This window comes from Amborella trichopoda, chromosome 12, assembly GCF_054954075.1.
Source record: "Amborella trichopoda isolate Santa Cruz 75 chromosome 12, AtrichopodaSantaCruz75HAP2 v2.0, whole genome shotgun sequence".
NCBI lineage: Eukaryota > Viridiplantae > Streptophyta > Magnoliopsida > Amborellales > Amborellaceae > Amborella > Amborella trichopoda.
The window spans coordinates 47,223,499-47,355,832 of record NC_142347.1 but is presented as its reverse complement, the minus strand read 5'-3'; the positions used below and the strand labels follow the sequence as shown (position 1 = coordinate 47,355,832).

Here is a 132,334-nt window from a genome sequence, read left to right as displayed (position 1 = left end):
ATAAGTTTAGGAAGGGGAGGATAATGTTATAGCACATTCTTTAGCATATTGATGGTGAATCTAAAGAATGGATGACTCATATATCTTAACCCCTACAACTCTCCTTAGATCGACGGTTAAGATTTGCGCTTACGATTTATGACAAACCCTAATACATGAAAAATCTATAAAAAAAATCATTCTCCATATCAAAATCTCTACACCTCTTCTTCTCTCTTATCTCTCTAAAATTATCATCTCTCTCTCTCTCTCAAAGCTCTCTAAGGGGCACGCCCCTCGCTAGGATAGCTCTCTCTCTCTAGACAACCTAAGGGACACACCCCACGATCGCCTACCTCTCTCTCTAAACCTTAAAGGGCCCACACCCCAACCTACTATGTTCATCTCTCTCTATTTGGCTTCCAAAGGGGCACACTTAGGCTAGGCTATCTTTTGGTGGGTGGCTAAGGGAAACACATCTCTCGCTAAGTAGATCTTTCTCTCATTAGAATTTCTATCTTTCATCTCTCAAAGGTTCAAGAATAAGGGGTTAGAACTAGACTACGGCATTGAGTCTTCAGGTGGGTCGCTCTAGATCGAGATCCATATACATTGATTTTGTTTTGCTATAAAAAGGAGAAATCAAGAGACTGATCAAAGATCCTGAGCACTACCAGAAAGATGATACTCGACATGACATGCATTGAGCCCGATTGAGGTAATATCCGATTATTTTACTTCTTTAAAGTTTTATTTATGCTATATTTTTCTTTTCCCATAAAGCAAAGAGTATAGTTTTTTTATTATTGTGTAAAAGCTTTATTTTAGATGGTAGCAAGTGAGATCATATTTTTTCTTTATTTATTTATTTTAAGAGAAATTTAATTGTAATTTGACATTGTGAGTGATCTTGTCGATGAAAGAAAATTTTTTTTTAAAATTAATATACTATGCATTATCACATAATCCATCTTTCAATTGGAAGGATAGAAGGGACCATAAATGTAGACATGGGGCCACAAGTCATGAGGTTACTCACTTTTAGTCATTAGAATTTGGGCAAAGTCACCAATGGCCCCAGTCATCAAGTCAAGCAATTCTCTCTCTCTCACACATACACAGATGACTCCTCTATCTCTCTCTCTTCAATAACTTGTATGGGAAACAGTCACAGATGGCACCTTGCCTGATAATGAAGTCTGAGGGCTGGCTCTTGGAGAAAATGTCACATTTTTAAATCGATCAAGATGTATGGAGATGAAGAGAACATATTTTGAAGTCCCAAATAGATCATCTTACAACATAATATCCAGACCATCTATTTTCAAAATTTTCAAGTATCTATTGATAGTTTGAGTGTCTATTATTTTTGGAGCTTCAAAAATTTATGATTAGGGGTAGCAGTAGATTTTCAGTCCATCAAAGAGATTTCCAATACTTGAACTGCATCTTCTAGTATGATTTATAGGTGCGCCTTATTTTGATTAATTCAGGTGGATGGCTTAGGTAAATTGTAGCGAAATACAAATTTAATTCTTTCACATTAATAGGCAGGCAATTGGACAATGGTCACCACATTTAGAGGGAAAAACTCGTTTACATTTGAAAATCAAATAATTTTTGGGAAAATACCATATAAGAGGGCATAACACCTTACAAAAATGATTAAACGGGTCAAAACATGTTAATTAAGGAAGCTCACCATTAATTAAACAGGTACGTCCTAACAAAAAAAACTTTAAATATGCCCAATTTGCTCTTGATTTGGGAACCCCCAATATGCAGGGCGATTTTAGTAATTTAACCTATTTAAGAGGCCCAAAATAAATGACAAGAGTACCCCTGTTTATTAAGAGGAGATGAAATAATTGAAATGCCTCTACTGTCCCCAACCTAAACAAGGGAATTTTCGCATTTTTAATATTTTTTTCTGAGGAAAGTAGCTTAAGTGAAATGAAAACCAAGAAATAAATCCATTAATATCAATTGAGACCCTTTGGCCGCTTTAACGTTTGCAATGAGTTTTGACCCCTTAATGATATCTTCCGGTAATTCTTAAAATTCATTCTTTTATATGTTTCATTTGACAACCCCGCTATTTTCTTAGGCACGCCCAGTTTCCAAAAATAAATTATATATTTTTCTCTTTTGAATAAATTTTCTTACTTAATGATGCAGAGATCTAGATCAAAATGAGTTGATTAATTACAGGAATCATGAGTTGATGGCAGAAACTTGATGCATGAAGGTCTAAATGAGAAAAAAAGGAAAAATTGTTGTTTTTTGATCGAGTCGAATCCCTTGTGTCTCAGCTAGGCGAATCGCCATTATGATGTTCAAAAGTGTTCTTTTTCATTTTCAACAGCTCTTAACGTGTTAATTGCTCAGTATCTCTAACATGTGAAATGATGTTAAAGTGCATAAGAGGTAATGGAAATTTTCTAAACAAAGGGATGTGCCTAAAAACGATGTTATGGTCTTTCTAATGGGAAGTATTTATTTTCACACTGGTAAGGCATTCATTGGGGTCGAAGCACTCATTTGTGAGTCGCCTGTGATCTAACAATCAAAACATAATTGTATCACATTAAATAAATTTATTTATTTTCCTCTAGGAAAGAATATACAATTACCAATGCTTTTATGAGGAAGCAACATTTATCTCATATTTCCTCATGATGGGGGTTGTCTCAGAATATGATTCCTTTTCAATCGTCCCTCCAAATTGTTGTGAATCCACAATAGTTTCTTCTTCAGTTGTCTCTCCAAATTGCTGTGAATCCATGACAGTTAGCCCGGCAACCAAATGAGAGAAAGGGTCTGGCGGAAGAGCGATCTTACTGTCTCCTTCCAACCACTTTACCACAGTGCTCATACATGGCCTCAATTCAGGCTTGTATTGAACACACCAAACAGCAATCAGAATCATTCTCTCGAGAATTTCCCTATCCTCCTCCTCCTCGATCTCACAACTCTTCAGAATCTCTTCCATCTCATCTCTCTCCAATTTGTTCCAAACCCATCTAGGAAACCATTCGTGGCTCTCAGGAAGGCTCACCTTCAAATTCCTCCTCCTCCCTGCAATCTCAAACAATAACATCCCATAACTATAAACATCACACTTATGAGTAACAGGAAATGGCATCCATAGCTCGGGAGCCGCGTAGCCAGGAGTCCCTCTGCATCCTGTCATGGTGACATGGGTGGCATTCCTATTGCAGAGCTTTGCCAATCCGAAATCTGCAACTTTTGGGGAGAAGTTCCGATCGAGCAAAATATTGCCAGGTTTTATATCATAGTGAATTATCCGATCCTGGCATTCCTCGTGAAGGTATGCTACGCCCTTTGCCGTTTGGATCGCTATCTTACTGAGCTTGTCAAACCCCAGTTTTCCTTTGTTACCAAACAAGAAGCCATCCAGTGAGCCCCTCTCCACATGCTCATAAACCAAAGCCCTCATGGTATTTTCAAAGCAAAAGCCAATGAGCCTGACTAAATTAACATGGTGGGTTCTTCCTATGGTGCTCACCTCCGCTATGAATTGAGCTTCAATTTGTTCGTCCGAGCTTCCCTTTAGGACTTTTACAGCCACACTATCCCCGTTTGCGAGAGTGCCCTTATAGACCTCACCATAACCACCCGCACCTAACTTATGGGTGAAGTTTAAGGTTGCAGCCTTGAGTTGGCGAGAGGTGAACCTTGTGGGCTTGAGCTTCTCCATATTGTCCATGAGTTCGACAATTAGGGGAGGTCCATTGCCCACTCCTTCGATTTCGATGTTTGAGATCTTAGTGCTCTTCTTGATGAACCGAATGATGGCAAAAAGAATTGAAAGACCCATACCGGAAACTGAAAGATGGAAAAATTCTCACGTATGAGAATCCCAAATAGAGTATTTTTTATTTTATGGAGAATGTGATCATAGAAATCCTTCAACAAAAAGTAGAAATAAAAACTCTCTCACACACCCACCCATACAAACAACATAGGGGATGTAATCTAAGAGAATTGTTTACAGGTCTTGTTACAAGATTTGCCCCTTTTCGGGTTTGGGTGTGTAACCGGGTGGCTTCAGATTGGGTTGACAATCTGAAGCCAATGGTGCCTGGTTACATATCCAAACCCAAAAGGGATCAGGTTCTAGGTTCTAACAAATCCAACCATGTTTATCGAGTTTTAACCAAGATCCGATCACTTTTAACGAGTTTCATTCCGGTCATGATTGCTTTTTAATTTCTCCTAAGGCCCCGTCGGGTTGATCCCATAGGTTCCCAGGTCAACATGACCGGGGAGCCTTTAGGATCTCGTCGAGTTTTCAGGTCGGCAAACACAACACTGCTTAACAGAAATCAAAAGCTTACCAATGGCGATCAAAAAGACTTTAGCAAAGGTTGGCATGGCTCCCCAAAAATCTTGAGAAGATGACCCTGTATTTGTTGAATCCATTCCTTTGCCTGGAGTGATGATCAGAGAAAACAGAAAACTAAGTGTGGATTGTGGATTGTTATGGTTGAAGCTGGTTTTTTTAGCCTCGCTCTCGATCTCTACCGTTTCCAAGCTTCATTATTGATTGGGTCACAAAATGCATTTGTGCTCTCAGCCACCAACTTTGACTATGTAGAGTTGGGTCACAAAATGCATTTGTGCTCTCAGCTGCCAACTTTGACTATGTAGAGTTGAAAAAGATGATATTTGCTTTGGGAGTAAGTTTTAGGACCTTAAAATTTTAAGAGACAAAAAAGAATATAATATCTGCAACTCGAGTGAAGTGAAGTGACAACACTCAAGGATTCTCCTCCCAACTCTTCTCGCCCTCCTCCTCCTCTCTCTGGAATATTCTCAAGGATGGCGCCCTTTATTGATCATTGTGAGCCTTTTGGAAGGGCCGGCCATTCACAAATCTTATAAATAGAGCTTGGGTGTGCTTTATTTTTGGTGTGTAAAAGAAAAAGAATACAAATTGTGGGAGTTGTAGTAAGGGGTTGAGCATGCGAGTTTTAGGGAGTATATTTTGGGTGGTCAATGTTTTTTTAATAATAAAAGAAAATGGTTCTCTCCCTTAGTTGCTGTGTTGGATTTTTACAATTGGTACCAGAGTTTATGCAAAACTCTACAATTGGTATAAAAGCGGATTTGGTCAGGGGCATTGTAAGTGAGCAGTTAAAAGGGTGATGCCGATCAGTTAGGGACTGCGTTTCTAGGTGTTGAGATCAAAGTAGGATCACACCAATCATGGTGTACGTGAGCAACGAGATACTGTGAAGCCGATCACTGAGCTTCTAGGTGTTGGGATTGACGTGGTGGACCTAGCAAATGCATCTGGATGGGTCGAGAAGCTGAACCACTACAACTACGACGACTGGCGGTCGTATATGGAATCATACCTACAACGATAGGACCTCTGTGAGGTCGTCGGTGGCAGCAAAACCATACCACCTGCAAAAGAGAATGCCAAAGCACTACAACGATGAAGCATCAAGGCCATGTTCGCGTTAAAGATAACAATTCAAAAGGAACTGTTGGACCAAATTCAAGACTCCACCACTCCGAATTGACAAGACAAGTGATGCTCGACTCCAATTTTTGGAAAACGAGCTTGGATCGGTGTCATAAGGGACAATGATGTAGACCTTCATAAAGGTGAAATCTCCCTGCCATGAGATTTCAAAACTCGATCCGGAATCTCAGATTAGTGATATTAGAATGAGATGTATCATCATCAAAGGCTTGAGACCCGAATACAATGGGTTCGTGTCGGCCATCAGAGGAAGACTGACACATCCAACTCTTATGGAGTTAGAAAGTCTGCTGGCGAACCAAGAGATGTTGGCCCGACGAATGGCCGATATATCCATGAAAGATGAAGAGGAGGCGCTCTTCGCACGAACAAAGTAGAGACTGCCAAGATCAACTGAAGGAGAGAGGGCTTCCAACCAAGGGAAGCTAAACAAGGCAATACTGACGCAGACCGGCGACCATGGAGATCTTGACGAGGCATCGAGTGCTACGACTGTGGCAAAAATGGCCACATTGTTTGTGACCACTGGTTAAAGAAAAGGAGGCTAGCTGAGGGAAATATGATGACCGCGACAAGTCACCAGTTCGAGATCGAGGAAGAATGGGATGATGAGGCATCTTTTGCAATAGTTGAAGTGACCAAACTGATGAGTTCGGAATTGGCTGATTATCGATTGGACAATGCAAGAAGCCAAGAGAGAGCAGTTACTTGGTGATCAGTCAGTCAAGCTCAGACGATTGGAGGAATCTGAGGAACTTGTGGATGACATGCACAACTAAAGTCGCAGGACAATAACAATGACTGGGATGTGCAAGACGGGTTTGCACAGGTCGTGGACACAACCTCAATCGAAGTTAACCATGAGGGAGAGAAATCCTTTGCTCTTACCACGTCTAAGGTGGATGAAATCGAGCCTCATACGGGAGAAGATGTGCATCATGTTTCAGATGAAATCGAGCCTCATACGGGAGAAGACGTGCATCATGTTCCCGATGATGTCAAAGTGTTTGAGAAGGTGAAAACCAAAAGTGACTTGATCATGCAAGGGCAACAAATGGACAACAATTCGTTTGCAAGACTTGCACGTGGGTCCGAAATGACATCATTGATCAAGTAACCAATAAGGTCTCAAAAAACAATGTTCGTGATGGTTATGTTAATGGTGTTGAGTAGCAACAATTGTCACCCATGAAGTTGGGTGATGATGCGAAAAATGAGTCGCAGGTTACTCTTACACTAGAGGAGTTGCAACTGTCACAACTAGAAGATATTAAAGAAGGTGAGGACAACACAGTACAACTGCAAAGGTCTTCACCAATTCGGAAACCAAATCCTAACTGCATAGAAGCCGCCTATAAACAAGAAATGCCAATTGGGCAGTGTGATACATCAAGCATTTTTAAAATGAAAGAACCAAACTTGTTTGATGAGACAAAGGGAATTGCCGAATGGAAAGCTGCAATGAGAGAAGACATTGATGTCTCTAAGAAGAACAAGAAAAAAATGAAAAAGAAAAAGAAGAAAAAGCAAAGAATAAATGAAGATCGGAGCAACTCAGTGTTGAGGGGGAGAATTGTGGAGAGCAATATGTGGTTGCTCCTCCATCACAGTGCCCGAAATCCATCTAATAGTAAGGGAAATCGATTCATATCAAATGCCTAAGCATAACAGAACATTTAAGATTCCAATTAGGGCTGCCACCTGGCCGGGCTTGGCCTGGCATGAGCTTGAGACCCAAAAATGCTCGAAATATTCCATGGCGGTCTGGTCCGATAATATATTCTAACTCTTTGTTGGAGCCCCTTTTTTTTTCCTCTTTTTTTTTTTTTGATATCTCTCCATGTCTCTTTAAAATTAGTTCATAGTGATCAAGCTTAAAAATGAATAAATTATTTGATAGAAATCGAATATATTTTATGTATTCGATGTGGATTTTTGAGAGAGAGAGACCAAGAGGGAGGGAAAACAAGAGAAAAAAAGAAACCATATCTATTTTCCAAAAAAAAAAAAAAAAATGTTAGAAGAGAATGGCCCCCAAAGGGTAGAAAGCAAGAGAAAAAAACAGAGCCCATGACACAAATCTATCTTTGACGAGCACAAATGGGAAATATTTTATGGAGAAAGAATTGTGGGAAAGGATTAGTTTGCCTTTGTCATTTCCTTAGAGAAGTATTTATCTTGGCAAGTTTCTTGGGATTTTCTCATTCAATCCAATACTCATTATGTTCCAAAGCTCCTAACTATTCATCCCATTAATCATTTTATTTCTAGTTTTTTTTTTTTTTTGGGTAATTATCAATTTGTTTCTAGTTCATGGTAATATTTTGAACTTTATATGTTTTGAACTTCATAGATAATATATTTGTTATCTAGTACCACTTACATAAGACCTTTCTGGTTTTCTATATTCCCCTTGTCAATTTTTTAGATTTCTTTATTTTTGTAATTATATATATTGAGAAGCTTGGGCTTGTTTGGTTAAGTTGATGAAGATTTGAATACAATTTCTCAGAAAAAGAAAAGTTTTGGCAATATGTGTATCTTTTTGGACTTGGCTCCAATCAGAGACCAAATAAATTATGTTCTTTCATTGATTTCTATGGGGTAAGCATTGCATATAAGAAATGATTAAATATGCATGTATGCAGATTGTATCTGTTGGGCAGATATCCATCAAGATCTACCTCATACTGGTCCCAAGCCTAGGAATATTTTTTATTTTTTTTAGCAATTCTACATCTCAAATATGATTCCTACTACTGAACTACCCGAAAATAAAAATAAAAATAAAAGTAGAGTACCATGAAAAAAAACAACAGAAGGAAAGAACAAGCTCCAATCTACCTAGCAAAAGCACCAAAGAGAGAACACACCCTAGAAATATTCTCTAAAATCAAAATTTGAAGCACTCATTGCGAAGCTGCATGTGATCTAATAATAAAAAAATAATTGTATCACATGCAGTAATTTTTTTTTTAATTTCTTCAAGGGAAGGATATACAATGACCAATGCTTTTATGAAGAAGCAACAGTTATCTCAAACTTCCTCATGATGGGGGTAGTCTCAGAATATGGTTCCTTTTCAATCGCCCCGCCAAATTGTTGTGAATCCACAGTAGTTTCTCCTTCAGTTGTCTCTCCAAATTGCTGTGAAACCATGACAGATGGCCTAACAACCAAATGAGAGAAAGGGTTTGGTGGAAGAGCGATCTTACCGTCTCCTTCCAACATCTTTACCACAGTGCTCATACATGGCCTCAATTCAGGCTGGTATTGAACACACCAAACAGCAATCAGGATCATTCTCTCGAGAATTTCCCTATCCTCCTCCTCCTCGATCTCACAACTCTTCACAATCTCTTCCATCTCATCTCTCTCCAATTTGCTCCAAACCCATCTAGGAAACCATTGGTGGCTCTCAAGAAGGCTCACCTTCAAATTCCTCCTCCTCCCTGCAATCTCAAACAATAACATCCCATAACTATAAACATCACACTTATGAGTAACAGGAAATGGCATCCATAGCTCGGGAGCCGCGTAGCCCGGAGTCCCTCTGCATCCTGTCATGGTGATATGGGTGGCATTCCTATTGCAGAGCTTTGCCAATCCGAAATCTGCAACTTTTGGGGAGAAGTTCCGATCGAGCAAGATATTGCCAGGTTTTATATCATAGTGAATTATCCGATCCTGGCATTCCTCGTGAAGGTATGCTATGCCCTTTGCCGTTTGGATCGCTATCTTACTGAGCTTGTCAAACCCCAGTTTTCCTTTGTTACCAAACAAGAAGCCATCCAGTGAGCCCCTCTCCACATGCTCATAAACCAAAGCCCTCATGGTATTTTCAAAGCAAAAGCCAATGAGCCTGACTAAATTAACATGGTGGGTTCTTCCTATGGTGCTCACCTCCGCTATGAATTGAGCTTCAATTTGTTCGTCCGAGCTTCCCTTTAGGACTTTCACAGCCATACTATCCCCGTTTGGGAGAGTGCCCTTATAGACCTCACCAAAACCACCTGAACCTAACTTATGGGTGAAGTTTAAGGTCGCAGCATTGAGTTGGTGAGAGGTGAACCTTGTGGGCTTGAGCTTCTCCATATTGTCAATGAGTTCGACAATTAGAGGAGGGGCATTGCCCACTTCTTCGATTCGTGTGTTTGAGATCTCGGCCATCTTGATGCAGTGAAGGATTTTGCAAAGCATTACAAGACCAACACTGGAAACTGAAAGATGGAAAAATCCGTATGTGAATCACAATCGTAGAGAATTTTTTATGTTATGAAGAATGTGAACATGGAAATCCTTCAACAAAAATTAGAACTAAAAACTCTGTCTCTCTCTCTCTCTCTCTCTCTCTCACACACACAAACAAACAACATATGTGATGCAATCTAAGAGCATAGTTTACCTATGGCAATAAGAGGGATCTTAACAAAAGTTGGCATGCCTCCCCAAAAATCTTGGAAAGATGGTCCTGTATTCATTCTTGTGCCACGAGCGTTGATCAGAGAAAACAGACAACTAAGTGTGGAGTGTTTTGGAGAATTGAGTTTGAAGCTGGTGAGTCTTGGTCTCAATCTCTACCACTCAGTTTCCAAGCTTCAACATTGACTGGGTCACAAAATGCATTTATTTTCCCATAACCCTCAGGCTCAAACTTTGACATTGTAGAGTTGAAAAGACGATATTTGCTTTCGGACTAATTTTTAGGGCCCTCAATTTTAAGAATATGACTACCAAGAGACAAAAAGGAATATAATAGCAGCAAGTCAATGGCAAAAACCGATTACATCATCATCATTATCATCAACGTCATATTATCTTCAGCTAAAAAATGAGTATTATCATTTGAGCATTTTTTTCAATTATTTGGGATTGACTACACAAATTCTGATCACCTATTTTGTTGTTTTAATTATTTGGTGATCGTTATTTTCAACCATGTCTTTTTAGATATATTTTTTACTTTTTTTTTAGCCTTCCACTTGAACCAATTTGTACCTCTTAATATGTGTTGTATTGGGTTTATACTGTATATGGTCAGCTCATCTAAGTCTACTTTATCTCATCTTATTGCCTCTTGGAGTCACAACTACGTTATTCTGAATGTATTCATTTTGAATTTTATTCTTTATTATGTTGCCACTCATTCATTTCAACATCCTCATCTCAGTTACACTCATTTTATAAATATGTTATTTTTTGAACGCCCCACGTTCTGTCATATAAAGTAAAGCTGGTATCATAGCTGTCTTATAGAACTTTCTCTTCTGCTTCATTCGTATGCGTTGATCATATAAAATTCCGTTACATCTTCATTTAGCCCACCCAACTCCAATTCTATGTACAATCCCCTTTAGCTCCGAGGATGAGTATATAGTATCTAATTTTTGAATGGGCAACCCAAAATCATTTCTTCTCTTTTACACATCTAGTAAATTTAAAGTGGAACGAAAATGTAAGATCAAGAAAACCCTCATTAGTGATTTTGTTATCAAAAGGAGCAAATCTACAATTTACTCACAAGCACACAAATATTTGGGCTCATGAGAAACTTCCTCCATTTGATCCTCTTGTTCCAATTTCCAAGCTTCGCATAAGACTGGGGTTACAATATGCAAGAAGAATGATATTTCATTTAGAGAATGGCTTTAGACAAGGGAAGTATTATTATTCTACCTACATTGTCTACAAGCCAGCGCTAAGCAACAAATCTCTCTCTCTAATAGATCTAATTTTTAAATAAAAAATCTCTCTCTCTCATAGATCTAATTTTTAAATGGAAAATCTCTCTATTGCACCTTCCTTCTTTCCATCAGAATCAGGACCACTCCATCTCTCCCCTTCTTTCTCTGAACTATTTCTACAAAAAGGCCCTCAGTAAAGAAGACCTGATCTTTTCAATCTGAAATTCTGAAACCACCTTAGATGATAATTTTTAGAAGAAAAATTTCAAATTTTGAGTTTTTTAATAATTAGATTATACTCTCCTAAAATTGGACCTTGTTTGTTCAATATTCAGACACTATTTTTTTCAAGTGCATAGAGAGCAAATCTGATTTTTTTTTTTTTTATTGAGGTTATTTCATGGTTGAAGAATTTACATCTGGTCTTAAAATTACTACTACATATTACGGAAAAATATTATACGCATTTGTTTTCCTAGTCCGATTGGCAAGGTCAGAATGGTACAAATCAATAAATTTTTAATTTTGACTAATTTTCAATCAAAATAGTTTTTAATTTCGACAAAATTAATTTAAATTTAGGCCAGACTAGTCAAAGCACATTATGTGAGTCCTACAAGTCAGACCGGCCAATCAGGCCCAGCCTTGATAAAAATTGCTCTAGATAAACAAGTGAATTTGGAGTTTTGGTGATCATCTAGGTCTTTGATCACTATTTTCTAACATTGGTCTGACTTAACTCCATATAATTGCCCTTTTTTCTCTCCATCACCGTTCATCCATATAAACTCATGATCCCAAAACTCAAGTTACAAACAACGCACAATACCTTTTCTATTTTTAATATTTAATTAGATTTTAGAACTGGCCACCTACATTTCTAGTAACGCATCTGATGTTTTCTTATTTCTTTTTTATTGAGGGGTTATGCAACCCATTGACAAGTACTGGTCATCAAACTAAAAACGTATTTTTTTTGAGATACGAATTTTTACCCAGGATTTTTAGTGAATAGTTTGATAATACTAAAATTCTTTTAAAAATTATTATGAAGTTCATTAAAGATACGATTTTGCTCAAGATCAAATTTTTATCAAACCAAACCAGTTTCGGGTCTAGACATCCAATTGATTATATAATTGGGCCAACAAGCCGGTTTTGGTTTTGATAACGCTAATGGCAGCCCGGGCTTGTTATTACGTGAGAGAGTTTACCTGTCATTTCAAAATGGAGCAATAAGACCTTTTATTATTGGTACAAAGTGGAGCAATAAGACCTTTTATTATTGGTACAAAGCGGTCAAAATCACTTATAATTGTAAAATATAAAATATGATAGGTTGGTAACACAAATTAAAAAAAATTGTTTTTGGTCCTTGAGTTTAGTCGTTGACAAGCTTCGGGCTACTCAATTTGCATCCAACCACCAAAATTAATTGTGACCATCGTTTATATCTAAGGAAAAAGTTTATATAAAGCCTATGCTCTAAACAATCAAATTGGAGCCTACCTCAAAAGTTTCACTGGAAGATGTTGTTTTGATGCCCAAATATCTTCGAATTGATCATCTCGGCATCAAGATGCATGGATAGGAGAAAAAAATGGATTTAAAATTTGAAAACAGTTTATTTTGTAACGTATTTTTGGACCGTCAATTTTCAAGGTTTTCATGCTTTTATAGATCTACCGATCTACACTATTTTTGAAGCTTTAAATTTTATAAATAAAAATAAAAATATATTTTAATGCTATCATAAAGATTTCCACTATTGAAACCACAATTCTTGATACTATTTGAAAGTAGGCTCTAATTTGATTGTTTAGAGCATAGGCTCTATACAAACCACACCCTACATCTATATCTTATTGCATATCTTTCCTTTCAGAATTCCTGCCCAAAATTCGTGGACGTAAGGAATATTTCATCTTGTAAATAGTGTTTTAAGGGCGGTGTGGATCAAGGTTTTAAAATACAGAAGATCAGCAGTCTGAATTAGCAGTCCGGCCTAGTGAATAGGTGAATAAAAATTTAAAAAAAATAGTGAACAAAAAGACTGAAATTTTTTTAAAAATAAAGTGGGACGTGTTTTCTATAGTTCTATCAAAGAACATGCCGGTTATCAAAGGGAACTATTTGGTTTTTAACATTTAGGCAGAACCAAATAGGCTCAGACGATTCTAGATCCGAACCAGCAAGTTCCGGTTCAGTTTGCGGATTTGTAAAACCTTGGTTTGGACAAACCTTGTTCCATGTATGTCCGCTACTCTTGCGCTTTTATTTTGAAGAACAAAAGGCCACGGATTTTGGTCCGCTCCCGCAATTTAGGAATAAGTTCCACTCTTTCCCTCTATTTGTCAACTATCATCAAAATACTTTTAAAATAGTAAAAATCTAAAAACGTTTTTTTATCTTAATTAATCTCTTTTAGTTTAGGTAAAATTACATAAATATCCATTTTAGTTTTCGTTGTTACCAAAATACCGAATACTTTATGTTATTACACTATCCATTTTCGGTTAAAAACCTAAATCAAGCGAATTTCGGTTTTTGAAAAATCAAAACTTTTAAATTTTCAGTTCTTGAAGACCGGACATAAATTTTTTTTATCTCTTGTGGGTCTATCTACATTACACAAAGATTTTTTTTCTCTCTTGTGACTCCTCTGCGTATTTTAAACTTCCTTTGCTTTTTGCTACATCACATGATCTCTACTCATTTTCAGTCATTCTTGAAATTAGAGAGTTTGTAGCAGGTGATCGAGATTCTTATCAGTATTTAGTTGAAAGAATTCGTCGATTCCCCTCGCAGGTAACATTTTAATAGCAAAGTCTGTCCCCGTACACCATGATCAAATAACCATAGATTTCAACAACTTCGAAAGTTCGACTTCCATTTTTTTCTTGTGATTTCCAAGATATAAGATCAAGTCAGAGAACTAGAAATTTTTGTAATTTTGGAAGTTCTCCACTTCATCTATTATCTATACAGTTTAAATGATCAACCAACAAGAGATCTCTACAACTTTAGAAGCTTCATCGTTGTTGCATTCTTTCTAGAATTTTCATGATTAGAAAATCAGAGATCTAGCAAATGCATGACCTCCCCAATTTCATGTACTCTTTCTTCTTCAATTTCCATGGCCAGCGAAGCAGAGTTTTTTGTCACCAAAAAAAGAAAAAAAGGGTTCACCATTTCTAATGTATTTTTCTGCAATTTCCAGGACCAAAAGTACCCAAGAATGGGGGGGCTAGCAGAGGCAGAGACAAAGAAGGGGTGGCTTGGCAGAGAGGAAGGGGTATTTGTGTAGGAGGTGGAGCCCGTGCTGTTGCTTCTAGTTCAAGGGTAGAATGATCCATTTTTGTGTATTTTCTCTCTCTAGACTCCGGTTTTTTTTTACCTTCTTTTTGGAGTAATGATAGGAGGAAGAGGGATTGTTGATGAAGACATAGGGGGTTGAGCGATGGGGCTAATCTTCTCTTTGATCCAAGAGTCCAATACTGGTGTAGATGAAGATATGGAAGTTATGGCGTTGAATCTTTCCTGCTCTCATTAACTTCGAGCATTGTTCGAAATCCCGTGTAATGTAGAGAGAGAGGTGAAGAGAGAACACGCAGATGAACCAAAAATTTTGGCGTGATTTTGGTTTTTGAAAAACAAAAAATAGGTAATTTTATCTTTTTTAAAAAAATTATTATGAAGTCTAAAAAACAGATATATCAGTAATAATGAAAAATATTTGGTATTTTGGTAATAACGAAAGCTAAAACAGATGTTTACGTAATTTTCCCTTTAATTTATGAGAAAAATTCTCTTAAAACTCTTGTAGCCTACTTTGTGGGAGAACATTTTTATACTTACTCCCTCCGATAAAAGATTTGTTTTGGATTATTTTTTTAAAATTTGATTATTAGAAAAGACAAATACTATGAGTTTTAAACACTTAGGTTTGGTCACCAAAAAATTGGATGGTCATCGTTCAACCTAAGGACGTTATTTTTTCATGCATACTTAACTTAGAATGCTTATCGTTTTCTTTTCTTTTCTTCTTTTTTATTTTTTTTAGTTTTTATTTTTGTTTTTTATTGGAGGTTAGCTTGTAGGCTAAGTAGGTTACATCCTTATATACTCCCCTAAAACTTATACTATGCTTTCAAGGGAGCATGCTATGTACCCTCTCCCTTGGTTAGAAGACCTACTTCGGAGGATTTTTTCAATATGAAATTTTGAAAACCATCTAAGAATCATTAGAGGATTATTTTTAAATAAAAAAATTTGAATTTTGAGTTTTCTAACACTTAAATCTCACCATCCAAAAATTAGACGGCATATTTTAGATATTGAGACATTGTATTTTTTAAGTGCATAGATAGTACAATTTGGAAATTCCTTTGTTGAGGTTAGTCATTGGGCTGAAGAGTTTATATTCCCAAATTTTGGGGTCTTAAAACTACTCTTAAATTGAGTTTTACCGAAGGAAGAATGGACATCATAGTCCCATGGGTGCATATTTGCCTTTAAATATGGGGTTGTCTAGAAGGTTTGGGCAGTTTTAAGATAATTATATTGGGCCTATGTTGCTTATAGTCTATCAGGATTTTCGTAGTCATTTGGGCTCAGAATCAAGGTTCTTAGGAGTTCATTTAGCTAGAATTTTGAGAGGGTGTCTACAATTGCCCTTCTTTGACATTCACTTGGGGCACCAGGTGAATGGAAAAAAAGTAAGCTTGAGACACGGTGGAAAGGAAAACCTCTTTGAGTCAGTGCGGTTGAGAGGTATCCGACAATCGGGATTCGAAGTGACAGTCAACGGGAACCGTGCTATCTTTGAGCCGATGAGACCCTTAGTTGTAGTCACTCCAATGCTACTTGGGAAGTTGTTAGTGCAGTCGTCTTCGACTTTAGACCTTTTTTTTTTTGATCTGGTTCTCCAATCGAATGAGATTTTGATTTAGAAGAAATGATGAGATGATAAATTTTTGGCTAATTGAATTTCTTGTTCGTCTTCGATTATTATTCTTGAGGTCCACATGTTCAGGCTTTTTGGCATGGAAACCTATGGTTTGGTCTGTTTTCCTAAAAGTTTGCAAGCATGGAAATCTAGGATTTGGTGGCGATAGACGCATTATATCCATGCCTCCATGAAACTCCTTCGTTTTTTAAAACATTTTAGAAAGTTTTGAAGATAGATTGAATTTTGAAACAAAAACAGAGTTTCAAACTACGATTTAACCAAAAAAATTAAGATTTTTGAAAACTTACGAAATACATAGGGAAAATTTGAAAATGGATAGAAATTTTAAAAAACAAGTTTTGGTAAGCATTTTAGGCTCATACTACCATAGACCTCTCGCTTCTTCTTCTTTTTTCTTTTCTTCTTTCTATTTTTTTCCCTCTCTCTCTTTTTTTTTTTTTTTCCTCGACATAAGCTTGCCGAGCCTCTACTTGGGACTTTTAGGACGAGGAATCACTAAACACTTCCTCATATTCCAATCTCAGCTCTTTTGTCACAATTCAAGGAAGGCTTTTCTTGTTTTTCGAGCAAGCTGGTGTCTTGGATAATATGGGATGGTGCTTCAGAGTGTTCAGAATATACTTAGACTTCTAATTTTGTTCCTCCACTACCACTCTTTTGAAGTTCAGATAGTGGGGGCTCTTCAAATTTACTTGGACTGATGCTTTCAATTCACTTTGCTTTCTGACATCATTCTAACTAAAGAATAGAAGGATTTTTAGAGATTTTAGAGAAGAGACGAAAAGATAGATAAGTTCTATTTTTCTATTGCCACGGGGTTCCCTTCGGGTGTTAAGCTTGGTGGCTTTTTTTTCAACACTTACGTTTTCTTTAGGATGTTTAGCTCGACATATTTTTTTTTTCCTCCACCCCTAGGGTCCCTTTCGGGTATTCAACATAGTGGCTTTTTTTTTCCAACGATCGAGATTCCTTTCGAATTTTCATCTCAGCGAATTTTTTTTTTCCGTCTTTTTGAAGAAGATGAAGGAGGAAAAGACGAAGAAAAAGAAGAATAAATGGAATTTCTTTTTCTTATTTTTTTTTTGGCACTTCGTCCAAGAAAATAAATAGGAACTCGATCATCATTCCTTCTTTCAGGTGGCAGGGAGGTCTTAGTCTTGGTTATCCTTAGATTTTTCCTTGCCCCTAGTTGGTATCTGATAGTTCCTTGACAGCAGTTGTCGAATTCTTATAGAGTCTTTCCTCTTTGGATTTCTTCATTCGAGCCTTGATCTTCAAATTCAGAGTCACTATTAGCTTCTTAGTCTTTCAATCTCTTGGTTGGCTTGCTAAACTCATTTTTTTTTTTTTTTCAACTTTTTAAGTTGTCAATACCACGGAGTAGGATGCCTAAGCAGGGCATGGATGTCGCACTCGACTTATTTGAAAGGGAGGAGTAAACGATCACCCCACTCTTTTTCAATAATCTTTTTCAATTGCAACTCAATGTTGTTCTTGGAGAGTATATCACCTCGAGGCATATTGGGAGTCGTGAGATAAGGCGTAGGCCTCACCGCTTGCCCCTGTTTTATTTTCTTCATCAAGTGAAGGTACCCTTATCAAGTGGTTTGATGGGGCTTCCCCTATAGGGTCTTCTTCGTGAGATCATTTCCCTTGAGGGAATGACGTGATTTGATCTTCAATGTCTGGTTCTTCATCCCATATAGGCGGGTTATTTAGAAAATCCTGTGAATGTGGACCAAGTAGTCCCCTTAGAACTTCTAAGGGTTCGATTTCTTTTAGCTCTTGCAGAGATGTTAGATCTTCAAGAATGATCAAATTTGGATCCCTTGTTTCATCGACATTGATTGCTAGATCAATATTAGAGACTGGTGTAATTGAATGCTCTAGGCTCAACTCTTCATCCCAAATAGGTGGGTTTACCAATAAATCAAGTAAAAGTGGCCCAGGTGGGTCTCTTAGGATCTCCAGAGGTTCAAGTTCTTTCATCCATTCTTGAGGGAGTTGATCTTCTTTTGGATTCACCTTAGTGTATAGTTCAGCTAAATCCTCTAGGCTTGACCCCTTTGTTTTTTCTTGAATTTACTTTTACTTTCTGGATTGAGGCACTCTTTACTAATATATTCTTGGGAATCTCTAACTTTAGGATCTCGATTGACCTCATTGATGACTTGAGCCTCCTGTGGATCACCCATTGCACTTATTTGAAAGATGAGATTGATAAAGTAATTTTATTTTGTGGTGACCTGTATCACAGGGATGTCTTGAACTTTATATGTGTACGTATCTTCAATCGGAATCAAGATTTTTGTTGAATTTTTCTCTTTTTCTTGAATTTCAGAATTTTGGCTACAATTACTCTCATCGATTGTAATTTGAAAATCCATAGCCTTAGGATTTGGGTCATCTGCCTTTGCTCTGCTATTTAGGATAGGGGTGTCTTGAATCTTCTACAAGTTTGTTTCTTCCACCTCAATTAGAACTTCTTGTGGGGTAGTTTGCTCTTCCATTCTCTCTTGGATCATGAACATTGGGCTAAGGCAATTTTTGATATTTTGTTTTTGAGTTTCCTTAGTAAAATATGTCACTCTTCCATTTCGATCTTCATTTTCAGGGTGGTTTCTTCTTGTGCCCTAAGGTCATATTGGATGATTTTCAGGCTTGAGTAGGGATTTCGACTTGTCGATCCTTATCAAATTGATATCAGCTAAGACTTCTCCATCTTCACTCGTATCATCGGACATCTCCTTGTCTTGCCATAAGTTATCCCTACCTATATCCCTTAACGGTTTTGAAGATGGTCCTGGCTTGGGATGGGCTTTAAATTCTTCAATTGTCATCTCTTCAGAGTTACATTTAGATGAATCGTCATTTTAGTTGGGCTTTTGTTCCATCATGACTTCATATGGCTTTACCTTAACATAGTTTCTTCGAGCTCTTACCCCAGCATAACTGGTGACCGAACTCGGACCCTTTCCTTTGCTCTCTCATAACGTGAAACCATTTCTAGCATTGAGTACAAAGAGATCGGTTGAATACTTTTACTGAGATAGAGTTTATACTTAGAGAAGCATTCTTTATGATCATACCGATCATAGAGGCTTCAAAAAGCGTGCAATCAAAGACTTTTGATGCATTCTCTCTAAATCTTTGGACAACGTCTGCGAACAACTCGTCATGATTTTGCTAAGGGTCATTGGTTGTTGCTTGGTCCCTTGATATTATTCAACAAAATGTTGAAACAACTCATCAAGAGTTTGATTCGGGTATTTTGAGACCACTGCTAGGAACCATGTCATGGGTTGTCCGAAAGGGTGTATTGAAACATGACCTTCAAATGACGTGGTTTCTCTTCAAGTGTAGGAATGGTCAATAGGTAAGTGGTGATGTGATTTTCAGGATCACCTTTCCTATTGAACTTATTTTCAAGCCGAGGGCATTCGAAAACCAGAGGAAGAGGTTCGACAGCCCTAATAACATCCTTGACGTAAGATTTTGGAGGAAGTATATTTGGAACTCCGATCTTAGCCAAGGTCTCTTTAAATGTGGTGAGTTCACCTTTTAGTGGGGTGAGCTCACTGTCGGTTGGTTGCCTGAAGTTGATGGCCTAATTTGTGGTGCATGGAATGCACCTAATATGGGCTGCACCAGACTAGACGTAGGCTAGGCCTGAGAGATGGTTGGAGCCGTAATAGGTGCTGAGACAGGAAAGAGGTTTGAGCTAGGGCGGTCGGAGCATGGTATGGAATAGGCATAGGTAGAGGTGCCTAAGCTGGAGGTTAGTATGGATAAGTCCGAGGAGAGACCTGGACTGGAGGAACCGAAGGCTGATAAGCCGGTGTAAATGGACAGTTGGGGCATGGTGCACAAGATATCCTGGGTATGGGTGACTAGAGGCCGGAGGTGCGGTCGAAGGGTTGGCATGTATGGCTGACACGTTGAATATTGAGTTGGAACATGTGCTGAATAGGCCACCTACGATTGATGATAAGCCACTTGTGACTGATGGTGTGGGACCGGGGCTATCTAAAGAGACTGTGCTGGTAGGTAACTATACATGACCTGAGGAGGGTCGGGTCTGAATTGACTATGGGATGGATAGTCCCATGGTCGAGCTGGTTCTAAAAAAGGTGGAGGATGAGAAGATTAGCGGTGTCGGCTCGCCGATGGGGTGGGACTCATGCGACTCTGCTGTTCAGCGGCTAGAGAGGTTCTTTGACTCTAACCAAACTGACAACTCGATGCCCTAGGTGGAGCTTGTAACTCAACAAGAGTAGCATGTCTCAAGAAAGCCTTAAGCTCAGGTAAGTTCTTAAGACACTCGATTGGAAGAGACTTGTAGTCTATAGAATTGGATAAGGGTGAACTTTGAGGAATAGATGCATGGCTTGAAGAACTCCTAGGTTTAAGTAAAGATGTCTTACTCTCTAGTTTTCCTTGGTGGGTAGCCTTGTTTGGGCCCTGACTTAATCTTCGGCAGTACTCTAAGTCTATCAGGTTAGCCTGCCTAAAGTGTTCATCATCGGGGTTGCTATGAACCTTACTAGGTTGGTAGCCCTTACAATGGGTCTTTTAAGGAGGTGGGTAGTTCGCACCTAATTGGGTAGCATCAACTCTAGCTTTTGACATAGATGGGGTGGTGTGCCCCTTGTTGGGCAGCATCACCCTTTGACTCAGATATTTGTGGGAGGTGTGTCCCTGATTGGACAACATCTCCCATAAACTTAGAGTTAGAAGCTGAAGGTGGGTTCAACTTTGGTTCTTTAGCCTTGAGTCGAATGCCCTGACTGTTTTGAGTTGTTTGAGCCCTGCAGACTTGTTAGACTACACGACATGGCTGGACTACATATGGGTTAGCTAGGCTTAGCACTATGTGTGGGATTATGGACCCACTAAAACTTGATATCAACTAATCTGAGATAGAGTTGACTCGGGGATCTAAGCCATAAGGTCCTGTAGGTCTAGTCATCCAAAGGGGTCTAGACTATGCAATAAATTTAATAACTGAGTTACCATGAAATATATACATAACTACAACACTATGCACAAATTTTTTTTTTTCCCCCTTTTTTTATCCCTTTTTTTATTTTTTATTTTATTTTATCTAAGAAAGTTATTTTTTTAAAAAAAAATGAGATAAAGATGCTTCTAAAAGAAAAAGATTAGTTTTTCTAAAAAAGAAGATAAAGTCAAGAAAATTTTAAGCTTTGCAGAGCAAAAGATAACATAAAAAAAAAGAGATATATTTCTAATCTAAACAGATAAAGCAGAGAAAGCTTAGATTTACCATTTTTTTTCTCTTTATTTTTTTTTAAAAATATTTATCAAAAGAGATAAAAATTCTTTTTTTCTTTTTCATGAAAGATAAAGATTCTTTCTAAAGGTGTATTATAAAAAGATAAAGATGCACTTAAAGAAGATAAGTATGATCTAAAAAAGTTAAAAGTTACTATTAAAGAAGATAAAGATACTTCTAAAGAACCTTAATATGATTTAAAACAAGATGAAAAATGCTCTAAAGAAGATAAAAATGATAAAGAATGCTCTAAGAAAGATAAAGATGATCTTAAAGAAGAAAAAAATGATCCAAAGTTAATAAGCATAAATGAAAGAAGATCTAAAAAGAAAAACTCTTCCCAATGCTTATATGCGAAAATGAACAGTGATTTCGCCAACCCTCATAACCATCCAAACTTCATCGCATGGTCACAATTGTTCGGTAGTGTTTCAATTTTCATTTTTTTTTTCTACAAATGAAAATTACTTGAAATTTGGAGCGTGTGTACATTCTAGTGAGGCGCATCTAATAAAAATATGAAAAAAATAGTTCGTAAAATATAAATTGATCAAAATACCCATGAAAATTTATGGGGGTAATTTGATCAATTTATATTACGAATTATTTTTTTCATATTTTTATTAAGTGCGCCTCATTAAGATGTACACATGTTCCAAATTTTAAATCATTCTGATTAGTAAAAAAAATGAAAATTAAAACACTACCAAACAACGATGACCGTGCAATGAAGTTTGGATGATGATGCGGGTAGGCGAAATGATTGTTCATTTTCGCTTATAGGCGTTTTGTAATATCTTCTTTATAAAAAAGATGATATAAAAGATGATTAGGATGGATCTAAAGATGATAAAAAAAAGATGATAGAGATTAATTTACAAGATGATGAAGATTGATCTTAAAAGTTGATCTAAACGATAGACCTAAAAGATGATCAAGATGGATCTAAAAGAAGATCTAAAAATAATAATAAAGATTAATCTGCAAGATGATAAAGATTGATCTAAAAATGATCTAAACGATAGATCTAAAGATGATTTAGGAGTTAGACCTTAAAGATGATCTAAAGATAAAGATAATCAAGATGGATATAAAATAAAATCTAAAAAAAATGATAAAGATTAATCTACAAGATGATAAAGATTGATCTAAAAGATGGATCGAACGATGATCTAAAAGATAGACCTAAGAGATGATCTAAACATAAAGATGATCATGATGGATATAAAAGAATCTACAAAAAGGTCTAAAAAATAATAATGATTGATCTAAAAGATGAATCTAAAAGAAGATGATCTAAAAGATCCAAAAGATTGAGAGAAAAAACATCATAAATTTTTTATGGAGAGAGAAAAGATAAGATCTAAAAAGAAAAGATAGAATCTAATAAAAAAATATTTTCAAATCTACCTTGTTTTGCTTCTGTTTATTCTTTTTTATTTTTCATTTTGCTGGAAAAATAAATATGAGAAAAAAAGAAAAAGCTTTTTTAAGTTTAAAATACAGATCTAAAGATCAAGGTGCCCCACAGTGGGCACTAAACAATTTATGCTCCAATCTACACCCATCTCTAGGATGAGATCTGCTCAAATCTTAGAAAAAATTAAGTTATTTTTTGAGAATGTAGAGAAAGTGGAGTCGCTTGAATTATGAGCTCAGAAAAAATCCTAGATCAACATATCTAGTATTTATCTGAGTCCACTGGCAGCGCCAGCTCCAAATCTGTAAACGTTTCTACATTTAATTAAATCTAATAATAAATTAATTTTCAGAAAAAATAAAGTAGAAAATTAAATAAAGAAAAATAAACTAAATTAAGCAAATAAATATATACTTACCTATAGGGACCCGAAACCCGGAGTTTTAGATTTGGATCAGGCCGCTCTTTCGATTTGCGCTACTGAATTGGTAGATTTAAGATTCTTTGACCTAGATTTAGGATTCCTAAAGCATGGGGAGAAACTGCAAATTTTAGGTAGGGTCTACTTAGGCTTTTCTTGGGATTTCTTGCGATTGGAGAATAATTTTCTTAGTTTTCCAAGGGTTTTGGGATTTCCAAAGGTTGAATATGAATTCTGGGATTTTTTTATGATTTTTTGAGATTCTTTCTAATTTTTCAGGAATTTTCTAAGGGTGTTTCCTATTTTTGGATATTTTGGGGCTATTTTTCTAATTTCGATAATTTCTAAGGGATTTGTTGATCTCTTTTTTTATCCCTCTTTTGGCTTATAGAGTGGGGTATTTATAGGATTCAATTAATATTTTTTTTTTTTTAGATTTTTTCAAAATTTTTTGAATTTATCTTGAAGTTTTAGCCTTATCTAATTAATGACTTCATTGCATCGTAAAACTCCTTTACTGCCTCATCAGACTAGGTCTATGCCCACCGGGCTGCATCTCGGAACGGCCGCGACGATACTTGAGTCTCATAGGGATTAAATTATTATTTGTTTATCCGTAGGTTCGATTTCGGCGATTCTTGGACTGTTGGAAAGCTTCCAGAGTCTACTTCAAGCTGGGATAGGTTTGGGCAATTTTAGGATAATTATATTGGGTCTAAGTTGCCTATGGTTTACTAGAGTTTTTGTGTCCTTCAGGCTTAGAATCGAGGTTTTTAGGAGTTCCATTAGCCAGAATTTCGAGAGGGTGTTTACAATGGTATCAAAACCCGTGTGAAATGAGTAACGGTTAGTATGGGTGCTCCTTAGAAGCGATGCACCGCAATGACGCCGGTTGCAATAATAAGCAGGTAAGGGTTCTCGTGCGATTTTGGATGGGAGCAGGTAAATAAGCTAGTCCTAGAATATAAGATTCGTCTAACCACATGAAATATATAAATTTTAACTGGTAAGAGTATAGAGTTAGTGGATACAATGAGTCGAAAGAGAGTTAACATATCTTGCCATGAGACTAAGTGTAAAAGGCGCAAAGTTAAGAAAATCGATAGATATAAACTTTGGTATATGGGAAATGATAATAATAGAAATCATCATCATCATAACCTTTTTTCTTATTAATTGGGGTCGGCTACATGAATCCTGGCTCGTCATTTTGCTCTATTTGAGCCCATAACCTCAGTGAGGCATAAGTCCCCATATCTTTTCGGTCTACTTCCAATCATGTCCTTTTGGCCCTATCCCTTGCTTCTTTCAATCCTTCTACTTGAACTAATTCGCACCTCCTAATAAGTATTATACTGTTGGATTTGGTACTATCCACAATCACTCACATTAGAAAATCCTATATTATGTGGGATTGAGATATTTTCATATTATGTGGGATTGAAATTTATATTGATAAATTTCCTAAAGGAAATAGAAATCCAAAAATATTAGAACCCTTGGATATATCTTTGGTTTTGATATATATGTAAGATCTATATGAAGTTTCATATTTTGTATGGACTCTTAATTTTATATATATGGGATGAAAGTGGAGAGAATTTTTGTGCCCTATTTGGGTCAAAATATGAGAATGGTGATTACCTTTAGAGAGAGGGGGGCATGGCCTCGTGTGCATAAGATGCAAGGTTTCCTCTTAAAGAGAAGAGAGCTTCATAAAGAAAGAAACATTGTGATGATACCACTTGTAGACTTGAAGATTAAGATACTTGTTTCTAGTAGAGAAGTAGTTCCCATTGAGTTTTTGAGTGATTTCCCATTTTAGAGAGATAGAATCTTAGTTGCTCTCAAGGTTCTCTTGCTGGACAGTAGTTTAGCTGTAGAATGGAGATGATATCTTCCTGGACAATGGTTTTGTTGTGGAATAGATATGAGAGATCAACGGGTGATACCGATCAGTAGACTGGGTTTAAAATGTTTACTTGACTGTGTTTTGTCGAGGGTTATAGATGTAACTCTATGTCTCAAAATCTTTGATGTAACTTTCATTAGTATAGTGGATTTCTGTTTGCCATACTCGTGGATGTAACCATTTTGAGGTGAACCATGTAAATCTTTGTATGTTCTTGTTATATGTGCTTCATGCTTTATTTCTCAGACTTTATTTAGTAAATATTAATCCATCAGGTTTAGAGCTTCCATGCATAACAAGTGGTATCAAAGCCACACGATTCAATACAAAGCTAGTGTTTGTGAATTCGGTTGAAGAAAAGCACATGACAAAATAAGAGAGCGTTGTATTTGAGGTGGAGAAATATAATGACAAATACTAATTTTCAGCAAGAACAATAAAGGAATTTATTTGGCAAAAGATGAATAATCCATAAAGCTACCCAATGGATGTTGGCATGATGAACATGTGATTTTGATATCAAGGTGGAGATTGTTGGTTATGGTGATTATTCAAAATCACCCACATAAGAAAATCTCATATTATATGGGATTGAGATTGATATTGATAAGTTTCTTAAAAAAAATAGAAATCCAAAAAGATTAGGACTTTGAGATATATCTCTTAGTTCTTGAGATATATGTAACAAATCTTATATATATGAGATGAAAGTGCAGAGAATTTGAGTGTCCTATTTAGTGGTTTCCTCTAGAGAGAGAAGGGGGTAGGGCCTATTGTGCACAAGATGCAAGATTTTCTCTTAGAGAGAAGAGAGCTTCTTATGGATAGAAACATTATAATGATGCCTATTTGTAGACTATGAAGATTAAAAGATTTGTTTCTTGTAGAGAAGCGGTTCCCATTGAGATTTTGGGTGGTTTCCCCTTTTAGTAAGAGAAAATCTCGTTTGCTCTCAAGGTTCTCTTCCTAGATAGTGGTCTAGTTATGGAATAGAGATGAGAGATCAACAATGGTGCCATTTAGAGAGCAAGTTTGAAATGGTTTACCTGTCGAGGTTAGAGAGGTAACTTTATGTTTCAAAATGTTTGATATAATTTTCATTGGTATAATGGATTTCAGTTTGCTGGGCCCGTGGATGTAACCCTTTTGAGGTGAACCACGTAAATCTGTGATCTTATTGTATGTTACATGATTTATATCTCATAATTTATTTGTCAAATATTAACCCGTTGGATTTAGAGCTTCTGCAGACAACATGAACTGGGTGAACGCCATACATAGCTAGCCCACCTAAATCTACTGTCGTCTTATTACCTATTGGTGTCACACTTAATCTTTTCCAAATGGATTCATTACGGATTCTATTCTTTCTTGTCTTGTCATTCATTTATATCAACATCTTCATCTCCGTTACACTCATTTTATTGGAAAATTGTTTTTGTCCGTCCAACATTCTGCCCCATAAAGTAAAGCTAATCTCATAACTGTTCTATAGAACATACCTTCAACTTTATTGGTATGCGTTGATCACATACATTCTAATTGTACATATCCATTTCGCCCACCTAGCTCTAATTTATGTGCGACGTCTTCTTCAATCACTCAATTTTCCTGGATTATTGACCTAAGACATAATAGTAGACAAAGATTTAAAGATAAGTAGTCAATATCAAGAGAGTAGTAGATAGCTTTTTATTAATTAAATTGGAGTTAGGTGATGAGATAATTAATATAATTAGTGCTTATGTGTCACAAGTAGGTCTAGATGATAAAATTAACATAAAATTCTTGGATGACATGGATAGACTAGTCCAAGGAATATCAAATAGAGTGAGATGGGCTGGCCATGTGCAACGTAGATTTAATACAACACCAATTAAGAGTGGCAAATTGATTTAAGTGGAAGGCTCCAAAAAGGCAATAGGTAGGTCCACAAGGACATTGGATGGAAGTAGTCAGAAGAGATCTAGTGACTTTGAGGGCATGAACCTTGATAGAGCATTATGGCGCAATATGATTCATATAGCCGATCCTAAATAATTAGGATAAGACTCGAATAATAATAATAATGATGTTAGATATTATATATTGAAAACTAAAACCAAAATCCATTTAAAAAATGGTTTATAAGAGGGGGGACATTTCTACCTATGACTATGCGGACACATAGAAACCGTGTCTTTTTAATATTATACAATAGAAATTTTCTTTTTAATATTACAATGGAAATTACCATGAACTTTATTCAGTTCTAAAATAATAATCAAATTCATTCTTTATAATTTAGTAATCCCTTTTGGGTCTTATACTCTGATTCGGTTGAAAAACTAGTCAAAGGCATGGTTTTATTAACCTATGTCACATCTCCCTTGTGTAAAATAACTTATCCAGGTGATGAAGATGATGCAAGCATCCTTTAATATCTATCTTTTTTAGTTTATTTGATAGGTAAATTTTGGTCAATTAAAGAGAGATTAACGCGTTAATATCTTATAAGTCAACAAAACACCCTTCCTAGTTCTTCACTATATCACGACAAGTTATCTATTTTGTACTTTATGATTACCTTGGCAAATCCAAAGAAGATATGAGCAATAATCTATGTTTTCTTTAGTCATTCCTCTTTGGCAAAATAGTTTTCAAAGGAAAATGGTTTGATAGTGCTGCAGTGCTATCAAAACAAGTAAAGCCTCGCCGCATAATTTATTGAAAATTGTAATTTAAGTATTATAAAACCTTTGCATCAATCATCTTGTCTTGAACATTATGATTATAAAAAAAATAAGATTGCAAGCTTTAAAAATAGTTTATATGATAACAAATTATCTAGATCGTCCATTTCACCTTAAAAATAAATGTCGATAGATCCAGAAGATCTGTACTATTTTTTAAATTTCAAATTTCATTGTTGGTGTTGAAAATTGATTTTAGAACTGTCATGAAAAATTATATTACCAAAAAGAATTAAGGGGGTGAGGGTTTAATTTGTTTTCACGCCTCATAGAAACCTCATGCAATTTTTAATGGGTGCCTTTACGATAAGCCCTTATATGGAGGACAGACTACTACAAAGCTAAAGCTGTACTCCAAAACACCTACGAAAACTGCATCACCACAACCGGAAACTACTATTATGACTTCAAAACTAGGGCCGGCAACAAGTCGGGCTTGGGCCAGGCCACTTCTGGCTCAAGCCTTGCTTTAGTCCCCATAGGACCACCCTAGGGCTGGCCCGGCCTTGGACCTATCAACCCGGGTTGAGCCAGGTCGTGCCAAATAGAATAAAAAAAATCAAAGGAAAAAAGGGCGGGTCGGGCCAAATCGGGCTGGCTCTGTCATGGACTTGACCCAAGCCCAGCCAAGCTTTCAAGCTTTGAATGTGCGGCCCTTGAGCCACATTTTGTTGCCCATGCATTACATTTTGTGACCCATGAACTATGTTTTTAGGTTGGATGGCCAAACAAGGCCACTTGGCGCATTGCCACCCCTATTAAAACTATCTTTCTATCACTAATTATGAAAGTTGAAGCTCCAACTATCTTTCTATCACTAATTATGAAACTTGAAGCTCCAATAATGCGTGTGTTTGACAAATTTGTAAAAGGGTGTAGTTTCTATAAGGTTGCAATCTTATACAATACAAGTAAGGTGTACATCTAAATTTTATCATAGCGTATAATTTTGGTGTAAAATTTTTTTAAGATTATCTCAAAATATATTTTTCTTTCTGATTATAAAATTTTAAACTCTAAAAATAATTAAAATCGAGTAGATAAATAAAGCACCTCAAGGGAGGATTGCAAACCTATCTCCACTAGCATCGCCTTCAAATGAATTGTACGATAAGTCCAAAGTTTGCAACTTCTTTAGCCTGGAAAGCTCTGCAAAGACCCCAACATAAAAGTAGCATCAGGGATTGAGGAAAACCCCCATGGAATCTCCATTATGGGGAATCTGGGAATTTATGATGTGCTACATAAAAAGTTTCAAAAGTATGCGATGTCGCCCGAAATGGGAAATGTGATTTTTTGGTGCTTTTTTTTTTTTTTTTTACACCAGTTTGCTCCATATTTTGATGATCCATCTCAGTTATCCCAATTTCATAGTATTTAGAGGGAGTGACATTACTTTCCATGCTTTTCTAGAATTACCAGATAGAGGGAGTTAGGACTTCACTGTGTACATATCGCTCATTGAGGATATGGCCCTCGATAGAACAAAATAGGGACCTGAATTTGTGTATTCAGCCTAGTGTTCATAAAATCGAACCAAAACGGTTAATCGGACATAGGGTCAGAAGTTGTTTAACCGGCTTAACCGGTAAATCGGTCGATCTCTAACTGGGCAAGTCTGGGGCGTTCAGCAAACTGTTGAAAAAAATAAAAATGATACAAAAAAATCTACTAAAATGTGAAAAGCATATAAAGAATGATTAAAACAAAACACACTCAACTGGAGTTTAAAATTAATGAAAAAAAGGGATTTTAAAGAATCAATTTGTACTTAGTGGTATTTTTAAAATTTTCTAAAAAAGATGGAAAAATATAATAATGATTATTAATGACAAAAACAATTTTTAATATTTACCATAATATTAAAAAAAAATTATTACAAACAAATTCCTTAATTTTTAGAATTATATATATATATTTTTGAAATAGATCACCAGATTTTTCTAACATTGATTCGGCCTCAAATTGTTGGAAAAACACTCGGATGATGATGATAACGTCAAGGCAAAAGCACTTTATTTGTGTATTTGCTCTTCTCTCTCAATATGCATCCATGGCTGCCTCTCTCTCTCACAAACACACACATACTGGTTTTTCTATATAGGACTGCTACTCTATCGAGGAATTGCAAGGCGTGTAACCCCACACACTCCCACTCGGTTTTGTAAAATTTTGAAGGCATACCAAATGTAAATAATGAACCTCAAAACTGATGGCATGATCTTAACTGCCTCCTATGGAACCGTTAATTCAAAAGAAAAAGAGTGCCAAGAGTGAGAGATTCAGCACCTTTAATGGACAATGAACCACCCAAGTAGTTGTCTGAAAGATCGAGGAACTGAAGTCCTTCAAGCCTAAGAAGAGAAGTGAGATTGATATTAAGAACCCCCAACGAATACAATCCCAAACCAACAACCTGACCCTCTTTACCGCACCTCACTCTCCTCCAGCCACAGCAATCCGTTCCCTCCCATGAAAAAGATAATGGCTCATATGCATAGGTTTGATTAAGGAAGGAAGCTTTGAATGCCAAGAGAGCTGCTCTTTCTCTCTCCAGGCACGAACATCCAACCCAAAAGAAAATGTTGATTACGCTTAACATAAGAAACAGGCATGAGGCAAGTGATTTTTTGTGAGAGCAGAGAGCCCCCGTGACTGACCTCTTTCTTAACTGAATTCGAACACACACATAGACTCTTTATTGCAGATGCTAAGTGAAGTATAAAAATAAGCATAAATTTTTATGATTTTTGAATTCTCAGCTTTGCAGGTTTTGGTTCTATATAATAAATTAGCTAACTGTATCAGTCAAACTGAGTTTCCAAATTTAGTATACTTGGAAATGGATTTGCAGAGTAAGTGTTGCTTTTTGGTTTATGTAAGGAACCAAAAACTTTATCTAAACTATGAAATAAGCCGATTATAGGTAGAAATTAAAAAGAAGGTCGGACAACCAGCGTTTTTTTATTTTTTTCAAAATTGTCTCTCGGTCTGAGGATGCATCCTCATACCACTTTTTTTTCCGTTAGTAGGGCGGTCCCCATCCTCGAACAACTATTTCTTTCTTATTTTTTGAGAAAAATAGCGGTCTAAGGTCCCCATACTCAAACCGCGCTTTATTTCTTATTTTGTTGAGAAAAACAATGGTCCGAGGTTGGGGATCTCGGACCGCTCTTTAAACAGAGCAAAACTCAATTCTTGGGAGGTCCGAGGTCCCCATCCTGGGACCGCGCTTTATTTCTTATTTTTTGATAAAAACAACGGTCCAAGGTTGGGGATCTTGGACCACTCTTTAGACTTAGCAAAACTCAATTCTTGGGAGGTCCAAGGTCCCCTTCCTCGAATCGCGCTTTATTCTTTAGTTTTTGAGGAAAACAAAGGTTTGAAGATGGGTACCTCAGATTGGTCTATTGGGGTTTTGTTGTGTTCGTAGGGCAGTCCAAGAATTCTAACCTTGGACTGCCTAGGCACAACACCTAAAGTTTTGGGCATTGCCCTACTCACGAAGAAACTAGAGAAAAACAAAAAAAACAAAACAAAAATGAAATGACCGAGGGGCGATTTTTTTTTTTTTTAAAAAAAAAATACAGAATGACCGACCTTCTTTGTAATTTTTGCCAATAATAGGATCATTTTATATTTTAGGTAATTATTTCAGATCTATACATATATTACTCTAAATTTTGATAGAAATTTGTTCTATAGGTAGTTGAAATGTACACAAGAGCCGGATTCTACCATTTGTAAACATTTTGTTTTTGTACGTCTCACCAAGATAATTTTCTAGACTACATAACGATGGCGTGATTGTGGATATGATTCTCGATGATCGAGTAAAAATATGAAAAAAAATAATAAAAAAACAATAAATGATTGCTAAAAAATTATCGTTTTAAACATGATATATTTATTAACAAAACCAACTAAGAATAAGTGTACACACTAGTGATGCGTCGGCACAATAAGCATTTTATAAAAAGTGAGCCTTGTTATTCCATCGTTTGATAAGGAAAAGCATGTGACTCCTCACCATATATTCTTCTTTTTCGCTTATTTTTAACAAAACGTGGATGACCCGCTTACAAATCGACTCTGATCAAAAGTCTTCCCATTGTTTATCACCCAAAGCCACTGTCGTCAATCTTAATCTCTCTCACTCACACATACAAATACCAAACAAACATTTATATAAGGTAGAAACTTTAAAATGTAATATTAAGATACATCTCTAAAATCCATTATAAAACATTATTTTGCTATTGGAAAACCCTCTAATTGATCATCTCGACATCGAGATGTATGAATATGAAAAGAAAAAAAAGATTTTGAGTCCTCGACGTAATGTATCTTTCAATAAATTATCTAGACTATCCATTTTCAATATTTTCAAGTGTTTATCAATGTACTTGATTTGAACTATTTTTGAAGTTTAAGAGTTTATAATTAAAAATGAAAATTATTTCTCAAGTCATATTACGAATTTTTTATACCAAAATTATATTTTATGATAAAATTTATAGGTACCCCTTAATTTGATTGTTTCAGGTTGCAACCTTATAAAAACCATTCCCCAAAAACAAAGCTTTATGTCTCTTTCACGCGCACACAAATGCACAGAGGAAGCTAGCTCTCTCTCGCTCTCTTATACACAAAGAAATCTCTCTCTCTCTCTCTCACTCTCTCAACAAACAAGCATAAATGACATTTTGAGAACCCAATTGCACGTGACTTCACTATGAGAATAGGGGTGGCAATGGACTCGTACCCGGGTATGGGTCCAAAAATAGGACCTAGAGAGTTGGGTCGGGGTCCAAATATAGGACTGGTCTGGGTCAATGTAGACCGGACCCAAATAGTGTTATTATTCAAATAATATTTAATATATATAATATTTTGTAATAACATTTTATTAATATTTAAATAATAAAACTATATATTTTAGTAATAATATTGAAATAATTCATGTATATATTTAACGTAATACTTTTTATATATATATAATTTTTGGGTCGGTCCAATTGGGTTTTGTCTGGTCCGGGCCTTGCAAGACCCAACCTGTTGCCATCCCTATCTGAGAAGATATCCCTCGAGTTGGTGTCTATTGGGGTAATACAATGCGCTTTTGGGGCTGTAAATTTTAATTGGGGGGAGGAAGTCCAAACATTGCACATCAAACAATGAACTTTGGGGCCTAGCTTGTGGAAGAAATGGCTCCTGCATTTGTTGCAAACAGAGAAAAATCCAAACTCAATAAATACATATTAATGGAATAGGAAGGCCTCAATGGACATATTCCCAAACATGAAATATTTCCTAATGGAAAAAGTTCATATAGAGCCGAGGCTCTAAACAATCAAATTAGAGCCCATATAAAAAATTTCACGAAAATAGGTTGTTTGATGTCCAAATATCCTCAAATTGATCTTTACAACATAAAGATACATGGACATGAGAAAAAAAATAGGTTTCAAGTTTTGAAAATAGTGCATCGTATAACCCATTTTTGGACTGTCAATTTTAAATATTTTCAAGTTTTCATAGATCTACACTATTTTTAAAGCTTTAAATTTTTTAAACTAAATATGAAAATATATTTTAAGGCTATCACAAATATTTTCAGTATTGAAACTATATTTCTCGACACTATTTGAATGTGCGCTTTATTTTGATTATTTATCTACACAAACTGCACCCCTGTAATAAGTTAGCTAATTGTACGAGTCAAATTGAGAGTCCAAACTTATTTCTCTTGCAAATGGATTTGTAGAGTAAATGCTGCTTTTTGGTTTCCAAAACAAGTATGAGGATTCGGATAGATGGATTCAAACAATCCTGTTGAAACGATCACTTAGGACCAATGGTTTAAAAAACGGATCGGTGACCCGGATCGGGCTTCCAAAAAACCGATCCGGATTGGCGAATCGGCGATTCGGATCGGGAATCGGGTGAATCGGTCAGAATAAAGCTTAAGAAAAATTCGAAAAAATTATTAAAATTCATTATAAATATTGTTTTTAAGGAATTCAATAAAAAATGAGGGTACTCCATTAAGAATTTTCATGTTTTTGAATGAATATGCGAATATTGATATGTTCTTTCCCTGCATGAACCGCCATTCAGCATTTAATTTACAGTATTTCGTGCTCATCCTTACACTGTTGCTGTTGGGACTCGATATGTGAATAATATGGCTGGGATAGGGGCGCCTCAGAATCATCATCTCTCTCATTTTCTCTTTGAATAATATGGATTAAAAAAAAAAAAAACAAATTTTCAAAAAAATCGATCATGGATTAAAAAAAAAATCACAAATTTCTGATGTACAGAATCGTCCGGTTCTCTCTAGAACCGGACGATTTCTGATTTTTTAGGCGATCCGGTCCCCTTTCACGATTTCCGAGTCGAACCGGGCGAGTCCGGTTCGACTCGGCGTTTTTTAAAACGCTGCTTAGGACCCAGCTCCGACTCAATGGATGCCAAATTTTAATAGAAATTTGCTTTAGAGGGGTTGGAATGTACCCAAGGAAGAGCCGGATTTTACCATTTATTAACATTTTCGTTTACCAAGATAATTTTCTAGACTAAATAACGATGGCGTGATTGTGGATATGACTCTCGGTGATTCGGTCCAACTATGCATCGATAATGATCACGGTAAAATTAAAATTTTAAACAAGACATATCTGTACATCATTTAGTAAGTCAACAAATTATCAACAAAATGAACTTAAAACAAAGGGTCTAAAATTCTAATAGGTGTGTCTAATATACATGTCAGTCATGTTCACAATAAAACTGTAATAAACATTTTATAAAAAGAGGACCTCACCATATTTTCTTCTTTCTAAGATAAGGAAGCCAAATGAAATTCTTGTTCGTAACAAAACGTGTTACCAATTGATCCAAGTCAAAGTTTTCTCATTATTTATTGCATACGTTAACCAAAGTCACTGTCATCGATCTTAATCTCTCTCTCACAAACACGTACCAAAACAAGGAAAAAAGTTTATGTAAGGTTGCAACATCAAAATATAGAATTAAGGTACACATAAAAAATCCATCATAAAAGATTGTTTTGAAGTTGGAAAAATGTCTAACTGATCATCTCAACATCGAAATTTATGACAATGAAAAGAAAAAAAGATTTTTAGGCTTAAGAATAATATATCATGCAACACATTATGTGAACCATCCAATTTTTAGATTTTCAAGTGTTTGTAGATCTTCTTGATTTGAACTATTTTTGGAGGTTTAGAGTTTAGAATTAGAAATAAATATAAATTCTTAAGCCAAAAGAATTTTTTACACCAAAATTATATTTTGTGATAAACTGTGTAGGTGCACCTTAATTTGATTCTTTAAGGTGGCAACCTCATACTAACCACACCCCCAAAAACAAAACTCTCTCTCTCACACTCACACATGCACAAATGAAGCTCTATCTAAGAATCCAATTACACTTGACCACACTTAGAGAATAGCGGTGGCAATGGACTCGGACATAGGTGTGGGTTCAAATATTGGACTCTAACCCGAATAGTATTATTATTAAAATCATATTTAATATATAATATTTTATTAATATTTAAATTAAAAACACTATATATTTTAGTTGCAATATTGAAATAGCTCGTGCATATATTTAACATAATATTTAAATCTATTTAAATGTATATTTTTTATTTTTGGGTCTGTCCAATCAGGTATGGTCGTGTCCGGGTCCGGCTAGACCGGACACCGACCCTACCCGTTGCCACCATCTCTGAGAAGTTATCCCTCAAGTTGGTGTCTATCGGGGCAATATAATGCCCTTTCGGGGGTTGCAAATTTTAATAGGAAGGAGAAAGTCCACACTTTCTTTTTTTTTTTGGATAATTCAGTGGGGAAAACACTCCTCAATCCCTTTCTTTTTTTTTATTTTTAAGTAGATTAGAAAATTAATTTTTGAAAGTATTAGTGGGATAGTATTATTAATAGGAATGCGGTGACTAAATGTGGGATGCTCCACGACCCCAGCCCCTTTCCTAGAAAGTCTTCCCATTGCACATCAAACAATGAATTTAGGGACCTAGCTTGTAGAAGGCATGGCCCCTGCTTTTGAAATAAGAGAGAAAGATCCAAACCTATTTACATCCCTATTAATGTAGAGTACCCATTCATTTTCTCTCTCTCTCCCACAGATGGCTTTGAAAGGAACCAAATTTCTGCCTTCTTCATGGAAATGTTGTCACTGAATCAGGTTAATATGCATCTTAATGTGTAGAAATTAAATGGGAAATAGTCGCACAGGGCACATTGTACAGCTGATAACGAGTCTGTGAGCTGAGTAGATGTGGGATGCTCCGCCACGTTCCTAGAAGTCCTCCCATTGCACATCAAACAATGAATTTATGGGCCTGAAATGGCCCCTGCCTTTGAAACAAGAGAGAAAAATCCAACCCTATTAATGGAGAGTACCCACTCACTCGCTCTCTCTCAGAGCTCTTTCAATTCTTCTTGCTTTTATTTTTATGGGTGTGGGAGAGTGAGAGAGATATTTTCAGAGTGAATTTCGAAAGAAGCCATTGATGGACTTTACATATGCCCAAATACAACAGCTTTTTCGTTTTTAGGGCGGGTTCGAAAACGTTAGATTTTCGAACACGGGTAAAATTGGACTATTAAGAGAACAGAAAAAGTAAGTTTTCAACGTAATATGGCCTCAAATGGAGACCATCGGGTAGTACCATATATTTGTATGATCCATATGTAAAGTTCTCTAATTTCAAATTTTTTTACTATTAAAATTATTTCTGACTCTTCCTTAGATTTTATAGTTTGTAGATTCCTCCTAAGAAACTTGGCTTGGACCTCAGTCTCAGTCCATGCCGAAGCCGAGTTCCTGGCCTTGAGTAGTATACATTCCTAAAAAGGCTACAAATTAGAAGAAAAAAAATGTTTAGAAAGAAAAAGTAAAAACCAGGCTAGACAGTAAAGAGCACCAAAGGTTTAAAAATTATAAAAACTTATAAAAAAAGTCACCCATAACCAGAAATAATTTAGAAAATTCCAAGAGAGGGGAAAAGTATAAAAAATAGAGCAAATGATTAAAAAAAAAATTGCATAAGTCAATGGTCACAATAATCTAGGAAAATATTTATACATTGATGCACTAAAGAAATATAATTTTATACATTTTTTATTTTTAAAATTTTCCGAGTTTGTACACTACTTTTCAGCTCGGGAAGATGCTAAGTACGAGTTACTCATCCGAGCCTGAGTCGACTAGGGCACGTCCCTAAACACTCTTGTTTTCCCTATGTCTTTCTTGCTTATCTTAGGATTTTTAATGGGTTCCTTCACCTATGCACTCCTCTCTTTTAGTTCAGCTTGACTGGTACCTTGGATTTAATTTCGCCAGAGTTTCATTTTATGTTCCTTCATCTTTCAGCGATATTCGTCGTGCTTTTAATGATTCACGGTTGCACTTACCGGTTCAAAAACAAGAAAGACACTGATAATGTGCGTGACTGCAACATGGAGAAGCTCAAGCCGACGAGGTTCTCCTCAGAACAGCTCATCACCGCGAAAAAGAACTTCGGCCACATGCTCGGTGCAGGTAGTTGCGGTGCAGTCTATAGGGCATATCCCAAGCGCTGCTAAAGTAGCAGTAAAGGTTCTGAAGGGAAGTTCTAACCAACAAATCGAAGTGCAGTTCATGGCAGATTTGGGCACTATAGGAAGAATCCACCATGTTAATTTGGTGAGGCTTATCGGCTTTTGCTTCGAAAACAACATGAGGGCTCTCGGGTACGAGTTCATGGAGAAGGGGTCACTAGATGGGTTATTGTTTAGAAACACAGAAAAGATCTCGTTTGATATGCTTCACGAGATCGCACTGGGGACAGCGCAGGGTATAGCGTACCTCCTCGAAGAATCCCAGCAAAGGATGGTCCACTATGACATAAAACCAAGAAATATATTGCTCGATCGAAACTTGTCCCCCAAAGGTGCAGATTTCGGTTTGGCGAAGCTTTGCAATAGGGATGTAACCAATGTCACCATGACAACGGGGACCCCGGACTACGCGGTGCCCGAGCTATGGAAGCCATTCTCTGTTACTAATAAGTGTGATGTCTACAGTTATGGGATGTCTTAAAGAAGAAAAAAATGATCTAAAGATAATAAGCATAAATGAAAGCAGATCTAAAAAGGAAAACTCTTCCCAATGCTTATAGGCGAAAATGAACAGTGATTTTGCCTACCCTCATAACCATCCAAACTTCATTGCACGGTCACAGTTATCCGGTAGTGTTTCAATTTTCATTTTTTTTTCTACAAATAAAAATTATTTGAAATTTAGAGCGTGTGTACATCCTAGTAAGGCACATCTAATAAGAATATGAAAAAAATAATTCGTAAAATATAAATTGATCAAAATACCTGAAAATTTATGGGGGTAATTTGGTCAATTTATATTTACAAATTATTTTTTTCATATTTTTATTAAGTGCGTCTCATTAAGATGTACACACGTTCCAAATTTCAAATAATTCCGATTAGTAAAAAAAATAAAAATTAAAACACTACCAAACAACTATGACTGTGCAATGAAGTTTGGATGATGATGAGGGTAGGCGAAATCATTGTTCATTTTCGCCTATAAGCGTTTTGTGGTATCTTCTATCTAAAAAAGATGATATAAAAGATGATTAATATGGATCTAAAGATGATAAAAAAAAGATGATAAAGATTAATTTACAAGATGATAAAGATTGATTTTAAAAGTTGATCTACACGATAGACCTAAAAGATGATCAAGATGGATCTAAAAGAAAAATAATAATAAAGATTAATCTACAAGTTGATAAAGATTAATCTAAAAATGATCTAAAAGATAGATCTAAAGATGACTTAAGAGTTAGACCTTAAAGATGATCTAAAAATAAAGATAATCAAGATGGATCTAAAATAAAATCTAAAAATAATGATAAAGATTAATGTACAAGATGATAAAGATTGATCCAAAAGATGGATCGAAAGTTGATCTAAAAGATAGACCTAAGAGATGATCTAAAGATAAAGATGATCAAGATGGATATAAAAGAATCTAAAAATAAGTCTAAAAACCATAATGATTGATCTAAAAGATGAATCTAAAAGAAGATGATCTAAAAGATCCAAAAGATTGAGAGAAAAAACATCATACATTTTTTTTGGAGAGAGAAAAGATAAGATCTAAAAAGAAAAGATAGAATCTAATAAAAAAATATTTTCAAATCTACCTTGTTTTGCTGTTGTTTATTCTTTTTTATTTTTTATTTTTGCTAAAAAAATAAATATGAGAAAAAAAGAAGAAGCTTTTTTAAGTTTAAAATACAGATCTAAAGCTCAAGGTGCCCCACAATGGGCGCCAAACTGTTTATGCTCCAATCTATGCCGATCTCTAGGATGAGATCTGCTCAAATCTTAGAAAAAATTGAGTTAGTTTTTTAGAATGTAGAGAAAGTTAGATCGTTTGAATTATGGGCTCAGAAAAAATCCTTGATCTAACATATCTAGTCTTTTTCTGAGTCCATTGGCAGCGCTAGCTCCAAATCTGTATTTTGGTTGAAAAACGTTTCTAAATTTAATTAAATATAATAATAAATTAATTTCCAGAAAAAAATAAAGTAGAAAATTAAATGAAGAAAAATAAACTAAATTAAGCAAACAAATATATACTTACCTATAGGAACCCGAAACCCGGAGTTTTAGGTTTAGATCAGGCCGTTCTTTCGATTTACGCTACTGAATTGGTAGATTTAAGATTCGTTGACCTAGATTTAGGATTCCTAAAGTATGGGGACAAACCGTAAATTTTAGGTGGGGTCTACCTAGGATTTTTCGGGATTTCTTGTGATTGGAAAAAATTGAATATGAATTTTGGGATTTTTTTATGATTTTTTGAGATTCTTTCTAATTTTTCAGGAATTTTCTAAGGGTGTTTCCTATTTTTCGATATTTTGGGGCTATTTTTCTAATTTCGATAATTTCTAAGGGATTTGTTGATCTCATTTTTTATCCCTCTTTTGGATTATAGAGTGGGGTATTTATAGGATTCAATTAATAATTTTTTTTTTTTTTTCAAAAGTTTTTGAATTTATCTTGAAGTTTTAGCGTTATCTAATTAAAGAAAACGACTTCATTGCATCATAAAACTCCTTTACTGCCTCATCAGGCTGTGTCAATGCTCACCGGGCTGCATCTCGGAACGGCCCGCGGCCCGATACTTGTGTCTCATAGGGATTAAATTGTTATTTGTTTATCCGTAGGTTCGATTCAGGTGATTCTTAGATTGTTGGTAAGCTTTCAAACTCTACTTCAAGCTGAGATAGGTTTGGGCAATTTTAGGATAATTATATTGAGTCTAAGTTGCCTATAGTTTACTAGAGTTTTTGTGGTCCTTCAAACTCATAATCGAGGTTTTTAGGAGTTCCATTAGCCAGAATTTCGAGAGGGTGCATAAGATGTAAGGTTTCCTCTTAGAGAGAAGAGAGCTTCATATTATAAAGAAACATTGTGATGATACCACTTGTAGACTTGAAGATTAAGATGCTTGTTTACTGTAGAGAAGTAGTTCCCATTGAGATTTTGAGTGATTTCCCATTTTACAGAGATAGAATCTCAGTTGCTCTCAAGGTTTTCCTGCTGGACAGTAGTTTAGCTGTGGAATGGAGATGATATCTTCATGGACTGTGGTTTTGTTATGGAATAGATATGAGAGATCAACGGGAGTTGCCGATCAGTAGACTGAGTCTAAAAGAGTTTACTCGACTGTGTTTTGTCGAGGGTTATAGATGTAACTCTATGTCCCAAAATCTTTAATGTAACTATCATTGGGATAGTGGATTTTTGTTTGTCATACCCGTGGATGTAACCATTTTGAGGTGAACCATGGAAATCTTTGTATGTTCTTGTAATATGTACTTCATACTTATTTCTCATACTTTATTTAGAAAATATTAATCCATCAGGTTTAGAGCTTCCATGCACAACAAGTGGTATCAAAGCCACACGATTCAATACAAGGCGAGTTTTTGTGCATTCGGTTGAAGAAAAGCACATGGCAAAATAAGAGAGTGTTTTATTTGAGGTGGAGAAATATAATGGCAAATACTATTTTTCAGCAAGAACGATGAAGGAATTTATTTGGCAAAAGATGAAGAATCCATAAAACTACCCAATGGATGTTGGCATGATGAACATGTGATTTTGATATCAAAGTGGAGATTGTTGGTTATGGTAATTATTCAAAATCACCCACATAAGAAAATCTCATATTATAGGGGTTGAGATTGATATTGATAAGTTTCCAAAAGAAAATAGAAATCCAAAAATATTATGACTTTGAAATATATCTCTTAGTTCTTGAGATATATGTAACAAATCTTATATATCTGAGATGAAAGTGCAGATAATTTGTGTGTCCTATTTGGGTCACCATATGGGAATGGCGGTTTCCTCTAGAGAGAGAAGGGGGTAGGGCTTATTGTGCACGAGATGCAAGATTTTCTCTTCGAGAGAAGAGAGTTTCTTATGGAGAGAAACATTATAATGATGCCCATTTGTAGACTCTGAAGATTAAAAGATTTGTTTCTTGTAGAGCAGCGGTTCCCATCGAGATTTTGGGTGGTTTTCCCTTTTAGTGAGAGAAAATCTTATTTGCTCTCAAGGTTCTCTTCCTAGACAATGGAATAGAGATGAGAGATCAACAGTGGTGCCATTTAGAGAGCAGGTTTGAAATGGTTTACTCGACTTGAGCTTTTTGTCGAGGTTAGAGAAGTAACTCTATGTTTCAAAATCTTTGATATAATTTTCATTGGTATAGTGGATTTCTGTTTGCTGGGCCCGTGGATGTAACCCTTTTGAGGTGAACCACGTAAATCTTTGTGTTCTTATTGTATGTGTTACATGATTTATTTCTCATACTTTATTTGTCAAATGTTAACCCATCGGGTTTAGAGCTTCTACACACAACATGAACTGGGTGAACGCCATACATGGCTAGCCCACCTAAGTCTACTGTCGTCTTATTACCTATTGGTGTCACACATAATCTTTTCCAAATGGATTCATTACGGATTCTATCCCTTCTTGTCTTGTCATTCATCTATATCAACATCTTCATCTCTGCTACACTCATTTTATTGGTGTATTGTTTTTGTCCGCTCAACATTCTGCCCCATAAAGTAAAGCTAGTCTCATAGCTGTCCTATAGAACATACCTTTCAACTTTATTGGTATGGGGTGATCACATACATTCTAATCGCACATCTCCACTTCGCCCACCTAGCTCTAATTTTATGTGCGACGTCTTCTTCAATCACTCAATTTTCCTGGATTATCGACCCAAGATATAATAGTAGACAAATATTTAAAGACATAGTAGTCGATATCAAGAGAGTAGTTGATAGGCTTTCATTAATTAAACTGGAGTTAGGTGATGAGATAATTAATATAATTAGTGCTTATGTGTCACAAGTAGGTCTAGATGATAAAATTAACATAAAATTCTAGGATGACATGGATAGACTAGTCCAAGGAATATCAAATAGAGTGAGATGGGCTGGTCATGTGCAACGTAGATTTAATACAACATCGATTAAGAGTGGCAAATTGATTCAAGTAGAAGGCTCTAAAAAGGCAATGGGTAGGTCCTCAAGGACTTTGGATGGTAGTAGTCATAAGAGATATAGTGACTTATGGCAAGACTGAGGGCATGAACCTTGGTAGAGCATAATGGCACAATATGATTCATGTAGCCGATTCTAAATAATTAGGATAAGACTCGAATGATAATAATAATGATGTTAGATATTATATATTGAAAACTAAAACCAAAATCCATTTAAAAAATGGTTTATAAGAGGGGGGGACATTCTACCTATGACTATGCGGAAGCATAGACACCGTGTCTTTTTAATATTATACAATAGAAATTTTATTTTTAATATTACAATGGAAATTACCATGAACTTTATTCAGTTCTAAAATAATAATCAAATTCATTCTTTATAATTTAGTAATCCCTTTTGGGTCTTATTCTCTGATTTGGTTGAAAGACTAGGCAAAGGCATAGTTTTATTAACCTATGTCACATCTCCCCTTGCGTAAAATAACATATCCAGGTGATGAAGATGATGCAAGCATCCTTTAATATCTATCTTTTTTAGTTTCTTTGATAGGTAAATTTTGCTTTATTAAAGAGAGATTAACGCGTTAATGTCTTATAAGTCAACAAAACACCCTTCCTAGCTCTTCACTATATCACGACAAGTTCTCTATTTTGTACTTTATGATTACCTTGGCAAATCCAACGAAGATATGAGCAATAATCTATGTTTTCTTTCTACATTCCTCTTGGCAAAATAATTTTTAAAGGTGAATGGTTTGATAGTGCTGCAGTGCTATCAAAACAAGTAAAGCCTTACCGCATAATTTATTGTAATTCAAGTACTATAAAACCTTTGCATCAATCATCTTGTCTTGAACGTTATGATTATATAAAAAATAAGATTTCAAGTTCTAAAAATAGTTTATATTATAACAAATTATCTAGATCATCCATTTCACCTTAAAAATAAATGTCGAGAGATCCACAAGATCTGTACTATTTTTTGAATTTCAAATTTCATTGTTGGTGTAGAAAATTGATTTTAGAACCATCATAAAAATTTATGTTACCAAAAAGAATTAAGGGGTGAGGGTTTAATTTGTTTTCACGCCTCATAGAAACCTCATGCAATTTTTAATGGGTGCCTTTACGATAAGCCCTTGTATGGAGGACAGACAAGTACAAAGCTAAACCTGTACTCCAAAACACCGACGAAAAAATGCATCACCACAACCGGAAACTACTATTATGACTTCAAAACTAGGGCCGGCAACAAGTCGGGCTTGGGCCAGGCCACTTCTGGCTCAAGCCTTGCTTTAGTCCCCATAGGACCACCTTAGGGCTGGCCCGGCCTTGGCCCTATCAACCCGGGTTGAGCCAGGTTGTGCCAAATAGAATAAAAGAAAATCAAAGGAAAAAAGGGCAGGTCGGGCCAAATCGGGCTGGCACTATCATGGACTTGGCCCAAGCCCGGCCAAGCTTTCAAGCTTTTATTGTGCGGCCCTTAAGCCACATTTTGTTGCCCATGTATTACATTTTGCGACACATGAACAATTTTTTTAGGTTGGATGGCCTGGCAGAGAAGGCCACTTGGCGCATTGCCACCCCTATTAAAAATATTTTTCTATCACTAATTATAAAACTTGAAGCTCCAATAATGCGTGTGTTTGACAAATTTGTAATCTTATACAATCCAAGTAATGTGTACCTCTAAATTTTATCATAGCGTATAATTTTGGTGTAAAAAATTCTTAGGATTATCTCAAAATATATTTTTCTTTCTAATTATAAAATTTTAAACTCTAAAAATGATTAAAATCGAGTAGATCTATATAGATATAGAAATCTTGAAAATGGACAGTCTTGATAATGTGTTGCAAGATGCATTATTTTTTAGACTCACTATATATATATATATATATATATATATATATATATATATTCATACATCTTGATGTTGAGAGGATCAATTAGAGAGTTTTCCATCATTAACAATATTTTCTAATGAATTTTTGAGGTGCATCTTTTAATTCTACATTGTAAGGTTGCAACTTTATATACACTTTTTTTTCATTTGTAAATGTTTAAAAATAGGTATTTCAGATAATCTATTATAAAAATTATTTTTGAAAACTCAAGATTGTCGAGATTGAGATGATCACTTTCATAGTTCCAACACCAAGTTTTAAGCGAGATACGGGTATGGCTTGCAAAACACCGCGGCCGTAATCTTAACCGTTTCCAGTTTGGAATGAGTTAGCCAAACAGGAATATTCATGTCCTGGCCGGCCAAGCAATTGAAAGCACCGTTGTAGTTTTCTTTTTATTTCTCTCACACACACAGTAGCATCTTTCTCTGTGCACACTCTCTCCCTCACACACACACACAGAAGCATCTCTCTTTCTAGCAGTGGCTATGGCTCGAGCTCCCCCACCTCCATTCTACCTTCCTTACCTTCCACCAACCATAACTATTAACACATCAAGGCCAAGCTATTCTTATCAGAATTACTCCCCCCAAAAGAGCGGCTCAGACCCAACAGCCGGAATAGTAGCAACCATCTCTATTTGTAAGCTCTATCTTTCTCTCTCTCAGATTGCACTTACTTTTTCGTTTTATAAGCTTTTAAAGAATTTCATGGGGCCTTGGCCCTAGTATTCTTGGGCCCCTTGAGCCTCAGCTACCGGTGTAGGTTTCTATTCTCGGTTTAGGTTTCCATTGGAACGATGAGGGATCATGAAGGGAGAGAGAGAGTGACCACTGGTCCCCTCTTCCACTTTCTCTGTATCACCATCAAACACTTCATGAAATGGTGATGACCGTACGTGTCAATTGATTACAGTATATAGTTTGCTAGACTATACATTTCTACTGGTTTACAACTTAGCATCTCTCAGTGGTGTTCATCCTTTCTCCTCATGGTTGAGCACCACTCGGAGATGCAAGGAAGATCATCACCATCCATTGAAGTACCGAACCGCATGGACATGCATCTCGCTCTTCCACATCGTCTGCTTAACCATCCATCAAGAGACTGAGCCTACGGATTATGGTATTTCCGTAGTCCCATTCTCACATTTTTTTTCTCCTACCCAGCCATTCGAAGGGATCCTCATTACCTGACATTCTATAATTTATTTTCCTAATCCATTGGATCATGACATGCTTTCCTAGCATATGAAGTGATCACCACTCACAATTTTGCATCTCCAGTGGTGTTCTTCCTCAAACTTGGATGCGTCTTCTACTGTTGCTGCCGTAGAAGATGTTCAGACGGTAACAATGCAATTTCGGACTCGCAGTTCAAGCCCGGCAAGATCGACAAGTTCCTCGGAGACATGGAGAAGCTCAAGCCGATAAGATTCTCCCCCCAACAACTTAGCTCTTGCACTGGAAACTACAGTCACTTGCTCGGAGCAGGCGGTTTCGGCACAGTCTATAAAGGTACGTTCCCTAATGGTGTTAATGTAGCAGTAAAAGTCCTCAGGGGAACATCGGTCCAATGCATCGAGGCCCAATTCATGGCAGAAGTGAGCACCATAGGAAGAACCCACCATGTCAACTTGGTCCGGCTCATCGGCTTTTGCTTCGATATATGCATGAGCGCGCTGGTCTATGAGTACATGGAAAAGGGCTCCTTGGATGGGTTTCTGTTCGGAAACAAAGAAAAGCTTGGGTTTGAGAAACTCCGCGAGATTGCAGTGGGAACGGCGAAGGCCATAGCATACTTGCATGAAGAATGCCAGCAAATGATAATTCACTATGATATAAAGCCCGGCAACATATTGCTCGACCGCAACTTCTCACCAAAAGTTGCTGATTTCGGGCTTGCAAAGCTCTGCAATAGAGATGCCACCCATGTTACCATGACAGGCGGGCGGGGGACTCCAGGCTATGCAGCGCCGGAACTATGGATGCCGTTTCCCATAACCCAAAAGTGCGACGTTTACAGTTACGGGATGTTACTATTCGAGATTGTGGGGAGGAGAAGGAATTTGCAGGCAAGTCTTTCAGAGAGCCAACATTGGTTCCCCAGATGGGTCTGGGAAAAGTTTGAGAAAGGTGAATTGGAAGAGATGATGATCAAATGTGTGATTGAGGAAGAAAACAGGGGAAAGACAGAGAGAATGATTATGGTTGCTCTTTGGTGTGTTCAGTATAGACCAGAGCTTAGGCCTTGTATGAGCAGTGTTGTGAGGATGCTAGAAGAAGGGGTTGAGATCATTTCACCACCAAATCCATTTGCACATTTGGTTGCTGGTTTGCCTGCTGTGGATATGCAACAATTCAGATATACAACTGAAGAAACATACACAGAGTCATATACTGGTGCCACCACAGCTCCAATGACCACCCCCACAATGAGGAGGTTTGAAATTTCCATTGCTTCGACATGAAATCATTAGGATTTCGGCTATGTATTGGGAATGCAACATTTCTAGCTAATTTGCAGTAATCTAATTGTGGCAGCACATAAATCTTCCATGGATCCAAGATTAATTGCATCTCTGCTTGCAACGTAGTATACAGCTCTCTTTCACTCAAAATGTATGAGTTGCTTCTCTGTGGAACTTGTACATAAGGTTCCAAATAATTTTCTTAGGATTACCTGTAGTTGAAAAAACAGAAATCATGGTCATAAAGGGCAATCAATTTATTTATGAGTTGCTTTTCAATGGAAAGTGTACACAATTTATTTTCCCAAAAATAAGGGAAATTGTACATAAGATCATAGTGTTAACCAAAGATCAAAAAACAGAAATCATGGTTATAAAGGGTGGGGACTCCACTGAATTACCCAAAAAAAAAAAAAAAAAAGGGTGGGGACTATTATGTAACATTTTAGAATATTAGTAATATGCATGTGCGTCGCACGTGGTATTAGATACTAATTAATTGAAATATACTCAACCTTGTAAAAACATTTTCAACGACCCATAATCAGTGAATAGGTATGTGTGTTTGTGTGCATGAGAGAGAGATATTTAATTCATTTGCACAGATAGACAAAATATAAATTGAGTATCCAAATTCACATAAAAAGTTACTATTTAATTGAATTAGATATTTAGTTACAGAAGCATGTTGCCATATTGTAATTTTGAACAAGTCTAGCAAATGCTGCAGAACCAAATTTAAAAGCAAGTAAAATTTATTACTGGACGGCTTCATTGCAAAAACACATTCTTTGTTCCCCACTGTCTCAATTGTGTCTTTCACATTTTCTCTCTTATTTTCTTGAAATAGGTTTAAGAATATATTAATACCGAGGTGATACAACTTAATAGGCCTAACAATAAGGCAGGGCCTGGCCCAAGCCAAGCCAGGGGCTAGACCTGAGGATGGCCAGGTGGTCTAGGCCAGGCCCATCACTGTGGATTGCTTTATGCTCTACTAGAAAGAACCAAAAACTTTAAAAGTAAGTTAGATGAGATTTGGACTTAAGTTATAATTGAAGCCCCTATCCATTACTAGATGGCATATAAAATATATGATTGATATAATTTCTTTACATAGATGTTTCATCATACGGATTGTCTACAAAGAGACCATTTATATTTTGTACATATATGTCACAATCATTCTTATCTCTTAAATTTCAGAATGAGTTGCTATAAGAGAGTCATTGAATAGACACAAAGTTAAAAAAATAAATTTTTTTGACTTTGTGACTCATTCCAAGCTATCCAATTTGACATCTAATGAACGAGAATGATTGTGACCTTTATGTACAAAAGATAAATTGTTTATTTGTAGACAATCCCTTTACAATAACGTTCTGACCTACATAAAACTTAACCTCTCTTTCTTAAGCGACATAAAACTTGACCTATCTTTTCTAAGCCACAAACCTAGCTCTCTCTCTCTCTTTCCCAATCCACAAAGCGGTGGTTGGTGCGGCTATGGGGTCTGGGTTTCAGGCCCGCCCATTGGCCACAATTAGGAGTCTAGGTTTCTTTATCTTGGGTCAGACCGTCAGGGCCGACCTGCTAGCCAAAGTTAATAGTTTTACAATATATATATATATATATATATATATATATATATATATATAAATTGCGTTAGAAAAGATGTATTCACATACCTTTGGAATGTAATTAGATCGAAATCTCCTCCAGAGCAGCACATTTGAAAGAGCATTTAAACATTTAGATCTAACTGTCCAAAAAAACGAATGTCCTCTGTGCAACCTAAAGACGTCATTTTTTTAGGTGAACATAGAGAGCATATTAATATTGTATGGAGGTTGGTTAATTGGTCGAGTAGTTCTATAAAAGGGGCAACGGTCGTGATGGTAGCATCCCCACACCCACTTAACACATCGTAGTATCTATTTTATTGTTGGCACCCTCAATTAACATTTTCAAAATATAACTCCTCAATCTATTGAAAAAAAGGGTAGGGGCATGTCTTTTCCCATTGGTGTTGATTACATGGTCCAGCCAAATTGGTCCAATCACTAGCCATATGAGTTAGACTGGATTATAGAAAAAATGAACAAAGAATAGATATCGTAATTCAAAAAACATAACATGTTGACCCCAAATAATTGGGAAAAAACTATTATAGAAAAAATGAACAAAGAATAGATATAGTAATTTAAAAAACATAACATGCTTACCCCAAATAATTGGGAAAAAACTATGATGATGATGATGATGGTTATAAATTTAAAAACATAAAATATATTAAAACTTTTTGCCCCTCTTCATTTAGATGGTCGAATCAGATAAAAACCCAGCTAGACATACTGTCAAACATTGATTTTGATTTATTTTTTACCCGAATCAAGTTTTTACTATAAACTAGACCATTCAAGACACGAATCGACATTCCAACCAATTGGACCACCGATTCAGCCGGTCTTGGTAACTATGGTCGAACTGGATATGCCCACCCTCTCTCTCTCTAGCATGGGCATTTTATCTCCTTACAATCATACGTTTATAGTCTTGTCCCACATTTTATATACAATTACATTCAATGAATCAAAAGGTTGGAGGATTATGAATATTCTGACGGGGTGAAGAATCCGAAGTACGAAAACAAGGTGAAGAATCCAAAATGTGAAAACAAGGTAAACGTTACACCTTATGTCTTTCAACCTAGTGCCTATTTTATCTCTCTCATGTCCCAACCTATTGCCAATCTTTTTCTCTCTCTCTATAACTCCCAATCTATTGTCCAAATATAGGACTGGTCTGGGTCAATGTACACCGGACCCAAATAGTGTTATTATTCAAATAATATTTAATATATATAATATTTTTTAATAACATTTTATTAATATTTAAATAATAAAACTATATATTTTAGTAATAATATTGAAATAATTCATGTATATATTTAACGTAATACTTTATATATATATATATATATATATTTTTGGGTCGGTCCAATTGGGTTTTGTCTGGTCCGGGCAAGACCCAACCTGTTGCCATCCCTATCTGAGAAGATATCCCTCGAGTTGGTGTCTATTGGGGTAATACAATGCGCTTTTGGGGCTGTAAATTTTAATTGGGGGGAGGAAGTCCAAACATTGCACATCAAACAATGAACTTTGGGGCCTAGCTTGTGGAAGAAATGGCTCCTGCATTTGTTGCAAACAGAGAAAAATCCAAACTCAATAAATACATATTAATGGAATAGGAAGGCCTCAATGGACATATTCCCAAACATGAAATATTTCCTAATGGAAAAAGTTCATATAGAGCCGAGGCTCTAAACAATCAAATTAGAGCCCATACAAAAAATTTCACTAAAATAGGTTGTTTGATGTCCAAATATCCTCAAATTGATCATTACAACGTAAAGATACATGGACATGAGAAAAAAAATACGTTTCAAGTTTTGAAAATAGTGCATCGTATAACCTATTTTGGATTGTCAATTTTAAATATTTTCAAGTTTTCTTAGATCTACATTATTTTTAAAGCTTTAAATTTTTTATACTAAATATGAAAATATATTTTAAGGCTATCACAAATATTTCCAGTATTGAAACTACATTTCTCAACACTATTTGAATGTGCGCTTTATTTTGATTATTTATCTACACAAACTGCACCCCTGTAATAAATTAGCTAATTGTACGAGTCAAATTGAGAGTCCAAATTTATTTCTCTTGCAAATGGATTTGTAGAGTAAATGCTGCTTTTTGGTTTCCAAAACAAGTATGACGATTTGGATAGATGGATTCAAACAATCCTGTTGGAACGATCACTTAGGACCCAGCTCCGACTCAAATGATGCCAAAATTTAATAGAAATTTGCTTTAGAGGGAGTTGGAATGTACCCAAGGAAGAGCCGGATTTTACCATTTATTAACATTTTCGTTTACCAAGATAATTTTCTAGACTACATACCGATGGGGTGATTGTGGATACGACTTTCGGTTATTCGGTCCAAATATGCATCAATAATGATCACTGTAAAATTAAAATTTTAAACATGACATATCTGTACATCATTTAGTAAGTCAACAAATTATCAACAAAATGAACTTAAAACAAAGTGTCTAAAATTCTAATAGGTGTGTCTAATATACATGTCAGTCATGTTCACAATAAAACTGTAATAAACATTTTATAAAAAGAGGACCTCACCATATTTTCTTCTTTCTAAGATAAGGAAGCCAAATGAAATTCTTGTTCGTAACAAAACGTGTTACCAATTGATCCAAGTCAAAGTTTTCTCATTATTTATTGCATATGTTAACCAAAGTCACTGTCATCGATCTTAATCTCTCTCACAAACACGTACAAAAACAAGGAAAAAAGTTTATGTAAGGTTGCAACATCAAAATATAGAATTAAGGTACACATAAAAAATCCATCATAAAAGATTGTTTTGAAGTTGGAAAAATGTCTAACTGATCATCTCAACATCGAAATTTATGACAATGAAAAGAAAAAAAGATTTTTAGTCTTAAGAATAATATATCTTGCTACACATTATCTGAACCATCCAGTTTTTAGATTTTTAAGTGTTTGTAGATCTTCTTGATTTGAACTATTTTTGGAGGTTTAGAGTTTAGAATTAGAGATAAATATAAATTCTCAAGCCAAAAGAATTTTTTACACCAAAATTATATTTTATGATAAAATGTGTAGGTGCACCTTAATTTGATTCTTTAAGGTGGCAACCTCATACTAACCACACCCCCAAAAACAAAACTCTCTCTCTCACACTCACACATGCACAAATGAAGCTCTATCTAAGAATCCAATTACACTTGACCACACTTAGAGAATAGCGGTGGCAATGGACTCGGACATAGGTATGGGTTCAAATAATGGACTCTAACCCGAATAGTATTATTATTAAAATAATATTTAATATATAAGATTTTATTAATATTTAATTTTAAAAAACTATATATTTTAGTTGCAATATTGAAATAGCCCGTGCATATATGTAACATAATATTTAAATCTAGTTAAATGTATATTTTTTATTTTTGGGTCTGTCCAATCAGGTATGGTCGTGTCCGGTTCCGGCTAGACCGGACACCGACGCTACCCGTTGCCACCATCTCTGAGAAGTTATCCCTCAAGTTGGTGTCTATCGGGGCAATATGATGCCCTTTCGGGGGTTGCAAATTTTAATAGGAAGGAGAAAGTCCACACTTAATTATTTTTTTTGGATAATTCAGTGGGGAAAACACTCCTCAATCCCTTTTTTTTTTAGTAGATTAAAAAATAGATTTTTGAAAATATTAGTGGGATAGTATTATTAATAGGAATGCGGTGACCAAATGTGGGATGCTCCACAACCCCAGCCCCTTTCCTAGAAAGTCTTCCCATTGCACATCAAACAATGAATTTAGGGACCTCGCTTGTAGAAGACATGGCCCCTGCTTTTGAAATAAGAGAGAAAGATCCAAACCTATTGACTTCCCTATTAATGGAGAGTACCCATTCATTATCTCTCTCTCTCTCTCACAGATGGCTTTGAAAGGAACCAAATTTCTGCTGGAAATGTTGTCACTGAATCAGGTTAATATGCATCTTAATGTGTAGAAATTAAATGGGAAATAGTCGCACAGGGCACATTGTACAGCTGATAACGAGTCTGTGAGCTGAGTAGATGTGGGATGCTCCGCCACTTTCCTAGAAGTCCTCCCATTGCACATCAAACAATGAATTTATGGGGCTGAAATGGCCCCTGCCTTTGAAACAAGAGAGAAAAATCCAACCCTATTAATGGAGAGTACCCACTCACTCTCTCTCTCAGAGCTCTTTCAATTCTTCTTGCTTTTATTTTTATGGGTGTGGGAGAGTGAGAGAGATATTTTCAGAGTGAATTTCGAAAGAAGCCATTGATGGACTTTACATATGCCCAAATACAACAGCTTTTTCGTTTTTAGGGCGGGTTCGAAAACGTTAGATTTTCGAACACTGGGTAAAATTGAACTATTAAGAGAACAGAAAAAGTAAGTTTTCAACGTAATATGGCCTCAAATGGAGACCATCGCGTAGTACCATATATTTGTACGATCCATATGTAAATTTCTCTAATTTCAAATTTTTTTACTATTAAAATTATTTCTGACACTTACTTAGATTTTATAGTTTGTAGATTCCTCCTATGAAACTTGGCTTGGACCTCAGTCTCAGTCCATGCCGAAGCCGAGTTCCTGGCCTTGAGTAGTATACATTCCTAAAAAGGCTACAAATTAGAAGAAAAAAAATGTTTAAAAAGAAAAAGTAAAAATCAGGCTAGACAGTAAAGAGCACCAAAGGTTTAAAAATTATAAAAACTTATAAAAAAAGTCACCCATAACCAGAAATAATTTAGAAAATTCCAAGAGAGGGGAAAAAGTATAAAAAATAGAGCAAATGATTAAAAAAAAATTTGCATAAATAAATGGTCACAATAATCTAGGAAAATATTTATACATTGATGCACTAAAGAAATATAATTTTATAAATTCTTTATTTTTAAAATTTTCCGAGTTTGTACACTACTTTTCAGCTCGGGAAGATGCTAAGTACGAGTTACTCATCCGAGCCTGAGTCGACTAGGGCACGTCCCTAAACACTCTTGTTTTCCCTATGTCTTTCTTGCTTATTTTAGGATTTTTAATGGGTCCCTTCTCCTATGCACTCCTCTCTTTTAGTTCAGCTTGACTGGTACCTTGGATTTAATTTCGCCAGAGTTTCATTTTATGTTCCTTCATCTTTCAGCGATATTCGTCGTGCTTTTAATGATTCACTGTTGCACTTGCCGGTTCAAAAACAAGAAAGACACTGATAATGTGCGCGACTGCAACATGGAGAAGCTCAAGCCGATGAGGTTCTCCTCAGAACAGCTCATCACCGCGAAAAAGAACTTCGGCCACATGCTCGGTGCAGGTGGTTGCGGTGCAGTCTATAGGGCATATCCCAAGCGGTGCTAAAGTAGCAGTAAAGGTTCTGAAGGGATGCTCCAAACAACAAATCGAAGTGCAGTTCATGGCAGATTTGGGCACTATAGGAAGAATACCGACGAAAAAATGCATCACCACAACCGAAAACTACTATTATGACTTCAAAACTAGGGCCGGCAACAAGTCGGGCTTGGGCCAGGCCACTTCTGGCTCAAGCCTTGCTTTAGTCCCCATAGGACCACCTTAGGGCTGGCCCGGCCTTGGCCTTATCAACCCGGGTTGAGCCAAGTCGTGCCAAATAGAATAAAAGAAAATTAAAGGAAAAAAGGGCAGGTCGGGCCAAATCGGGATGGCACTATCATGGACTTGGCCCAAGCCCGGCCAAGCTTTCAAGCTTTGATTGTGCGGCCCTTACGCCACATTTTGTTGCCCATGTATTACATTTTGTAACACATGAACAATTTTTTTAGGTTGGATGGCCTGGCAGACAAAGCCACTTGGCACATTGCCACCCCTATTAAAAATATTTTTCTATCACTAATTATGAAACTTGAAGCTCCAATAATGCGTGTGTTTGAAAAATTTGTAAATGGTGTAGTTTCTATATGGTTGCAATCTTATACAATCCAAGTAATGTGTACCTCTAAATTTTATCATAGCGTATAATTTGGGTGTAAAAAATTCTTATGATTATCTCAAAATATATTTTTCTTTCTAATTATAAAATTTTAAACTCTAAAAATGATTAAAATCGAGTAGATCTATATAGATATAGAAATCTTGAAAATGGACAGTCTTGATAATGTGTTGCAAGATTCATTATTTCTGAGACTCACTATATATATATATATATATATATATATATATATATATATATATATATATATATATATATATATATATATATATATATATATTCATACATCTCGATGTTGAGAGGATCAATTAGATAGTTTTCCAACATTAACAATATTTTCTAATGAATTTTTGAGGTGCATCTTTTAATTCTATATTGTAAGGTTGCAACCTTATATACACTTTTTTTTCATTTGTAAATGTTCAAAAATAGGTACTTCAGATAATCTATTATAAAAATTATTTTTGAAGACTCAAGATTATCGAGATTGAAAAAGTAAGTTTTCAACGTAATATGGCCTCAAATGAAGACCATGGGGTAGTACCATATATTTGTATGATCCATATGTAAATTTCTCTAATTTCAAATTTTTTTACTATTAAAATTATTTCTGACACTTCCTTAGATTATATATTATAATGATCTTTCCTCCTATGAAACTTGGCTTGGGCCTCAGACTCAGCCCATGCCGAAGCCGAGTTACTGGCCTTGAGTAGTATATATTCCTAAAAAGGCTACAAATTAGAAGAAAAAAAATGTTTAAAAAAAATATGTAAAAACCAGGTTAGACAGTAAAGAGCACCAAAGGTTTAAAAATTATAAGAAACCTACAAAAAAAGTCACCCATAACCAGAAATAATTTAGAAAATTCCAAGAGAGGGGAAAAGTATAAAACATAGAGCAAATGATTAAAAAAAAAAAAGGTGCACAAATCAATGGTCACAATAATCTAGGAAAAGATTTATACATTGATTCACTAAAGAAATATAATTTTATAAATTTTTTATTTTTAAAATTTACGATTTTGTACACTACTTTTCAGCTCGGGAAGATGCTAAGTACGGAGTTACTCAGCCAAGCCTGAGTCGACTCGGGCGAGTCCCTAAACACTCTTGTTTTCCCTTTGTCTTTTTTGCTTAATTTAGGATTTTTAATAGGTTCCTTCACCTATGCACTCCTCTCTTTTAGTTCAATTTGACTGGTACCTTGGATTTAATTTCGCGAGAGTTTCATTTTATGTTCCTTCATCTTTCAGCGATATTCGTCGTGCTTTTAATGATTCAGTGTTGCACTTACCGGCTCAAAAACAAGAAAGACACTGATAATGTGCGTGACTGCAACATGGAGAAGCTCAAGCCGATGAGGTTCTCCTCAGAACAGCTCATCACCGCGAAAAAGAACTTCGGCCACATGCTCGGTGCAGGTGGTTGCGGTGCAGTCTATAGGGCATATCCCAAGCGCTGCTAAAGTAGCAGTAAAGGTTCTGAAGGGAAGCTCCGACCAACAAATCGAAGTGCAGTTCATGGCAGATTTGGGCACTATAGGAAGAATCCACCATGTCAATTTAGTGAGGCTTATCGGCTTTTGCTTCGAAAATAGCATGAGGGCTCTCGGGTACGAGTTCATGGAGAAGGGGTCACTACATGGGTTATTGTTCAGAAACACAGAAATGATCTCGTTTGATATGCTTCACGAGATAGCACTGGAGACAGCGAAGGGTATAGGGTACCTCCTCGAAGAATCCCAGCAAAGGATGGTCCACTATGACATAAAACCAAGAAATATATTGCTCGATCGAAACTTGTCCCCCAAAGTCGCAGATTTCGGTTTGGCGAAGCTTTGCAATAGGGATGTAACCGATGTCACCATGACAACAGGGACGGGAGGGGAGGGAAAGGGGGACCCCGAACTACGCGGTGCCCGAGCTATGGATGCCATTCCCTGTTACTCATACGTGTGATGTCTACAGTTATGGGATGTTACTGTTTGAGATTGTGGGGAGGAGAAGAAATCTGGAATTGAATCTTGAGAGCCAAAAGAAGTTCCCCAAATGGGTCCAGGAAAAGTTTGAGGAAAAGGAGATAGATGAGATTGTGAAGATTTGTGAATGGGGTCCAGGAAAAGTTTGAGAAAAAGGATATAGTCAGATACAATTTGAAGGATTTCGTACGTTCGTTGATTAGGGCTTGGCAGAAGAACTTCATAAGTTTCCAAAAATTGAATATACAGATCAAGATATTGAATTTCAATTACTTGTGGAAACATATAAGTTGGCGGAACCCTTGATAAAAGAAAGAGATGATGTGTATGAATCACTCACACATTCCTCTTAATTATATGTACCCGCAGGGTTAATTTGGAAAGTTGATAGAGATATGCAAGAAAAAACCGTGTTTATTGGAAACATTCCTCTAATGAATTCTATGGGAACCTTTATAGTAAATGGAATATACAGAATTGTGATCAATCAAATATTGCAAAGCCTCGGTATTTATTACACATCAGAATTGGACCATAACGGGATTTATGTTTATACCGGCACCATGATATCAGATTGGGGAGGAAGATCAGAATTAGAGATTTATAGAAAAGCAAGGATATGGGCCCGTGTGAGCAGGAAATAAAAAATTTCTATTCTAGTTCTACCATCAGCTATGGGTTCGAATCTAAGAGAAATTCTACACAATGTTTGCTCCCCCAAAATTTTATTGTATTTCCCGAATGAGAAAGAGAAAAAGAAAATTGGGTCGAAGGAAAATGCTATTTTGGAGTTTTATCAACAATTTTCTTGTGTAGGCGGGGATCCGGTATTTTTTGAGTCCCTCTGTAAGGAATTACGAAAGAGATTTTTTTAACAAAGATGTGAATTAGGAAGGATTGGTCGACAAAATATGAAACATAGATTGAATATTCATATACCTCATAACAATACATTTTTATTACCACGAGACGTATTGGCTGCTACAGAAGCAAGGCATGGATGTCTCACTCGGCTTACTTGAAAGGGAGGAGTAAACGATCACCCCACTCTTTTTCAATAATCTTTTTCAATTGCAACTCCATGTTGTTCTTGGAGAGTATGTTGCCTCGAGGCATATTGGGAGTCGTGAGATTAGGCGTAGGCCTCACCGCTTGCCCTTGTTTTATTTTCTTCATCAAGTGAAGGTACCTTATCAAGTGGTTTGATGGAGCTTCCCCTATAGGGTCTTCTTCTTGAGATCATTTCCCTTGAGGGAATGACGTGATTTGATCTTCAATGTCTGGTTCTTCACCCCATATAGGCGGGTTATTCAGAAAATCTTGTGAATGACCAAGTAGTCCCCTTAGAACTTCTAGGGGTTCGATTTCTTTTAGCTCTTACAGAGGTGTTAGATCTTCAAGAATGATCAAATTTGGATCCCTTGTTTCATCGATATTGATTGCTAGATCAATATTAGAGACTGGTGTAATTGAATGCTCTAGGCTTCACACTTCATCCTAAATAGGTGGGTTTACCAATAAGTCAAGTAAAAGTGGCCCAGGTGGGTCTCTTAAAATCTCCAGATGTTCAAGTTCTTTCATCCATTCTTAAGGGAGTTGATCTTCTTTTCGATTCACCTTAGTGGATAGTTAAGCTAAATCCTCTAGGCTTGACCCCTTTGTTTTTTCTTGAACTTTACTTTTACTTTCTGGATTGAGGCACTCTTCACTAATAAATACTTGGGAATCCCTAACTTTAGGATATCGATTGACCTCATTGATGACTTGAGCCTCCTGTGAATCACCCACTGCAGTTATTTGAAAGATGAGATTGATTAAGTAATTTTATTTTGTGGTGACATGTATCACATGAATGTCTTGAACTTTCTATATGTACGTATCTTCATTGGGAATCAAGATTTTTTTAGATTTTTTCTCATTTTCTTGAATTTCAGAATTTTGGCTACAATTACTCTCATCAATTGTAATTTGAGAATCCATAGCTTTAGGATTTGGGTCATCTGCCTCTGCTGTGCTATTTAGGATAGGGGTGTCTTGAATCTTCTGCAAGTTTGTTTCTTCCACCTCAATTAGAACTTCTTGTGGGGTAGTTTGCTCTTCCATTCTCTCTTAGATCACGAACCTTGGGCTAAGGCAATTTTTGATATTTTGTTTTTGAGTTTCCTTAGTAAAATATGTCACTCTTCCATTTCGCTCTTCATTTTTAGGGTGGTTTCTTCTTGTGCCCTAAGGTCATATTGGATGATTTTCAGGCTTGAGCAAGGATTTCGACTCGTCGATCCTTATCAAATTGATATAAGCTAAGACTTCTCCATCTTCACTCGTATCGTCTGACATCTCCTTGTCTTGCCATAAGTTATCCCTACCGATAATCCTTAATGGTTTTGAAGATGGTCCTGGCTTGGGATCGACTTCAAATTCTTCAATTGTCATCTCTTCAGAGTTACATTTAGATGAATCGTCATTGTAGTAGGGCTTTTGTTCCATCATGACTTCATAGGGCTTTACCTTAACATAGTTTCATCAGGCTCTTACCTCAGCATCATTGGTGACCGAACTTGGACTATTTCCTTTGCTCTCTCATAACATGAAACCATTTCTAGCATTGAGTACAAAGAGATCGGTTGAATTCTTTTACTGAGATAGAGTTTATACTCAGAGGAAGCATTCTCTATGACCATACTGAACATAGAGGCTTCAAAAAGCGTGCAATCAAAGACTTTTGATGTATTCTCTCTAAATCTTTGGACAAAGTCTGCAAACAACCCCTCATGATTTTTTCGGGTGGAGACTAATTCGCCAAGGGTCATTGGTTGTTGCTTGGTCCCTTGACATTATTCAAATAAACATTGAAACAACTCATCTGGAGTTTGATTCGAGTATTTTGAGACCACTGCTCAGAACCATGTCATGGGTTGTCTGAAAGGGTGTATTGAAACATAACCTTCAAATGACGTGGTTTCTCTTCAAGTGCAAGAATGGTCAATAGGTAAGTGGTGATGTGATTTTAAGGATCACCTTTCCTATTGAACTTGTTTTCAAACCAAGGGAATTTGAAACCCAGAGGAAGAGGTTCTGCATCCCCAATAACATCCTTGAGGTAAGATTTTGGAGGAAGTATATTTGGAACTCTGATCTTAGCCAAGGTCTCTTTAAATGTAGTGAGTTCACCTTTTAGTTGGGTGAGCTCAATTGACACAAAAGTCGGTTGGTTGCTTAGAGCTGATGGCCTAATTTGTGGCGCATGGAATGCACCTGATATGGGCTGCACCAGACTAGACGTAGGCTAGGGCTGAGAGATGGTTGGAGCCGCATTAGGTGTTGAGACAGGAACGAGGTCTGAGCTAGGGCGGTCGGAGCATGGTATGGAATAGGCATAAGCAGAGGTGCCTAAGCTGGAGGATAGTATGGATAAGTCTGAGGAGAGGCCTGAACTAGAGGAACCGGAGTCTGATAAGCCGGTGTAAATGGACAGTTGGGGCTTGGTGCATAAGATATCCTAGGTATGGGTGACTAAAGGCCGGAGGTAAGGTCGAAGGGTAAGAAGCTGGCATGTACGGCTGACCTGTTGATTATTGAGTTGGAACATGAGCTGAATAGGCCACCTACGCCTGATGATAAGCCACCTGTGATTGATGGTGTGGGACCGGGGCTATCTAAAGAGACTGCGTTGGTGGGTAACTATACATGACCTTAGGAGAGTCAGGTCTGAATTGACTATGGGATGGACAGTCCTGTGGTCGAGCTGGTTCTAAAAAAGGTGGAGGATGAGAAGATTAGCAGTGTAGGCTCGCCGATGGGGTGGGACTCATGTGACTCTGCTTGTCAGGGGCTAAAGCAGTTCTTTGACTCTGACCTAACTGACCACTCGATGCCCTAGGTGGAGCTTGTAACTCAACAAGAGCAGCATGTCTCAAGAAAGCCTTAACCTCGGATAAGTTCTTAAGACACTCGACTGGAAGGGACTCGTCGTCCATAGAATTGGATAAGGGTGAACTTTGAGGAATAGATGCATGGCTTGAAGAACTCTTGGGTTTAAGTAAATATGTCTTACTCTCTAGTTTTCCTTGGTGGGTAGCCTTGTTTGGGCCCTGACTTAATCTTCATCAGTGCTCTAAGTCTAACAGGTTAGCCTGCCTGCAATGTTCATCATCGAGGTTGCTATGAACCTTACTAAGTTGGTAGCCCCTAGAATGGGTCTTTTGAGGAGGTGGGTAGTTCGCACCTAATTGGGTAGCATCAACTCTAGCTTTTGACATAACATAGATGGGTGGTGTGCCCCTTGTTGGGTAGCATCACCCTTTGACTCAGATATTTGTGGGAGGTGTGTCCCTGATTGGACAACATCTCCCATAAACTTAGACTTAGAAGATGAAGGTGGGTTCAACCCTAGTTCTTTAGCCTTGAGTCGAGTGCCCTGACTGTTTTGAGTTGTTTGAGCCATGCAGACTTGTTGGACTACATGACTTGGCTGGACTACATATGGGTTAGCTAGGCTTAGCACTCTGTGTGGGATTATGGACCCACTAAAACTTGATATCAACTAATCTGAGATAGAGTAGACCCGGGGATCTAAGCCATAAGGTCATGTGGGTCTAGTCATCCAAAGGGGTCTAGACTATGCAATAAATTTAATAACTGAGTTACCATGAAATATATACATAACTACAACACTATGCACAAATTATTATTTTTTTTCCCTTTTTTGTTCCCTTTTTTTTCCCCTTTTTTTATTTAATTTTATCTAAGAAAGTTATATTTTTTTAAAAAAATGATATAAAGATGCTTTTAAAAGAAAAAGATTATTTTTTCTAAACGAGAAGATAAAGTCAAGAAAATTCTAAGCTTTGCAGATAAAGCAGAGAAAGCTTAGATCTATCATTTTGTTTCTCTTTATTTTTTTTAAAAATACTTATAAAAAAAGATAAATTTTTTTTTTTTTCTTGAAAGATAAAGATTCTTTCTAAAGGTGTATTATAAAGAGATAAAGATGCACTTAAAGAAGATAAGTATGATCTAAAAAAGTTAAAAGTTACTATTAAAGAAGATAAAGATACTTCTAAAGAACCTCAATATGATTTAAAACAAGATGAAAAATGCTCTAAAGAACATAAAAATGATAAAAAATGCTCTAAGGAAGATAAAGATGGTCTTAAAGAAGAAAAAAATGATCTAAAGATAATAAGCATAAATGAAAGAAGATCTAAAAAGGAAAACTCTTCCCGATGCTTATTGGAGAAAATGAACACTGATTTCGCCTACCCTCATAACCATCCAAACTTCATCGCATGGTCACAGTTATCCAATAGTGTTTTAATTTTCATTTTTTTTTCTATAAATAGATATTATTTGAAATTTAGAGCGTGTGTACATCCTAGTAAGGCGCATCTAATAAGAATATGAAAAAAATAATTCATAAAATATAAATTGATCAAAATACCCACGAAAATTTATGGGGGTAATTTGGTCAATTTATATTTTACGAATTATTTTTTTCATATTTTTATTAAGTGCGCCTCATTAATATGTACACACATTAAAAATTTCAAATCATTCCGATTAGTAAAAAAAATAAAAATTAAAACACTACCACACAACTATGACTGTGCAATGAAATTTGGATGATGATGAGGGTAGGCGAAATCATTATTCATTTTCGCCTATAGGCGTTTTGTAGTATCTTCCATCTAAAAAAGATGATATAAAAGATGATTAAGATGGATCTAAAGATGATAAAAAAAAAGATGATAAAGATTAATTTACAATTTGATAAAGATTGATCTTAAAAGTTAATTTAAACGATAGACCTAAAAGATGATCAAGATGGATCTAAAAGAATATCTAAAAATAATAATAAAGATTAATCTACAAGTTGATAAAGATTGATCTAAAAATGATCTAAAAGATAGATCTAAAGATGACTTAAGAGTTAGACCCTAAAGATGATCTAAAGATAAAGATAATCAAGATGGATCTAAAATAAAATATAAAATAATGATAAAGATTAATCTACAAGATGATAAAGATTGATCTAAAAGATGGATCGAAAGTTGATCTAAAAGATAGACCTAAGAGATGATCTAAAGATAAAGATGATCAAGATGGATATAAAAGAATCTAAAACAGAGTCTAAAAAAAATAATGATTGATCTAAAAGATGACTCTAAAAGATGATGATCTAAAAGATCCAAAAGATTGAGAGAAAAACATCATAAATTTTTTTTGGAGTGAGAAAAGATAAGATCTAAAAAGAAAAGATAGAATCTAATAAAAAAATATTTTCAAATCTACCTTGTTTTGCTGTTGTTTATTCTTTTTTATTTTTTATTTTTGCTGGAAAAATAAATATGAGAAAAAAAGAAGAAGCTTTTTTAAGTTTAAAACACAGATCTAAAGCTCAAGGTGCCCCACAATGGGCGCCAAACTGTTTATGCTCGAATCTATGCCGATCTCTAGAATGAGATCTGCTCAAATCTTAGAAAAAATTGAGTTCTTTTTTTAGAATATAAAGAAAGTGGAGTCGTTTGAATTATGGGCTCAGAAAAAATCTTAGATCTAACATATCTAGTCTTTTTCTGAGTCCATTGGCAGCGCCAGCTCCAAATCTGTATTTTGGTTGAAAAACGTTTCTAAATTTAATTAAATATAATAATAAATTAATTTCCAAAAAAAAATAAAGTAGAAAATTAAATGAAGAAAAATAAACTAAATTAAACAAAAAAATATATACTTACCTATAGGGACCTGAAACCCGGAGTTTTAGGTTTAGATCAGGCCGTTCTTTCGATTTGCGCTATTGAATTGGTAGATTTAAGATTCGTTGACCTAGATTTAGGATTCCTAAAGCATGGCGACAAACTGTAAATTTTAGGTAGGGTCTACCTAGGTTTTTTTTGGGATTTCTTGTGATTGGAGAAGAATTTCCTTAGTTTTCCAAGGGTTTTGAGATCTCCAAAAGTTGAATATGAATTCTAGGATTTTTTTATGATTTTTTGATATTCTTTCTAATTTTTCAAGAATTTTCTAAGGGTGTTTCCTATTTTTGGATATTTTGGGGCTATTTTTCTAATTTCGATAATTTCTAAGGAATTTGTTGATCTCAGTTTTTATCCCTCTTTTGGCTTATAGAGTGGGGTATTTATAGGATTCAATTAATATATTTTTTTTTTTTGATTTTTTCAAAATTTTTTGAATTTATCTTGAAGTCTTAGCCTTATCTAATTAAAAAAAACAACTTCATTGCATCATAAAACTCCTTTACTGCCTCATCAGGCTGCATCTACGCTCATCGGGCTGTATCTCGAAAAGGCCCGCGGCCCGATACTTGAGTCTCATAGGGATTAAATTGTTATTTTTTTATCTGTAGGTTTGATTCAGGTAATTCTTAGACTGTTGGAAAACTTTCAAACTCTACTTCAAGCTGTGATAGGTTTGGGCAATTTTAAGATAATTATATTGGGTCTAAGTTGCCTATGGTTTACTAGAGTTTTTGTGGTCCTTCAGGCTCATAATCGAGGTTTTTAGGAGATCCATTAGCCAGAATTTCGAGAGGGTGTCTACAATGGTATCAAAACCCGTGTGAAGTGTGAAATGAGTAATGGTTATTATGGGTGCTCCTTAGAAGCGATGCACTGCAATGACGCCGGTTGCAATAATAATTAGGTAAGGGTTCTCGTGCCATTTTGGATGGGAACATGTAAAGAAGCTAGTCCAAGAATATAAGATTTGTCTAACCACATGAAATATAGGAATTTTAACTAGTAAGAGTATAGAGTTAGTGGATACAATGAGTCGAAAGAGAGTTAACATGTCTTGCCATGAGACTAAGTGTAAAAGGCCCAAAGTTAAGAAAATCGATAGATATAAACTTTGGTATATGGGAAATGATAATAATAGAAATCATCATCATCATAACCTTTTACCTTATTAATTGGGGTCGGTTACATGAATCCTGGTCCGTCATTTTGCTCTATTTGAGCCCATAACCTTAGTGAGGCATAAGTCCCCATATCTTTTCGGTCTACTTCCAATCATGTCGTTTTGGGCGTATCCCTTGCTCTTTTCAATCCTTCCACTTGAACTAATTCGCACCAATTAATAGGTGTTGTACTGTTGGATTTGGTGCTATCCACAATCACTCACATTAGAAAATCCTATATTATGTGCGATTGAGATATTTTCATATTATGTGGGATTGAAATTTATATTGATAAATTTCCTAAAGGAAATAGAAATCCAAAAATATTAGAACCCTTGGATATATCTCCTGGTTTTGATATATATGTAAGATCTATATGAAGTTTCATATTTTTTATAGACTCCTAATTTATATATATGGAATGAAAGCGTAGAGAATTTTTGTACCCTATTTGGGTCAAAATATGAGAATGGTGATTACGTCTAGAGAGAGAGAGGGGCAGGGCCTCCTGTGCATAAGATGCAAGGTTTCCTCTTAGAGAGAAGAGAGCTTCATATAGAAAGAAACATTGTAATGATGCCACTAGTAGACTTGAAGATTAAGATGCTTGTTTATTGTAGAGAAGTAGTTCCCATTCAGATTTTGAGTGATTTCCCATTTTACAAAGAAAGAATCTCAATTGCTCTCAAGGTTCTCCTGCTAGACTGTAGTTTAGCAATGGAATGGAGATGATATCTTCCTGGACAGTGGTTTTGTTGTAGAATAGATATGAGAGATCAACGGGGTTATGCCGATCAGTAGACTGAGTCTAAAAAGGTTTACGTGACTGTGTTTTGTCGAGGGTTATAGATATAATTTTCTGTCCCAAAATCTTTGATGTAACTATAATTGGGATAGTGGATTTCTGTTTGTCATACCCATGGATGTAACCATTTTGAGGTGAACCATGTAAATCTTTGTATGTTCTTGTTATATGTGCGTCATGCTTTATTTCTCATACTTTATTTAGAAAATATTAATCCATCAGGTTTAGAGCTTCCATGTACAACAAGTGGTATTAAAGCCACACGATTCAATACAAGGCTAGTGTTTGTGCATTCAGTTGAAGAAAATCACATGGCAAAATAAGAGAGCGTTTTATTTGAGGTGGGGAAATATAATGGCAAATACTATTTTTCAGCAAGAACGATAAAGGAATTTATTTGGCAAAAGAAGAAGAATCCATAAAGCTACCCAATGGATGTTGATGAACATGTGATTTTGATATCAAAGTGGAGATTGTTGGTTATGGTAATTATTCAAAATCACCCACAGAAGAAAATCTCATATTATAGGGGATTGAGATTGATATTGATAAGTTTCCTAAAGAAAATAGAAATCCAAAAAGATTAGGACTTTGAAATATATCTCTTAGTTCTTGAGATATATGTAACAAATCTTATATATATGAGATGAAAGTGCAGATAATTTGTGTATCCTATTTGGGTCACCATATGGGAATGATGGTTTCCTCTAGAGAAAGAAGGGAGTAGGGCCTATTGTGCACAAGATGCAAGATTTTCTCTTAGCGAGAAGAGAGTTTCTTATGGAGAGAAATATTATAATGATGCCCATTTGTAGACTCTGAAGATTAAAAGATTTGTTTCTTGTAGAGAAGCGGTTCCCATCGAGATTTTGGATGGTTTTCTCTTTTAATGAAAGAAAATCTTGTTTGCTCTCAAGGTTCTCTTCCTAGACAGTGGTCTAGTTATGGAATAGAGATGAGAGATCAACAGTGGTGCCATTTAGAGAGCAGGTTTGAAATGGTTTACTCGACTTGAGCTTTATGTCGAGGTTCGAGAGGTAACTCTATGTTTCAAAATCTTTGATATAATTTTTCTTGGTATAATGGATTTCTGTTTACTAGGCCCGTGGATATAACCCTTTTGAGGTGAACAAGGTAAATCTTTGTGTTTTTGTTGTATGTGTTACATGATTTATTTGTCATACTTTATTTGTCAAATATTAACCCATCGGGTTTAGAGCTTCTGCACACAACATGAACTGGGTGAACGCCATACATGGCTAGCCCACTTAAGTCTACTGTCGTCTTATCACCTATTGGTGTCACACCTAATCTTTCCCAAATGGATTCATTACGGATTCTATCCCTTCTTGTCTTGTCATTCATCTATATCAACATCTTCATCTCTGCTACACTCATTTTATTGGTATATTGTTTTTGTCCGCCAAACATTCTGCCTCATAAAGTAAAGCTAGTCTCATAGCTGTCCTATAGAATATACCTTTCAACTTTATTAGTACGGGGTGATCACATACATTCTAATCGCACATCTCCACTTCGCCCACCTAGCTCTAGGTTTATGTGCGACGTCTTCTTCAATCACTCAATTTTCCTGGATTATCGACCCAAGATATAATAGTGGACAAAGATTTAAAGACAAAGTAGTCGATATCAAGAGAGTAGTTGATAGGCTTTTATTAATTAAACTGGAGTTAGGTGATGAGATAATTAATACAATTAGTGCTTATGTGTCACAAGTAGGTGTAGATGATAAAATTAACAGAAAATTCTAGGATGACATGGATAGACTAGTCCAAGGAATATCAAATAGAGTGAGATGGGCTGGTCATGTGCAACGTAGATTTAATACAAAACCGATTAAGAGTGGTAAATTGATTCAAGTGGAAGGCTCTAAAAAGGTAATGGGTAGGTCCTCAAGGACTTTGGATGGAAGTAGTCAGAAGAGATATAGTGACTTATGGCAAGACTGAGAGCATGAACCTTGATAGAGCATAATGGCACAATATGATTCATGTAGCCGATTCTAAACAATTAGGATAAAAGTCGAATGATAATAATCATGATGTTAGATATTATATATTGAAAACTAAAACCAAGATCCATTTAAAAAATGGTTTATAAGAGGGGGGGACATTCTACCTATGACTATGCGGAAGCATAGACACCGTGTCTTTTTAATATTATACAATAGAAATTTTATTTTTAATATTACAATGGAAATTACCATGAACTTTCTTATGTTCTAAAATAATAATCAAATTCATTCTTTATAATTTAGTAATCCCTTTTGGGTCTTATTCTCTGATTCGGTTGAAAAACTAGGCAAAGGCATAGTTTTCTTAACCTATGTCACATCTCCCATGTGTAAAATAACTTATCCAGGTGATGAAGATGATGCAAGCATCCTTTAATATCTATCTTTTTTAGTTTATTTGATAGGTAAATTTTGCTTAATTAAAGAGAGATTAACGCGTTAATATCTTATAAGTCAACAAAACACCCTTCCTAGCTCTTCACTATATCACGACAAGTCCTCTATTTTGTACTTTATGATTACATTGGCAAATCCAAAGAAGATATGAGCAATAATCTATGTTTTCTTTCGTCATTCCTCTTGGCAAAATAATTTTTAAAGGTGAATGGTCTGATAGTGTTGCAGTGCTATCAAAACAAGTAAAGCCGCACCGCATAATTTATTATAATTCATAAAACTTTTGCATCAATCATCTTGTCTTGAACATTATGATTGTAAAAAAAAATAAGATTTGAAGCTCTAAAAATAGTTTATATTATAATAAATTATCTAGATCGTCTATTTCACCTTAAAAATAAATGTCGAGAGATCCACAAGATCTGTACTATTTTTTGAATTTCAAATTTCATTGTTGGTGTTGAAAATTGATTTTAGAACCATCATGAAAATTTATGTTATAAAAAAGAATTAAGGAGTGAGGGTTTAATTTGTTTTCACGCCTCATAAAAACCTCATGCAATTTTTAATGGGTGGCTTTACGATAAGCCCTTATATAGAGGACAGACAAGTACAAAGCTAAAGCTGTACTCCAAAACACCGACGAAAAAATGCATCACCACAACTGGAAACTACTCTTATGACTTCAAAACTAGGGCCGGCAACAAGTCGGGCTTGGACCAGGCCACTTCTGTCTCAAGCCTTGCTTTAGTCCCCATAGGACCACCTAGGGCTGGCTCGGCCTTGGCCCTATCAACCCGGGTTGAGCCAGGTCGTGCCAAATCGAATAAAAGAAAATCAAAGGAAAAAAGGGCTGGTCGGGCCAAATCGGGCTGGCACTGTCATGGACTTGGCCCAAGCCCGGCCAAGCTTTCAAGCTTTGATTGTGCGGCCCTTGAGCCACACTTTGTTGCCCATGCATTACATTTTGTGACCCATGAACTATGTTGTTAGGTTGGATGGCCTGGCAGACAAGGCCACTTGGCGCATTGCCACCCCTATTAAAAATATTTTTCTATCACTAATTATGAAACTTGAAGCTCCAATAATGCGTGTGTTTGACAAATTTGTAAATGGTGTAGTTTCTATAAGGTTACAATCTTATGCAATCCAAGGAAGGTGTACTTCTAAATTTTATCATAGCATATAATTTTGGTGTAAAAAATTCTTAAGATTATCTCAAATTATATTTTTCTTTCTAATTATAAAATTTTAAACTCTAAAAATGATTAAAATCGAGTAGATCTATATAGATATGGAAACTTGAAAATGGACACTCTTGATAATGTGTTGCAAGATGCATTATTTCTAAGACTCAATATATATATATATATATTCATACATCTCGATGTTGAGAGGATCAATTAGAGAGTTTTCCAACATTAATAATATTTTTTAATGAATTTTTGAGGTGCATCTTTTAATTCTACATTGTAAGGTTGCAACCTTATATACACTTTTTTTTCATTTGTAAATGTTTAAAAATAAATATTTCAGATAATCTATTATAAAAATTATTTTTGAAGACTCAAGATTGTCAAGATTGAGATGATCACCTTCATAGTTCCAACACCAAGTTTTAGGCGAGATACGGGTATGGCTTGCAAAACACCGCGGCCGTAATCTTAACCGTTTCCAGTTTGGAATGAGTTAGCTAAACGGGAATATTCATGTCCTGGCCGGCCAAGCAATTGAAAACACCGTTGAAGTTTTCTTTTTATTTCAAACCATTCCAAAACCTTGGCCCCATTAACTCCATTGGAAAGGACCTGCCCTCTTCAACCTTAAGCTCCATTAATATCTAAACCTATCTATCTACCCCTTCTTTTCCTCTCTCTCTCTCTCTCTCAGTGGCATCTCTCACACACACACAGTAGAAGCATCTCTCTCTCTGTACACACTCTCTCCCTCACACACACACAGAGAAGCATCTCTCTTTCTAGCAGTGGCTATGGCTCGAGCTCCCCCACCTCCATTCTACCTTCCTTACCTTCCACCAACCATAACTATTAACACATCAAGGCCAAGCTATTCTTATCAGAATTACTCCCCCCAAAAGAGCGGCTCAGACCAAACAGCCGGAATAGCAGCAGCCATCTCTATTTGTAAGCTCTATCTTTCTCTCTCTCAGATTGCACTGACTTTTTCGTTTTATAAGCTTTTAGAGAATTTTCATGGGGCCTTGGCCCTAGTATTCTTGGGCCCCTTGAGCCTCAGCTACCGGTGTAGGTTTCTATTCTCGGTCTAGGTTTCCATTGGAACGATGAGGGATCATGAAGGGAGAGAGAGAGTGACCACTGGTCCCCTCTTCCACTTTCTCTGTATCACCATCAAACACTTCATGAAATGGTGATGACCCTCCGTGTCAATTGATTAAGTATATAGTATGCTAGACTATACATTTCTCCTGGTTTACAACTTAGCATCTCTCGGTGGTGTTCATCCTTGAGCACCACTCGGAGATGCAAGGAAGATCATCACCATCCATTGAAGTACCGAACCGCATGGACATGCATCTCGCTCTTCCACATCGTCTGCTTAACCATCCATCAAGAGACTGAGCCTACGGATTATGGTATTTCCGTAGTCCCATTCTCACATTTTTTTTCTCCTACCCAGCCATTCGAAGGGATCCTCATTACCTGACATTCTATAATTTATTTTCCTAATCCATTGGATCATGACATGCTTTCCTAGCATATGAAGTGATCACCACTCACAATTTTGCATCTCCAGTGGTGTTCTTCCTCAAACTTGGATGCGTCTTCTACTGTTGCTGCCGTAGAAGATGTTCAGACGGTAACAATGCAATTTCGGACTCGCAGTTCAAGCCCGGCAAGATCGACAAGTTCCTCGGAGACATGGAGAAGCTCAAGCCGATAAGATTCTCCCCCCAACAACTTAGCTCTTGCACTGGAAACTACAGTCACTTGCTCGGAGCAGGCGGTTTCGGCACAGTCTATAAAGGTACGTTCCCTAATGGTGTTAATGTAGCAGTAAAAGTCCTCAGGGGAACATCGGTCCAATGCATCGAGGCCCAATTCATGGCAGAAGTGAGCACCATAGGAAGAACCCACCATGTCAACTTGGTCCGGCTCATCGGCTTTTGCTTCGATATATGCATGAGCGCGCTGGTCTATGAGTACATGGAAAAGGGCTCCTTGGATGGGTTTCTGTTCGGAAACAAAGAAAAGCTTGGGTTTGAGAAACTCCGCGAGATTGCAGTGGGAACGGCGAAGGCCATAGCATACTTGCATGAAGAATGCCAGCAAATGATAATTCACTATGATATAAAGCCCGGCAACATATTGCTCGACCGCAACTTCTCACCAAAAGTTGCTGATTTCGGGCTTGCAAAGCTCTGCAATAGAGATGCCACCCATGTTACCATGACAGGCGGGCGGGGGACTCCAGGCTATGCAGCGCCGGAACTATGGATGCCGTTTCCCATAACCCAAAAGTGCGACGTTTACAGTTACGGGATGTTACTATTCGAGATTGTGGGGAGGAGAAGGAATTTGCAGGCAAGTCTTTCAGAGAGCCAACATTGGTTCCCCAGATGGGTCTGGGAAAAGTTTGAGAAAGGTGAATTGGAAGAGATGATGATCAAATGTGTGATTGAGGAAGAAAACAGGGGAAAGACAGAGAGAATGATTATGGTTGCTCTTTGGTGTGTTCAGTATAGACCAGAGCTTAGGCCTTGTATGAGCAGTGTTGTGAGGATGCTAGAAGAAGGGGTTGAGATCATTTCACCACCAAATCCATTTGCACATTTGGTTGCTGGTTTGCCTGCTGTGGATATGCAACAATTCAGATATACAACTGAAGAAACATACACAGAGTCATATACTGGTGCCACCACAGCTCCAATGACCACCCCCACAATGAGGAGGTTTGAAATTTCCATTGCTTCGACATGAAATCATTAGGATTTCGGCTATGTATTGGGAATGCAACATTTCTAGCTAATTTGCAGTAATCTAATTGTGGCAGCACATAAATCTTCCATGGATCCAAGATTAATTGCATCTCTGCTTGCAACGTAGTATACAGCTCTCTTTCACTCAAAATGTATGAGTTGCTTCTCTGTGGAACTTGTACATAAGGTTCCAAATAATTTTCTTAGGATTACCTGTAGTTGAAAAAACAGAAATCATGGTCATAAAGGGCAATCAATTTATTTATGAGTTGCTTTTCAATGGAAAGTGTACACAATTTATTTTCCCAAAAATAAGGGAAATTGTACATAAGATCATAGTGTTAACCAAAGATCAAAAAACAGAAATCATGGTTATAAAGGGTGGGGACTCCACTGAATTACCCAAAAAAAAAAAAAAAAAAGGGTGGGGACTATTATGTAACATTTTAGAATATTAGTAATATGCATGTGCGTCGCACGTGGTATTAGATACTAATTAATTGAAATATACTCAACCTTGTAAAAACATTTTCAACGACGCATAATCAGTGAATAGGTATGTGTGTTTGTGTGCATGAGAGAGAGATATTTAATTCATTTGCACAGATAGACAAAATATAAATTGAGTATCCAAATTCACATAAAAAGTTACTATTTAATTGAATTAGATATTTAGTTACCGAAGCATGTTGCCATATTGTAATTTTGAACAAGTCTAGCAAATGCTGCAGAACCAAATTTAAAAGCAAGTAAAATTTATTACTGGACGGCTTCTTTGCAAAAACACATTCTTTGTTCCCCACTGTCTCAATTGTGTCTTTCACATTTTCTCTCTTATTTTCTTGAAATAGGGTTAAGAATATATTAATACCGAGGTGATACAACTTAATAGGCCTAACAATAAGGCAGGGCCTGGCCCAAGCCAAGCCAGGGGCTAGACCTGAGGATGGCCAGGTGGTCTAGGCCAGGCCCATCACTGTGGATTGCTTTATGCTCTACTAGAAAGAACCAAAAACTTTAAAAGTAAGTTAGATGAGATTTGGACTTAAGTTATAATTGAAGCCCCTATCCATTATTAGATGGCATATAAAATATATGATTGATATAATTTCTTTAATTAGATGTTTCATCATACAGATTGTCTACAAAGAGACCATTTATATTTTGTACATATATGTCACAATCATTCTTATCTCTTAAATTTCAGAATGAGTTGCTATAAGAGAGTCATTGAATAGACACAAAGTTAAAAGAATAAATTTTTTTGACTTTGTGACTCATCCCAAGCTATCCAATTTGACATCTAATGAACGAGAATGATTGTGACCTTTATGTACAAAAGATAAATTGTTTATTTGTAGACAATCCCTTTACAATAACGTTCTGACCTACATAAAACTTAACCTCTCTTTCTTAAGCGACATAAAACTTGACCTATCTTTTCTAAGCCACAAACCTAGCTCTCTCTCTCTCTTTCCCAATTCACAAAGCGGTGGTTGGTGCGGCTATGGGGTCTGGGTTTCAGGCCCGCCCATTGGCCACAATTAGGAGTCTAGGTTTCTTTATCTTGGGTCAGACCGTCAGGGCCGACCTGCTAGCCAAAGTTAATAGTTTTACAATATATATATATATATATATATATATATATATATATATATATATATATAAAAAATTGCGTTAGAGAAGATGTATTCACATACCTTTGGAATGTAATTAGATCGAAATCTCCTCCTGAGCAGCACATTTGAAAGAGCATTTAAACATTTAGATCTAACTGTCCAAAAAAACGAATGTCCTCTGTGCAACCTAAAGACGTCATTTTTTTAGGTGAACATAGAGAGCATATTAATATTGTATGGAGGTTGGTTAATTGGTCGAGTAGTTCTATAAAAGGGGCAACGGTCGTGATGGTAGCATCCCCACACCCACTTAACACATCGTAGTATCCATTTTATTGTTGGCACCCTCAATTAACATTTTCAAAATATAACTCCTCAATCTATTGAAAAAACGGATAGGGGCATGTCTTTTCCCATTGGTGTTGATTACATGGTCCAGCCAAATTGGTCCAATCACTAGCCATATGAGTTAGACTGGATTATAGAAAAAATGAACAAAGAATAGATATCGTAATTCAAAAAACATAACATGTTGACCCCAAATAATTGGGAAAAAACTATTATAGAAAAAATGAACAAAGAATAGATATAGTAATTTAAAAAACATAACATGCTTACCCCAAATAATTGGGAAAAAACTATGATGATGATGATGATGATTATAAATTTAAAAACATAAAATATATTAAAACTTTTTGCCCCTCTTCATTTAGATGGTCGAATCAGATAAAAACCCAGCTAGACAGACTGTCAAACATTGATTTTGATTTATTTTTTACCCGAATCAAGTTTTTACTTTAAACTAGACCATTCAAGGCACGAATCGACATTCCAACCAATTGAACTACCGATTCAGCCGGTCTTGGTAACTATGGTCGAACTGGATATGCCCACCCTCTCTCTCTCTAGCATGGGCATTTTATCTCCTTACAATCATACGTTTATAGTCTTGTCCCACATTTTATATACAATTACATTCAATGAATCAAAAGGTTGGAGGATTATGAATATGCTGACCGGGTGAAGAATCCTAAGTACGAAAACAAGGTGAAGAATCCAAAATGTGAAAACAAGGTAAACGTTACACCTTATGTCTTTCAACCTAGTGCCTATTTTATCTCTCTCATGTCCCAACCTATTGCCAATCTTTTTCTCTCTCTCTATAACTCCCAATCTATTGTCCCTCTCTCTCTCTCTCTATGCCATCATCCATTATCCTTCTGATGGATTCCAATGGCAGTGGCAGTGATGGCTCCTCTGGTAATTTCGGATGGATTGAGGGAGTGGTGAGCTCTTTCATATCCCTCAAATTTCAATTCTTCTTGCTTTTATTTTTATGGGTGTGGGAGAGTGAGAGATTTAAGCAAAAACGCTGTTTAGATATTTTCGGAGTGAATTTCGAAAGAAGCCATTAATGGACTTTACAAATGCCCAAATACAACAGCTTTTTCGTTTTTAGGGCGGGTTGGAAAACGTTAGATTTTCGAACACGGGTAAAATTGGACTACTAAGAGAACAGAAAAAGTAAGTTTTCAACGTAATATGGCCTCAAATGAAGACCATGGGGTAGTACCATATATTTGTATGATCCATATGTAAATTTCTTTAATTTCAAATTTTTTTACTATTAAAATTATTTCTGACACTTCCTTAGATTTTATATTATAATGATCTTTCCTCCTATGAAACTTGGCTTGGGCCTCAGACTCAGCCCATGCCGAAGCCGAGTTACTGGCCTTGAGTAGTATACATTCCTAAAAATGCTACAAATTAGAAGAAAAAAAATGTATAAAAAGAAAATGTAAAAAGCAGGTTAGACAGTAAAGAGCACCAAAGGTTTAAAAATTGTAAAAACTTATAAAAAAAGTCACCCATAACCACAAATAATTTAGAAAATTCCAAGAGAGGGGAAAAGTATAAAACATAGAGCAAATGATCAAAAAAAAAAAAAGTGCATAAATCAATGGTCACAATAGTCTAGGAAAATATTTATACATTGATTTACTAAAGAAATATAATTTTATAAATTTTTTATTTTTAAAATTTACCGATTTTGTACACTACTTTTCAGCTCGGGAAGATGCTAAGTACGGAGTTACTCAGCCAAGCCTGAGGCGAGTCCCTAAACACTCTTGTTTTCCCTATGTCTTTCTTGCTTATCTTAGGATTTTTAATAGGTTTTTTCACCTATGCACTCCTCTCTTTTAGTTCAATTTGACTGATACCTTGGATTTAATTTCGCCAGAGTTTCATTTTATGTTCCTTCATCTTTCAGCGATATTCGTAGTGCTTTTAATGATTCACTGTTGCACTTACCGGCTCAAAAACAAGAAAGACACTGATAATGTGCGTGACTGCAACATGGAGAAGCTCAAGCCGATGAGGTTCTCCTCAGAACAGCTCATCACCGCGAAAAAGAACTTCGGCCACATGCTTGGTGCAGGTGGTTGCGGTGCAGTCTATAGGGCATATTCCCAAGCGGTGCTAAAGTAGCAGTAAAGGTTCTGAAGGGAAGCTCCAACCAACAAATCGAAGTGCAGTTCATGGCAGATTTGGGCACTATAGGAAGAATCCACCATGTCAATTTGGTGAGGCTTATCGGCTTTTGATTCGAAAATAGCATGAGGGCTCTCGAGTACGAGTTCATGGAGAAGGGGTCACTAGATGGGTTATTGTTCAGAAACACCGAAAGGATCTCGTTTGATATGCTTCACGAGATCGCACTGGGGACAGCGAAGGGTATAGGGTACCTCCACGAAGAATCCCAGCAAAGGATGGTCCACTATGACATAAAACCAAGAAATATATTGCTCGATGAAAACTTGTCCCCCAAAGTCGCAGATTTTGGTTTGGCGAAGCTTTGCAATATGGATGTAACCGATGTCACCATGACAACGGGGAGGGGAGGGGAAGGGGGACCCCGGACTACGCGGCACCCGAGCGATGGATGCCATTCCCTGTTACTCATAAGTGTGATGTCTACAGTTATGGGATGTTACTGTTTGAGATTGTGGGGAGGAGAAGAAATCTGGAATTGAATCTTGAGAGCCAAGAGAAGTTCCTCAAATGGGTCCAGGAAAAGTTTGAGGAAAAGGAGATAGATGAGATTGTGAAGATTTGTGAATGGGTCCAGGAAAAGTTTGAGAAAAAGGATATAGATGAGATTGTGAAGATTTGTGAGATTTGAGGAAGATAATGGAGAGAAAGTAGAGAGAATGGTTAAGGTTGCTCTTAGGTGTGTTCAGCATAGGCCTGAAATGAGGCCTTCTATGAGCAGTGTAGTGAAAATGCTAGGAGGCGGGGTTCAAATCAAGCCACCACCAAATCCATTTGCACATTAATGGTCGCGGAATGCATGCTGTAGATTTTCTACAACTTAGAAACACAACTGAAGAATCATACAAAGGCTCATATGTTGGTAATCTTAAAGAAAGTGTGCATTCTATATATATCTTTAATTATGGAAAGTGTATATTATAGTTAGTATGTATGGGAAGGATGAGTGCAGTATGCTATATTTGATGGTAAGTCTGTGTATATTATAGGTGTATGTGATTTGTTTCTATTTTTGTTATTTATATCTATGTATATAAGACAAGCTTGTATATTCATTTTTATCAATGGATTCTAAGTCTCTTCAGAGATATTTGGGACTCTACACAGGTAACACACCCCCAATGGCCACCCCCACAATGAAGGGGCTTGAAATTGTGATTGCTTCTTGATGTGCTCTTTGCTAGGGGATTAATTCTTAACTGGTTTTGTATAATGTCCAATTTTCAGATTTTATTGAACCAGACCTACCCAAAAATAAAACAAGCCCTTGGTCTTTCTTTCTATTAGAACTTCTTGTTTTTGCTACATCCACAGGTTTGATTCTTTGTGAGATACATTGGCGTCTTCTTTTTCAACTTAAATTCATTGGGTTAACCAGGGGCATTGTTTTCTATCAAAAAACCAGGAGCATCGTGAAATACATATGCCATCTTTTTTTCTTGAAGATAAATAAAGATACCATATTTTTCCCTATCATGACATAAGAAAGGATTTCATCAAAAAATTTATCAGCCTTTTAAACGAAGGACACGGGTACTAGGTAGGGTTTTTAATGGGTCGGGTCAAACTATATCCAATTGGACCCTAAATTTATTGGTGGGTCAGGTTCGTGTACAGATAAAAGGAAAAAGAAATTTTGTTTAAATATTTAGAATTTCTTAATGGTATTATATACCTACATATATACAAATAGGGAAAAAGACTTTGAAGATGATATATATATATATATATATATATAAAGTCTTCCCAATTTTATTGTGCGGTCACGATTGTTCAGTAGTGTTTTATTTTTTTCAATTTTTTTTACAAATCGGAATGGCGTGAAATTTGGGAAGTATGTACATCTTATTGAGGCGCATCTAATAAAAATATAAAAAATATTATCCGAAAAAAAAAATTGATCAAAATAACCCCAAAACTTTTCAAGGGTATTTTGATCAATTGTTTTCATGTTAAATATTTTTTTTATGGTTTTCGAAGATTCCCCTATTTTTTATGAATATATGTTCTAAATTTCAAGTCATTCCAATTTGTATAAAAAAGATGAAAAATGAAATACTACTGACAATTGTAACCGCGCGATAAACTTTGGACGGTGATAGAGGTAGGCGAAATCACTGTTCATTTTCACCTATAGGCATTGTGTAGCGTTTTCTATATATATATATATATATATATATATATATATATATATATATAGAGAGAGAGAAAAAAAAGAGAAAAAAAAAAAGACAAATCCTCCTCTCTAAAGTTATAACCCCTAATAACACCCTAGTTCAATAAAGATCACATGGTTCCACCCAAGTTAAAACTGAAAAAAAGCTTAACCCCTCCATACCTTCCATGATATAATTGCCGAATTTACCCTTCTTCTTTCTTTTTTTAATGACCCTGTTATCTTAATCCTGAGAAAATTGTCATTCTCTTTCTATGTATCTCAACTGTGGACCTCTTCCTCCTCTCTCTTGCAACCACCTTCTCTAAGCACTTATAGGCTCAGTAGAAAACATGTAAAATGAGGATCCAAATTTGCATAAAAATTTAATGGCTATTAAATACAACCACGAAAAAATATTTTTAAGTATTATTTGTTGATATATATCTATAAAGGAATAAAATAAATAAATTTATCAATATTTAATTGAATTGAATATTTTATTACCAAAGTCATGTTGCCATATAGTAATTTGAACAAGTTCTTGTAAAGGCTAAAAGCAAGTAAAATTTATTCGTGGAGGGCTTCATTGCAAAAACATATTCTTTGTTCCCCAAAATCTCGATGTGCCTTTCACATTTTGGTTCTTTTTTTCTTGAAATAGGTTTAAGAATATATTAATATTAAACACCAATGTGAGATAATTTAATAGGCCTATAGCAATGGGGCAAGTCCTTGGCCAAGCCAAGCCAGGGGCTAGACCTGAGGATGGCCGGGTGGGCTAGGCCAGGCCCATTATTGTGGATTTCTTTATGCTATATTACAAAGCACATAAAACTTTAAAAATAAGTTAGATGAGATTTGGACTTAAACTTATAATTGAAGCTCTTGTTCATTAGTAGCATGGCATATAATATATATGATTGATATAATGCCTTTACATATATATTTTGTAATAAGGATCACCTACAAAGATATTATTTATCTTTTGTACATCGAAGTCACAATCATTCTTATTTTTTAAATTTCAAAATGAGTGGCTGTAAGAGTATCATTGAATAGATACAAAAGGTTATAAAAAAAAATTTTGAACTTCATTACTCACCCCTAACCATCCAATTTGACATCTGATGAGAGGGAACAATTGTGACCTCAATATACAAAAGATAAATTGTCTATTCCATGCAATCTCTTTACAAGATCGTTCTCACCCACAAAAAACCTAACCTCTCTTTCCTAACCCGCAAACTTCTCTCTTTCTCTTTCCCAATCCACAAAGTTGTGGCTAGTCCGGCCATGGGGCCTGGGTTTTGGGCCCTAACTTGCTTGTCAAAATTAGGAGTCTAAGTCTCTTTATCTTGGGTGTCAGACCATCAGGGCCGACCTTTTTTCTTTTTTCTTTTTTCTTTTAGGTAAATCAGTGAGGGAGAAGGCCCTCTACCCATTTTTCATTAATAAAAGATAGAAAAAAATTACATCCCACTATTGTGCAACCCTACAATAGGGTAGTTGCGTAAAGGGAGGTTAAGCAAATCTGGAGGCTACACAATCATCTTTCACCAACACCGCATGATCTTTAGTTTTTAGGTTGAGAAATCTAAACCGTCAAATTTGAAACCCTACAATAGGGCCAACCTACTAGCCAAAGTTAATAGTTTTACTTTAAATATATATGGAAAAAATTGCCTCAGAGCATTTTGCAATATTCGTATTTTTTTTAATAGCACATTATAGCGATGCATATGCAAATATTGTATTTTATAATCTGATTTTTACTTAACAAGAAACAAAGGTGGTTGTTTAATGCATTTTTCATAAAAATGATTGTTGTCTTCTTCAATGTTTAATCTCTTGTCGCGTGATTTGAATGCTTCATACAAAATTTGAGAAGATGTATTTGTTAGTGTATATATATTATCGTGTATATCAATACACATCATTATGAAAACCTATGTTATTGGTATCTATTAAGAAGTGTTATTAACTGTATATTTATAACATTTTTAATTATTATTGAATAGGTATCAGAGCCGTTCTTTGCGATCGTGTTTGGCCCTCTGTGATCAATCTTGTTCAGGCCTTTCTGCAATCTTGTTCGGGCCTTTTCGTTTCTCTGATATGTGATACGGTATCTTTCTCTCTCGGGGGATTTGTATTGATGTCCTATTCACAATAAAGAGTGGATTAGGATCTGAGATCTGACATCCATGTTTTTTCTCTCTTTCTCTCTCTCTCTCTCTCTCTGACCTCTTCTCCCTCTACCGATCTCTCGATTTGTGCATCAGGTTTGTGCCTCTACGATTTGTGCATCAGGTTTTCCCACCATTCTTCTGTGGCTTTCTCTATATTTGTTTCCTCCGCAAATTTGTTTTATCTCTGCATACTAGTTTTCTTTGATGGTCCACTTTGGTTATTTTGAAGTTGCAACTTTGGTGATTAATATTGTTTCTTGTTCGACCCAATAAAACAAATAAAAAAAAAAAAGTTTAAATCTTTTAGGGTTGTGTCGAGGACCATACTTTCTTCTCGCTTTCTCTAAGATCTATCTTATTTTAGTTCCCTTCCACTGGAAAAATTCGAGTCTTTCTAATTTGTACCCATTAAACTCAATGGCACCAACTACACTTTTTGGGCCTCATTTATGCAAAATGTCATTCATGAAAAATGTCATTCATGGAAAAGACCTCATCGGATTCATAGATGAGACCCAACGGAAACCTGATAAGCCAGGAAAAATAAAAGAATGGGGTATAAATAATGCTCGAATTATAGCATGGTTAATGGGATCCTCTAAAAGTAATATCGGGATCAATCTCATCACTTTCAAAACTGCTCGAAAAGCATGAAAATTTCTTGAGGAGATCTATAATCAGACTAACTGGGCATGAAAGTACCAGTTAGTGTAGGAACTTTGCTCCCTCAGATAAGGAGAGCAGTCAATTCAAGATTTGCAGTCAATTCAAGATTTTTACTCTTCCATGATGAAGACACATTGAGATCCTCTAGCATTATGGAACCTGCGATTGAAGATGGTCCTAGTGCAGAAATAATTGCCAAATGTCGAGAGGAATATCAAGTTATTAAATTTTTAATGGCACTCCGTCCAGAGTTTGAGAGTGTTAGAAATGGCCTGATCCATAGAAGTACTCTCCCCACTCTGAATCAAACTCTTTCTGAGCTTATTGCAGAAGAAACAAAAAATAAGTCTCTTAATTTAATATTTAAAGGAGACAGTGTTTGCGGCAACCCAACCTCAAAGATCAAATGTGCCTAAACAAAATCAACACAATTCATATTATGTCCCTCTCAAGACTATGACATCTCTCAGATGTAAATTGTAAAGAATTGGGACACTTCAAGTACAACTGTCCAAAGAAGAAGAAACTCATATTCGCTATTGTTGCTAATCCACGTCCACCATTGATCAAGTACCCACCAATTCAAACTGGATCCCCCAGTCCTACTCTTGCTTCACCAACTGTGACATTTACACTGGAACAAGTGCAGTCTATGCTTTCTCAGTCACACCTCGCCTGTGAGCCCACTACCTCTTCTTCAAGTAAGTCTGTTTCTACTTCTTGGCTGCTCAACTCAGGAGCTTCTAATTATATGACCTTCAATGAGTCAATTCTAGTTGATTGTAAGTATTTTTCTGATACTATCTATACTGCTGATGGAGCCACTATGAAAGTGTCAAAAGTGGATTCTATATCTCTCACCTCTGACCCATCTAATAAATTAGGTGTTTCTAATGTTTATTATGTTCCTTCCCTTGCCATGAATTTATTGTATGTTGGCTAGATTACCCATTCTAATTGTAATGTTGTTTTTCTCCATCTTCTTGCTATGTACAGGATCGACAGTCAGGGAAATTGATTGGGACTGGGCGTAAAGTTGGTAATTTATACTGCCTGGACTATCTGCATTTGCCAACCTCTTCTGTCTGTGTTGTTGCTTCTGTTAATGACACATTGCTATGGCATCAACGTCTTGGTCATATATCTAGTTCTCGTTTACAGTTTTTATTTTCCTGCAATGTGATTGGTATTGTTAAAAATAAAATTTTTACTGATGTCCAACATTGTGCAACTTGCAAATTCGCTAAATCTCATGCTTTACATTTTTCTCGTAGTACTTCTGTTTCACCTTTCATGTTCGATCTTGTTCATACTGATGTGTGGGGTCCTGCACCTATTCCTTCTAAAGGAGGGTCACGTTATTTCGTAAACTTTATTGATGATCATACTCGTTATACACGGGTTTTCTTTATGCATAATCACACTGAATTTTTTAAAATCTTCACTCAGTTTTATTCGTATGTAGAAACTCAATTTTCCACTAAAATCAAAGCTCTATGCTCAGATTCTAGCGGAGAATATATCAATGGGTTGCTTCACCAGAAAACATGTCCTTATACACCAGAACAAAATGGTGTTGTTGAGCGTAAAAATTGTCATATATTGGAAACCACCAGATCTCTTCTTTTTTCTACATCTGTCTCAAAAGACTTTTGGACAGAAGCTGTGCGTATAACAATTTTTCTCATCAACATCATGTCATCCTTCTTTATATCTGGTGCCACACTTTTCCAAAAATTGTTTAAATAATCACTCGATTATTCCCTCCTACATGTATTTGGTTGCACTTGCTTTGTATTGTTACATCCATCTCCAAGAGATAAGTTATCTCCCAAGACGGTCAAATGTTGTTTTATCAGTTACCTTGATCATCAAAAAGGATATAGATGTTATGATCCTGTGACTAAAACACTTTGGGTATCTCGACATGTGGTGTTTTTTTAACACATTCCATTCTTTGAAAATACCATAAATACTCTGTCACCCTCTCACCTTTCCTTTTTAGATCCCTTCTTTGATTCTGTCTCTCATTCCTTTGGTCATTCCACCAATGATCCTCTTTCTAAAATCCAGGAAAGAACTTCACCAACTCATGCTGACAGTCCTAATTAGAACCCTGCACCTGCTGATTAGACAAAGCACCCGTGTCTCTGTTCCACCTGCCTGACTTGCAAACTATGACACCTTCTTACCTCAGCACCAAGCATTCATTGCCTTGTTTATTCTTTTTCTGACCCTCAAACTTACTAATAAGCTACAAGTCAACATGTGTGACAACAAGAAATGGCTAATGAGTTAAATACTCTCGAGCGTATGCATGCTTGGGACCTTGAAACTTTCCTAAAAGGAAAATCTGCTATCGGTTGTCGATGGGTATATAAAATTAAAACTAACGCCGATGACAGTTTAGAATGATACAAAGCCCACCTCGGGGCAAAAGGCTACAATCAGCGATATGGTGTTGCCTTTGCAGAAACCTTTGCTCCTGTAGCTCATATGACTACAGTTCGTATACTAATCTCAGTAGCCTCTATTCAACAATGACCTCTCTATCAATTAGATGTCAAAAATGCTTTTCTCAATGGTGATTTGATACGAAAATATATATGAAGTTACCTCCTGGTGTTGTGGATTATAAACTCCGCATTCGTAAACTTCAATGGGCCTGTTATGGACTCAAACAAGCACCTCGTGTTTGGTTTGAGAAGTTTCGTAATGCAGTTATTTCAGTTGGATTTCGACAAAGTCATCATGACCCAGCACTCTTTGTTTCTGAAACTTTTGCAGGACAAGTTCTCTTGTTACTATACATGGATGATATGATTATCTCTGGTAATGATATGGGCACAATTCATAAAATCAAACAGAAGCGCAGTAGAACATTTGAAATGAAAGATTTGGGTTTCTTGTAGTATTTCCTTGGACTCGGAGTTGCCTATTCTTCTCGTGGCTAACTGTTGTCACAACTAAAATATGCTTCAGAGATCGTTTCTCAAGCTTGACTCCAGAATGATTCAAAGAAAGTTGATACCCCTCTTGAGGTCAATGACAAAATTTGGGCTACTGATGGGGAAACTTGTCCTGACCCGACCTTTTATAGGCAACTGGTTGGGAAACTGATATATCTAACAATTTCACCTCTCGATATTGCTTATGTAGTACATGTGGTTAGTCAGTTTTTGAGTGCCTCGCGTTCTGCCCATCTCGCTGCCGTTTTGCGCATCATTCATTATATTAGGGATTCTTGTCACCAAACCTTATTCTTCTCATCTTATATGTCACTTGAGCTCTGGGCCTATACAGACTATGATTTTGCAAGAAATCCAAGTGATCGAAAGTCTATCACAGAATTCTGTATTTTTCTCGATGATTCTTTTATCTCTTGGAAAAGCAAGAAACAAAAACGAATTACTCAACCAACTACGGAAACTGAATACTGAGCTAGGGCCCAAACTACCACCGAGATTGTTTGACTACGTTGGCTGCTTGAAGACATGGGTGTCACTATCTCAACTCTTACTCCATTTTATTATGACAACAAGAGTGCCATCTACATCTCTAAATATCTAGAGTTCCATGAACGCACGAAACATATTGAAGTCGATTGCCACTATGTTCGACAATAATATCTCGCAGGCACAATTTCCTTACCATATGTACCCACCACAACTCAACTCGCCAACTTCTTTACTAAGTCTCATCCCCCACACCCTTTCTCAAAATTTGTTTCTAAACTATCAATGATTCCTTTCAAATCATCTTGAGTTTACGGGGGAGTGTTAGTGTATACATATTATCGTGTATATCTATACACACCATTATGAAAACGTACGTGTATAGGTGTCTAGTTAGTAATTATCAGTAATGGTTGGTATCTATCCATAACTGTTATTGGTATGTATCCAGAAATGTTATTAGTCGTATATTATCGGTATGTATCCAAAAATGTTATTAGTCGTATATTTATATGGGTCTTGTACATTCTTAATTATTATTGAATACAGAGAAAGATCTTCTCTCACAATATTCACACTTGTGATCATCCCTTGAAATCGATGATATTGGATCTTAGTAAGAGAAAACTTTGTAATTAAGAAATCATTAAAAGAAATATTATTCAAGTAGCTGCTCAGTATCTCCTTATCAAGAATATTTATCATAGAGAATGTGTTTAGATCTAAAACTCTTTCTAAGAAGCTCATTTGCATGAGTTTCTAAACACTTAGATCGGACTTATCAAAAAATGGATGCGCTCTATGCAACCTAAAGACATCAAATTTTTCAGGTGCACATAGAATGCATATTAATATTTTATGGAGGTTGGTCAATAGGTCAAGTAGTTCCTAAAAATACCCCTAAATAGGCTTTTTATTGAAGGGAGTGTATAACTGCAGGTTTATATAATCCTTGAGGCAAAATACAAACGCATAATATGGTTAAAGCTGTATAGCTTTGGGAATGGTATAAAGGATAGGAGGTCGGAATAGGTGCCACAACATAACTTTTTGAGTTCTAGTGCTACCTATAAGTACAAAACTCTTTCTCCCAAGCAAAACAAAAATGCACATGGTTTTTTTATCAAAAGGCAATACACCTTATTGTAAGTATATTGCTTAACATCAAAGTAGATTTAAATAAACTTTTCTTGCCAACAAACGTTGGAAATGAGCAGTTCCTATCACATAGTCAGCTTGATAGGGTAAGAGAGATTCATCTCCACCGTCCAATGTTGGTGCATGTTGTATGTGATACAATAACACTTTACTACATGTAGCGTACTAATGGAACCAGGTCCCAACCCTGTCTCCCCTCTCTCTTTTATGTAGTATGCTCGTCAAGCTCAGACTCGTTAGCGAATCAATGAGGGATTTGGTCCAATCAAATTTGTTCAACCACTAGCCAAACAGGTTAGACCGGATTATAGAAAAAAAAATAAAGACATAAGAATAGATATAATAATTTAAAAATATAAAATGTCAACCCCAAATAGTTAAAAAAAAACTATGATGATGATGATGAATGAATTTAAAAATGCAAAATATATTAAAAATGTGCCCCTCTTCATTTAGATGGTGGAACCAGTTAAAAAAAACCAGCTCGACAGAAATATATTAAAAATGTGGCCCTCTTCATTTAGATGGTGGAGCCAGTTAAAAAACCAGCTCGACAGACCAGCCCAAATCAATCAAAATTTGGATTTGACATGTTTTCGACTTCAATTTGACTTTTATTTTGAACCACACTGTCCAAGACACTAGCCGACATTCCAACCAGTCAACTCAGTTCAGTCCGATCTTGATAAGTATGGTAGAAGTGGATGTCCCCTCTCTCTCTAGTATGGCATTTTATCTTCCAACAATGGATACGTATATAGCCTTCTCCCACATTTTATTTACAATTAGATACAATAAGTAAAAGGTTGGAGGATTAAGAATATGCTGGCCGGCTGACGAATCCAAAACAAGAAAACGAGTTCACCTAATGAGCTTTATACCTTATATCTTTCAACTAGTGCCTATTTTCTTCTCTGTATCTCTCTCAATCTATTCTACATCTATCTGTATCTCGCTCTACATCACTCCCAGTCTATTCTCTGTCTCTATGGCAACACCCGCCATCATCTCTTCGACCAATACCAGTGATAATTCTGGATCGGGTCCGGGATTGCTTATAGCCTTGTCGAGTAAGCTCTTTTCTATCCCTCAAATTTCAATTCCTTTTGCTTTTTATTTATGATAGTGGGAGAGCGAGAGATTTATGCAAATACGCTGAGTTGTTTTCGGAGTTAATTATCGAAAGAAGCCATTAATGGACTTTACAAAAGCCCAAATACATTTGTTTAGGGGTTCGAAAAATTAGACTTTTGATAAGATTGCACTAGAGAATAAAAACAGTAGATTTTCAGTAAATTTCTTTTTTAGTTTGCCGAGTTTGTACACTGCTTGTCAGCTCGGACAAGGTACTCAGCTGAGCCTGAGTCAACTCGGGCGAGTCCCTAAATACTCTTGTGTTCCCTATGTGTTTCTCGCTTATCTTAGGATTTTTATTAGGTTCTTCTTTCACCTAATGTACTCATCTCTTTTAGTTTAACTTCACTGGTACCTCGGATTTAATTTCTGACAGATTTATATTTTATGTTCCTTCATCTTTCAGCGTTCTTCGGCGTCCTTGTAGTGTTTTCCTGCATTCGCTGCTTCATAAACAAGAAAAACATTGATAATCTGGCTGACCAGCTCAACAAAATTGATGACTTTCTTTCCAACTTGGAGAAGCTCAAGCCGATGAGGTTCTCCTCAGAACAGCTCATCATCGCCACAGAAGACTTCGCCCACATGCTCGGTGCAGGTGGTTGCGGTACAGTCTATAAGGGCTCATTCCCGAACAGTGCTACAGTAGCAGTAAAGGTTCTGAGGGGAAGCTCCGACCAACAAATCGAAGCGCAATTCATGGCAGAGGTGAGCACTATAGGAAGAATCCACCATTTCAATTTGGTGAGGCTCATCGGCTTTTGCTTCGAAAATAGCATGCAGGCTCTCGTTTACGAGTTCATGGAGAACGGCTCACTCGATGGGTTCCTGTTCAGAAACAAGGAAAGGATCCCATTTGATAAGCTTCACGAGATCGCACTGGGGACAGCGAAGGGCATAGCGTACCTCCACGAAGAGTGCCAGCAAAGGATAATCCACTATGACATAAAACCTGGCAATATATTGCTTGATCAAAACTTGTCCCCCAAAGTCGCAGATTTCGGTTTGGCGAAGCTTTGCAATAGGGACGCAACCCATGTCACCATGACAGGGGGGAGGGGAAGGGGGACCCCGGGTTACGCGGCGCCGGAGCTATGGATGCCATTCCCTGTTACTTATAAGTGTGATGTCTACAGTTATGGGATGTTACTATTTGAGATTGTGGGGAGGAGAAGAAATCTGGAATTCAATCTTCCCGAGAGTCAAGAGTGGTTCCCCAAATGGGTCCAGGAAAAGTTTAAGAAAAAAGAGATAGATGAGATTGCAAAGATTTGTGAGATTGAGGAAGATAATGGAGAAAGAGCAGAGAGAATGGTTAAGGTTGCTCTTTGGTGTGTTCAGCAGAAGCCTGAAATGAGGCCTTGTATGAGCAGTGTAGTGAAAATGCTAGGAGGAGGGGTTGAAATCATTTCACCACCAAATCCATTTGCACATATGATAGATGGAATGCATACAGTAGATTTTCTACCATTTAGAAACACAAATGAAGAATCATGTAAAGCCTCATGCAGTGGTAATGTTAAAGAAAGTGTATATTCTATATATCCTTAATTATTATATGAGAAAGGTAGATGCAGTAACGTGTATTTTTATGGTAAGTCTGGGCATGTTCTAGGTGTCCACGATTTATTTTATTTTTTTATGTGTATTTGTTTATATAAAACAAACTTGTATAATCATATTTATCAATGGATATTGAATCTCTTAAGAGAAACTTAAACCTCTTTACATAGCATTAGAGTCAGATTCATCTTTGTTGTCTTCAGTATTGTGTGATCGAGACTTATACTCTGTTATTACTCAATCTTGTCCCTATTCAACTCCTAAACTTGCTGTGAAACCGTATGAATGTGAAATCTCTGAAACGTGACTGTATGTCCGCTACTGTTCTATGTTCTCTTATTTTGTCTATCGTTTCTGAGGCTACTGAATCAGTCTTGGTTCTATATGCTTCGAGCTTCGATTTTCTGTTGAGGAAGGCCGGTCTCAAAACTTATCCGTTGTTGAGTGTTGATCATTTTGTGTTGTCTACCTTTTTCTTCCATCCGGCTCTAATGCCCCTCCTTTCATCTTGCAACAAGTAAAAAAATAAAACACCAAGGAGGTTGAAGATTCTAGGGACCTTTTCATCTTGAACAAGTAAAAACTTAAAATACCAAGGAGGTTGAGGATTCTAGGGACCTTGCTTGCTACTTCCTTCTATCTTTTGAGTTATGTAGCCACTACTGAGAGAATCCATTTGCCCCTGCAACCCAGATTTCCCTCGGCCCTCGTCTAGATTTTCAGCTTCTCAGATCCCAAAGCCCCCTCAACCACTTGTCCAGCCACAGTTCTCCCCTAGCCACTATGATCTAAAGCCTTTGAAATTGACCCTCTGAAACCCAATATGAAAAATCAGCCAAAGAATAAATAAATAAATCTTGTTCTGTCCTTCTAAACATCCTTTTTTCCTTTGAAAATTCAGCCATTTGCCTTATCTCAACCAGATTTGTTAGTAAATCCTTCTGGAAAATTGTCTCGAAAAAAAAACTAAAAAAATACCACAAAAACCATTAGATCTTAAATAATGACCTTTCTGCCCTCTAAAAAACGCCTCTCTAAAAATGGCCCCTGAAAAATCGAAATATCTGACATCCAACCTTCCCTCTGAAATCAACTAGCCTTTGAGTAACAACATTTGAAAAAGCCCGCCAAAATCTGATATAAAACCGCCATATGATGAATCTTCCACTTTTGTTTTTGCTTTTCTGCCCCATTTTTCGATGGTTTTTCTATAGCGTGATAAGTTGTTGCTTAGGTCTTTGACCAGATTAAGAAAGGTGTTTTGGATAAGAGAGAGAGAGAGGAGAGACTTGTCTCTTAATAAGGTTGGCACCGGGACAGTCCTGGGCAAGGCCGCACTTGGCCCTGGCCAAGCCCCACAGGGCTCACCCAGGCCTGGCCTTGGCGTTGATAGGGACGTGCCAGCCAAAAACAAATGAAGAAATATAAAAGAAAAAAGGAGGGTTGCGTTGGGCTGAACCAGGCCGGCATTAGCCCTAACATAACCCTCAAGGCACAATTTGTGGCCCAAACCCCACTTTATTAAGGCTAGGCAGCCCAATCCATCGCAAGCCCTAAACCTTTTGTAAACTCAACTCAGTCGTTTGTCAAAGACTTGACCAAGTTAAAATCGTTAACAATAAAACTTTCAGTACCGACGACACTCAACCACTTCCCAAAGTTTCTGCTCCAGAGTCAAGAATCTGCGAGTCCCAATAACCTGGGCGAGTCCAAATCTGATTACTGAGTTTTGATCGTTGTTTGCTATGAAAGGCACTTTTATACTGCTCACTACTTTCTTCTTTCTTTCTAATTTATACATGATGCCTTGATCCATTGTTAAAAGGTCCAAACGCAGTATCCATTATTTTAAAACCCAACGTTCTGGATCAGAATTCACCAATTCAAATCACTAAGTTTTTTAGTGTTGCATTTGTAGTGACTGGGTGATCCAAAACCCAATTCCGCATTTCAAAATATTGGTATTATCTTTGCTATTCGATAGAACCAAATAACATAATAAAGAAAACATCATGTATTTTTTTTGGGTGAATAAGCATCAAGTATTCCTACACATTGTTGTTGTATCATGCTTCTTTTATTTTTCTTTTGAGAAATTATCTTATAGCACAATCTCTTACCCATATTTGTAGGACCTCCAAAAGATCACCATTAAAGTTGGTATGGATCTCTATAAAAGTCAAGTCCCACACCTATATGATAATTTTTGTAAAGATCTGTACTAACTTTAAAGGTGATCTTTTGGAATCCTACACACATGATTGGAAAAAAGTCCTATAAAATCATTACTCTTTTCTTTTTTATGTTTTTTTCATTTGGGTCCTAACCCATTGAACAATTATAAAAAAAAAACAGCAGCCCCAAATATCAAGATAGACAAAATAGGTGACCAAAATGATGCAAAGACGCGTTAATCTTTTTGTCAATGACCAAATCTCCCTTTCAGTCGTTGATTGTGATATTCTAAGCCATAAATATGTCACATCGCTATTGTATAGACTTATCGGGGTCGTTTAAATATGTGCAATATTAATGAGGTTGAACTTTAGGCTTTAAAAATATGGGTTTTTTTAAGATTGGGTCTCTAGCACACCAAACCAGTCTCGTGAAAGCTGATACGTTAATGCGCATCCATTTTTTTATTATTATGAAAGGAGAATCGGCCAATATCACAAAATAGTGTAAAATCTTTAAATTCCAATACCCTGGATCTAAAGCGCCAATAATGGATGAAAGTTTGTTGAGATGTTTTTTATTGTATTTACTTTGTGTTTCTTTCATTGTGTGCATACTTGCAATTTTTATCATCTCAATGAAATCTAATTAACATTCAAAATATGAGAAACGGCCACGTCACTTAAACGAAACAAACAATGGCAATCGATAAAAATTATGCAATCACGAGTTAATATCTTAATACTTTGTTAATTATCGGATTGGTCTTCTGGTCTATTATCCTAATAAAAAAGCAAGAGGATTATATAGTCCCGAGGGAGCATATTGTGTGTTCACTACCTCAAGTAAAGCCCTTTTTTGAAATATTATTAAAACTCAAATTTTAGAATGTAACCTCTTCAACCTAGTGGCCAATCTAGAAATTCATGTTTTACAATCCCCGAAAAAGTTAAAATTTTATAATTAAAGCTATTTAATATCTAGATCATCATCATTATCATAGTTTTTTCCAATTAATGGGTTAGCATGACGATAAATATAAGTGTTTAGAATCTCAAAATCCAATTATTATTTTTTATTATTAGTTTTTTTTTTCGATGGAAAGATATAGTATGCTCTAGAGGGTAATGGTACCAATCAGTGTTTTAAAAAACCGCGAGTCGAACCAGACTCGCCCGGTTCAACTCGAAAACACGCGTGCCCGTGCCGGTTCCAACGAAAAATGGGGAACCGCCCGGGTTCTAAAGTGGGACCGCCGGTTCTATCCGGTTCAGCCCGATTCACACACGTAACGTATGACACGCACGTACGAGCGTGCCCCACGCACACTTACACGTGCACACGTGTGTCCAAGTGCACGTGCGAGCGTGCCCCACGCACACTCACACATGCACACGTGTGTCAAAGGGCACGTGCGAGCGTGCCCCACACACACTCACACGTGCACTCGTGTGTCCAAAAGCACGTGCGAACGTGCCCCCCGTACACTCACGTGTGCACACGCGTGGCAAGCGCACGTGCAAGCGTGCCCCACGCACACTCATGCGTACACACGTGTATCCAAACACACGTGTGAGCTTGCCCTAATATTTTTACACACATTTTATAGTTCATATTGCATATGTATTTATATACCAAAGTTGAATACCCATCTTTCAATGTGGGATAATTCCTAAACATCATTAAATGAAAACGAAATGTAAATATAGTCTATTAATCAGCAATTTATAATTAGATGTAATTAGATGGCTTGATGGTTATGACTTTGATTTTTTTACTTGAAGTCCCAAGGTCGAATCCCCGAATCCCCTTAGGCATCCCCTTGGGCATGTGTTGGATTCGAATCCCCTTGGGCAGTTGCATTTTTTGTTATGTATATAGTGGTTGGTATAAATATAAATATTTTTGTTGTATTCGAATCCCCTTGGGCATGTGTTGCATTTTTGTTGTATATATGGTGGTTGGTATAAATATAAATATTTTTATTGTGTATATAGTGGTTGGTATAAATATAAATAGTTTTGTAAATAATATAAAAGATATAAAAAAAATGAAAAATAAAAAAATTAATTTTTTATATAACAGTTAATTTTTGTTATATATAGTGGTATAATTATTTTTGTAAATAATATGCAAAGTATAAAAAAAATAAAAATAAAAATAAAAAGTTTATTCTATTTGAAATCTCCATCTTTCTACTAACAATCTCTTTTACTAAATTTATTATAGAAAACTAAAAAAATAAATTTTTGAAAAATTGAAGTGTTATTTCCAAAATTTGTACGCATTTTATTAATTTTTACATTGATAACCAAGTCTTTTATTTTATTTATGAATTTTTACATTATAAATCATGTAATGTGCTATTTTTCTTACAGTTGTCAATAATACATTTTAAATTAGATAATATTATAAAATATTTGTAATTTGTTATGATTTTTCTAATAAAATAATTATTAAATGTAAACTAATAATTATAATTTCAGTATATAATATTATAATTAGTGAGGTTGTAATAATTTTGGATTATAGTTAGTTAGGCTGTAATAGTTTGGATTTTTTTAGCGGGTTAGGGTTCTTCGCCAAAACGAGATTTTAATGGCCATTCTTTCATTGATTAGTCTACTCTTTATAATAGTCCATATATAATTATATATTTTATCCATGATAATTCTATGATTTTTCTTTTATGTGATGCAAATTTAATAGTTAAAATAAGTTCATACAGGGAAAGAACATCTCAATATTCACAAATTGATAAAAAAAATAGAAGTTAATAATGTAGTACCCTCATTTTTTATTGGATTCCTAAAAAACAACGTTTATAATAAATTTTAATAATTTTTTCGAATTTTTTTTAAGCTTTAATCCGACCGATTCAGCCGATTCGATCCGGATTGCCGATTCACCGATCCAAATATGTTTTTGAGGTACCTAATCCGAGTCACCGATCCGCTTATATGGATCCCCTAGAGGGTTTTCGTATGGGGCACCCTACTTTAGGGTACCTATTTTTTGTGAGCTCCAAATAGGCAGGTAGTCTTTTACTTGATACTATACAGTGAGCAGTTTCCAAAAAACAAACAATTTAATACATGTAGCATACTAATGGAGCCAGGTCCGAACCTCATATCCCATCTCTGTCGTATGTAGCATGCTAGCCGAAATCAATATTATTAGGATAGACTTGCTAATAAATTAGTGAAAGATTTGGTCTAATCAAATTGGTTCAACCACTTAGATTGGATTATAAAAAAAAGTATCGAAAAATAAATAATTATCTCAACCTATTGTCTCTCTCTTGGTATCAATCCCAATCTATTGTTCCTCTCTCTCTCTCTATGGCAACAACAGGTATCATTTCTGCGTGATAACTCCTCTGGATCGAGTTCATGACTGATAGGTTTGTGGAGTGGGCTCTTTCATATCCCTCAAAATTCAAATTCATCTTGCTTTTATTTTTGGGAGTGGGAGAGTGAGAGATTTATGCAAAAACTCTGTTGAGATATTATTGGAGTTAATTATCGAAAGAAACCATTAATGGGCTTTACAAATGCTCAAGTACATTAGCTTTGTTGTGGTTGGGGGCAGGTTTCGAACACGGGTAAATTTAGACTATAAGAGATACCAAAAGGGACAGGTTTTTATACTTCTCCTACTGCGTAGATGATTTATGCTTCTTCCTCCATCCAAGCGATCAATTTAGATCAAATGAACCACTGGCAGTTCGATATACATCCGATGCTTCAAAGTATTTTATTTTTATTTTTTTCTACAAATTATATGAATATGTAATTTAGTAAGTGTCATCATCTCAAAAGGAACGACCCAAAAAATATATTAAAAACAATGTTTGATAAAAATATAATGACCAAATACCCCTTAAAGCTTTCAAGGGTATTTTGGTTATTTTATTTTATTGAGAATATTTATTTTATATTTTTTACCGGTGCAACTTTATTTTGGTTATTTATTACGACCAAAATTTTGTGTCAAAATAGTTGGTAGAAAAAATAAAAAATAAAATAGTGTAGAGACATAACATTGTGATTGGAGTCATCTCAGCCGTCCATTCAAAATGGACGGTTGGAGAGAGGGAAGCATATAAGTTTTATGCAATAGAAGAAGCATAGAAAGCTTGCCCATAATAAAAAAAATGAGTTTTCAACGTAATATAGCCCCAAATGTAGACTATGTGGTAATACCAAGTATTTTTATGATCCTCTAATTTCAAATTTATTTCCTATAAAAATTATCTCCGACACTTCCTTACCTTTTAATAGTTAGTTGATTATAATGACCTTGGAAGTTCATCCAATGTTATGAAAGTTGGCTCAGGCCTCGGACTTAGTCCTGGCCGAGTAGTGTACATTACTAAAAAAGCTACAATTTTTTTTAAAAAATAACTAAAAACTAAACTAAATAGTAAAGAGCACTAAAGTCTAAAAATTATGAAAAACATATAAAAGATGGAATTTGGGGGGAAAAAACTTACCTATAACTAGAAACAATTCAGAAAATTCCAAGACAGGATAAAAATAGTGAGAATAATTAAAAAAAATTCATAAATCAATCATCAAAATGATCTAGGAACATATTTATACATGATTTACTAATAAAATACAATTTTATGAATTTATTTTTACTTTTAAAATTTATCGAGTTCTTACACTACTATTGAAACTTTAGACTTTCAACCGGGATAAAATTGGACTAAAAATAAATAAAAAATAGGTAGGTTTTCAATGTAATATGGCCTCAAATATAGACCATGCCGTAATACTATACTTTTCTACTGTTCATATGAAAATTTCCTAATTTCAAAAAACTTTACTATTAAAAATTACGTTTAATTTCTGCCATTTGTTACCTTTCCTTAGCTTTTAATACTAAGTTGATTACAATGACCTTTCTTCCAATGTTATGAAACTCTGCTCCAGCCTTGGACTCGGTATTGGCTTAAGCCGAGTTAGTGGTCTTGAGTAGTGTACATTCCTAAAAAAGCTACAAATTTGCAAAAGAAAAATGTTTAAAAAGAAAAAGTAAAAACTAGACTAGGCAGTAAAGGGCACTAAAGCTTTAACATGAAAAATTATAAAAATTGGAATTTGGTAAAGAAAAGTTACCTGGAAATAATTTAGAAAAGGGTGCGGTTTGTATAGATCCGAGGCTCCAAACAATCAAATTAGAGCCCACCTTCAAATAGTGTCGAGAAATGTAGTTTCAATACTGAAAATCTTTGTGATAACCTTAAAATATATTTTCATCTTTAATTATAAAATTTAAAGCTTAAAAAATAATGTAGATCATGCAGATCTATGAAAACTTGAAAATCTTGAAAATTGTCGATCCAAAAATGCTTTACAAGATTCACTATTTCCAAAACTTGAAATCCATTTCTTTTATATCCGTGCACCTTGATGTGGAGATGATCAATTTGAGGATATTTGGGCATCAAAACAACCTCTTCTTGAGAAATTTTTGTTGTGGGCTCTAATTTGATTGTTTAGAGCCTCGGCTCTATATAAACTATTTCCTTTGGAAATTGGAAGAAAAGGCAAAATTTCAAAATAGAGCAAATGATTAAAGAAAAAAGTTCATAAAAATCAATGGTCACAATGATTTAGTCACATGTTTAAACATTGCTTACTACAGAAATTTAATTCTTATAAAGTTGTTTATATTTTTAATTTACCGAGTTTGTACACTACTTTTCAGCACGGCAAGATGCTAAGTACAGTTACTCAGCCAAGCCTGAATCGACTCAGGCAAGTTCCTAAACACGCTGGTTTTCCCTGTGTTTCTTGCTTATCTTTGAATTTTTAATAGGTTCCTTCACCTATGTACTCCTCTCTTTCAGATTAACTTGACTGGTACTTTTGATTTAATTTCTCCAAATTCACATTTTGTGTTCCTTCATCGTTCAGTGGGAATCGACATGCTTTTAATGCTTTGCTGTTGCACTTGCTGGTCCAAAAACCAGGAAGACACTGATAATCTGGGTGACCAACTCAACAGAATTGATGAATTTCTTTGCAACATGGAGAAGCTCAAGCCAATGAGGTTCTCTGCACAACAGCTCAACACTGCCACAGAGAACTTAGCCCACATGCTCGGTGCAGGTGGTTACGGGGCAGTCTATAAGGACACATTCCCAAATGGTGCTAAAGTAGCAGTAAAGGTTCTGAAGGGAAGCTCTGACCAACGAATCGAAGCGCTTTCATGGCAGAGGTAAGCACCATAGGAAGAACCCACCATGTCAATTTGGTGAGGCTCATTGGCTTTTGCTTCGAAAATAGCATGAGGGCTCTCGTGTACGAGTTCATGGAGAATGGCTCACTAGATGGGTTCTTGTTCAGAAACACGGAAAAGATCTCGTTTGATAAGCTTCACGAGACAAATGAGATCGCACTGGGGACAGCGAAGGGCATAGCGTACCTCCACGAAGACTGCCAGCAAAGGGTAATTCACCATGACATTAAACCTGGAAACATATTGCTCGATCAAACCTTCTCCTGGATTTTGGTTTGGTGAAGCTTTGCAATAAGAGGGACGCAACCCATGTGACCATGACAAAGGGGAGGGGGACCCGGGCTACGCGGTGCCCAGTTATTGATGCCATTCCCTGTTACTCATAAGTGTGATGTCTATTGTTAGGGGATGTTGTTGTTTGAGATTGTGCGGAGGAGGAAGAATTTGGAAGTGAGTCTTCCACAGAGCCAAGAGTGGTTTCCTACGTGGGTTTGGAACATGTTAGAGAGAGGTAAAATGGAAGACATGATGCAGAGGTGTGAGATTGAGGAGAATAGGGTGAGGATGGTCATGGTTGCTCTTTGGTGTGTTCAATACAGGCCGGAACAACGTGCATGTATGAGCAATGCGGTAAAGATATTATAAACAATGAAGAAAATGTGTGGGCTTCGGCCTTTGCTTTGTGGTTTGGGGATTGATGGTTTCAGTAGTGTTTGGGGTTCAAGTCCCACTGCTGACCCCATCCCTGGCCCCCCCCAAAAAAACAAAAAAAAAAATCCTCAAAAATATTGAAGCACACTTCACTATATATTTTGGTGTGCAAATAAGCCCCATTAAATGTTCTGCAAATATCAAGCAAGCTTCTTTTAAAAATGTGAGTTGTTTTAAGTTTTTAACTTCCTAATGCAGGAGATAATTCATATCCTCTGGATTTCATAGGCTTTTAAGAAGACACCACACACACACCATGATCTGTTATTGTTCTGATCTTATTAGATTTGGGAATTAAGACTCATGAAGGCATTACTACTATTCACTTTCAAACGGTTCGTAGGACCTGTGTCGTTGTGGGTGGCAAAGCTAGGGACTCGACATTTCTTAAAATTTTACACATTTATTTCGAATGGGAGCGTGCACCATAGACCTTGGAGTATGCATGATTCATATGACAAAAGAAGCTTCAAAAGTGTGATCACACAAGTTTGGCATGAAGCATGGTCCAGCCACATGTGGTGCCATGAGAAGTACCTTTAGACATTATCCTCGGTCACCATTTTTATGAGAATATACAATATGATTATTTACTTTTGGTACAAGAAGGCCAAATCACCATTCACTAGTAGACGTAAAATAGGGCAACAAGAGGTGTACCATTCACAGGACTCAAAATCCCAAAAAATTCTCTTCAACTATATAACATACTACAACCACCAGATTTTATATGTGATAGCTAAAGGTGATTATGCTCTTCTTGTACAAAGATAAACAGTCTTATAGCATAGAATCCTTATTTTATAAGTCCCATAGCACCTTATCTATTTAATGTATTTGTTCAATCCCATGATCTATGTAAACAAGTACTCCCGGGCATTTTGTGTATTCTTGGGTGATCTTTGATATGTAACTTGCGTGGCAGGCAATTACTTGAATCATAGAGGAAGCAAAAACTCCCAACAATTTCGTCCCTTTTGCTATGGCCTTCATTTATTCGCAACCCAAAAGCTCAAACTATTGAATCCATATCCACATCTATGGGTTCGATAGCTTTCCAATGGTGATGGAGGATTTCAGTATAGAAAGCATGAGCTTCCACTCAGTAATCTAGCTATCCTCCCTAGTATACCCACAATCCAATGTTTATTGAACAGTTTGAGATTAAACAATGCAAAACCTGTCCACTGGTACACAAGAATGAATGTCATAATCAAATGGTAACATTTTGTTAACCTACATGTATTTTAATAATTTAGAATCATATCACATTTCCCAGTTTTTATCATATAAAGTGTATATGAACTTTCTGATAAAAATAAACCTAACAATGTTGATTCTTCTGAATATATAACCTAGGGAAACTTAGCCCATCATTCTTTGGCTACATCAAGTAGAAGAAAATGTATGAAAACATTTAAGCATCATCAATTAAGTTCCTGTATAAAACACCAAGCTCGGCCAGACAAGAATTTCACCCATACCAAGGGTCAATAATGGCTCACAGAATTTAGAAACTCGCCTCCTCTGTTGTAGGCCGCCGCAAGAAATACCTCAAACTATTAACCAAAACCTGTACAAGGGCAACCGTGTTTGAGAGAGAGAGAGAAATAACACCACATAAATTGCATTTCAGGTGTATTAATCAGATTGATTTTATAAGTGGGCAAGAGATGCCAATTAAGACTTGGACTCGTTTACCTGTTGCAGAGGTTTGGAAATGGCTTTCCCCCGATAACTAACATGAAATTTGGCTTTAGCAAGAAGCCCCTACAGTTAGTAAATGAGCCTCGCTTTAAGTCGTAAATACCAGGGATACATACATATGCGTATATGTACAAAGACACATGCTCAGATGTATACGCTTACCCGCAAGAACACACCCATACATATATGTACAAACAAACATGCAACACATACACATGCATATATAAATAAATAAAACATACATATATATATATATAAATGAAAAATTAAAACAAATCCAATTAAGAGATTGAAACCTACCTCGGTATCAAATTCCCCTGATTCAACTGCAATATTAATCTCTGCGATAACTTTGACAATTTCTACCAGTAACCCAGGCCGGTCTGCAGTTTCTACATGAAGCAAGCTGGGAAAGAAGCAGCATAATTCACTTCATTGCCAATGAGTGACGCAAAGTAGAATGAAGGTCTTTAGAATACCAAAAATAAATTCCGACACAATAGAAAAAAATTCAAAAATTTATAATAAAAATAAAATTTAGCGTAAACAGGGCAGATGGGAAAATAACAGTGAGAACCAGTTTCAAGGAAACATTTTAGAATGCAAATTTGTTGTTGGAATACATCTCTGAGCTGAAAGAAGTGTGGATATATTTAAATAATTCTTCAAATTGTGTCACTAAATCTGGCATTGCAGCACAAGGTTAAAAGTTTCAAGCATGGTACAGAAACAAAAAGAAAAAGAAAGTATAATTCTCCACAAACCTTCGGTTGGGACCATCATCAAATATGTTTATCTGGGTCACAATATCCACATCAACCTGTGGAAACAAGAGGGTAAATAATCAAGTTCGTGTGTAATATTTAAGAACAGAGAACCAGATAATTATTTTCCCATTAGAACCAGATAAATACTTGGGCCGAACCTGTATATATTAGTTTCCTATTTGCAGTAGGTAGGTAGAGCTTGTAGTCTATAAATTTGTGAATGGAGATGGCTCAAAACTATTACTAATTCCTAAGGAACTCGATAGTGTTCCAGCCACTACTGTTGCTTCCCTATGAGAGCCAGAATGTGTGCGAGATAACTAAAATAAGAAATAAGAGAGAAAGAGGCCACTTTGGTAACATCTGTACAATGGTAGACTTGTTAAATTGGAAGAAAGTAGCATTTTATGCCATGCAGAAAATTTACCAAGCTGTCACTAACGTCCTTAACAGAATTAAAGAAGCAGGTTTCCTTCATTCAGTTCCCTCCCTCTAGGTCAGCCTCCTCAACACAGAGGGAGAGAGTGTGGGGCTCTCACCCTTATAAAGAGGGAGGAGAGAGGGAACAGATTAGCTCTATCTTTGGGAAGCATAGGGAAAGTCACATATGTAAAACAAAATAATAATAATAATAATAACAACAACAATAATTAAAATAATAAGAATAATAATAGTAGAGGTAACAGTAGAAGTAGTAGTGGTGGTGATGGTGGTAGTCGTGATGGTAGTAGTAGTAATAATAATAAAAGTAACAACAACAACAACAATAGGAATAACATGCTACAAAAGAAGATAAACCAACACAGTTAGCGGACGTTTGGCAAACACAGGTGTGTGAGTAACTACTGTAACTGCTAGCATTTGCAGTTTTTTTTTTTTTTTCACTTTGGGAAATATTTTGAAGTTTATATATTTTAGCAATTAAAAGCAACACCACTAGTACTAAAATGAAGAGAAACATAAAAGGGGTTTGAGTTGGGAGAAACAATGCATAGTTACAAAATGACCCATGCAGGAACGATGCCTTGTAATGAAATAAGCCACGCAATAATGATGTATCGTTACGGAATGAGCAGGGAAATTTCCTCATTGAAGGTATATATAATAAATGATAATATAAATCAAAATATGCTGTTTAAAGTAACCAGAACCTATCCTGCCCCAACTTTGCACCCAGTTTGACCAATTGATATCCTACGTTATTCCGCATCCAGTTTGACTTCAATAAAATTGATAAAAAAGTATGCATGTGAACAGAAATAAGTTGAAGAAAGTGGTTGATAAAATATCTTATTAGGCATGACAAGTTGACAAGCAGAGGTGGGACAAGGCATGAAACAAACCAAGAACTCCTTGTGGTGCCTTAGATTTGTCAAGCACTCCATCAAAAAAAAGAAGGAAAAATAAAATTGAGCAAGGGACAAAAGCAAGCTTCTGCCACTCCCCACTTTTTACTTTCAGGAAGAAGGTGATATGTAGTGAAATGGAAGTGCTGATCTTGGACTGATTTCTGACAGTAAACATATTTCCAAAGGTGCTTCCATTAGCTAAACATTCTCATCCAAAACCTTGCAAATATTCAAATTTGACATTCTAATCTACATTGTCGATAAGTAAGGCACCCAATGCTGTACATCATACACATTGAAGCTGAAAAAATCTTTCTTTTGTTACACACTGACATTGAAACCCAAAAGCCTGAAATCCAAATCACGAAAATCCTAATTAAAAAAATGCAGTACCCATAATGACAAACTACTAGAAATATTTGTGATTCAAATTACATGCAGCTTTACCTTCTGCTTTGGTGGCGAGATTCCAAATGTCTCTCCCAGTGCCAATTGTGCACTAGATTCCTAGATCATAAATCATGGTTATTTAGTAAATTTCTACCCATGACAACAAAAACATAAACTTCAAGGCAAATAAACATATGCTTGGCTAATAATTCTCTATTATTAAAGACATATATCAACCAAAACCTCTGAATCATATTTTACCGGGTGATACTCAAGTAAATTGTTAATAATAGTCAGGCGTATTGCTTCTAGCAACTCAGGATTGTCAATTTTCCGTCCAGTATCACTGCAAAAACATTTGCACAATCATACTCTTCAATAAAACTTAGACTTCTAACTAAGAGTTTTGTTAGCATGCACATAATACAGAGTATTCAATGAGCACAAAAAAAAAAAAGGCAGAAAGTAAAGGTTTAGCTCCATGCTAAATATGTCTTGGACTCTGATTTGAACAAACAGTGTCCAAGCTGGCGTAAGTAGAAACATATAAAGCACAAACATAACAGGTATGCAAAATTCTATAGTTGTGTTTGAGTTGTTAAATAAAATTTTATATGACCATGTACTATTTCTCTTTTTTCTCATCTTGCCAAAATTGCAAACAAGATAATATTTGATCAAAATGATGCATAAAATCCAAATTTAAACAGAGAGTATATAAATTTAAAACAAAAAGAGGAGAAAACATTTGTGAAACTTTATTTTGGGTAACCAGAAGCCTGCTGCTACATAATTTTAGCATATTAGCAAAACATACATGAATTCATAGATTGCACAAAGGTAACGAATCTTACGCTCGAGTGATTGCAAAAGTGTTGTGCTTGCCCGAAGAATCCAAGAAAACATTAGCCTTCACAACATTGAGTCCCAAGTTTTTCAGGGCCTGCATCTGCACCAAATACCACCAATATTACCGTGGTCGATTTCGATTGAGAGAGAGAGAGATTCCAAATTGAATTTTTCATGTGGAAGAAGGTGTCATCATACTGTGTCAAGAAGGGTGCCAAGTCGATCCCCAAAAGTTATCTCCACAACTGTGGCATCAGGATCTGAATCTTGATCTATTATAACTTTCGGAGTAGGAGTTGTATCTGTCTCACTAGAACTTCCATCCTGATAATACCTCATTAAAGTTAACTGAACATGCATCATACCCAACATATTCATTTCACACAAATTTGATAATAATTTCGTACCTCCACAGCTGCAGAGGTTGCAGCTTGGATTCTAACAACTTTATAAGAGAATCTGAAAAGAACCCAAATGCATAAACTATAAATCCATTCTCTCAGTAAGTTATAAGTTAACCAACTAGAGAGAGAGAGGAACTGGGTATTTAGCAAACATGAAATAGAGGTGTTCTATAACACAAATCGCATGTAAAAGCTTATAATGGGCTGAAATTTCAAACCTTGAGAAATTTTCTACCTGTTATGTGATGATATTGGGCGTGTTAAATAACAGAGAAAATTGTTGGGTCGACCTTTTGCAAATGAAACATGGCGACTTGGGGGGAAGCCAAAAAGAGTGCTATGAATCACAACGGCCTCCATTTTCAAGAATAGTAGAGACAAAGAACAATAGAGTTAGAGAGAGAGAGAGGGCTCCTTTCTTAGAGAGAGAGAGAGAGAGAGAGAGCTCCCCTTCTACCAAAGATGGTACAATCTTGGAAAAAACCAGACAGAAGGGTGTTCACAGGGCTGAGCCTCTCGAGTTTGGTGGTCCCTCGTGAAACCCATTTGCCAGATCTCTCTCTGAAAAGAAATCGAGCCGTTGATTTTCCTCCACCCCTTCTGTATGCTATCTTCCAATAAGGGTATCTTAAAGCAAGGCCCTGCAAATGTCCTTTGGAGATAAATCCCAGAAAAATTTTTGTTTTCTTCTCTTGTGATGATAATGGTGCAAACATAGGGTGGTGGGGTGGTTTTTCCAATCCAAGTCCACTTGGGCACTACAGAAGAGAAAAAGTGTCCTCAATTATGGAGAGATAAATTGATGCTTTAGAGAGGGGAAAAGTTTATACAGAGCAGAGGCTCTAAACATTGAACCCACTTTCGAAAATTTTACTGGAGGTTGTTTTGTTGCTTAAATGTATTTAAATTGATGGGACTTAAGAAAAAAATGGATTTTAAGTTTTAAAATTAGTGTATTTTGTAAAACATTTTTTTTAGACCGTTAATTTTTAAAATTTTTAAATTTTTAAATTTTTAAATTTTTATAGATCCGATCAAACTACAATATTTTTTATAATTTTAAATTTTATAATTAAAATAAAACTAACATATAGATTTTCAATATTAAAACAATATTTCTCGATACCATTTGAAGATAGGCTCTAATTTGATTGTTTAGAGCATGGGCTATATACAAACCAAGAGAGAGAAATTAGTTGTAGAGAGAGACAGAAAGTGAGCCAAGGACAAAAGCTTTTAGGTGTACCCCATTCTCAGATCCTAACAAGTTTCTAAGTTGCAGGTTGTTCATTGCCGTGAAAGTTAGAGGCTATTGTTAATGTAGATAATATCCAAACTAGCCTCAACGCCGTAATTTGGGAAAATTGTGAAATTCAATTTGGTGCAGCATTTAGGCCCATTTTGGATGGCCCATTCCTAATTTCTAAGCAACCTAATTGTTACTAGAAATACATAGCATCCAAACTGGGCCTGAATGTCTCAACTTAAAGAACGAAAGTATTATAGAATCCGATCAATTATAGAAAACCTCATCTTGGAAAAAATAATAAGATAGCAAAAAATAAACATTTTTGTAAAATTCAAAGTTTGCATGAAATTTTTTTAATAGGAAAAATTATGTAAATATTTGTTTTAGTTTATGTTATTATCAAAATACTGAATATTTTTCATTATTACTGATATGTTTGTTTTTTAGACTTCATAACAATTTTTTTTTAAAAAAAAAGAGGAAACTACCTATTTTCGGTTTTTCAAAAACCGAAATCGGTCTACCTTCGGTTTTTGAAAAACCGAAAATGAGTAGTTTTTCATCTTTTTTAAAAAAATTGTTATGAATTACAAAACACGAACATATCAGTAATAACGGAAAGTATTCGTTATTTTGGTAATAGCTAAAACAGATGTTTACGTAATTTTCTGTTTTTAATATCCCTCGAAAAAGGGATATTTACATTAATTTCTCCTAATATATGTTATTTAATAAAAATATAGTTTCACCATGGATTCATCCTGCCGCATCTCCAAAAATGGTACAGATTCATGAAGAAGTGAAATGAACGCTGCAATAAAATTTCAAAAATAGTATTAACAAACTTGAAACTTATTTACTTTTTTGATATTGATGATTACATGGTTGAGATTATAAACTCTGGAAATTTAAAATCTAATATTCATCTAGGAAATACATTTCAGAGAGAGGATGCCTATAAACAAATGAGTCCGCCGACATATCAAAACGTCACTAATGTTTTTTACATGTTTTGGATTTCAAACTCCAAAAATATCAAGAACTAAAGGCATCCTTGATACACCAAGTTTTCTCCTTTTGTGGAAGAATTGCATGATACAAAGACAACAAACGTAAGATAAAATATATGCAAATTTGTGATTCCATTCTTAGAGATCATTCAGGATCCATTATTATTTGGGAGATAATCCCAAAGCCAATATTTGTTCACGATTGTTGGCTTGGGCAATTGCAAGTGTGATTAAATGGATGGTTGGATATCATCCAATTGTGTGGATGGTTTAGCCCTTTATGAGAGGATTGGTAAACTGTTGATAAATTTGGATTTTATATTTATACTCCCTAACTGTTTGGATTGGACCACCTGAACAACCCGTTCATAATTATGAAGGTGACTGGTTAGATTATTGGTTGGTTAAATTTTTTTAGGGAAGTGCTTGGTTGGATCTAGGGGTGGGACTTGGGTTGGGTCAACCAGTGGACCTGACGATCGACCTGACTAGGTCGGTGTCTGGATCAAAATTTTGAACCCGATAGATCGAGTTGCAGTCCATTTGACTTTGACCCAATCGGGGTCGGATCTGGTCTGGGTCTAGTTTAGATCTTGTCAGGTCGGATTGAGTCCAATTGGGCTCATCCCAACTTGGCTTCAAAAAAATGGATCGGTGACTAGATCGGCCATCTAGAGAACGGGTCCAGTTTGGCAGATCAATGGTTCGGAGTGAACCAACCAATAAAAAGTTTTAGAAAAAAAAATTAGAGAACAAAAAAGGCTTAAAAATTTTAAAAAATAAAAGGTGGGTCCGGTTTCTAAAGGGACCGGCTGGTTCCTAAAATTTTGGAGAATTGGGGCAACCCCTCTCGTTGCCTATCCAGATCAACCAATTCAAATCTGAATCGTCGTTTTTTAAACATTGATTACTATAAATATAATTAATAATATTAAATATACAATATAAAATTATATTCATTATATATTTTTTATTTATCGACCCATATCTTACCAAACCCAATGATACTTAAGTTCATAGTTGGTCGAAATCCAACTTATAACTAGTAGGTAGAGCATTTCTTTTAGAAAGAAAAACATGAAGCCTTCTTTTGCAAATAAGAAGAAGAAAAGAGAAAGTCATCTTCTCAAAGAGAGAAGAAATATCATTTTTTTTTAGAGAGAGAGAAAGCGTCAATAAATGAAAAGAAACTTATGAGAGAGATGAACAGCCGAAAAAATAACCTTCAAAGATTTCTTTTAAAGAGAGAAAGAGCCTCATTAAGAAAAAAAAAGCCTAACAGAGAGAAGAACCTCGGACAATATGACTTAAAGAGAGAAAGTCTCTAGAAGAAAGTCAAGAATCCAATAAACGTTGTTTCTTAAAAGTCCATTGTAATCATTAAGTTAATAGTCGACTTGATCCCGTTCCTGGAAGACAATTGTAATTGGAGTCTATATTTTTTCGTTGACATTTTTGCTTCTATTTTAATCTTTTCACTAAAAAAAATCCCACGCCATGAACAATGATCATCAATGGAATCCTCGTTTCAGTCAAGAATAAACTTGGCCAGGTCGCCAAAAGACGCCTTAAGAGATAGGAAAGCTCTCCCTGCAACTCACCACAAAATTGAAAACCTCAGCCTTCTCCAACTGTCTCTCTCTCTCTCAACAGTTTTAGGCTTCTTTTGCTTTTTTTATACCCAAATTTCAGCGATGGGGAGAGAGACACTGTGATGAAGGGCCTGTGAAGAGAGAGAATATGATGCGGACTGCGTTGAGGTAGAGCGAGAAAGTCTGTAGAGAAAGTGTGCCCCCAAGAGAGAGGGGTATGCCTGAAGAGAGAGAGCGCGTCTTTGTCATTTTCTTTCATGGTTGAGATTTGAGTAAAAAGGTAAATACGAAAAAGAACAAAATTGAGTCTAGGGTATGATAGTAAAATTTTTTGGAGAAGATGTCTACAAAATTCATTTTTGGAGCTATCTATAATATAAATAATTTATATAAAGTTGCAACCTTAAAATATAGAATTCTAAATGCATCTCAAAAATCTATCGGAAAAAGTTATTTTAACGTTGAAAAACCCTACAATTGATCCTCTCAACATCTAGATATATGAATATGAAAGAAAAAAAGATTTTCGAGTTCCGAAAATAGTACATCTTGCAACACATTATCTAGACTGTCTACTTTCAAGATTTTCATATGTTTATAGATTTACTTGATTTTAACCACTTTTGAAGTTTAAAACTTTATAATTAGATATAAAAATAGATTTTCAAATATTTCTAATAATTTTTTACGCCAAAATTACTTGTTGTGATAAAATTTGGAGATGCACCTTAATTGGATCGTTTAAGATTACAGCCTTATAGAAACCACATCCATCATTTTTTCCTTATAAAAACACAAAAATAGTTAGGATTTGGGATATTTGAAATTCAACTTTACTATTCATTTGAACTTTTCAAGAGCTCAAATATCATAAATCTAAGCTCAAAACCCAAACTAGTTTGGGTTGGGGTTGTTCGAGGAAGATTGGAAAAGGATTTGAGTAATCAATTAGCACCAAGCATGAATGCGAGATGATCGGCCACAAAGTTTTGGGTATGCTTCAATTTTTCAATTTAAATTCATAAATTTTTTTTCTTCACTAAATCAAATATAATTGATTAAAACTCCATTTTGTATATATTTTTATCCTTTTATTATTATTTTTTTTTATATTTTTTAAAACTATAAAAAAGGGACATGTTCTATAAGACAACTGTGAGGTCAACTTTGCTTTATTGGGTGGAATGTTGAGTGGTCAAGAAACATCATATCTAGAAAGAGGATGTTGAGATGGATGAGTGGTAAAACAAAAAAAGATAGAATTCAAAATGAATATATTCGGATGAATTTAGGTGTGGCTCTAATAGACAAAACGATGAAAAAAATAGTTTTAGGTGGGTTAGCTATGTGCTGTGCAGATACAATACAATACATGTTAGGAGGTGCAAATTAGTTCAAGTAAGAGGCTTAAAAAAGACAAGGATTAGACCCAAAAGGACATGGTTCGAAATAGTGAGAAAAGATACAGGGACGTATGGCTTCACTGATGGTATGGCCACCAAGATTTTTGTAGCCGATCCCAATTATGACCCATGATAAAACGAAATGGTGGATCAAGATTTGTGTGGCCGACTCCATGATAATTAGAGAAACACTCTTATGATGATGATGTTGATGCTGTTGTTCCCATTTCCTCGTTGATCCATCATTTGAAAAGTACGTCGTTAGAGTGTGTGCGGCCGTCCTTTGGCTCTAAGCTCCGTACCTTTGACTGCTTGTTCGCATTGGATCTCAAGTTCTCTATTGCACTCCCAGAACAAGTTTTTTTTCACCTCTCCCTCACGGTACTTGTACGCCATCGGTCATTGAGGAAGACTTAAGATTATAGGATGGTCCCCCTTTCTCACGTAAAAGCAATCAGAATTCGAACACGCCGCCGTTTTACTAGGAAGGATTGAACTATGGGAAGGAATCTACAAAGCTATCATCTTCTTTGGCCAGATCTTCCAACCTTTTCACAATTCCCAAAAGCTCTATTTTTTAGGTTTTTCATTTTTTTAAGCTAATAACAGCAATTTTATTCTTATTCGATGTATAATCTTATTTTGTTTTGTAATGTTCTGCTTTTTCGGTTTTTGTGAATTTTCAGATGTTTTACAATTTCTACTGAATTTTCTTCTTGGCCCTTTTCTTATCACTTGGGCAAGTTTGAGTCAACTCACCCGAGTAGCTCAGCTAGTTCAGTTACCAAGCATGTTGCGGGAGCCATGTTTTAGAACACTAATGGCCACCACAAAAACACTTGCGCAGGACATGATATTTTTTTTCTTTTTTCAGAAACTATTTTTATTTTGGGTAAATAAGTGGGATTTCGGCCCCTTCCCTTTCCTCATTAATAAGATAAGAAAAATGCGGTACAGTTCATGGTTATCTTAGAGTTAATAGAGATACTTGCTGCATCATATGAGAGCGAAAAGATTTGAGAGTTACTGTACTATGCACATTTCCCTTCATATTCTCAAGGGATGGTATCTCCCTAAACTCATTTCTATTACATATCCTTCTCTTGCTTCAAATTTGATCCAGCTTACCAAGACCTGTAATGGCTTCGAGAAACTCAAGGTCAGATTCCAAGGCAGTCATGTTCTTGGGAGTGAGACTCAGTGCCACATCGATGCTCCCCCCTCCTTCCCTCCCGGGGTAAACTGAATTTTGCCATCATATTTGTTCGCATTTCCGCTTCGAACGGCAAGGGGTCTCCCCCATCCGAAATTATTCTGGTACATGGGGAACCGAGGAGAGCTCCCCACCATCATGCTGAAACTGTCGAAGTTAGTGAAACGGTACAGTCGCGGCGCCTTCATCGATGCTTCCAGATGCCTGAGCACGCTTGCTTCACTATGTTCGGCAATGGCCTTGTGCAGCTGCGATGAAGCCCATGCAAGATCCCTGTTAAGTAATTCCCCCACAGGGGCCAAGCCAAAAACAGCTTGGAGGGAGTTACCAAAGTATTGGGGAGATAATGGATGGGACACCCTGTGACGATTTGAGGCAGCTAGCCGGCATCGAGTCATCAATCTGGCAGCAAGCCACGAGCCCGTGTCACGGCTCGCCACAAGTGCGCTGCAAGGGCTTGCAACGAAGAGATTTGCCATGATCTTTCCTGGTCCTGGCACTTGTTTGCCCTGAGCTTGAGCAATTCCACATCCAGAGCACTAAAATGAATGAACTTCTCAAGCAAGAGTGGCTGCGTGTATCTCTCGAGGTTGGCCTCTGAGAGGTTCAAGGCGATGGGGAGGTGGCCTGGAAACCAAGGCTCCATTACTGGTGGCTGGGAGATCTGCTTTGAGCTTCCTTCTCCCCGCATTTTCTCAGCCCACGAGTTTAAAAAGTTCGAGAAGGTTGTTCCATCGCCAGCAGTGTGGTTTAGGGAGCACCCAATGAACAAACCATCCGCAAGCTCTGTAACCTGGATATAGACACCGCATTAGAAATGTCACCTCCAGATCATAAAAGTTCCAAAAATATATGTCTATAGGCTTTGCGTGGTCTCTTCTATATATGGAAAAGTCTTAAAAAAAGCTTATAGAAAAAAAGAATAGTGTTTCGTTTAGCCACGGACTTGTTATGGCTGTGGCGGTTTATTGAATGGATACGCAATGGACGGCACAATGTCCGTGATGCTTCCGTGTGAATTTTTTACCATCACGGACCTAGCATGTCTATGACGGTACCAACACGGACATGCTAGGTCTGTTACGGTCTTTTTATCAATGCTGTCCAATTTTTTCGGATGGTGATGAACCTGTAGGTGAAATCACTGTAGCATTTCACCTATAGGCATTATGTACTCTATATATATATATATATATATATAGGAAAACGCTCACGTATGTCGGTTCTCGTATACAAAAGTGGTGCGCTCAACGGCACAGATCATATCGTCTAGTTTAAACAGTTAAGACAGACTTAAAAAGTTCACATTTAAAAAACGTGATTCAGGTACCCGACACCCCTGTTTTTCTTAAAACCAACATTTTCTCTCTTGTTCTCTCTTATCTCACTCTTTCTCTCAGCTCCACCCTCTCTCTCTCTAGAGGTCCGAACCTCTCTCTCTTTCTACATGTCAGAACCTCTCTCTCTCATTCTGCGTATGTCCTTGACGTCTCAGAAAAAAAATGCCTTTAGAACTGTTAGAGAGAGAGAGAGAGAGAGAGAGATTTCACTGTATTGTGACATTGGAGAATTTCTGCAGTTCGGACAGCACTAGTGGCCCTGATTGCCTTCATGCCCACTGATCCTGATGGAGCTTTGGGTTCACTGGACTATGGAAAGGAAGAAAGACGTGCTCTTGCGATCACTATATTCATGAATTATTTGCCACTGAACATTTGGAAATTTGTCACTACCCTTGATTTCAAGTGGCCTTTGGGCGAATGGCATGATGCCCTATTTGTATGGACCTATATTTGGGGAGGTCTAGTGTTCAAGCCTTTGGACGCTGTCCCTCAAATCTAACTGAACGAATCTAATTGTTTGTCTCTGTAAATACCCATCAACAACTTATCATTCTTTGAAACACTTTACCCAACAAAATATCATAAACAGGAGAAAGCACCCCTACCACCTGAATTGTATCTCTTGTACATGCAATGTATGCTGGTGTGGCCCATTAAATCATGTGACCTTAACATGAAAAATATCCAAGCTTTCGCATTAAACTATCCTGCCATTTCATTATTCAAATAACAAATTGATCACACTATGGCAGTTCAGTTTTTGGATTTAATCACAGTTCATCATACGGCTTGCCCATGGAAACAATACATTAACAGTAGAGAGAGAAAGAGAAAAAGAGTGAGGTGGAGCTGAGAGAGAGAGTGCGATGAGGGAGAGGATGAGATGAGAGAGAACGTGAGAGGAAATGTTGGCTCCAAGAAAAACAGGGGCACCCCATTAAACGAAGCTTTTTAAAGGTGAATCCTTTGAGCCCATCCAAAAGGAAATGTTGGTTCCAAAAAAAACATGGATGTCTAAGTACCTGACACCCAATTAAATCGTGAATTTCAAATGTTAATCCTTTAAGCCCATCCTAACCGTTTAAACTATACGAGATGATCTGCGCCGTCAGGCACACCACTTTGTATACGCGGACCACAAGCGTACATGAGCATATATATATATATATATATATATATATATATATATATATATATATATATATATAGATATATATCGGACTGTCTATAAAAAATCATTTATGTTTTGTACATGAATATCACATTCATTCTCTCTTATTAAATGTCAAATATGATGGTTTGGAGTGAGTCACGAAGTTCGAAAATTATTTTTGGAGCTTTATATCTGTCTAATGACACTTTTACAACTACTAATTTTGAAATTTAAGGAGCAGAAGTGATTGTGACCTCCATCTACGTAAGATAAATGTTTTCTTTTTTTGTGTATCGAGAGATCGAACGAGAGAGGGAAGAAGGTTACCTGAACAACGAGCAAAGGTAGGCCATACCCTTCATAGCTGATAACAAAATCGAGGGCAAAAAAGGACTTAACAGCTTGGGAAACATAGGGAGTCGAAACAACATCATCAATTGTGAGGTGAGTTGCTCTGGCATGGATGAAATGGGTGCCGGCGTCATTGCAATGGATGTAGATCAAGCCGTTAGCATCTGTGGCCAGGCGCCTTGCCAGAGAGAAGAAGTGCGAGAGGCAGTCGGCAAGCGAGGCCTTGACGGCATCGAGCACAGAGTGAATGGACAAATGGGGCTTGCCAAAGAGGAGACCGTGCTGGATATAGTGGGTCGTAAGCATGGCCAAGTCCCATGGTGTGAGGTCGTAACGCTCCACCAGGGAAGGGTGAGAAGGGAAGACAGTAGAGTGAAAGGGGGCTGAGGCCGCTGGCGACATGGCCACTCACACTCTGCAAGAGAACATAGGGAGTCCTACTTAAACCCATAATACACAGCACAATGAGATGCCACCGATCGAAACGTGGATCACCCTTCTCTGAATTAGCTAGAACGTGGATGGCGTGATTTCAAGCCATGTGATACAACTTCCGTGACGAACCATGTTGGGTGGTGGGGTGGCAATGGATTGGGACCGGGCCTCATATCTCGATTCGATTTAAATAATATTATTATATAAATAATATTTTAAGAGAAATGATCCTATAGGACCCTTCGTATGTGTAGGATCTCAAACGATCACTATTAAATTTGGCACGGATCTATAGAAAAGTCAACTCTCACATCCATGTGATAATTTTTTTAGAGATTCATGCCAATTTTAATGATAATCCTTTGAGGTCCTACACACATGGATAGAAGAGAGTCCGATAGGATTATTACTCATATTTTAATAATATTTACTTAATATTTAAATAAATGTAACTATATATTTTTAGTTATAGTATTTAAATAAGGGAAATTGTTTATATAAGGTTGCAACCTTAAAATGTAGAATTATATATGTACCTCAAAAATTTATCGGAAAAAGTTGTTTTAATGTTGAAAGACCTTTTAATTGATCATCTCGACATCTAGATGTATGAATGTGTAAAAAAAAATATTTTGAGCCCCAAAAATAGTACATCTTTCAACACATTATCTAGACTGTCCATTTTGAAGATTTTCACATGTTTATAGATCTACATGATTTTAACCATTTTTGGAGTTTAAAATTTTATAATTAGATATGGAAATATATTTTTAGATAATCCTAAAAAATTTACACCAAAATTACATGTTATAATAAAATTTGAAGGTGTGCCTTAATTTGAATGTTTAAATTTGGATTTTATTTATACTGCCTAATTGTTTGGATTGGACCACTTGAACAACCCATTTACAGATATGAAGGGATTAGATAGATCGTTGGGTTGGTTAATTTTTTAAGGAAAGAGCTTGGTTGCATCGAGGGGTGGAAATTGGGTCAGGTCGACCATTGGATCTAGGTTCGTGTCTGGATCCAGATTTTGGACCCAACAAATCGGGTTTGGGTCCATTTGATTTTGACCCATCCCATGTCGGATTCGATCTGGGTCTAGCTATGTATCAAGGTCTAAAATAATGGATCGATGACTAGATCAGGCATCCAGAACACCGGTCCAATTTGGCAGATTAGCAGTCCGAATCGGTGATTCAACCAAGTGAAACGTCCAATAAAAAGTTTTTTAAAAATATTAGGGAATAAAAAATTGAAAATTTTGAAAAAATAAAATATGGGCCTGGTTCCTAGAGGGAACCGGCTGGTTCCCGATATTTGAGAGAATTGAGCCAACCCCTCATGTTCCCTATCCAGATCGCTCAGTATGATCTGGATCATCATTTTTTAAAATCTAATTACTGTAAATACAATTAATAATTATAAATATACAATATACAATATACAATATATATTATATTTTTTACTTATAGATTGAGACTAGATCCAACCCGATGGATCACGTCTAAGTGGATCAAGTCCGTCCAACTGATAACTAGTCGGGCCCGGACTTGACCTGACCCGTTCCCACCCCTACTTGGGTCTAGCATTAGAACCTTGTCTAGGTTAAGCCCAACTTCAAGGTGTCCCACAATTAAAGGGATGTCAAGGAACATTAAAAGCAAGATCCATATAGAATCGACAAATTTCAAACTATTTTGACCTCAAGTTTCTATTCCACCGCATAAAGAAATGTATATTTGTTCCCTCGAGTAACCTACAGCTGTGAATTTTCCCCCTTTAAATCGGCATGCAATTTCATTAACTATCAAAATTGATGTACATGTACGTTTGTATTTACAAAAACTTCTCTTCACAGGTACAAAATCCAAATCTGATTACTGTCATTTAGTTTCACGTGCCCAATGTTTAAGCAAGACAATCTTTTCTCTGTACACATGGTTAAATCATCATCGGTCGAGTCAACCCCATTGAGCCAATCCCAATTAGTTGGGGTAAGCTAATTGGGATCAGCTCGGCTGATGATTATAGAGATGTAGCAAAAATTTTATGTTGGCTGTCAACCTAATACAACACTCATTTCTCATCCAAGCTTAAGACAGGCAACGGCAGATTCTATACACATGGTTAAATGTGATATGCAAATTCCGGGCCTTAGATGGACTCTGTTACTCTCCTCTTATTGAACCGACTGAATTTTTTTTATCCTTCGCAATAATCAATTCCGTTCAATCATTTTAAAGTTTTAATCATTCCAAAACTATTCTACATTCTGCCTAACTTGTAGAGCAAGTTTTGATTGATCCTAAGTGAAAATCTCATTTCCCTAAAAATGTAGCACTCCATTAACTCCACCCATGACTGCTACCATCAAATTTCAATTCCAGGCAGCCCATGGTGATTCCCAGACATTTAACATTTGATTTCCTGTTCTCGAATGCATAGCTAGAATATTTCCTTGAATTGGTAGCCAAATCTTTACCACTAACTCCACTGGTTCCTTCGGGTGCTTCGACCATGCTAATGTGGTTGCCATAAGCATTACTTTTAGGAGCTGAGAAGATAAAGCCATTTATGAAATTCTGTATCATTTTTCTCTATCCATGATATTCATATTCTTCCATGAATTCACAAAGAAATACATGGCTAAGATTTGAAAAGTCTCAGCTCCCACCATTATATGGGCCATTTAGTAAAACAGATATCAGAGGGGGCACAAAGATGTTGTGCGCGAAAGCTCTAAACCCGATGAGTTGATTTTTGGCAAATAAAGCATAAAAAAAAAGAATCGACAAAAACAAACAATAAGTAACAAGCAACAAAAATAAAGCAGGAAATAAATAACAGAAAAAAACACCTGGATTTATGTGGTTCGTCATAGATGTGACTACATCCATGGGTGAAAGCGATAGATATTTTTCACTAAATCAAGGAAAGAAAATTACAAGACAACTTGCTTGAGAGAACCAGAGGCTCAATCTCCTTCAAAGCCTTCTTCTCTACAATTTTTTCTCTTTGAAAAAACCCCCAAAAGTTTCTCTCTATTTTTCTAGATCTTTTTCTCTCTCTAAATAACTCATTGTATAGAAAAAACAAACCCCAAAGAGGTATTCTATGGACTTTATCTTTTCCCATAAAGTTAGGAAACTTAACTTTATCTCTATCTACTTGTGGACCTAAAGTCCCATCTTAATCTAAGTATGACTTATCCATAAATTTAGATCCTATATAATAGGCTCTACCCAAATAAATAGAAAATCTAAATTAAAGAAAACCAATCCTTTAAAATTAGGGATTCAAGAATTCCAGATAAATATCAACAAATATTCACCTTAGTTTGAATTTCAAAAGAGATTTCCATCGACCTTCGTTTCCACACGCACCCCCATAGGTGCTTACCTTGGCAACACATTAGTTAAGTCTAAACATAGCTTAAACTTTTGTAATGGAATCACATTTGTCAACATATCTGCATCATTCTTCTTAGTATCAATCTTCTGTAATAAGATATCACCATCAGATATGATCTCACGGATAAATTGGTATTTGACATCAATATGTTTCATTCTTGCATGATATACTTGGTTTTTGCCAAATGTATTACACTCTAACTAGCACAATAAATAATAGTTTCATCTTGTCATAAGCCCAAATCGCTTACAAGCTCCTTAAGCCAAATGACTTTTTTCACTGCCTTAGTAACTGTCATGTACTATGCTTCAAATGTAGACAAGGCAACTACAATTTGTAGCATCGACCTTCAACTGATTTAAGCTCTTACAAGTGTAAACACATAACCTGTAGTAAATCTCTTACAGTCTAAATCACCTACAAAGTGAGCATCAACATAACCAACAACCTTATCACCAAACTTGTTATCTCTAACAAATACCAGACCCACATCTAATGTACCCCTTAGGTAGCGCATAATACATTTTACTGCATGTCAATGCTCAATTCCTGGATTAACCATATACTTGATGATAACACTAATTGCATGAAAAATATCTGATCGACTGCAAACCATTGCATATATGAGGCTTCCAACTGCACTCGCATAAGGAACACGTGACATTTTTTTTTTTTCAGCATTTGAACTTGAAGATAATGTTGCCGACAATCTGAAACGTGCAGCAAGAGGAGTACTCACGAGCTTTGAATTTTTCATCCCAAATCTAACAAGGACATTCTCAATGTGCTCCTTCTGAGATAGCCATAATTTATCCAACTTTCGATCTTTACGTATCTCCATACCCAAAATTTTCTTTGCTAATTTAAATATTTCATTTCAAATTTTCTGGAAAGCTGAGTCTTCAATTTACTGATTTTTGAAGAATTCTTCGCTGCAATAAGCATATCATCTATGTAAAGCAATAAATAGAAAAACGAACCATAGTAAATCTCTTAAAATAGACACAATTGTCGTACTTACTTCTGACATACCTGTGTCCAATCATGAATGTATCAAAGTGCTTGTACCACTACTTAAGAGACTACTTTGGGCGGTACAATGATTTTTTCAGCTTGCAAACATGGTCCTCATTTCCTTTAACAACAAACCTTTTTAGCTGAGTCATATAAATTTGTTCTTCTAACTCTCCATGAAGGAATGCAGTCTTGATATCACGTTGCTCTAATCCAAATCAAACAATGTAACCATCGTTAGCATTACTCGAATAGAAGTGTATTTCATAATTTGAAAGAAAATCTCATTATATTCAACACCTTCTTTCTGTGCATAGCCTTTTACAACCAAACGTGTATTAAACTGATTACCGGCAGTCTCAGGTGACCCATCTTTCTTCTTATAAAACTATTTACAACCAATGGCTCTCTTGCCTTTAGGTAACTTCACGTGATCCCAAGTACGATTCTTCTGAAGAGATTATATTTTTTCATCCATGGTTTCACTCCACCTGCTATTGTCACTATCATGTGTAGCTTTCTTAAACGTGGACGACTTTTGGCTTGTGGCAGCTAATGCATAAGTCATCATGTCCTCAAAACAATACCTCACCGCTGGCTTTTTTATTCTCTTTTCCTTTTCAAGTTGACGCTCTTCCTTAGTAGCGTAGGTTCAATGACCTCCTCATGGTCAACATCTTCCTCCACTCTCTCACAGAGAATTTCTTGCACATATGTGAGAGTATTTTCTGGAGTTGTCAACTCTACCTCAACTGCATCACTATTGCTGCGATTTTTCTTTTCTGCGCCCCTCTGAATGTTCTTTAACATGGCAGACACGTCAAATTTAACATAACAACTGACAATAAAATTAGACGACTTATGATCTGAGCATCACAGTCTATAACCCTTAACCCTACACGTATAACCAAGGAAAATACACTTCTTTGATCTTAGACTCAACTTATCATCTTTCAGATGAACATAAGCAGGACAACCAAAAAGTCTTAATTGAGAATAAGCGACAAGTTTACTAGACCATACATTTTGTGGTGTTTTGTAATTGATTGTTATAGACAGTGACATGTTGACGAGGTAACATGTCGTATTGACCACCTATGTCCAAAAGTCCTTTGACGAACCAACATTACTCAACATGTTGTCAGCCTTTTCTAGGAGTGTCATGTTCATACGCTTAGCAACTCCATTATGTTGCGGCATCTTCGACGTAGTGAAGTACTTGACTTTCTTTCCAATATGTCTTTCGACCATAGCTTTCCAATGTTTGAATGTGTTAAATGCATCTATATTTTTCTTCAATATATAAATCCACACATTCTTTGAGAAATCATCTATAAAGGAAATGAAGGATAAAGATCCACCTTTTGATTCAACTGATGCATGCTCCATACATCTGAATGAATATTGTCAAGAATGTCTTTTGTGGTATGTTCTGACGTGCGAAACTGCATCCTACACTGTTTACCATAAACACAGTGCTCACAGAAGTCCAACTAATACTTATTCACATCATTGATTAATTGGTGTTTGCTAAGTTCTATCAAAGCTCTCATGTGGCCCAATCACATATGCCACAATTGAGTCAAGTCAGAATCACCATCATCAGTTACAGAAATTGATGCTCTATCTGTGATAGTATTCCCAAGTAGCACATATAAATTCAGTATGATCTTTTTGTCTTTCATCACAATCAGAGCATCCTTAAGAATCTTGAGAACTCCACCTTCTCCAACAAATTTATAGCCATTGGAGTCTAAGGTACCCAAAGAAATAAGATTATTCTTAAAATCTGGAACGTGTCTAACATTAGTCAAGGTTCTAATAACTCCATCATACATCTTGATAATAATTGTCTCAATACCAATGGTCTTCCAAGCTGCATCATTCCCATCAGAACTGATCCACCATCAATTCTCTTATATGTGATGAACTAATCCCGATGAGGGCACATATGATATGAATAACCTGAATCAAGAACTCATGAATTTTTAGAGTTTTCACAATTTCTCGAGACCGACAACACATTATTTGTTCCACTTACTGAGCTTCCATCAACTATATTGGTTGTTTTAAAAGCTCGTCTTTCTTTCTCTTTGAGTTTCTAACCTTCATTCTTAACATGCCACTTTTTCTTGCAGTAATTACAATAAATATTACTTTTTCCTGATTTAGATTTGGATATGGACCAACCATTTTCATGTCTTTTTCTACTTCTCTCACCAGATCTCCCTCTAGCCATTAAATCATCTTCATGTAGCTGAACATTAGCATGTTTCTTCCTTAAATCATTACAGAGAAGAGTCGAAGTCACATCCTTTATCTCTATGGTATCCTTTCCATAAAGCAATGTTGTGACGAGATGTTCATATAAATGAAAGAGTGAGGATAACAAAATTATAGCTTTATCCTCATCATCTATTTTAACACCAATATTCAATAATCCACAAATAATTTTATTAAAGTAATTAAGGTGTTCATAGATCTATGTACTTTCATTTATCTGCAGGGTGTATAATTTTTGCTTCAGAAACAATCGATTTGTGAGGGACTTCATCATATACAAACTCTCAAGCTTCGCCCAAAGACCTGATGTTGAATCATCATTGAGGTATTAAATAACACTTCACTCGATAAGCACAATCAAATATTGTTCATAGCCGTTAGATCTAAGTCTTCCCAATCCTCATCAAAACATAGATTTAGGTTTATTCGACTTTCCTTTCATAGCTTTATGTAAACCTTGTTGCACTAGCAGATCTCAAACATTGATTTGCCAAATTCCAAAATTATTTTTGCATCAAATTTCTCCACCTCGAACTTTGTATTCGAAACTTTTCTTGTCATACCGAAATCCTCAAACTTGGCCTCTAATACCACTTATTGTGCACGGAAGTTCTAAACCCGATGGGTTGATTTTTGACAAGTAAAGTGCAAGAAAAGAGAATCGACAAAAACAAACAACAAAATGAAGCAGGAAATAAACAACAGAAAAATAAGACTAGGATTTACATAGTTCGTCAAAGATGTGACTATATCCACTAGCAAAGACGTCAATATTTTTTACTAAAGCAATGAAAGAAAAATTACAAAACAACCTACTTGAGAGAACCAGTGACTCAATCTCCCATAAAGCTTCTTCTTTACAATTTTCTCTCTCTGCAAAAACCCCCAAAAGTTTCTCTCTATTTTTCTGGATCTTTATCACTCTTTAAATAACCCATTATATAGAAAACGAAAACCCTACAGAGGTGGTACGTGTTCTCTATCTTTTTCTATAAAGTTAGGAAACTTAATTTTATCTCTATCTACTTGTGGCTCTCAGGCTCCATCCTAATATAAGTAGGACTTATCCATAAACTCAAATAAATATAAAACCTAAATTAAAGGAAATCAATCCTTTGAAATTAGGGATTCAAGAATTCAAGATAAATATCAACAGAAAACAACAAACAATTCATCCAGAGGATCCTAAGAGAAGTAATTTGTAAGATCAAGAATAGTAAATCCGAAAACTATGTTTGTTTCACCAAAGGATACAAATGAAAGAACCGTACATAGAAGATGGGTAGTTGAACTCCAAAGCCCTCTTAAGTGATACATGGATCACGTAGTGAGCAATATTATTAACATAGAAAAGAGAGAGTATACAGTAATAAGACCAATGCATTTCTCATCCAATGTATTTTCATTCTTCACCTGTAAATACAACAATAAGTGGGACCTGCTCAAACCCCTAGTGAATTTAGGGGAAAAAAAAGAAAAAGAAAGATATGTTAGACAATGGCACCCAAGTTTTGCCAATAGCTTCTTGGGTGCCTTCTCAAGATATATGATAAGCACAAATGCAACCTAATGGCTCATTTGGAAGCACCATTTTTTTTGCAGTAACATTATAACTCCCTTGCACTTGCACAAAAAGGGTTGTTAGCCATCTTGCATGCCATTATTCACAGCGAAACTTAAGAATAGAACCATGCTTATCAGCAAAAATACGACTGCTACACAGCATTCTGCACTTACATATTAAAAACTAAAAAAACCTCTTTTGTCTAACAGGCCTTGGAGGACCGAACCCCCCTATGTGGCAAAATACAGGGATGACTTGTGGCTAGGGGTGAAAGGCCAACCAAAATCGGATATAGCTGGTTTTTTGGAAAATCTATTTCAATAGAGCATATAATGTTGATGGCCTGATGTAGAGCACTCAATGGGCTAGGGTGGCCCCCCAAAACCCTTGACCAAGCCAAGGGAAATTCCGAAGACAGACCGAGATCGTTTGTACAGACAAAGTCTTTGGATGCTAAGATCCAAAGTCGAGAGGGAAACAGCCCAGATCGTACACTAAGGTCCCTTAGCAATCACCTAGTGGAAAAGGAAGTGATCGAGCGATACAATTAGGAGATGGGCTTGGAAGCAGCCATCTTCTGAAGAAAGCATAATAGCTCACCGGTCTAGCTCCATGGCACCGAAAATGTATCAGGGCTCAAGTGATTCACCAAAGCGACGGGACCTTGAAAGCATTTTCAAGTGTCAGTAGCGGGACGTTCTGTCAATCGGAGAAGGTTTTTGGTGACAATTCAAATCTTAGATAACTTTCATAAAGAAGAAAAGAACCAACACCAAAACAAGAGTGCAATGTATGAGCTTTTTGAGTCCCATTGAATCCGTATTTCATATGGGGCTAAGGCATATGCCTAACAAAGACCTCACAAAAGGTTCCCAAGTTTAGCTTCAAAGCTGTCGCACTTGCCAAAACTAATATCGACGTCTCGAAACCGCTCCGTCATGAGTGAACGCGCCCGCACCTATTGAGGAATTATGGGCGTTTGAAAATATGGATTGGTGGGGCGGTTGATCTCGTGTCAGATGGTCAGATCACTTATCAAGATCAGTCTAGAAAAGGGTTTAAACAATTGGTGTAGGATTGGAACCGGCCGATCTCGATTGGGAATTAGTCAGGCCAATCCAAATCCTGTAAAATATTGAGAACCGGCTAGTTCCCCCACGAATCCACTGTTTCCAATAGTTTTGGCCAGTTTGACGTAACGGGGCGGTTCTATCATAGAACCAGTTAAAACCGACCCCTTTTTTTACTTTTTATTTTTTTAATTACTGGAACCAACCAGTTCCAGCCAGTTCTTTGACAAAATTAGAACCGGTCAGAATCGACCCCATTTATTTTTTTAAAAAATTATTCAATTTTTTATTCGGTAAACCGGATCACCAATCCACTAATCAGGATTGGAAATCCTAAGGAGCGATCCTGATCACCGAATCGTTTTTTGAAAACCTCGGTCTAGAATGGTGATCAAGAAAACAATGAAATTTTTTTTGGAAGCGGTTTATATTAGTATTGACTAAAATACTTAAGAAAATATTTAATATATATATATAAATATATATATATATATATATATATATATATATATATATATATATATATATATAAACATGGGATCTATGGGGGACTAGGCCATTTCCGATTTCATTTAGTGGGGTCCAATCCCCTCTCGAAACGGGGTGATCCCAATCCCGATTGCAATTTTTCAAAACTACTTTAAGTTGAACCGAGAGATTGGGAGAGCATAAAGCATATGCCTCGCATATTTGGAGAGACTTCTCCTGATTAGGATCAATATGTTCAATTGTTCAACTTGCTATCTCGAATGTTTACACCCAATGATATAATGATGTCATTTCACAATAAAGCTTTTGGAAGCTCATGTTCCGGTAGTATGTTGGTCATTATTTCTCATGTGAAATATTGCTTTATTATTTGTGTCATTTCCATCCCTATTCGATGTGTTTCATTGCAAAGTTATTTATTAAATATAAATAAATAAAATAATATAAGATATTGGATTAAGATCTGAAGTTCAAGAACTAACTTATGACATTGTGACTAAAGCCATTCCATCCATCTATTCAACTTAGATGGGTAATGACATGGGTCACACGTGTTAATGGCGCTACATGTAAAGGTTTCATTTTTCTAATATGTACCAATAGTATGAATTTATTAGAGAATAGGTAAGTCTTAAAATTCTTATGGAAATAGAAAACATAGTTACAGCACTTAAAAAAAAAAAGCTAAAACCCACCTCCACCTCAACAATTATAGATAAATATCAGAATAGATTTCAGGCATTAAAAATAGTGCATGCCATAGCACATCATCAAGATCCTCCATTTTAAAATCTATGTTATTTTTTGAGCTTCAAATTTCATAATCAAGGCTGATAATAAGTTTTCAAGCCATCACAAAAGCGTTGTCAATAACTTAAATTCATTTTGTGGTGGGGTTTTGATGGCTTTAATTTTCATCATAAACCCTAAGCCTTACTTAAATCACACCTATTTACGCCATCACATGGTTTCCGATACCAAAACTATAATTTATGGTGGGATTATGATGTGAAATTTTACTTTTAACCGACAATATGCTAACCACAGCCTTGTTTAATACCATTAAAAAGTAAACATACTACTCAAAATCCATCTAGAAAAATACAATTCCCATGCTACAAAATTTCAAAAATTGTTCATCTTCAGCTTGACAATTATAGATCTGAGAAAATAATAATAATTTCAAACCCTAAATATGGTGTCTTGTAACATGCTATCAACATCACCCATTGTCAAGTGTGCACAGATCAATCACATATGCACCTGTTTTTAGCACCAAATTTTATAACTACGATTGAAAATAAGTTTTGAAACCATTATAGGGGTTCAAGCCTCAGAACTGCATTTTTCAGTGGTATTTTGACACGCGATTTTTCTTTTTATGAAGCCTAGCGAAATTGATGCTCCCAGTAGTCCCATTTATTTTGAGTGAAAGATCGATTCGGGCAAGGTTCCAATGTTTATATTGTTCTAAACTCAAGACTGGAAAACAAGAGTAGCGGTTGAAGCATATCATTTCTAAAGTGCTCTTTCGGGTTAAAAAGATGAGTATTGCAATTCGGACGCTAGTTGTCCAAATTGCTTACACTCGTCTTTTACTTTTTGAGTTTAGATATTAAAATCTGAGTTAAGATTGACGGTTAAGAAATATCAAAGAGAGCATACGTTCAATATTTTGGATTGATATTCTAGAAAAATGGAAAGATCGAAGAAGATGTCGCACATAGAATTAGAGGACGGTGGGTGAAGAAGAGGAGATGCGCAACTGGAGTTTTATGTGATCGCTGCTTACTAGTGAAGCTTAAGGACAAATTCTATATGACAGTTGTAAAACCAGTTTTGCTTCTATGGGGCAAAATGTTGGGCGGTCAAAAAACAACATACCCATAGAATAAGTGTATCTAATATGAGGGCGTTGAGATGATTGAATGACAATATAATAAGGGATAGAATTCGAAATGGATGGCCATGTGTTGTGCAGGCCTAGTACAACATTTGTTATGACTTATGAGGTGCAAGTTAATTCAAGTGGAAGGATAAAAAAGACAAAGAGTATGTCCAAAAGAACATTCTTAAAAGTAGTGAGAAAAGATATGAAGACTTATAGTCTCACTTAACGTATGACTCTTAATAAAGCAGAATGACGAACCGGATTCGTGTAGCCTACCCCAATAAGTTGAGAAAAGAAATTGATGATGATGAGATATTAGAATCTGAATCACTATTTCATTTTAAAAAATGATTTAGACATCTAATGACTAAACCATCGTTCAACTAAAAAAATAAAAGAAAAATATCAGCGAAAGCGTTGAAACCCTTTACAAAATCATTATATGGTCAAATTATTTTTATTAAAATTTGATGGGCTCCTTTTTCTTTCTCATCTCACTTGAGTACCCTCAAAAAAAAAAAATCTTAAATTGCCCTTTCTATATCATGGGAATAAGAAACAATTTAGGGTATTTTAATAATTTGATCACCTAAAAAACTTCAAATAAATGATTAAAAGACCTTTAATTGATCCTCGTTACAAATAAAAATTACACACCTCAGTATCATTAACAATGAATACTAATCATTTGATACATTTCACCCTCAAGAATCCTACCGTGGCCGAGATCGACGGTTTCTCGGTAACTGCGTATTGAATCCGATGTCAGAGAGAGAAGAGGACTTGGAAGATAAATCATAAATAAATGCCTTTGTCTAATGCAGTCGCACGCACGTGCGTCACAGCCTGCGTATGGTTGTATGAATAAGAGAGAGACGGGGAGAGTCAGTGCGGTCCTAGGGCGGCAATAACACAATGGGAAGGGAAACATATAAAGGAAAATTGTTTTACACGGGCTGGACCGTATGACTACATGTACGGTCTAACAAATCTAAAGCATCCATTTTAAAAATGGATGCAAGTGATGTTCCATTTAAAAACAATAGAAACTAACTTTTCAAATGTTTTCTTATTAGATTTGTTATTTTTAATTTTTAAAATTTATTTATTTTTTCATATTTATGATCCTTATGTTAGAGATTCCGTACCCTTAAAAATTAAGTCCAAAAATCTATCTCAAAAATAAATTTATTAATAGGCATACGTGGCCCCGTAGAAATTAGTTCCATATATAAGGGATACGGTTTCTGTAAGTCCACTTAGTTTCTACGTACCTCTTTATAATTTGTTTTTCGAAATGGAATTTAATTTTAATTTGTAAGATATTTTTACTATAGATTATTAATTTATAAAAATAAATAAATTTTAAAAATTAAAAATAATTTATTTGAAAAATATTTAAAAAGTTTTTTTTATTTTTTCTTTCAAAAAATATTGTTTATAGGGTAGATCTACACTTTCTTTAGCGGATGGTGAAGATCTCCAAGACCGCATAGTAACGGTGCGGGCTTCGACCGACCAAACAGTTATCCATATATAAGTCTTTGCGGCATGTTCAAGCCCTTCTCTCTCTCTGAAGCATTTTCAAAGAAACACGCAAAGGGGAAGGCAGCTCTCTCTCTAAGCCTAAGGGAGCCATGCCCGCGTTCACGTGCAATGCTTGCAACACTGAGTTCGAAGACGACGCTCAGCAGAAGATCCATTACAAATCTGAATGGCACCGTTACAATCTCAAAAGAAAGGTCGGTTCTGATCATCTCATAATTTCTCATAATTTTGGATGTATTTTCTTTTATTCAAAAGATGAGTGGTCCTTGAAATTTTTTTATCATAATGGATGTATTTTCCAGATGAGCGGTACTTGAATTGATATTTCCTCTGATATTGTATGCTCTCTACTGTAATGGTTGGGTTTAATGGAAGTGTTTGTAATAGGAAGATGGGTTAATATGTTTCATAAAACGGATTAGGGTTTCTATGGTTGGGTTTAATGGAGTTCTTTGTGATAGGAAGATGGGGTTAATATGTTTCATGAAACAGATTGCGGTTTAATAGTGCAAATGCGGTTGATGTAGGAGAGATGGAAGGAAGAAATATTTAAAATAAAAATAATAGCAAAGGGTACCTCTTTCAGGGTCTGCAAGGAATCCACACTAAAGATCTCTTCACAAATTCTCCAACACAAATTCTTTCTTCAAAAGATAGCCATCTTCTCCAAGACGGAGCTCCTCTCTTTAAATACAAGAATTTAAGTTACTCAAAAACCCTAGAAAGCTCCTATGAAATGCCATCCTTTCCATTTAATCCTAACCACCCATTATTAACATAAAAATAAATGATTGACCCTGAACAAAATAAAAAATAACAACTAGAAACTACCTCAAGAAATGGATCAAAATATGGAGATGGAGGCATAAATGTATACATCTTAAACTCAGCCATCATCATTTATGGGTAATCTTAAATTCAACCATCCTTTCATCGTTTATGGGTTTGTGAAATTGTGATTGACATTGTCCTCCTCAAAATCCCTTGCCAGAAATATGTTTTTCCACCTATTTTCACATGATAATGCAAATATTGTTTGCGATTCTATGTTCCATCTCTTTTTCTAGTGATTGAAGGGTTAGATCATTGGACTCTTCCTTTGGAAGTTGGTTAGGAATGAAATACTCAAAATCCAATGCCTTGCCTGAAATATGATTTTCCACATATTTTTCACATGGAGAGGAAGGTCGATATCAGGAATGTTATATCTTCCTCTTTTTCTAGTAATTGAAGGGTTAGATCATTGAACTCTTCACTAAACATTGCCATTGGAAGTTGGTTAGGAATGAGATGCAAGTCACTTGTTGCCTTGATCTCCAATGCTAGTCTCTAGATCCATTCACGTCGAAACTGAGCGACCTCCTGCTTGAGCTCTTCTAATCTATCAGCTATCTTTTAATCTATCAGCCAAGGGCATGATTTTTCTACTTTCTCCACTAGGGCTCTTCTACTGCTCTATCAACTAAACTATGGGCATGAGTTTTTCTACTTTCTCCACTAGGGCTTGAACTGCTTGAATCAACAACTTTAACCCTTCGAGGGATGCATCCCTCTCTTTTGGAAGCCATCGTAGCCCGAGGGATGCATCTCTCTCCTTTCAAGCCATCGTAACATGCTCTGATACCAATTGATACAGCTCTAAAGCCATCGTAATCCGCTTTGACACCAATTGATGTGGGGAAGATGGGGCGAAGAAATAATTAAAATAAAAAACTAACAAATGGTGAGAGAATATACCATCTCTCAGGTTCGCAAGGGGTTGGATTGGGTCTGCAAGGGAATCCAACCCCATCCCAAAACAAATTCTTTCTTCACAAGATAACCATCTTCTCCAAGAGGGAGCTCCTCTCTTTAAATACAAGAATTTAAGTAACTCAAAAATCCTAAAAAACTCTTACGAAATCCTAGCCGTCCATTCCATTTAAGCCTAACCACCCCCACCCATTATTAACTTAAAAAGTAAATGATTGACTCTACCCCTAACAAAATAAGAATAGGAAAATAAAAATTAGCGACTAAAAATGCAACCCTTAATTAAAATACATAAAAAAAAAAACAAATTAGATCATCCCATGCCTGCGTCTGGGTTCCTCTTTTTAATATTATGAGGCTTAAATTTGACGAAGTTTAGTGACATACATGTAAAGGATCTTTTGTGTTCTGATTTTTTGTAATGAAAATATTGGGCATACAAATAAGTACTTTTCTTCAAAAATTCATGAATGGTATATAACATGGCACAATAAAATATACTTAAAAGGCAGTGAAAATAAATGAAGAATTTCTTGATGAATGTACCAATTCATCTAGAAAGTGCAATCATTTTGATAATTGCATTTCCCCATATACTATTCCCTTTGTGAATAATCAAGAATTTCCCGTGTCTGTTTGAAATTGAGGATCATGTGATTTCTTCTTGAATAGTAGAATCCATGGCTTGTGCTAGGAAAGATGCATTGGGAAATGCGTTACACCGGTTGAGTGTATGAAATCGCTTATATCAATTTCTCTTGTTGCAAATTAGGTGCGACTTTATTATATATGCTAAATGATCTTTATATGTGTTGAAAACATGTTCAATTTTGAATGTTTTATTGCGTACAGGGAAACATCTTTGAGTAACTATTGCAGTCATCATCTCAGATCGAGGTTAATCTTGAAGTATAAACAATTAGCCACTATTGAATGGCATGTTCTGTAGTTTACTTATGCATTAATGGTCTAATTGTCTCAAAAGACAAAGCCTAGATTGTGGATCCTTGTGCAATACTTGATGTTTCTGTATAGTTGTGAAATAAAATTAAATTCACACCCACAAAAACCAAAAGTTTTTTGATAGTCATGAAAATCAAATTCAGAAGAAATTGGACTCGAACAGGCATACATGAAAAGATGTGTTGATTACTGGATTCAGTTATATCCCAGTTAATAAGAAATTGCATGTACTAAGAGATTATAGCGTCAAGAGATTCACAGACTGCTCTAGCTACTCCCAGTCTAAAGTTACAGTTATCAAAAAATGGAATTTATACAATGTAGTCATGGGCTGTGCTTGAAATTGCTCTCTGTTTTACCAGGTTGCTGGAATACCAGGAGTAACCGAAGCATTGTTTCAAGCTCGACTATCGGCCCTTGCGGAAGAGAGGACAAGATTGGATCAAACGCGTATGATATATAGTTGTGCTCTTTGTGGAAAAGAGTATAGAAGCTCCAAAGCTCATGCTGAGCATCTCAAATCACGAAGCCATGCAAAGGCTTCTCAGACCACAAATGCTACAGTTTCAGGAATCACAGTTATTAGACCACTTCCTGATCGTGGGTCCAACAAATCCAGTCCTCTTAATAAGGAGCAAGACATGGATGAAGAGACTGAAGAAAGTGAAGAAGAATGGGAAGAGATTGATCCCAATGAAGTTGAGGAGGTGACACAGTCTCTTGAGAGTTTCGATGTGACTGATTCTGGAGATGGTGAAATTGGGGATTGGGATCCGTCTCGTTGCTTCATTTGTGATCTCAATCCAGATAAAACCGTAGAAAGTTGTGTGGAGCACATGCATAAGGCCCATGGTTTTTACATCCCTGATGCTGAGTACTTGAAGGATCCTCAGGGCCTCCTTAAATATGTTGGTCTTAAGGTATTCATGAGACTTTTGGTCTATTAATATTTTCTGAACTATTACTAGTAGTTGAGTTTTTATGCCTTGAATATAGCTATTTTATGTTGAGTAACCACAAAAAACATGATGCCTTGAATGTTTCAGGTGACTAGAGATTTCATGTGTTTGTATTGTGATGAGAGGCGGCAGCCCTTCCTTAGTTTGGAAGCAGTGAGGAAGCATATGATATCAAAAAGTCATTGTAAGCTGCCTTATGGAGAGGGAGGTGATGAAGAGGACACAGAGTTGGAAGAATTTTATGATTATAGCAGCAGGTAAACCTTAGAAAATATTCTCTTATCCAAAAAAAAGATGAAAATCTTACTGTCCATCATTTTAGATACCTGATTAAACTCAAATCACTCTTAATTTCTTGGTTGCAGTTGATGATTTTTTATGCATAAGAAAGTCTGTCTTAGGTTTGAGTGGCACATATTTCTATAATGAGTTATGTTTTACTTATTTTGCGGTAAGCAAGGGATTCAACTTGGTCTGGCCTTCCCATCAGCGTGCTGGTTGGCTTCCTTAAGTCCATATTTGTATCCCATCAACTCCAACCGTTATATGGGATGTGTAAATAGTCTTATCAAATTAACCGATCCTATAGGTGACCTGAAAGAGCCTCATGGGAAATAACCCACTTGAACAAACAGCAGAAAATGGATGTCGGAAAATCCCAATCTGCCCCCTCTGTATTCTTGGTTATTCTTTTCCTTAACTTTCAAATCACAGCTTTCTTTGTCAGATGTAATCCTTCTATTTTATTCTATCCCTCCCAGGCCCAAGTTCCATGCCAAGGTAATCTGTTCTCCACTGCTGTCTCTCCCCCCCCCAACAAAAAACCCCTCCCCCTAAAAAAACAAAAAAAGGAAAATGGAATTTTTCAAGCCAAGGTAATTCCTTCTCTTTTACTCCAACCACAATTCAGAGACTTGAGGGTCAACGTTCTCCACCCATGTGGCCTCTTTCAGGATAGGAACTGGGATTTGACTGCATAACTCTCTCTCTCTCTCTCTCTCTCTCTCTCTCTCTCTCTCTCTCTCACAGTGAAGATTGTACTGTTTAGGTGAGATGTTTAATGGCAGTTTTTCCATTATGTTCTTTCTTTTTGTGTTTTTTGATAACTGTGGATTGTCTTGTTCTCTGATAATTTTGAGCCAAAGAACCAAATGGTTTTTCTTTTTTCTTTTTTTGGGAAATCAAACAACCACGTGTTTCGTCTGACCTAAGTTGTGTAATCTCTTTGAAGCTTTCCAAAGGGGAGTGATAATCAAGTAGTGGCCTTGGATGAGAGCCATGGCAACATTGAGCTTGGATATGGAGGTGCTGAGCTTGTTATTACTAGAAAAACAGAGAATGGGAATTCGAGCAAGGCTCTTGGATCTCGTGAATTCCTTCGCTACTACCGCCAGAAGCCACGTCCAACTTCAGAAAGGGATGCTGCTCTTGCTCGAGCATTAGTTTCAAGGTGCTGCAACTTGCCTCTCTCTCTCTCTCTCTCTCTCTCTCTCTCTCTCTCTCTCTCTCTCTCAACTCTTGTAAAGTTTCAAAGTTTTGGTTTTTCAATATGTTGGAGCTCAAATTTTAGCTACAGTATAAAGCATTGGGATGCTCTATTACTCAATTCTGGACTGAGTTTGGCTTGATATGTTGCTTAATTGTTGCTGCGTTAATTTGGGTTCTTAAATTTTTGCTTTGTGATGGCAAAATTGTCCAAAATCCAAAATAGTGATTTTTTTTCCTTGTAGTTCAGTGGTACGTAGTTGTATTTTAGTTCTAGTGGTAAGAGGAAATGCATGGAATTGATGCTGATTCACATGTTAATGTTAGGCAGGTATCAGAACATGGGTGTGGTGACTGTGCAGTCAAAAGAACGAGTTTTGAGGATGAAGGTTTTGAAGGAGATGCACAGGTCAGGAGTTGAAGCCCTCCGTACAAGGGTTGGAATGAAGAATAATGTGATAAGAAATCTCCCCAAGAATGTTCCATATTGAGCTCTTTCATGTGAGTCTACGTCTCTCCTTAAGGTGTTAATAAGGAATAACATGATCAGGAATATCTTACATATTGAGCTCCTTCATGTGTCTCCCCCTCTCTATAGGTTTTATGTGACTGCAATTCAATCAAAAGGCCTTGCATGTGACACCCTCACCGTCTCTCTCTCGAGAGAGAGAGAGTTCTCATGGAAGCTACTCTCTCTCCCTCTCTCTGGGTGTATGTATTCTTTCATCTGTTATGAATTTCAGTCTGCCTTATGGTTTTCTTTTTCATTGTGGATTTTCCATTCTGGTATGTCTTCCGTATTAATTTCACAAATTGACTCTTACAACTGTAAGATGAAGCATTTCATTATTGATACGTAGTAGTAGCACAAAGGGTTGTTTACCTACTGTTATAGCCTCCCTCCCTGTGTTTTTGGCTGCAACATTTAGTCGACTCTTCTACTTGCATAATCGGTGTCATGTACAAAGACAATCAACTCCGCTGCACTCCACTGCACATAGAAGGATAATGGGTGTCAGGTTCAATTATCCAAAAAAATATGTTCGTGCAAAGCATCGGGTCCCTTTAGTTAACATGTGCACGCTTTCCTTAACATTTCTTTACCATTTCATCTTAGGTCATTAGAAAAGTACTCAATGCATTCATCTCAAAACTTGCAAGGGCAGTTAACTCCTCGAAAAACAAATAGCTAATCCCCAAAAGCAACAATAACCCACAAAGATGGATCTAAAAAGAGAAATTTATCAACCTACACTTAATTTGACCTATTTGGCATATTTTCTCTCTTTTATTTTAAACCATCTTTAGATCAAATTTCAATTAGCCTACATTTTACCCATACTTTTTCTTTTTTATTTTAAACCATCACTCTTTAGAT

General features: G+C 36.2%; 6 protein-coding genes, 1 long non-coding RNA gene, 1 other non-coding gene and 3 pseudogenes across 12 annotated transcripts; 7 read left to right on the top strand and 4 right to left on the bottom strand.

Annotated features, from left to right (window-relative positions):
• Nucleotides 1-2,561: 2,561 nt before the first annotated feature.
• Nucleotides 2,562-10,067, bottom strand: LOC110007373 (uncharacterized). The gene is made up of 4 exons (XM_020668033.2): nucleotides 9,903-10,067; nucleotides 8,514-9,717; nucleotides 4,341-4,537; nucleotides 2,562-3,828 (listed from the first exon to the last, which is right to left on the bottom strand). Exons 1-4 carry the CDS (start codon nucleotides 9,976-9,978, stop codon nucleotides 2,621-2,623), a joined length of 2,685 nt encoding a protein of 894 aa, XP_020523692.2. The 5' UTR covers nucleotides 9,979-10,067; the 3' UTR covers nucleotides 2,562-2,620.
• A 3,977-nt stretch (nucleotides 10,068-14,044) lies between these two features.
• LOC148779631 (uncharacterized) lies at nucleotides 14,045-30,611 on the bottom strand. The gene is made up of 3 exons (XR_016045362.1): nucleotides 30,224-30,611; nucleotides 29,008-29,083; nucleotides 14,045-14,678 (listed from the first exon to the last, which is right to left on the bottom strand). It is a non-coding gene; the product is annotated as an uncharacterized LOC148779631 (long non-coding RNA).
• A 6,839-nt stretch (nucleotides 30,612-37,450) lies between these two features.
• LOC18435554 (rust resistance kinase Lr10 pseudogene) lies at nucleotides 37,451-38,072 on the top strand (annotated as a pseudogene).
• A 6,782-nt stretch (nucleotides 38,073-44,854) lies between these two features.
• Nucleotides 44,855-47,246, top strand: LOC18426084 (rust resistance kinase Lr10). Its single transcript, XM_088852702.1, has 2 exons — nucleotides 44,855-45,139; nucleotides 45,784-47,246. Exons 1-2 carry the CDS (start codon nucleotides 44,986-44,988, stop codon nucleotides 46,965-46,967), a joined length of 1,338 nt encoding a protein of 445 aa, XP_088708828.1. The 5' UTR covers nucleotides 44,855-44,985; the 3' UTR covers nucleotides 46,968-47,246.
• Nucleotides 47,247-53,752: 6,506 nt separating this feature from the next.
• On the top strand, nucleotides 53,753-56,707 carry LOC18435553 (G-type lectin S-receptor-like serine/threonine-protein kinase SD2-5; annotated as a pseudogene).
• Nucleotides 56,708-69,600: 12,893 nt separating this feature from the next.
• LOC148779630 (rust resistance kinase Lr10-like) lies at nucleotides 69,601-71,950 on the top strand. Its single transcript, XM_088852964.1, has 2 exons — nucleotides 69,601-69,856; nucleotides 70,488-71,950. The coding sequence occupies exons 1-2, from the start codon at nucleotides 69,703-69,705 to the stop codon at nucleotides 71,669-71,671; spliced, it is 1,338 nt and encodes a 445-aa protein (XP_088709090.1). The 5' UTR covers nucleotides 69,601-69,702; the 3' UTR covers nucleotides 71,672-71,950.
• A 2,474-nt stretch (nucleotides 71,951-74,424) lies between these two features.
• On the top strand, nucleotides 74,425-88,220 carry LOC18435550 (uncharacterized). Its single transcript, XM_020667974.2, is given in 10 exon segments — nucleotides 74,425-74,575; nucleotides 75,565-75,750; nucleotides 75,753-76,192; nucleotides 76,195-76,465; nucleotides 80,022-80,128; nucleotides 80,924-81,143; nucleotides 81,329-81,753; nucleotides 81,855-82,223; nucleotides 86,277-86,541; nucleotides 87,012-88,220. Coding segments are annotated over 9 exon segments (3,408 nt in total). The 5' UTR covers nucleotides 74,425-74,575; nucleotides 75,565-75,584; the 3' UTR covers nucleotides 88,157-88,220.
• A 7,559-nt stretch (nucleotides 88,221-95,779) lies between these two features.
• Nucleotides 95,780-97,481, top strand: LOC18435549 (G-type lectin S-receptor-like serine/threonine-protein kinase SD2-5; annotated as a pseudogene).
• Nucleotides 97,482-98,532: 1,051 nt separating this feature from the next.
• LOC18435548 (ACT domain-containing protein ACR11) lies at nucleotides 98,533-103,554 on the bottom strand. Of its 2 annotated transcripts, XM_006845591.4 has the most exons (10): nucleotides 103,008-103,554; nucleotides 102,776-102,827; nucleotides 102,567-102,692; nucleotides 102,374-102,468; nucleotides 101,781-101,865; nucleotides 101,577-101,636; nucleotides 99,778-99,833; nucleotides 99,314-99,419; nucleotides 99,008-99,076; nucleotides 98,533-98,879 (listed from the first exon to the last, which is right to left on the bottom strand). In XM_006845591.4, the coding sequence occupies exons 1-10, from the start codon at nucleotides 103,130-103,132 to the stop codon at nucleotides 98,817-98,819; spliced, it is 837 nt and encodes a 278-aa protein (XP_006845654.1). In that variant the 5' UTR covers nucleotides 103,133-103,554; the 3' UTR covers nucleotides 98,533-98,816. The 2 variants fall into 2 exon arrangements, with proteins under 2 accessions (XP_006845654.1, XP_088709089.1); XM_088852963.1 differs by lacking the exon at nucleotides 99,008-99,076.
• Nucleotides 103,555-109,134: 5,580 nt separating this feature from the next.
• Nucleotides 109,135-112,488, bottom strand: LOC105420756 (putative acetyltransferase At3g50280). The gene is made up of 2 exons (XR_016045155.1): nucleotides 112,063-112,488; nucleotides 109,135-110,032 (listed from the first exon to the last, which is right to left on the bottom strand). It is a non-coding gene; the product is annotated as a putative acetyltransferase At3g50280 (transcript).
• Nucleotides 112,489-125,824: 13,336 nt separating this feature from the next.
• On the top strand, nucleotides 125,825-131,842 carry LOC18435545 (cytoplasmic 60S subunit biogenesis factor REI1 homolog 1). Of its 4 annotated transcripts, none has more exons than XR_966707.3 (6): nucleotides 125,825-125,991; nucleotides 128,875-129,432; nucleotides 129,559-129,728; nucleotides 130,703-130,921; nucleotides 131,284-131,457; nucleotides 131,555-131,842. XR_966707.3 is itself a non-coding variant. In XM_011625539.3 (6 exons), exons 1-5 carry the CDS (start codon nucleotides 125,887-125,889, stop codon nucleotides 131,445-131,447), a joined length of 1,212 nt encoding a protein of 403 aa, XP_011623841.2. In that variant the 5' UTR covers nucleotides 125,825-125,886; the 3' UTR covers nucleotides 131,448-131,457; nucleotides 131,555-131,842. The 4 variants fall into 4 exon arrangements, 3 of the variants coding, with proteins under 3 accessions (XP_011623841.2, XP_006845651.2, XP_011623842.2); XM_011625539.3 differs by having other exon boundaries at nucleotides 131,288-131,457; XM_006845588.4 differs by having other exon boundaries at nucleotides 131,288-131,842.
• Nucleotides 131,843-132,334: the final 492 nt, after the last annotated feature.

Coding starts and splice junctions, on each gene's coding strand:
- LOC110007373 (XM_020668033.2), bottom strand. CDS start 9,978: ATGAATACAGGACCATCTTTCCAAGATTTTTGGGGAGGCATGCCAACT. Junction 9,718..9,902: donor GATCCCTCTTATTGCCATAG/GTAAACTATGCT, acceptor TCCATCTTTCAG/TTTCCAGTGTTGGTCTTGTA. Junction 4,538..8,513: donor ATAACTGTTGCTTCTTCATA/AAAGCATTGGTC, acceptor TCAATAATGAAG/CTTGGAAACGGTAGAGATCG.
- LOC18426084 (XM_088852702.1), top strand. CDS start 44,986: ATGGCTCGAGCTCCCCCACCTCCATTCTACCTTCCTTACCTTCCACCA. Junction 45,140..45,783: donor AGTAGCAACCATCTCTATTT/GTAAGCTCTATC, acceptor TTGCATCTCCAG/TGGTGTTCTTCCTCAAACTT.
- LOC148779630 (XM_088852964.1), top strand. CDS start 69,703: ATGGCTCGAGCTCCCCCACCTCCATTCTACCTTCCTTACCTTCCACCA. Junction 69,857..70,487: donor AGCAGCAGCCATCTCTATTT/GTAAGCTCTATC, acceptor TTGCATCTCCAG/TGGTGTTCTTCCTCAAACTT.
- LOC18435548 (XM_006845591.4), bottom strand. CDS start 103,132: ATGGAGGCCGTTGTGATTCATAGCACTCTTTTTGGCTTCCCCCCAAGT. Junction 99,420..99,777: donor GATGATGGTCCCAACCGAAG/GTTTGTGGAGAA, acceptor CTTCTTTCCCAG/CTTGCTTCATGTAGAAACTG. Junction 98,880..99,007: donor TTTCCAAACCTCTGCAACAG/GTAAACGAGTCC, acceptor GCCCTTGTACAG/GTTTTGGTTAATAGTTTGAG.
- LOC18435545 (XM_011625539.3), top strand. CDS start 125,887: ATGCCCGCGTTCACGTGCAATGCTTGCAACACTGAGTTCGAAGACGAC. Junction 129,433..129,558: donor TTAAATATGTTGGTCTTAAG/GTATTCATGAGA, acceptor TGAATGTTTCAG/GTGACTAGAGATTTCATGTG. Junction 130,922..131,287: donor GCTCGAGCATTAGTTTCAAG/GTGCTGCAACTT, acceptor AATGTTAGGCAG/GTATCAGAACATGGGTGTGG.